Source organism: Megalobrama amblycephala, linkage group LG5 (assembly GCF_018812025.1).
Source record: "Megalobrama amblycephala isolate DHTTF-2021 linkage group LG5, ASM1881202v1, whole genome shotgun sequence".
Taxonomy (NCBI): domain Eukaryota; kingdom Metazoa; phylum Chordata; class Actinopteri; order Cypriniformes; family Xenocyprididae; genus Megalobrama; species Megalobrama amblycephala.
In genome coordinates, this window is record NC_063048.1 from 2,592,397 (window position 1) to 2,707,878 (window position 115,482).

The 115,482-nt window shown below is 37.2% G+C and overlaps 1 protein-coding gene across 1 annotated transcript; it reads left to right on the forward strand.

Annotated features, from left to right (window-relative positions):
* Positions 1–16,127: 16,127 nt before the first annotated feature.
* On the forward strand, positions 16,128–113,342 carry dph6 (diphthamine biosynthesis 6). The gene is made up of 15 exons (XM_048190198.1): positions 16,128–16,333; positions 16,413–16,504; positions 16,812–17,005; positions 32,870–32,943; positions 34,000–34,118; positions 50,209–50,270; positions 51,039–51,133; positions 51,244–51,337; positions 59,035–59,185; positions 63,443–63,568; positions 64,450–64,579; positions 68,811–68,985; positions 93,648–93,887; positions 104,565–104,934; positions 112,414–113,342. The coding sequence occupies exons 1-15, from the start codon at positions 16,311–16,313 to the stop codon at positions 112,530–112,532; spliced, it is 2,064 nt and encodes a 687-aa protein (XP_048046155.1). The 5' UTR covers positions 16,128–16,310; the 3' UTR covers positions 112,533–113,342.
* The last annotated feature ends 2,140 nt before the right edge of the window (positions 113,343–115,482 follow it).

The following is a 115,482-nucleotide window of genomic DNA, read 5'->3' on the forward strand; positions in this document are numbered from 1 at the left end:
AGTCAGTGTTTAATTTAGTTTCCTTACTATAAAAAAGACCTTCTTTAGTCTTTTTAAAATATGCATCATATTTTCTGTTATGTGTAAACAAACAAACACCAGATTAGAAGAAATAAAACTCACAATAATGTCTGCAGTCATAAAGCGAGTCGGTGTTCTCAGCTGTCCAGCCAAAATACTATTTAAATGAAATAGTTTTTTAATTTATTCTGTGGGGAGTGTAATTTGCTTGACAAATGAACATGATTAGACCGATATAAAACTGACTGTGTGGTTCCAGTGCACAATGCAGATGTGATTGTGATCTCAAAGCCGCGGCGGTCACTGATGTGTTGAATCAGGTCTAAAATAGGGCACTACATGAACCATAAATCTGTCTCTTGTGTCCGTGGCTTTTGTCCTTCCGTTGCTCCGATTGTTCTTTGTCCGGCTGTTGTAAATCTTTGAGAGAGGTTGAGTCTAAAGCAGTGAACTGAATCCAGTGGAAGGGCAGATGTGTTTCCTCTGGGATGAACGGAGACTCCTGAAGGCCCATAGGCACTTTCCATGAACACATCAAGAAAATACTATTTTAGTCTTCTTTACTTCAAACATTTACTTGTCATTTCAATTATTTTGTGAAATTAACTAACAATTTCTCAGTGAAAATTGTTTGTATGCCTTTTTTTAAATGCATGCTACAAATTACAACCTGAAGCTCTTAATGGATTTATGGCAGAAAATGTTGACATTACTGTAGGTATATGAGCTTATTCCTTTGCTATATAATCAAACTTAGCAACAAATCCAAATTAGCATTACAGATCTTTATTGGAAAGGGTTTAAACAATGTTTTTCATGCTTATTCAGTGAAAGGTTGACAGACCGTAGACAATTCAGGTCACAGTTATAGTAACATAGTACACTATTATTGTTAATGCATTGACTTGTGTTAACAAATGAGACCTTACTGCATTTCCGATAATAGTTTATATATATTAAAAACAACAAAATAGCACCAAGGTATTTATGGAAAGTGACAGTAAACTTTCACGATAACATCCCTAGATCTTCATATGCAGGTTTAACTTGTCCTAGTTCATGCCAAGATCTGCAGAAATTCACTAGTTATCCTCCGGCTGAAACACATGTCAGTATATTGGTATTATAGAAGGAAACATACTCCTTAATGTGGCAAAAAATACTCTTGTGAATTAGAGGATTGAATTAACACTGAAAAACTGAAAATGTGAAATAGAAACATCCACATTAACTGGTCAAAATTATTATACAACTGCAATATTATCACTTATTACAGCGGAGCAATGGAAGAAATGTTCAAAATGATGATGATGATGATGATGATGATGATGATGATGTGAGTTTGGGGCCAGAAAACTAACGCACTACATGAGATCTGTAATGACATAAAGCCCTTAAAATACACGACTGATCTAAGCAGCTCAGTGTTTATTAATAATAAGGAAGATTGGCATGTGTTTTTTGCATTTTGAATGCTCTCATATCACTTATCCTTTCATTTAGAAGCCCTTTTTATCCAAAGGAACTTACAAAAGAAGAATATCACAAGCAATTTGTCACAGGAGTCAATAATTTTATAAGAAACAGTTACGAGTTTGAAGTATAAACTAGCAGCAGGACGACGCGCACACTTCACAATAGGACTGTTTTTATGTTGAATAATTTATTTGGCAAATCTTCCTGTTTCTTGACATTTTGTCCAATTATTATTATTATTATTATTTGGTTTCTATGATCTAGTTCAAAGTTTTATGAATTCTGTCCTCCCATTTAAAATCCAACAACATATTTTTGTAATAATACACTTAACATGGGCTACATTAAGGTAGATTAAACTTTATGCATTTATACATGTCAGTGATGCATTTCATTTTAATTAATTTCATTGGCAATTTAATTTAATTACAATTTCTGTTATTTAGATTTTCAGTAGTTTGTTTGTTTGTTGTTTTTTTTGGGGGGGGGGGGGGATTAAGTTTTGCAACATAAACGGACCATATGAAGGATTTTCTGTATTGATTTTTTTACCGCTGTTTTACCCAAATTTTGAATTATGCTTTGCATGTGCAATGTCCATAAACTTAAAAGGGACATATCATGAAAATCTGACTTTTTCCGTGTTTAAGTGCTATAATCGAGTCCCCGGTGCATCTATCAACCCAGAAAATATGAAAAAGCACAACCCAGTAACTTTGTTTTGGCATGTGAAAAAACGAGCCGCTCTGATTTCACTCCCCTTGTGACGTAGGAAGGGGATCTTATTATAATATTACCATCCCTCAATCTGCGCATTTTCACCCACAGCGCCACCAGTTTCATTCTAAAAGTTGTAACTTCTTCCTGAGTCTCTCCATCAGTGTCAACTCCGGTTTGAACAATGTAAGGCTGAACACCGTTACTGACAATCCTTATTTTGGCTGCGTGAGATTCTCCACCTTTGTTGTTGTTGAGCTGTTAAAGCTCCGCCCTCTTCTGGAAAGGGGGCCCGGGAGCAGCAGCTCATTTGCATTTAAAGGGACACACACAAAAACGACCACGTTGGTGAATGATGTCACGCAGGTGGTGGAGTCTTTAAATCAATCCGTTTGAGATCGAATTAATGCTAGATTTTTTTTTGCTGTAAATTATGGATATTTTTTTACAGCAAATCATTTTTCTCAGTTATTTTGCTTTGTTTCCAAATTCAATCATTGGCTCGTTCTTACGTTCTAGAGCACGCACGTGTTTAAAATCTCTTGACAAACTAAAATATGTAAATTACATTTGTATGTAATCAAAACAAAAGTTATACATTGTACTTAATGTCAGCTTGCTTATTTTGCTCAAGATAACAATTTATTAAGTCCACATGTCATAAAAACAAGAAACTCTGCTTCTAACCACAGCTCGAGAGCTGTCGCTCCAACCGTTGTGATGCAGTTTGCGAATGTTCGTTTGAACGATGGTTTCGGGAAACACCAAATCATTGAACTATGTTATCAACGATGGAGCTTGCGATGTTAGTCGGCTAATGATGCTTTTGTGAAACGCACCCCTGGTAATTTACTGCCAGGATTTGGATCTGTTTTTGTATGGATTTTATTACTGATGATTTGGCAGATCTCCCTGTCTCTTGAAATGTTGTACAGACATTAGTGAAGCTTCCCTGATTAAACACATGATGAAGCGGACACAGAATCACTCGGATGAGTCTTTATTAAACTAACCACATAAACCAGTATCCCCAGACCACTCATAGACAAGTCCCTTTCATCAATCGGCGATGAGAACGGAGAATGATCACGTCATTAATATCACAATTATCGTGTAAAGAGCTTCTTCACACGCTGCGTTTCCAAAGGGATTAGTATTTATACATTTAATGTACCTTATTAATGAATGAATCATCTTTGTGAGGGAAGCAGAGGTGCAAATGACCAGAACCACTTCATTACATAGAAAGGAAATTAAATGTACTTTAAAGTCTCCAGTTCTGTGTCGCTTTTAGTATGAGGTGAAATGAGCTGCTGCCTTCATTGTTAAACTTCAGTGCTGTATTATTGAGTTAATGGCACAGATAATTGACAGACACTCATAAGCGCTTAATAACTGCCGTTTAACGGACTTCCATCGATTTGTTACACTAGAAGCGTCTCTGCCAGTTCAGCTCAGACTTCAACACACACATCCGTTGCTTTGCTATGGAATCATGGGATTGAACCGTTCATTGGCGTAAGGCGAGATTAATGAGATACGGGGAGGACCAGGGCTAGTTTCTGGTTTTGATTTTAAAGGTTACACAAATGATTGTTCCTCTAGTAGTGGCTTTGTTTGTTGGTTTCCAGCATCTAGTTCAACTAGTTGGAATATTGTTTTATTTGGAGGAATTCTGTCCTTCAAACTAAAACGCAACATCAAATTTTTGTAATATCTGCTGACTTGCCCAGAATTTCATCAGAAACTTTATTGAAGTTTATTGTTGAAGTTGAGTCAACTTTTATGATAAGATATTTCAATGCTATTTTTATGCTCATTTATGTTTTTTTGTTTGGAGCCATTCGTCACATACGAGAGTGAGTCATATAATACGAGCCTTTTTGGTGTAAACTTTCCCTGTCTGTCTATTCTCATTTCCAATTGCACTCACTCACCGCATACGACAAGGACAGAAACAAATGCACAGACATCTGTATCACGTCTGAGAATATCCCTTGCCTTGTGAGCTTTAATAAACAGCGTGAGAGCGGCCCGGCTGCATCCGTCCATCCGAAGCACTCTTTACTGGCACGCGTCCATGGCCCGACCGTGAACCGGGGTGAGCCAGAGGCTAATGGCAGAGATCGGACGGGTGTGGCGTTTATATACAGGAGAGGACCACATCAACACAACAGCGTGTGCGTAATTGCTGGCCACCTCTTTAAGCGTTAGACGTCTGTAAACAAACGAGTCACGCATCATAGGCATATGCATATGCATCGTACTATTTTCTCAGAATCACAAGGGGAAAAGTCCGAACTGTGAGATACAAACTCAGAGTTGTGAGATAAAAAGTCATTTTTAAGCACACCCAGCACACACGTGGCCTTGTGGACCCCCTCCACCTTGTTTCATTTTCATTAGTTCTCCACCGCGGCATGAGCGCCCGGTTCGCCTGCGCGGAGGTGACAGCTCTGTAAATCACGGCGGTTTAGTGGAGCACCCTGCTTTTTATACACTTTAATCACAGAACTCCTACGGCAGGGAAGATTGGACCAGTGAATGGAATCCACCAATAAAACGAGCGGGCTGAGAATATCCACGGATGGGCCTCTCAGGGCAGAAACGCATCGCCTTCATCCTGACATACTGCTGGGACAGAGCTGTGCTGTTTTCTCTGCCAACAATCAATCGCTGCGGAGCAACAGGTCTGGGTCGTAAACTCTAGGTCACGTCCTGAGCGGTATACAGTTTCTCATATGAAACGTAGCCGTTAATGCGTCGACGAGAATTCACGGTGAGGCCTTGGGTTGTGTGTTTTTATGGTTCGTCACAGGTTGAGGTCTGCTTGAAATGACACACAGTATTTTTAAACGGTCACCACTTTAATCAAGTGCAGAGAATAGTTGAGATAGAAGTAGTAACTGAGGCTTTCTCAGGAAACCCTGCCATTGATGCCAGTCACTTTTAGAAATCCTTATTTTTAATGTCTTTAATGTCAAATATATAAATAAATATACATAAAAATCCCTGACATATTCAAAAGACTACAGCAAAAATTAAGCAATATTACAATAAACAAGTAGTTAAATATTCCCCATTTTGTAATATGTAATATAAGTCTCTGGTGTCTCCAGAATGTGTCTGTGAAGTTTCAGCTCAAAATCCCCCCACAGATCTTTTATTATAGCTTGTCAAATTTGCCCCTATTTGGGTGTGAGCAAAAACACACAGTTTTTGTGTGTGTCCCTTTAAATGCAAATGAGCTGCTGCTCCCGCCCCCTTTCCAGAAGAGGGCGGAGCTTTAACAGCTCAACAACAACAAAGCTGGAGAATCTCACGCAGCCAAAATGAGGATTGTCAGTAACGGTGTTCAGCCTTACATTGTTCAAACCGGAGTCGACACTGATGGAGAGACTCAGGAAGAAGTTACAACTTTTAGAATGAAACCGGACGTTTCTGAATGGTTAGTGGATAAATTGATGTAGTTGCTGTGGGGTTGATTCAACTCATCCACTAGCATGTGCCATCATGTTCATCTTTTGTGTTGAATTGACCCTCGTTTGTGAAGCAGTCCGGCGTAAAATGACGGCATGACAACAACACTCTACTACAACAACTCTTCCTCTTCTCTAAAGCAGCCCAACATGGCCCCACCCCCTTTGTTGTGTGTTCTCGGGGGCGGGGTTTATGTAAATTTTAGGGTTTGTGATGTCACCAAGCTTGTTGTAGTCCCTACCAGCCGTTTGTTGTCGTTCTTAAAAAAGCAATTTCTGTGAAAGAAAATATCTCCCTTGTATTGAACTTTGCAGATGTTGTTTATTCTCAAACAGCAACATTACACACTAACTAAAGTTAAAAAAGCTAAATCATAATCAACCACCCCTTTAATACAGAGTAATTTACATTTTAGACACAATATTGTCAGTCTGTTTGCACTGCCAACAAAATAGTTCCAAACAAAGCCACAGTAGAACCGCTGCAACACGCAGTAGTTTTTTTTTTTTTTTTTTTTTTTTTCCTGAATGGATTAGTGTTCTTGGACAAATCAGTTGAATGAATGATACAGCGACTCACTCACTGATTTAGTTCTGGACGAATCAGCCCTTTTTAACAAATTGGTTCGGTGAATAATTCAATGACTCATTCATAAAGACAGACATTTATCGCCACCTACTGCCGTAATGATGTAACCTGCAGAAAGAGTCACTGTTACTCCTTCCCCACTGATCAGTTAATTGTCATAACACTTGAACTACAACAAAACTGTTGACACAAATATAAATCCTAAGACCCTGAGAAAAATTTCAGTTTGAATCACTCCCTTATGGAAGTTTGTTTACGCCATGAAATAAAAAAAGGTAATTGCAACTTTTTATCTCACAATTCTGACTGTTTTTCTCAGAATTGTGAGTTATGAAGTCAGAATTGCATGATTTAAATTCAGAATTGTGAGTTATAAAGTCAGAATTGGGAGATATAATATCTCACAATTCTGACCTTATAAGATGCAATTGCGAGTTTATATCAAGCAATTCTGACTTGTACCTCACAATTGTTTGTATATCACAATGTGTATATCAGAATTATAACATGCAATTGTGAGTTTATATCTCACAACTCTGACTTTATGAGACGCAATTGCGAGTTTATATCAAGCAATTCTGACTTGCAACTCGCAATTGTTTGTATATAGTTTTTGGACAGTCCTACTGGATCATTGCTCTGTTTTTAATTAAGTCTCTTACTCCAAAAGTGATGTTGATGAGAAATTGAGAGACCTGTTTGCTCCGATGCCCCTGGATCTGCGCTAGGGTTACATTTGATCTGAAAGAGGAGAGCATGTGTGAGTTTTCATGCAAAGGACACGTTAGAGAGGAGACGTGCACAGCAAAAACACAGCGGAAAATTACAATTGTCAAAGGTACAGCGATTTTAGACAAGACAATGGGAAAGTGGAAATAAATGTGGTCTTTTCAACACACACATCTGGGCCGTGTTAGATCTTCAAGGCCACAGCTTTGGATTCAAAAACATTAAAAGTTCAAATAAACATTTGACAGTTTTTTAAGGGCAGTATTATAGTGTTTAAGAGAGTGTTGTCTGTGTCTAGCACATCTTTTCAAGGGCTGCTGGTTCAGATAATAACTCTGATTGGGGGAAATAATGTTTCCCATGTGGCAGCGCTGCTTTCTGAACCCACTTAATGTGTGCTGGAGCTCATTTCTCAGAAAGACCCGGATGTGTGTGAGAAGTCGGTCATCATTCTCTGCTCTCGGATCACTCTTTTCTTCATTGTCCTTGTGTTCTCTCTTCATGTTCTCAACAGATTTGACTCGTCTCCTGTGGAGGAAATTTACTGAGTCTGGATGGCGTGTGGAGAAGCAGCCACGATTCAGAACTACAGGATCAATGGCAGTGCTCTGGATCATGCTCAGTAGTTTCGGAAAACTTCTTTGAAACTGTAGTAGTTGTGCTTTTTCCTGACTGAATCAGCGTTCTTCAATGAATTAATGATTCAATGATTCACTCACTGATTTCGTTCCAATTGAATCAGCATTTTTGAACAAATCGGTTCAATGAATGATTCAGTGACTCGCTCACTGATTTCATTCTGAATGAATTAGCATTTCTGAACAAATTGTTTCAGTGAATGATTAAGTAACTCACTCTCTAGCTGCATCTCATTTCGAAGGTTGCGCCCTCCGGAGGTCGCATTTGAAGGCTGCATACATTATTGAGGCGATCTCATTTAAGAAAAGTAACCGTTAGATTGCAAAGTAAGAAGGAAATTAAAGTATTTTACACCTCACAAGGAATAACAGTCAATTTTATTATGGTTACTTTTCTTAAATAACACATCCTTAATGATGTATGCAGCCTTCAAATGTGACCTCCGAAGGACGCAGCCTCCGAAATGAGATGCTCCGAAATGAGAAGCTCAAATTTTTGAACAAAGTGGTTGAATGAATGATTCAATGACTCACTCACTGATTTTATTCAAATTAATCAGCGTTTTTGAACAAATCGGTTAAGTGAATGATTCAATGACTTACTAATTGATTTCATCCTGAATGAATCAGCATTTTTTTAATAAATTAGTTGAATGAATGATTCAATGACTCAGCCACTGATTTAATTCTGAATTAATCAGTGTTTTGAACAAATCAGTTCACTGAATGATTCAACAACTCAATCATAAAGACTGTGGCTGCATCCGATTTTGCATACTCTCTTGAGTAGGTACTTATTTGGAAAAAGTAATAACTTCACTAATGCAAATCCTCTCCTGTGGCCTCATGGGATAGTAAAATGCCCATCATATGCACACTTCAGAATCTCGTCGGAAGTAGTAGGTCATCCGGGTACATTTGTTTACTTTTTTATGAGTTCTGTGAATCCCACAACCTTCTTTTGTCACATACTGTTTTTTGACTACTATATAGTAGGGAAGTATGTGATTTCGGATGCAGCCAGTCATTTGTTTAATTCATCAATGAATCAGAGCTTTTGAACAAATCGGTTGAATGAATGATTCATTAACTCACTCATCAGCACCACCTAATGGCATAAGGATGTAACATGCAACTACAGCACAGACTTTCTAACAATGGCCTCGAGTTAAACCACACTACAAAAGTGCCATACTCTCAAAACTTTCATTAACAAAGAACAGTTTGCTTCATAGATCCCAAGCCGAGCAGCTTCCAGTCCATTTTAGTAGAAAAGGTGTAACTGTAATCCTTCTATATCTCAAGTTTAATCTCGGTCAGATTTCTTAAAAAGATTAAATCATGTGCAAACACCCGAGATCATCGGGATACGAGCAAAAGCTTGATTAGAGCCAAAGCGAAATGGAGCCAAAGGCAGCTGGGACGGAGCCGCACTAGTAGTCACGGGCTCCACAGACCCCGAATGTAGAACAGGTGCCTGTGATTAGAGCGTTTGATTACATCATCCCAGTCCATGCAGACGTACACAAACACGCTGACAACACACAAGCTGACTTGGCATCGGCAAACGGGGGGATCCAAGAAAAGCAAAGCGGGCACACGTGAGGGCCAGGGCTTTTGTGTTTGCGGAGTGTCATACTTCATCACAGGAGAAACCTCTAACAGGCCCAAGCGTGGCTTTGAAGATGGGGAAACACCGCCTCTGTGGCTACCTCTGATGTCAGATCCAATATTCTGATTGCAAGCTATTTCCTGGATTAAGATTGTGTTTGTCGGGCAAGAAAGCAGCCGTCCTCGGATTGTATACCAGAAAGCAGACATCCTAATTACAACATCCCACTTCACTTAGCGGCCTTCAAATGGTTGGAGCATTATAATCCACCGCCTGCTTGCGCGATGCGTATTACCCTAACACAAACACAGGATCACTACAGGAAACTGAGGCGGATTTTAAATAGGATTAAATGTTGCCAAATATGTTTGTGACACATAATATTGATACGCAACATTTAAGGGGCTGGTTCATCTGAAAACAAATGTTCTGTCATCTTTTCCACATACTGTAAGAAAGATTGGGGGGAAATCCTAAATATTCAAAAAAATTAAAAAAGCATGCTCTGGTTTCCATAATCTGTCCAATAATAACATTAATTGACATTAATGACATTCCTCTGACATTCTCATCTCTGGCTGATAACAGAATACTTCCTGGTTGTAACACTGAAACAAGCATTTTCTGTGAAGCTGCTTTGAAACAATATGCAAATGGATCACAACTGGGAACTTCGGCCCATTGTAGTAATTAACACATTTAGTTAAAGGGGACCTATTATGCCCCTTTTACGAGATGCAACATAAGTCTCTGGTGTCCCAGAATGTGTCTGTGAAGTTTCAGCTCAAAATACCCCACAGATCATTTATTATCGCTTGTCAAATTTGCCCCTATTTGGTTTGCGCAAAAACACGCCATTTTTGTGTGTGTCCCTTTAAATGCAAATGAGCTGCTGCTCCCCGCCCCCTTTCCAGAAGAGGGCGGAGCTTTAACAGCTCAACAACAACAAAGCTGGAGAATCTCACGCAGCCAAAATGAGGATTGTCAGTAACGGTGTTCAGTCTTACATTGTTCAAACCGGAGTCGACACTGATGGAGAGACTCAGGAAGAAGTTACAACTTTTAGAATGAAACTGGACGTTTCTGAATGCAGTTTGTGAAGCAGTTCAGCGTAAAATGACGGCATGTCAACAACACTCTACTACAACAACTCTTCCTCTTCTCTAAAGCAGACCAACATGGCCCTGCCCACTTTGTTGTGTGTTCTTGGGGGCGGGGTTTATGCAAATTTTAGGGTTAGTTATGTCACTAACCCGAAAAGAAGATCGTTGTAGTCCCTACCAGCCGTTTCTATCATGACACATTTAATTAATAGCAATTCATATGATTATTAATCAGATAAACTCTTTATTAGCTGCTGATGCTGTAATCATTATGGTTAAGTTCTTCATGAGTCTTACATTAAGTCAACATTATGTGTGCATTAGTTGACGATGAATTAATGCATATTAGTGTGCATGCATTGTAAAGCGTTACCGAAACTTCAGTGTGATTCCAGCAAAACTAAGATATAAAATAACAAAATATTATATTAGAACAGAATATGCAGTGCTTTACAGTACATGAACACAGAGGATCCTGAGGAGAACACAGTCTGCCAAACGCTCAGGTTTTACGGCACCATGAGGATCTGTAAAGCAGAAGATGTACAGCATCTGAACAGACAGATCTGCTGTGCATTTGCGGGCGCATGAAGAATTATGAGCTGAACTGATTCCTTCTGATAGTCACAATCTGGATTTTGTGGTACTTTTGAGGCTCAGCAGACATCTGCCTTAAGTGCAGCTACAAATGCACTCTCGTTGCAGAGGAAATACTTGTCAGATGATCTAAATAGACTTGCAGTTATGACTCAATCATACTGTAATTTTGCAGGAAGTTGAAGTTACTCCTCAGAGAATTTGGCCTCGTCCAGGAGTTTCGGTTTTATGCCCTTTGTATGCGATTGGAATGTGCAGCCATTATGACAGAAGCCTAATACAGAGCGTAATGCACAGCAGCCATGCATTGGGTCATCACTCATAAGATGCGAAGATGCACTTTGAAAAAAAGACTAATAATAACTTGTCAGGTCAACAAGTGCGATGGTGAAAATTTCTATAAAACGGCAAAATTGCTAAAAGTGTAATTTAAGGAGCATGTCAGGCTGAACAGAGGCTGTTTTGTTGTGCTCTTAAAAGAAGATGAATAGATCTGGAGCTCGTCTTTGTGCTAAACCTTGACTGCTCCGACTCGCTGGACGTCTGTGTCATAATTCCACCGCTTCTTATTAAGTGCAAAGTTTTTGTGTCCTTGTGTGACTAAAATGAGTTGTGTGAATGTGTGTGTGTGTAAATCAGCTTTGAGATGCACACGCTGTTTATAGAAAAGGCCAAGTGTTATTCAATGCGTCTGTGCTTCTGCTCATATTGCCTGCATTGGCAGTCGATGCACCATCAACATATTGTGTTTTCAGACAGTTTTTTTGTATGTATTTAGTCATTGTAAAGAATTAGTTATGATTTAAAAAAAGTTAAATGGTGTTCTACATAGATCCCTTCTTCTTGACTCAATTTTAACGAACACTTCATGCCAAAAAGGTTCTATATAAGGAGGATTTCTTCTGCTGCCGCTCTGGAAGTCTATGGCAGCCCATAAAACAGTTTGTGGGAAAATTATGAAATTTGGCACAATGATAGAGGACAGTCTCAGCATTAACCAGAGCAATTTTGGAGTCTCTAACTCAATCCCTTTAGCGCCACCAACTGTCCAAATTTGCACTTTGTTTATTCTAATAACTTTTGAACCATAAGGGCTAGAAACAAGTCTCTAACTCTCTTGCCACCAATTGTTCAAATATGCACTTTCGAACTGTAAGGGCTAGAAACAAATTTTCCCCCTCACATTCCTTGGCTCAAGATGATTTGATTGCAGGAAGTTATTAAAAGATTTTTGAAAACCAAAAGCATTCTCGAATAACACGCAAATTAATTTGAAGAAGAGCACACCAAAATGGACATGAGGCTAATGCGACCACACTTGGTACATTTCATCCCAAGAATGACCCAAGACTACTTGCAGCATTTCGGCACAGTGCCACCTACTGGTCAGGAGACATGAAAATGGCTATTTTTGCTTATAAATTCTAAAGTTTGCCCAAAAATTGCTTTTGATTCAGTGTAGCATACCAAAGTCGCTTTCAAGGGAAGTCTGTTCACTTGGTGGCCATATTTGCAACGCCTCCAGGCAGCTATTTCGGGCATCCAAGACCAAGTCCTATCTATTTAAATGGGGGAATCCTGAAATCTCAAAAACTGCTTGGTGAACTCACAAGTATTTCAAGTCAGCAACAAAATTTGACATGAACTGTCCTATAAATGTTGTTTTATGCTCAAATAGCATCAAAAGCTTACTTATTAGGCTAGACTAGCCAATGCGCATTTGCAGTCCTAAGCGCGAGTCTCAGGTTTCTATGGGAACCGATGCTTCTAACAAAGACTATAGAGTAACACAAGACGCATCACTCATATTGTTTTGAATGGGAGAAAGTGCAATGCGCAATATGGCAGAATAAGTCCCGCCTTCTAAACAGCCAATTGCCGATTTGTAAAGTCATCGCATCACTGCAGCGGCCGTTAGAAGCTCCGGTTCCTATAGAAACAGTCAGACGCGCGCCTCCGAAATGAGATGTGAGATGCGCATTTAGGACTGCGCATGCGCATTAGCTTGATCCAGCCTGAAAAGTTTTTTTGTCATGATTCGAGTTTTTAGAAACAAAATTTATGAGACAGCTGTTGTCAGATTTCAAATATAAAAATTTAATCGAAAGCTTGGCAAACAGCTTAGGAGAATTTGATGTTTTCCCATTCAAAGAGATAGGAGCTGCACTTGAATGCCCCAGAGGCGTTTCAAAGGTGGCCGCCGAGTGAATGACTTGTTTTAAAGGGTTAGTTCACCCAAAAATGAAAATTCTGTCATTAATTACTCATGCCGTTCCACACCCGTAAGACATTCGTTCATCTTCAGAACACAAATTAAGATATTTTTGATGAAATCCGATGGCTCAGTGAGGCCTGCATAGCCAGCAATGACATTTCCTCTCTCAAGATCCATTAATGTACTAAAAACATATTTAAATCAGTTCATGTGAGTACAGTGGTTCAATATTAATATTAAAGCCACAAGAATATTTTTGGTGCGCCAAAAAACCCAAAATAGCGACTTATTTAGTGATGGCCGATTTCAAAACACTGCTTCAGGAAGCTTCGGAGCGTTATGAGGGCATGAGGGTGAGTAATTAATATAAGAAATTTAATTTTTGGGTGAACTAACCCTTTAAAGGGACTTTGCTTCTAATGGGAGCTGCAGTGATGCAATGACTTTACCAATCAGCGATTGGCCCTTTTACTTAGAAGGCGGGACATATTTCTCCATATTGCGCTTTGCAGTTTCTCCCATTCATAACTAATAGGAGTGAACCGTCTTTCTATATCTGTAGTCTTTGAGCATACCAAGTCGAATGATCCCATGTCGGCCATGTTGGGCATCAGCCATTTTGAATTTTGCCTTAAAATGCTGTATTTTTTGGACTCCTGAGGGTATCATTATGAAACTTGGTATGTGTCATTGGCACCATGTCCTGACTCCTGAATGTACTCAAAAAGGTTTCAGACCAGCACCACCTTGTGATCAAAAATTATAATGAAATTTCAAAAAATGCTAAAAGTGTTTGGATAATTTTGCCTAATTTAGTGACCAGTTTGTCTTGATAGATTCCTTGATTCATACCGGGAACAATTATACCAATTATTTGTTAAAAGATATTAAAAGCTTTCTGATTGACCAAACCGTTCTCAAATAACACATCAACTAAACTCGGCAACGCTTTCACATATTGACACCAAACTTTGTATGTGTCATTGTCTCCTAACACTGACCTCACAACATCAATTTGGTAACAGCGCCACCAACATGTGATTGAGTTTATGATTTTTCAGCCATTTTGACCAAAATAATCTAAAAACGTCTTTAATTACTCATTGTTGCAGTTGCTCTGAAGCTCCGAGCTCATCATGTCTTTTTGTGCTTGGACCCTTAATTGTGTCTTGCAGCTATATTTTCAATTTGTTTGTTGGGATTTTTGTTTAAAAGGAATTGATGTTCAAGTGTTTGTATTGTTATTTGCATCAAAATTTATATGTAAATCATGATTTTCATTTACTTTTGAGTCAATTAACATTTCAGCTAAATGAGTGTTTGTTGAGTGATGAGAATCTACAATCAGATCTACAATCAGATTGTTTGTACAATCTACAAACAATTCAATAAAAGAGAAATGCCTGATTCCAGCTAACAGAACATTCTGGGAACAGGTTAAAAAAGACCCGAGAGAGAACATTCCCAAAAATAACCAAGCAGGAACCATATGGGAATATTAGGAGAACGTTCTGCCTGATGAATGCTGAACACTGGATATTTTCAAAATCTCCTTTTGGAAAAACGTAGTCTCATGTTAATTGTTCTGGTTTCAGAATAAATAAACAAACAGCGTACAGTAGCAGAAGCGAGGAAGCAGAGGGCTGGCAAGATGTCTCTTTCAATTGTGTACATTCAGACAGAAGGCGATGCCTTTGGCCGGCTCCGGGGCACGAGGTGAGGAAAGCTCCGGCACAACAACAACACACAGCAAACGCAGCATGAAAGGTGTTTGTGTCGGTGTGCGATTCCCCCTCAGAGGAAAACATCACCTGTGAGAAGATCCAGAATCCAGCAGCATCACGCTCAACAACTAATGCTGTGAGATTTCACTCTTTTGAGGCTAGTTTATTCTCACGTACACCTATAAGGCCAGTGCTCTCATTTGACATCTATGGTTGAATGTTTATGTGCATTTGGATCATTTATTTATCTTCAGAATCTCACAATCCCATTATTACATTCCATTCCCAAACTGGTCAATCAAACTTTTATTATACACACTATACTATAAAAACAATACTCTTCCCTTAAAGGGATAGAAAAATGACCCATCATTTGTGTTCTACTGAAGAAACAAAGTCACCTACATCTTGGATGTCCTGGGGGTAAGCAGATAAACACCAAATTTTCATTTTTGGGTGAACTATCCTTTTAATTCCTTATAGACAACTTGTTTTATTCAGATAAATGGAATCAATACAATACAGTTGATCCATAAATGGCCACCATATTATTTTAAAATAATTAAGCAGAGAGCTTTCTTGTTTTTGATTTGTCGAAATCAAAATTATTAATAAAATATGAATGAACAAAGTTCAAATGTTTGATTGTAGTTTTCTGCAGTCAGCATAACAGTATCCTTATATGCTTTGGTAAATCTTTATTGTGACAAAAAGTTAAAATTATGACTTAAAAGTCATAATTATGAGAAGAAAATTTTAAATTATGAGGTAAAGTCAAAATTATGACATACTAAGTCATGATTATGGGATTAAAAAGTCGAAATGACATACTAAAATCATAATTTTGACTTTGTCATAATTGTGACCGTTGAAATTATGAGATAAAAAGTTACAATTATGACTTAAAAGTCATAATTATGAGATTAAATAGTCAAAATGACATACTAAATCATAATTTTGAATTCACATCATAATTGTGACAGTTGAAATTATGAGACAGAAGTCGAAATTATGACTTTCTATGTCATCACTGACTTTTTGTCATCATTTCGACTTTATCTCATAATTATGATTTAGTATGTCGACTTTGTGTTTCATAATATCGCGTTTTTATGCCATTTTACGTGTCATAATAAAGATTTACCAAAGGAATGTTCATTTTTCTTATGTGGTTTCCACATATAACAGATATTTAAGCGCGTTATTTAGCAGGAGGGCTCGATCAGCGGTCAGTCAGAGCATTTCACTCAGGCAGATCCTCAGACAGCCTTCTCAGGGGTCCTTCAGCCACCCGGAAGAAGCGCCAGTGTTTACAGTCGAGCGGCAGAAACACGTGTGTGATGATCAGCACAGGCTGCAGTTACTGCTCTTGACTTTCTGTCTGTCAGCAGCAGCAGTGAAATAAGCATCATGAGAGTTGTTGCGTTGATCAGGTAACACGACGCTGCGTTTACCGTGATTACAGCGAGACGTGAATGTGCTGAGATTTAAATGTGTGTGTTTGTGTTGCAGTGGCGGTAAAGACAGCTGCTATAACATGATGCAGTGTGTGTCTGCTGGTCACTCTATAGTGGCCCTCGCCAACCTCAGGCCTGCTGCACACGGTGAGAGCATAATAATAACATGCTTTATGATTTCTGAAGGATCATGTGACACTGAAGACTGGAGTATGATGATGAAAATTCAGCTTTGATCACTGGATATAAATTATATTTTACAATATATTCACAAAGAAAACAGCTGTTTTACATTGTAAAAATATATCACTATTTCTACTGTATTTTTGATCAAATAAATGCATCCTTGGTGAGCAGAAGAGACATTAAAAATCTTACCAACCCCAAATTGTGAATGTTTGTGTATATATTTGTGTGTATATATACTGTCAGTAAGGCCAGCATTGTTCGTCAGCTGTTTCAGATGAGCTGGATAGTTACATGTATCAGACCGTGGGTCACCAGGCCGTGGATCTGTTCGCCGATGCCATGGATCTGCCCCTCTACAGGCGCACTATTAAGGGCTCGAGTCTGCAGACGGGCAGAGAATACAGTCAGACTGAAGGAGACGAGGTGGAAGATCTCTATCAGCTGCTCAAGCTCGTCAAGGTGAACCGCTGGCTCTTCTTCTCCATCTTCTGCATGATAAAGTCAACTAGTACTAGCACTCATACTGATCCAACCTGTTAAAGAAACAGATAAATGATGATGTTGAAACTAGGGCTGCTCCCGACCAAAGATTTTTCAAAGGAAAATGGTTTGAGGGCTGAGAAATCGTATTATATGTGACATTGCTAACGTCATTCTACAATACAGAGAAATACTAAACCATAATAATGAGCCTTTAAAATATAAAGCGCTCAAACGCACGCATTAAGCTTGCCGCAGCGCACCGGGAAAAGTAATGATTATGAAGGTGTCTAAAATAAACAGAAAGGAGACTGTCTGAACATTAATAATTTATTAATAAATTAGTGTTTTCTGAGTCAGTGTCAGATGCTGAATGAAGTTGGAGACACATCATCAAAAGAGAGGGAAAATACATGTTATATTAAATATGTAGTAAAGCTCAGTACTAATTTAGTGTTTTGATAATCAATTAATGTGTCGATTATTTCTTTGATTAACATTTTTTCTGCCATCTTATATTTTTTTCTTCATCATGTCCCTGCAGGTTTCCGTGACTAATCTGTAATCAAATTTGTTGTTGATTATTTTCATTAAAGGGGACCTATTATGCCTTTCACAAGATGTAAAATTAGTCTCTGATGTCCCCAGAGTGTGTAAGTGAAGTTTCAGCTCAAAATACCCACAGATAATTTTTTTAGCATGTTAAAATTGCCACTTTTTGGTGTTGAGCAAAAACACGCCATTTCAGTGTGTGCCCTTTAAATGCAAATGACCTGCTGCTCCCGGCCTAAGAGGGGCGGAGCTTCAAGAGCTCATTCTCCGGTGTTAGGATTCAGTCAGGATGCGCTATAATGTCAGAAACTGAATATATGCTGCATGGAGATAGAACAGGTATAGTTTAGTTCAATTATGATTATAACTTATATTGTCTTTTGTTTTAATCCACTATATTAGTAAAAGCCTGTTTACCGATGAGATTTATGACGTTTATTGTACTTAACACAAAAGATGAAGCGTCCGTTTTCACTCTAGAAAATCACTTTAAGAGCTTAATAAAACACAGTGCAAGTGTGCATTAAAATATTATCCATAAACTCTCTCTCTCTCCCTTGCATTATCATCAACATACACAGTGAATTACACAGAAACACTCGTTACAACTAACAGTACACAAATATATAAAGACCTTATGCCTTTTCGGGTGGTGCTTAATAAACTGGTAAACTTTATATCCGTAAATCAACTCCGATGAACTGTAATAAAGTGCTCTCACCTTCATTACTGCTGTATCCAGTATCACTCTGGAGACTGTATGTTTTGTATTGTCTCTTTGTACTGACATTCATTCACAAAGCAGTCCGGTGTGAAATGATTCACGCAGACATAAACGAATTTCTGTAGAGTTGAAGGAGCATTTTCTTTGAAAACAAAATGAATTCATCTCATTTTCAACAGCTCAGATTTAGGGAGTAAATGGAGAGAGTTATGTGGATTAATCCATCCAGCTACAGAACACCTAAAACGCTTGGGAGACATTCTCTTTTCAACTAAACTCGACAAACTTTTATTTTGCAGCAATGGCGGACTGTGTACAACTCGCTGTGAACGCACTCAGAGCGTTTCTATGTTCAAACATCAGTGTCTGTCAACATTCGTGGGCGGGGCCTGTGGCTAATATGACGTCACACTGCCAGGGATCTGGAAACGGCTTGTTCTGAGACACTGTTTATGATTTATGGGGATTAAAAAAAGGAGCGGGAGTTTTTTTTTATCATTATAGGGTGGTTGTGTTCACACACTGCCAACACACATTTATAGCCAAACACCATGTAAAAGTGAATTTTGCATAATTCGTTAAATCCCCTTTAACGAATTTATCAATTAGTTGCTGTAGCCCTATACTAACTGACCCTTCGCCGGGAGTTTGATTGACAGCCGATCTAACCGATCATAACCCAGAATCCACCATTTTGTCCGACAAAGCAGTCAGGGGAGTTAGTAGATTACGTCTGTGGACTTGAACTTGAAAAATGGTGTGTACTGACAACATTCCTTCTGATGTTCATTCATGTTTATTTGATGCTATAAATTAACTGCTAGGAAGAGATGATCGGGTCATGAGCCGTTTGAGCTGAGGCGTTCTGTTGCGACACATTAAAGAGCCACAAAACGGTATTTGTTTAAATTTCTTTAAAAATGATGAAATTTGAGACTGTTTCATATCAAAAGTAACCTGCTCTGTCTTGTCTGTCGACTCGTTGTCAGTGTCAGGACGTGTGGCACATACAAATGACTGATGTTGTCCTCCTATATTTATATACTTAAATGCATGTCGCCCACTGTACTGTTTTCCTAAGGCCACCAGGTGGCGGTGGCACAGGTGCTTGCAGCTTTAATTTTTTTAATTATTTAGGTTAACATTAGAGCGAGCGGCCATGTAAAACAGTTAACGTTAAGCTACTACTACTTGAATCATAAACCACATTTGATGTCGATAATTGATAGGTGAATGTTTGTGAATGGACCAGCCGTGTTAACCCTTAAATGCATGACTGTTTCGCCAATCATTCTTACATATTCGGGTCTTTATTGACCCGGATCAATATCTAACACGGAAGGACCTCTACCTGTCGTGATAATATAAAACTCCTCTGATATTAGAGTAACAATTACAGAAGAATAAAATAAAGCATATTTTGTTACCTTTTGGAGCTTGAAAGGGCTCCGTTTGAGCAGATGTTTTATGCCATCATCACTGTCCTCGTCAGAGCTCATTTCCCAGTAAATTCAGCAAATAATGGGCCAGTTTTATGTTTGAGGTCACGAATATAAGCCCACTCAAACGTATTCTCAAAACTATGTAATTTTCAACATTTTCAAAATCAATATTTTGATCACTAACAGCTTCACCAGATCCATCCAGTGACAGTGACAGTCATATTTGATTGCGTTCAGTACTTGCTCTGCAGTAAATTGCTGAGCCATTTCATGTTTTTCTTATTTCGTTTTCTGTCTAAATGAGTCGTCACATCATCCTTGTGTATCAGACATTGCCACCTTGTGGAATAAAGGTGAATTGCACTTATTCCGTCATCTAAGATTCAATTATTGTTGTGCAGAAAAAATATACGTACACTTATACACACCTCGGGTCGTTAGCGACCCTATACAGTTTTTACAAAAAGTGAATACAAAAATAGGCATTCTTTTATAATTTCATGATTTTTTTCTTGTTATATTCTTTATAATGATTTGATTGAGGAATACCAAGAAGGTTGATGTCTAACTTTAAAAAATGAACGAGGAGGAGGGTAGTGAATGACGTCCTGGGTCACTAAAGACCCGAGGTATGCATTTAAGGGTTAACGATCTGTGACTTCACCACTTCCTGTGGAGTTATTTTGTTTCTTCTGTGACTAACTGACTAAATAATATTTGATCAACCAAACCTCTTCTCGTTGACTAGCGTTTGGTCGACTAGTAGCGGGCAGCCCTTGTTGTAGCCCTTGTGATGGGTCTAATATGTGAGCGAACAGCTGAAGGCAGCACATTTGCCTGGAAAATATCGGTTTTGATGTCCAAATAATTGATTGTGTTGTGATTGATTAATGCGTTGTGTCTGTCAGCGTTTGTGATGTGTTTGCGTGTGAGACTCCTTACGCTGCTCGCATCACTTCCTGTATCTGAGGAGAAATGAGCAGAATGGGAGATTTCAGACTCCCACACAGCATTTCCCCTTATTTTCACACAAGAGTGGCATCAAATTTTAAGGGCTAGTTGTTTTGGGCTGGAGGAGGTTAGATGGACGGCTTCATGCGGCTCTGAACCGCAGACCTGTGCTGGGAATCGCAGGGAATTTAATGATTCTGCTTCCCATTTCAGTTCTTTTGAGGCAGCACAGCCCCATAATTGATGCTGACTATATAGTGCACTAAAACAACATGCTTCTAAAGCACTCAGATAATGAGGAATTACGCTGTGAACTTTGAGCAACATCACAATCTGTTTATAGACCTTTAAAGTCAACATGATATCAAAATGGTGAGTGCAGTTACACTGCACACTGCAGTTACATCTGCATAAATAATGTTATGAGATTAGAGTTTTAAGTATAGGATTATAGGAGGGTTAATAAATTATACTTTTATTTTATGTTAAGTTAAAACTGCCAGTAGGTGGTAGCAAATCACTGTCTTAATGAGTGAGTCATAGAATCATTCATTCAACTGATTCGTTCAAAATGGCTGATTCATTCTGGAACGAAGCAAGTGACTGGGTCACTGAACCGATTCGTTCAAAACCCCGGATTCGTTTAGTAACGAACCAGCACTGTGCAGAGACTCTTTTGCTGTGGCTTGTATGGAACTATTTTCGTTGGAGAAATAGAGCAAAACAGAGAATAGTGACAATATTATGTCTAAATGCCACTTATCACAATATTAACTTTTTGTTCACTGAACTGTTGTATAAAATCAATATCACATTTGCAGCCGTGCTAATATTCTGGAAATATTGATTAATATCATATGTTATAAATATTAAAAAAACTCATACTAAGGTTATTTTTGCCACTATATCTTGAATTTTGGATGCATTTTATTAATTCTGGTGGCATTAATAAAAAATGTCTGACCCTGCTTCAAGAGAAACATCGAAGAAACACTGGTGTCTTTAACAGTGTTGTGTATTGTTTTCACTCTTTAGAAAGAGCGACATATTTGGCAACCATGATTTGAAATAAACTGTGGCGAATGTCAGCGAATTTAAAGTTTGACATCAGGTTAATTACGAAACATGAATCATTAATCATTTCAGTCTATTGACAGCCTTAAGCTACAATTGAAAACATAAAGAGTCATGCTGTTTTGACCATTATTCTCTTTAGATTTAGTCAAATTAACTATAACGAACAGGTTTGCTTACATGGCTTTGTTTTTGAAGTCGTGAATGAAGTTCGAGGTTATGATGGTCGTGTCTGAAATCCCTTGCCAATTATTATGCTTACAGCAAATCTCCTTTTATAAATCTGGTCAATTTCGAAGTGTTTATATCCAAAAGAAACGATCTTGGGAGATGTGATCTGTTAGGTGATTCCGTTGCTTACATTTTGTTTATCAATTGAGGTTGCAATAATTTAGTTTAGTTGTTATAAAGTTGTTCACGAGTTATACAGTTCAAGTAAAGTCAAGTCTCGAGTCATTGGATCCAAATTCAATTCATTTAGTCAGCAAGACTTAAGTCCTTAAAATTGCAAGTCAAGTCATGTGACTCAAGTCGCCCACCTCTGCAAAATGGACAATTTATGTTTTTTATGGAATATTGCAGTGTTTGTTCTTAATGATTTATTGGTGCACATCATTGTTTTATATTCATGTTTCTTGTAATCTTGAATCAGAACAACTTCCCCTAACAGCATATAAGCAATACCACACATGAGCGAGAGCGCTGTTTTCCCCAATATCAGCACTATTGCAAATGTGATCTTGATTTTGTACAACAGTTCAATAAACGATAAGTTAATACAAGGTGTTTTACATTTTACACTCAGAATATTGTTTTTGCTCTATTTCACCAATGAATAGCTCCGAACAGATCCACAGTAAAGCCATCGTGTGCGTCTCTGAGCAACACCTTGATGTTTCCGTTGTGAATGAATCCATGTCTTTGAATGAATTGGTCTAATGAATGATTCAACGACTCACATGACAGTTGCTTTGTCCCTGCATGAATCGGCTGTTTTGAATGAATCGTTTGACTGAATGATTCAATGACTCTCTAGTTAAGATTTGCTGCAACCTACTGGCGAAGGGAGTAAAAATGGTGATATTTTACAATAAGGTTAATTTGTTAACCTTGATTAATGTATTAACTAAGATGAGCTAACAACAATGAATACATTTGTTACAGTATTTATTAATCTTTGCTAATGTTAGTTAATAAAAATACAGTCATTCATTGTTCATGTTAGTTTACTTTGCATTAACTAATGTTAACAAATACAACTCTTGATTTTAATAATGTATTGGTAAATGTTGAAATTAACATTAACTAAGAAATGATTAATAATTGCTGTAGAATTATTGTTCATTCTTCATGCTAATGAAACCTTATGAAAACTTATTGTAAATTGTTACCGTTAAAATGAACTTTTAAATTTTGAAATGTTTTATTTTTCCTAATTCCATTTTCCCCCCAAATTCATTTTTTTCTTTCTGCATTCCATTTTAATGGTTTGATTTTAATCATCAAAAAGCATGCCATTCAATCAAATTCATAAAGCTTTTTTATTTAATTTTTTACAATAATTTTCAGAAATTATGTGCTTTATTTTTTCTGAATGTATGATTTAATTCAAATATATTCAAATTTATTATCAAAAATGTTGGTAATCAAATGAAGGCATAAATCATTAACAGTGTATTTAATCTTTTAAATTGTAATCAAATAAATGAAACAATTCCTGTTATTTTTGGCAAACAAAGTGCTGCACAACATGGAAGAAAAATTGTTTGATTATTCATATTTGTGTGATTATTCATATTCAATTAGAAATTATAATTATCATAATTTCTTCACGTTAAACTGAACTTTTACTTTGGCGCCGGGAGTTTTATTAAATCAGCCCTACATCTGATTTATTCATACAAAATTGACCAAAAATCCATAACATTCAATGACGTTATATACAGTAAATTCCATTTTTATGATTCTGCGATTCTGTCTGTTTTCTGCATCTGAAAACATGTCATGAGAGTGAGGAAGTGATGACAGAATGAGGATTTTTACCTGAACTTTCCCTTTAAATCTCAGTGTACCTGATCAACCCATTCACAGACGTGTCTGAATGTCTGCTGTACTCTAACTGCTGATGTCTAAACATCATGGGGTCAGAGGTCAAGAGGTCACAGGTCATCGCCTCTAGGGGCATCAGATTGTTGACTCCTGATGGTGTGTGTGTGTTCTTGTATATATGGTTTGAGGACACAGATGTGTATAATGACATGGGTATTGCAACGTAAACACTTCCTGTGTCCTTGTAAACCAACTGGTTAAAAAAAACAAAACATACTAAACGGTGTTGTTTTTTTATTATTAAAAAAATGCAGAAGGTTGTCTGTGATGGGTAGGGTTAGTATAGGAGGACAGAATACGGTCTGTATAGGGCCTTATGAAATCTGTTTTATTTTTTCCCAAATTCTATTTTATTCCAAATTCTTTTTTTTTTCTGGGTTCCATTTTAATGGTTAAATTCAAATTTTAGTAATCAAAAAAGCATGTCTAATTAATTGAAATCATGAAACTTATACAATTTAACAATTTATTAAAAATTTAACAAAAAATACATTTTATAAAATAAGTTTTTTTTGTTTTGTTTTCTGTTTTCTGGATTCAGTTTTAATGGTTTAATTAAATTTGAATAATCAAAAAGCATGTCTAATTAATTGAATTAATAAAAACAACAATTTTTTGTTTTGTTTTTTGTTTTTCATAAATTCTGTGTTGTGTATTTTCATTTTTCGGGCAATCAAATGAAGGCATAAAACATTAATTTACCTTTTAAAAATTAATGAAATTAAACAAACTTGTCAAACAAAGTGCTGCACGACAGAGCTTTACTGTTAAAATTAAAACAAATAAAGTTTTAATAATTATTATTATTATTATTATTATTAGTGTTAGTATTATTATTACATTGAGACGTAGCTAAATTCTACTCTACAACAGTAATACATTTCTGTCACTATTTCTTCAAGGTAAACCAAACTTTTATTTTGACAGGTTGCAGTGAAGACCTTTGTGTTTCTGTGTGTTTATGATATGACGAGAGTTTTTCTCAAATGAAACGATAAAATGCTCATGATGTGACTCTCAGGGTGGCTCTGAAGATGAAGTTCATGCGTTCATGTCTTCATATAGTGAGGCGTCAGAGGCTGAAAACACAGCGAGCGTCACGCATGCTTCAGTGTGTGTGTGTGTGTGTGGCAGGCTAAATGAAACCGCGTCATTCATTCACACAGACACACAGAGTCTTTCTGTGGTTTAATATTCACAGACACTAGTCTATATCGCGATTTGATTTAAGTGTACTGACCTACTTTTTATTTATTCATCAAAAATTTGACAAATTCCATGACAATCTGCGTTATTACAGTACAGGACGGCCTCGTACTGAAGTGTGATGTTTGAAGTGCAGCGTTGGTTTATAGAGGGTTAGACAGTCGTTGTGTTTACATGATGTTGATCGCCACTGAAAATAATGTTGAGCTCATTCCTCAGTTTTTCACTGTATTGAAATGCACATGTCAAGCCGGTGTCTTAATTTAGCACAGAAATAGTGTTATTAGAGATGTAGTGATGATGCTGCTGCTGTTGTGTTCAGATAAACCTGTGTTTGGATTGTTTGCAGTGTACAGGAGATTCTCTTACTCATATCCAGCTCTTAAAGTCACCATGACATCTAAACTGATCATTCTTATTTTTTTAAATGGAATATTGCAGTGTTTATTCTAAATGATTTATTCGTGCACATCATTGTGTTAAATTCATGTTCCTCATAATCTTGAATCAGAATATCTTCTCCTCCCTCTTGCAGCATCTCTTGTCTGATGATGAGGGCGGGGCAACCTGTCACTCAAATGAGATCCACCAATAGCAAACCACAACCATCCAATCAATTCCCCACATACAAAACTAAGCCCCGCCCTACATTTGTTCTTGTTTGACAGGCAGTTGGATATACAACACAGTAGCGAAGAAAAGATTATAGCAACTCCTTATTCTTGATGACTTTAATGTTTATTAACAAACACACTCTTTATATACACTACCGTTCAAAAGTTTGTTGTCTGTTAGAATTTTTTTTAAGATGAATTATTACTTTTATTCATCAAGGATGCATTAAATTGATCAAAAGTGTCAGTAAAGGCATTTAAAATGTTAAAAAAGATTATATTTTAAATACATGCTATTCTTTTGAACTTTCTATTCATCAAATAATCCTGAAAAATAAAATGTATCACAATTTCCACAAAAATATGAACTGTTTTCAACATTGATGATAATCATAAATGTTTCTTGAGCAGCAAATCATCATATCAGAATGATTTCTGAAGGATCATGTGACACTGAAGACTGGAGTAATGATGCTGAAAATTCAGCTTTGCATCACAGGAATAAATTACATTTTACTATATATTCACATAGAAAACAGATATTCTAAATTGTAATAATATTTCACAATTTTTACTGTATTTTTGCAGTCTTGGTGAGCAGAAGATACATTAAAACATTAATCAAACACAGAATTGTGCTAATATGCTGCTGAAACAGCTGTTTAAATGGTCTCTGTACATTTATAATTGTAATTCAGAATTATTGTTCACATTTCAGTTTTACATAATTCATTACAGTATTTATTTTACTCTTTTTGCCGATGCATGTGTTTTTTTTTGCACAAGTTTCTAGCGCTATTTCAGCATCAGATCATCAAGAATGCTAAAAAAAAAAATTATACATTCATTTTGATGATGACAAAATTAGCCAAATAAAAAAAAAGTTCCTTTGTCCGTCCAAATTATTTCAGGATATCAAAAAGATTTTTTGTTAAAGCGCGCGTGTATGTGTGTGTCAGAAGAGCGTGGTTTGATTTTGGGTGACAGGAAGCGTACGATAATGAGCTGTTAAATCTCTGCTACAGGAGAGAGAGCGTTTTAGCATCAGAAGTGTGTTCTGTTTGGGAAGTGTGATATTTTAAAAGATTCATCCAGCACTTTGACTTAATTAGATGTTATCTTTTGAGCAAATGACGCTTGGAGCAGAAAGGAATGGCTGTGTTTTAGGTGTGCCGTTCAGTGTGTGTGATGGTGCAATAGTGCCATCTATAGCTGCACACGTGAAGTTTCTGCTCTTCAGGAATCAAAAGAGGTTTTATTCTGCATTATTATTAATGGAAAGCTGTTTATATATCTCTTTACACAGTATGATGACATGCACATGTGCTGTAAATGTCTCGGTGCTTCATGTGTGTGATTTGAGATGGGAATCATGATTGGAGATTGAGTTGATGTTCATCATGTCATATAGACTGATAGAAAAAAATAATAATTCTAATGAAATTTTCTGTCAAAAATGCCTTCATTGCCCCCATATGTATGGAAGTTCCTGAATTTTTTTTTTGCATATTGATTATTTTGACTTTGTTTTTTTTTTAATTAGAAGTGATTGTTTTTTGTTTTTGTTTGCTTACAGCGATCCTCAAATATGATTATGATGGGTTTTGAGAATAATAGAACAGATGAAATCCTCACACATCAAAAACACAGCAGTCCTTTCAAGATCTGTGAAGAAAACAATGAAATTTCAAGTCAGAGCAGAGAAGACGAATATCGACGGGTCTGTTTGTGGCTCTGCTGTGAGATTGTGTGAAATATAATGACGGCGCGAGCTTTCAGCAGATCTGTGAACAATAAAATATCGCTCCGTTCTGCTTTTATGTGCATGATACAATACGACTGTATATGTTAATTATTATCATAGTTAAAACAGTTACACTATGTAATAGTCTTAGTTAAAGGATTAGTTCACTTCAGAATTAAAATTTCCTGATAATTTACTCACCTCCATCATGTCATCCAAGATGTTCATGTCTTTCTTTCTTCAGTCGAAAAAGAAATTAAGAGGAAATCATTCCAGGATTTTTCTCCATATAGTGGACTTCACTGGGGTTCAGCGGGTTGAAGGTCCAAATGTCAGTTTCAGTGCAGCTTCAAAGAGCTCTACATGATCCCAGACGAGGAATAAGAGTCTCATCTAGAGAAACCATCGGTCATTTTATAAAGAAAATAAAAATTTATATACTTTTTAACCACAAATGTTCGTCTTGCACTGCTCTGTGATGCTCCACGCATGCCGTAATCATGTTGGAAAGGTCATGCGTGACGTAGGAAGAAGTACCACGGTAGGGTGAAAAACTTCAACTTCAAAATGTCTGACATCGTTGTTTTACCTTTTTTTGTAAAGGGAGTTTCGACTTAGTCTTTGCATGTTCGCTTACATAATGCGTGACCTTTCCAACATGATTACGTTCATGCGTGGCGCATCACAGAGCAGTGCAAGATGAGCATTTGTGGTTAAAAAGTATATAAATTTTTATTTTCTTTAGAAAACGGCCGATGGTTTCTCTAGATAAGACTCTTATTCCTCGTCTGGGATCGTGTAGAGCTCTTTGAAGCTGCACTGAAACTGACATTTGGACCTTCAACCCGTTGAACCCCAGTGAAGTCCACTATATGGAGAAAAATCCTGGAATGTTTTCCTCTTAATTTCTTTTCGACTGAAGAAAGAAAGACAAACATCTTGGATGACATGGGGGCGAGTAAATGAACTGGTCGTTTGGGCCGGATGATTATTGTCGGAGGCTCCACATGCTCATGTCATGAGATTCAGCGAGCGCTCGGTCACCGTTAGATGTTCAAACGCTTGCTTCCGCCGGCGCGTGTGAGAAACACACTCAAATCAGAGGCGGAGCTACATCTGCTCTTTAAGAGCCTCACGGGCCCCGCGCTCCGCTCCATTATCGACATCAGCAGACGGGCCGGCCCCGTGAGAGCGGGGTCCATCAGGCCCTCCAAACACGCCTTTGTTTACTCTCTTCCTCCTCGGCTCCAGCTTTTATCCGGCGGCTTCCGTGGAGCTGCAGGTGTCCAGGTGGATTTCTGGGGGCCACAGGACCAGGCCGATCGATCGCTCGAGGTGTCAGGAGCGAAAAAAAATCAAACCCGTCTCTGATTACTTCCACATTACTGCTGAAAAAGAACATAAAAAGAAATGGATACCTTTAAACCTGCTTAATACATAAATGATGACCTCTCGGGTCACTCCCGGGACGCCCGCGATCGATGCGAGAGCTAATAGAAGAGAGCTTTACCTGTGTGGAGGAACGCTGAACGCTTCATCCTCATTACAGAAGCCGCTGCCGCCACAGTTATTTGATTACTGTCGACGTGACATTTACATTGCAGCGGGTCTTAAAGTCTTCATGTTACGTTCTGCTGCAGCTCCTGTTTGTTCTGCTCTGTGTTTTGAAGCAAAATAAAAGATGTCATCATTTACTCACCCTCGTATTGATCCAAACTCTGCTATTTTAGGATCATTGAGAGACTGTTAGAGTTTATATCAGTATTTATTTTTAAATGATCTGTTTTCATTATAGTTTTAAAGTTACTGTGTTTTTCTCACATTTATTGTTTATACATATATACACTACCCGGTAAGACTTTTTAAAATGGTTTTTAAAAGGAGTCTCTTCTGCTCAACAAGGCTTCATTTATTTGATCCAAAATACAGCAAAAACAGTAATATTGTGAAATATTTTTACAATGTATATTCATATAGTCATAATTCTGTGTTGTCTATGATTTTTTTAATGTTTTTGAAAGTCTCTTCTGCTCACCAAAGCTGCTTTTATTTGAAAAAATACGGTAAAAACAGTGAAATATTATTAGTTTAAAACGTTTTCTATGTGAATATATAGTAAAGTGTAATTTATTCCTGTGATCAAAGCTGAATTTTCAGCATCGTTACTCCAGTCTTCAGTGTCACATGATCCTTCAGAAATCATTCTAATATTATGATTTGCTGCTCAAGAAACATTTATGATTATTTTCAATGTTGAAAAAAGTTTTTTTTTTTGATGAATAGAAAGAATTTGATGAATAGAAAGTTCAAAAGAACAGCATTTATCTGAAATATAAAGCTTTTGCAACATTATGAATGTCTATATTGTAACTTTTGATCAATTTAATGCATCCTTGCTGAATAAAAGTAGTAATTTCTTTCATCCCCCCCCCCCCCCCCCCATGTAAAAAACAATTATAAAAAATAAACAACTCTTACTGACTCTAAACTTTTGAACGGTAGTGATAATGTTACAAAAGCTTTTTTGCTAATATTTGTAGCCAATTTACAGGGGTGTAACAATGACTTTATAAAGATGGCAGCTAGGGCTGCACGATTAATCGCATGCTATTCTCACGCGCATTTCGTCAGTAAAGCCGGTTCCCTGATTACCGCTAAATCGCCATCACCTGCTTTCAAATGAAGCGGCATTTAATAGACAGAGCCGTAGGTCACTGAAAAGCCACGCAATATCGCGTTCATATCGCAGATGAATCGCCTGCGATAATGAACGCGATATTGTGTGGCTTGTCCGTGAACTACGGCTCCGTCTATTAAAAGGCGCTCCGTTTAAAAACAGGTGATGGCGATTTAGCGGTAATCAGGGAACCGGCTTTACTGACGAAATGCGCGTGAGAATAGCATGCGATTAATCGTGCAGCCCTAATGGCAGCATCATTATTTTATTTTATCACAGAGATTGGTAGATCTATTAGTAAAATCGGTTGACTTTAGCAATCTTTGTTTCATTATATGCCAACAGTGACGGTTCAAAAATGGCAAAAAGCACTTCTTGTGCTTTTTGCCTCAAATTTGCAATGCCTGTAACTCAAGAATTAATAAAGATATCGTAATATCCTTTTAGATTCTGGTTCTTAACAAACTTTCCTTTTGGTATCTTCATTTTAAAGGCCCTCAATGGTTCAATCCCAGAGATATGGAGATCTTAATGTGGCTCCATGAGTAAATTGGTCAATTGTACACATTTTCAGTGGTCAAAAACCAAATGTGCGTCACTTTGCACACAGCTGATACTTTTTTCTTTTAAAGAGGAATATCTGAAGAACAAATAATGTTGAAATTAGAAATGTATCTAATTTTTTTCCCATCAGCTCAATTACATAGTCATATAACAATCCTGTCTGAGTGCCATAAATATTCTTTTTCTAAAGCTGTCATGCCTAGATTCTCATTATTAATAAACTTTCCTTTTGAAATCTTCATTTTCAAGGTCCTATATAGTTCAGTCCCAGATATTGGAACCCCAATGAGACTCCATGTCCAAATTGTTGAATTTTACCCATTTTCAGTGGTCAAGAACCAAATTGGCTCCAAATCAGTCATTTTCACCATGTTACTAGAAACAAAAATTTTGTAAAATAAAATATAATTGGGTGTTTAAAGATATCTATTGTAATGTTAAATGTACAGAATGCAATTAGACAGTGTAATAAAATAAACACGTTTTTTTGGATGTGTGGCCTGTAGTTTCTTGACTTCAGTTGCTTTTCAGTGCAATCTAGCGTTGTCTTTCTTCTTGTTCTTGTTTAAGATGCATTGGAGGAAGTATTCAGAGTTCTATAGTTTAATTAATTACTAGTCAAATCAAATTATGTTGAAACAAATTAAATTGTTCTGAATTTGCAAAAAATAAAAAAAAAAATTAAAAAAATCAAAAAAAAAATTGAATTGATTCATCAACATGAACAATGACTGAATTTCATTCTGTCCTCATGTAACGCTTCATCTGATTTATGCATGATGCACAATCGGTCGGAATCAGTCAGGCGTCTGTGGAAAAGAACTGCGTGAAGATTCATCAGAAGTTCTCCTGTGTTCATGAGTAAATAACAGCACGCCGGGTTTATTTCAGCGGTTCATGTTGAGTCGGCGTGAGGTTGCTGTTTGTTTGCCTCATGGGAACGGCTGAACGAGAGACTCTGATCATGTCACACACACGCTAACAGTCCCAGTGCTAGATAAAGAGTCTAGCCTAAAGCTCTTGTAATTTGTTTGTGTTTTCTGCCTAATGTAGTTTGCTCAATCTTGTTTAGTGATGATGGAAAGCGATAGGCCTTATCTTGGTTTGCCAAAGGCATGAGCGTCTGACGGCGCTTGAACGGCGCTCCAGCAGTGACGTTACCCTGTTTTCACGTCTGAAGTTTGACCACTGGGATGAACTGAGCACGAGTTACTCACATTGAATGAGATTGGGACGGAATTCAGACTCGGTACAAATACTTGAGATTTCATGAAACGGCAGAAATAGAAACACTGCGACTGACTGAATGTAGCGTTGCGTCTGGTTAGGTCTCTGTGTTCATGTGTGTTTATTGATCATCAGGCTGACTGAGGCTGGTGGAATTTCTGTATGTGATGTTTACATGATGTTTAAAGGGGTGGTTGATTATGATTTGACTTTTTTAATTTTAGTTAGTGTGTAATGTTGCTGTTTGATCATAAACAACATCTGCAAAGTTACGATGCTCAAAGTTCAATGCAAAGGGAGATATTTTCTTTTACAGAAATTGCTTTTTAAGAACTACAACAAACAGATGTTAGGGACTACAACAAAGCTTTTACACCGGACTGCTTCACAAACGAGGGTCAATTCAACACAAAACATGACGGCACATGCTAGTGGATGAGTTGAATCAACTCCACAGCAACTACATCAAATTTATCCACTAACCATTCAGAAACGTCCAGTTTCATTCTAAAAGTTGTAACTTCTTCCTGAGTCTCTCCATCAGTGTCGACTCCGGTTTGAACAATGTAAGGCTGAACACCGTTACTGACAATCCTCATTTTGGCTGCGTGAGATTCTCCAGCTTTGTTGTTGTTGAGCTGTTAAAGCTCCGCCCTCTTCTGGAAAGGGGGCGGGAGCAGCAGCTCATTTGCATTTAAAGGGACACACACAAAAACGGTGTGTTTTTGCGCACACCCAAATAGGAGCAAATTTGACAAGCGATAATAAATGATCTGTGGGGTATTTTGAGCTGAAACTTCACAGACACATTCTGGAGACACCAGAGACTTATATTACATCTTGTGAAAGGGGCATTATAGGATCCCTTTAAGGCATCGCTGGATGTGGGATTTAAACCTGCAGCTCCTTGTACATCATCTCAGATCTGACTCTCTTTCCTCCATCCTCTGGTTGTTCAGGAGGAGACACATGTGGAGGCCGTGTCTGTCGGGGCCATTCTGTCGGACTACCAGAGAGTACGTGTGGAAAATGTGTAAGTGGAGCTCCTTTCTCTTGTTTCTCCTTTCCCTTTCTCACACATAACAGACTGCATTATGTCATTGGGTAATTCAAAAAACGGCAAGCCAATGTGCCAGAGACTTGTGTGGAAAATAAATAAATATAAATAACACCAATCGGGTGACCATCCTGACTCAGGCCTGCCCTTTCCGACAGCTTGGCTCCTTACAGCTATTGAGTTGTGGTTTTGCTCATGTTCATTTCCTCAAGCTGAACCCAACGACTGCTATGAGGCGTTTGAAGTTTATCTATAAAGTATATTAACAGATTTGTATGCAAGGCAATTTTATTTATATAGCACATTTCATACACAATGTGCTTTACGTAGAAAAGGAATATAAAATAATCAAGTGCATAAGAAATAATGCCTAAATATATGTGTCATTGGAAAAATAATGGCTGTTTCCAAACAGGTTCCTTGAACACTCCTCCTGTCTCTCATTGGTCAGATGAACTGAGGAAAATTTATGTGATTGTTTGAGTCAGAAGTTGACATTTAAGATCAAGGTTATAAAAGTGTCAGTGTTTACTCTCTTTAGGATGTCAAACTATTAGTGACTGATTTATTGTGACTCCGAACATTAAATGCACTAGTTTGTGTGACGCTGACACGGCTCAATCCTGGTCTCCGCAGCCGTGTTTCCCTGCAGCTCACTTGAGCTGTGCATGTAGCCGCACATACCGCTGTCAGTCAGCTATTGTTCCTCCGCAGGGTAAGTGGTGTAACCCTACCTGTATACCTGACAGCCCATGAGGCCACAGGGCACAGCCGTATCGTGCTAATCGTCCCTAATCGCCCAAGCTCTCAGTTTGACCTGTGATGCCGGCATTGAGCGGACGTCCACCTATGTCACATGAGCGTGCTGGTGGCGTTCGGCCAAGCCAGAGAGCGAGCGCTAATTGTCTTTGAAGTTGTGTCAGAGTGCCGCCCTCTTTTCACTTCACATCCATCTGTATCTTCTTCCACGCCTGCTTAGTTTGCTTTGTATTTCTCTCATTTCTCCACTTGACGCTGTGGCTCTCTCTGCAGGTGTGCGAGACTGCAGCTCCAGCCGCTGGCGTACCTGTGGCGCCGAGACCAGGCCGAGCTGCTCAGAGAGATCATATCAAGTGGCCTCAACGCCCTCCTCATCAAAGTGGCGGCGTTCGGTGGGTGACGGCCTCTAAACCGGGCAGGGCTTGAGCAGTCCAGCCACTATTGAGGTTTTAAAACGATCCTCCTCTTAGACTGGCAGACGGTCAGGTTGGGCTGCACGATTTGGGGAAAAAATCTAATTGAGGTTTTTCTGATTGAAGGTTGCGATTTTAAGAGCTTTAAAAAGCGTTTGTTTGTAGGGCTACACAATTTTTTGTTCATGTTGATTATATATCAATATGGCTATAAAATAATAATGATAATTTATTAAATGTTATTATTATTACTAAATAAAAATATAAAAAATACTAAATAGCAACAAGATAAGAAATATTACTATTTGTAATATTTCACTGTAATAATACAAATACAAAGTGTATAGGAAGATGGTTGCATTCACTTTGAAACATGCAGCACATATTTGTTTAATTAAATCACACACTTTAAGATTTGATAATTGCACTAAGCCAAATGGCTGTTTCGGTTATATTTTGTTTAATCGTGCAGCCCTATGTTCAGGTGACGCAGGGCTGAAAATAGCAATAAACACAGAACAAATCCCAAAATCTTCAGTTGGTAACACTTTATTTTAGGGCTGTACAACGATTAATCGCGATTAATCGTTTGCTAAATAAAAGTCTGTGTTACGTAATATATGTGTGTGTTCTGTGTATAATAATTATGTATATATAAATACATGCACATACATGTATAAATTTAAGAAAAAATTATATTTATATATAAAATATTTATATTTATATGTAATATAAATTATATATAAATATGTACATTTATACATGTATATATTTCTTAAATTTATAAATGTATGTGCATGTATTTTAGGGTATTTTAACTAGTTGCTTATTAGCATGCATATTACTAGAATATTGGCTGTTTATTAGTACTTATTAAGCACATATTAATGCTTTATTCTGCATGACCATATTCTATATCCCTTAATCCTACCCAATACCTGAACTTAACAACTACCTTACTAACTATTAATAAGCAGTAATTTAGGAGTTTATCGAGGGAAAAGTCGTAGTTAATAGTTTATGTGTGTTCCCTATACTAAAGTGTTACCCTTCAGTTTGACCTGCACAGAAGCACAGTTTCTGATTCTGTTGATTGAAAGGCTACGCATTATAAAACATTACAAATATAGACAAGTGCCATACGATATACAGCACTACAAATACAGTATCTGCAGTATCATGTATATACCACCATAATTCAATGATGTTTTTACAGTTTTTGAAAAACTGAGGTACAGTGAGAATCATTTTGTAATGTCATTGATCTTGTGGGATGCCTGCAACTTTGCAGCCCAGATCAGATGACATCAGTAATTCACACTTGAGTGGTTCGTCAGATGATGTTTGTGTTGGAACACACACAGGGTGTCTTTGCCCAGATTGGAATCTCATTTAATCCTTGAAATGGCTGTGGTGTCACCTGCTCTCTCACTCCTGTTTCACGCGCCGCCGCAAAAGAAACACTGATCAGGTTCCACACTAAAAGTTGAACTGAGGGCAAATGTTTTTGTGGTGGTCTGATGTGCATGTATTTACACAATGGACATGTGTGGATTGATAGAAATAGAGATAGAATATCAACATTCGAGATGTGAGTTTAAAATTGATTAGTAACCAAAAACCGCATGCTGCTGAAACAGGACTTAAATAAAGCTAAAGGCTCTGCTTCACATTGTGCCCGAGAACGGCCCTTACCAATAACATGACCATGACATCTCCTTATCATCATTGTAACATCATTGTAACATCTCTGCAACATCACTGTAACATCTCCTTAACATCACCATACCATCATTGTAACATCTCTGCAACATCACTGTAACATCTCCTTAACATCACCATACCATCATTGTAACATCTCTGCAACATCACTGTAACATCTCCTTAACATCACCATACCATCATTGTAACATCACTGTAACATCTCCTTAACATCACCATACCATCATTATAACATCATCGTAACATCTCTTTAGCATCTCCACAACATCACCATACGGAGTTGTAACCACCATAAACATCACTGTAACATCTAATTAACATCACCATTATTGTAACCTCACCGTAATATCTCTGTAGCATCTCTTCTTTTTTGCTTTATACAAAAATCCTTTTTTTTCTGTAGCATCTCCACAACACCACTGTAACATCTACATAACATCAACACACATCAATGTAACATCACCATAAACCTCACTGTAACATCATTGTAGCATCTCCACAACACCACTGTAACATCTCCCTAACATCACCATACATCAATGTAATATCAGCGTAAACCTCACTGTAACATCATTGTAGCATCTCCACAACACCACAGTAACATCTCTCTAACATCACCATACATCAATGTAACATCAGCGTAAACCTCACTGTAACATCATTGTAGCATCTCCACAACACCACTGTAACATCTCTCCTAACATCACCATACATCAATGTAACATCAGCGTAAACCTCACTGTAACATCATTGTAGCATCTCCACAACACCACTGTAACATCTCCCTAACATCACCATACATCAATGTAACATCAGCGTAAACCTCACTGTAACATCACTGTAGCATCTCCACAACACCACTGTAACATCTCTCTAACATCACCATACATCAATGTAACATCAGCGTAAACCTCACTGTAACATCACTGTAGCATCTCCACAACACCACTGTAACATCTCTCTAACATCACCATACATCAATGTAACATCAGCGTAAACCTCACTGTAACATTCATTGTAGCATCTCCACAACACCACTGTAACATCTCCCTAACATCACCATACATCAATGTAACATCAGCGTAAACCTCACTGTAACATCATTGTAGCATCTCCACAACACCACTGTAACATCTCCCTAACGTCACCATACATCAATGTAACATCAGCGTAAACCTCACTGTAACATCACTGTAGCATCTCCACAACACCACTGTAACATCTCTCTAACATCACCATACATCAATGTAACATCAGCGTAAACCTCACTGTAACATCATTGTAGCATCTCCACAACACCACTGTAACATCTCCTTAACATCACCATACATCAATGTAACATCAGCCATAAACCTCACTGTAACATCATTGTAGCATCTCCACAACACCACTGTAACATCTCTCTAACATCACCATACATCAATGTAACATCAGCGTAAACCTTCACTGTAACATCATTGTAATATCTTGTTAGCATCTCTACAACATCACTGTAACATCTCCGCAACATCACCATACATCAATGTAACATCAGCCATAAACCTCACTGTAACATCATTGTAATATCTCCTTAATATCACCATTCCACCATTGTAACGTCACCATAAACCTCACCGTAACATCATTTTAATATCTTGGTAGCATCTCCGCGACATCATCATACCATCATTGTAACCACCATAAACATCACTATAACATCATCGTAACATCTCATTAGCCTCTACTTAACATCACCATACCATTATTGTAATCCTCACTGTAACAACATCGTAATATCTCTGTAGCATCTCTCTTTTTTCTTTATAGAAAAATCCTTTTTTTTTCTGTAGCATCTCTGCAACATCAGTGTAACATCTCATCAACATCACTATGCCATTATTGTAACCTCACTGTAACATCATAAACCATAAACCTCACCACAACATCAGTGTAACATCTTTGTTGACATCATAGTAACATCACCGCAACATCTCTTTAGCATCTCTTTAACATCACTGTTAAATCTCCGTAACATCACTGTACCATCATTGTAACGTCACCATAAACCTCACCGTAATATCATCGTTACATCTCTGTAGCCTCTACTTAACATCACCATACCATTATTGTAACCTCACTGTAACAACATCGTAATATCTCTGTAGCATCTCTCTTGTTTCTTTATAGAAAAATCCTTTTTTTTCTGTAGCATCTCTACAACATCACTGTAACATCTCCGCAACCTCACCATACATCAATGTAACATCACCATAAACCTCACTGTAACATCATTGTAATATCTCCTTAATATCACCATTCCACCATTGTAACGTCACCATAAACCTCACCGTAACATCATTTTAATATCTTGGTAGCATCTCCACAACATCACTATACCATCATTGTAACCACCATAAACATCACTATAACATCATCGTAACATCTCAGTAGCCTCTACTTAACATCACCATACCATTATTGTAACCCCACTGTAACAACGTCGTAATATCTCTGTAGCATCTCTCTTTTTTTCTTTATAGAAAAATCCTTTTTTTTTCTGTAGCATCTCTGCAACATCAGTGTAACATCTCTGCAACATCACCATAAACCTCACTGTAACATCATTGTAATATCTCCTTAATATCGCCATACCACCATTGTAACGTCACCATAAACCTCACCGTAACATCATTTTAATATCTTGGTAGCATCTCCGCAACATCACCATACCATCATTGTAATGTCACCATAAACCTCACCGTAACATCATTGTTACATCTCTGTAGCCTCTACTTAACATCACCATACCATTATTGTAACCTCACTGTAACATCATAAACCATAAACCTCTCCACAACATCAGTGTAACATCTCTGTTGACATCATAGTAACATCTCTTTAGCATCTCTTTAACATCACTGTTATATCTCTGTAACATCACTGTACCATCATTGTAACGTCACCGTAAACCTCACCGTAACATCATTGTAACATCTCTGTAGCATCTCTGCAACGCCACCATAAAATAACTTCTTCAGCTGCAAAATTTAACACACATTTTTAATTTCCTCTTTCAAGCTGCAGGTTTTATTAAATTAGCATTTGAGATCAATTTACATGCATCATTTTTAAAGTTGCAAATAAATGTCGAGATGTTGCAAAATGTGCAAAAACAGCTTGTCACTGGGAAAGTACCCTTAACGGACAAATTTAACTTATCTGCTCCTAAAAAGTGCTTTAGAGCAGTACATACCCTTAAGGTACAACTATGGACCATTGAGGGGTAAATAATGTACAAAGATCCCTAAAGTTACAGTTATAGGCACAATTTTTACGGAGTTTTTACTGAGTATACGCGTTTTGAAATGATGAGTATGTTTGTGTGTTAACACTAATGGACTGGTAACTGTGAACTGGAGAAGGTTATGTCTCAGTAGCTCTTTTGCATATAATGTTTATATTCAGCTTTAAAGCTTGAATGATAAGAATGTAAATGTGGAGTTGTAAATCTTCTGTCCCTTTCTATTATTTGAAGGGTTTCAGATGAATTGGGATTACTTCTTGTTTTTTTTTTCTATCAAAATCCCTTTTTTTCCCCCAAATCCCGTCCCGTGTCTTATCTGCGCTCTTCTAAATGTGTTTTTAAGCTGATAATTCAGTGTGTGAATATGAGCGATCACACCGTCTGTGTTTTAAACCCTTCAGCTGCAGGAGACAGAATTACACTCGAGAGGATCTTTGTGGTGTTTTTTTTTTTTGCTTGTTTAGACTGATACACACTGGATCCGTGTGTGTGTGTTGAAGGAATGTTAAATATCAGCCGACGCCGAACGCTTGTCCAAATGAGCCCTGAGCTATCTGCCGGCACAGCTTACCCCCAAACCCCTACAGCACCGCCGGCTCTTGACAGAATCATCCTCTAAAAGCAAATTCCCCACATGTCTGGAAGAGTGTAATTATGCGCGCACACCGAGGTGTGTGTTTTCTGCTTGGCTACAGGTAGTTGGGGAAGATGTTATCACGACTGGCTTTTCACCTGGCCTCAGGCAGCGGTAATTAGAAATTAGAGGGTTGGGATGGACTTACACTGCCACAGGCCGTCAGGCAGCGCTGCAGTAATTGCGGCTTTCGTGGGTTTCATGGGTCAGGGCCGCGGGGTGAGCTACATGTGTGTATTGGGTGACAGAGGTGTGTTGTACGTTCACATACACCACAGGTGGAAATAAAGGCTCGTGACGTGATAAATGTCTTTAAATGTGTGCCTGCTTACGACTGTGATAAAAATAACAATTACACCTAAACCTTTGTATTTCTACCAAACTCTAACCATATACAGTAGATATAAAACGTTTAATGCAAGAATTGAACAGAAATCAAGGCAACACAGGAACATTTTCTTTTAAATGCACCAATATAACAATACAATATTTACGTACAGTATATTTGTACTAAAACATTTTAATATATAAAAAATACAGACCATTTTGTACATAAGAGTTTTGAATTAATCACAAAAACAGACTGTTTGAACTGGTTCACAGAAATGAATCAAATTTATTAACTCAACTCACGTGACAGAAAAATCATGGAACGAGTCTAATGACACTCTTTAGAGAAACTAATGGCCAAATAAAAAGTGCTCTAAAATCATTGCAATTATTTACAATGTCACTAGGTTTGCCATTTAGGTAATGCACCATGTGTCAAAAAATAACAACGAAGATTACTTTTACAGCATGAGTTAATCTAAATAATCCTTACTTTATATATTAAATATATTAAATTATATTATTATATTAAATATACTAGTCATTGTTAGCTCACATTTGTTCATTATAAAATATTTACACAGCCTGAAATGTTAAAAAAATGAAACCTAAATGCATGAACAAATTGTTGTTCACCTTAACGTTATTCAGCCATTGTGAATACATCATGAATGTAGTGCCCACGCATTTGGCGTCTACTCGCTCGTCACCGGTGATGAGCGGCAGATATAAATTATAATCCCGTAATAACACTTGAAGGAGGATTGTGGGTAATCGGGGGGTTGACAGAAGACATTCGAACCATTTTAAAGGAGGGGATCTGTTGTTATGAGACAGCTGCCCACACAATGTGCAGTGTCGAAGTCGAGGAAAATCTCTCCTCCACTTTTGTGCCAACAAGTTTCTCTCTGTAATCATGTCAGAAACCAGAACAGAACTTTTTGCGATCGCTCGCCACCTCTGTGCAGCCGAGCAAAAATAATTGGCTGCTAAATACGGCAGCATCAGATATTCATGTAATTAGTTAATTGGTTGATTTGTGTGGGTGAGGATGGCCAGACGCAGCGTTGTTTCCAGTAGTTAATTGGATGACAGTTCCAGTGGAAATTGGCATGTGTGAAGTTGAAAGGTCTGTTTGCAGTGTTACTGCTTTCCTTTGTTATTGCGTGCTTTAGAATTTATTTTCTGCAATTATACGGACACTTTCGGCATGAACTTTTCCACTCAGATGGTTGGCATTATATTCTTATTATTTAAATGCATACGACCCTTTCCTAAACATGTGTTTTTTGTATGTTATTTAGGGATATGTGTAAATCTTGATATAATCTGCTTGTTCGGCGTTACTCAGCCGGGGTGTTCAGGGAACATCGGGCGGCATGGGATGGAAGCAATATTTTTTTATATCTGTTCTTCAATGTTTCTGTCAGTTTACTGTAGCACAGCTGTCGGACTTTCCATGAAAGCATCTTAACATCAAGCATCCAGTCACTAAGACTGATCGCTAAACCAACCAACAAACCAACCAACCAACCAACCAAAGAAGATATTTTGAGAAATATCTTGGTGTTTTTTTTCCCTCTCCATACAATGGAAGTCACCAAAATTCTTCAAAACATCTTTTTTTGTTTCACAGAAGACAGAAAGTCATGCAGGTTTGGATCAACTTGAAGTTGCTTAAACAATGACAGAATGATCATTTTTGGTTAAACTGTCCCTTTAGGAGCTTATAAAGTGCTTGAATGAAGAGAAACTTGCTTCACTAGTAGCTGAAGAGTTTATTTTTTAATAATTATGTACTTAAATATTCTATACTTATGTATTTTCATGTGATAATATGTAAAATCTCACACTTTGGGAGCTCAAAAACATCACGTTGCACTCTAATCCTAATTGGCTGTTGACGTTTATGGACAAACGGTGCAATTAAGAGTAACAGAAAAGTAACACAATGATTTTAAAGAGATCAAATCCCATGACAAAACAATCCCGTGTGTTTCATTACGAGCAGATCCAGATCAGAATCTGAGTCAGTGTCCACATGAAGGTTCATAAGTGTCATTATAAATGGCATTATACTCTTCATAAGCATTACAAGACAGTCATGTATCGATTGTTGCAGCAGTGTTGTTAATGTTCTTATTACTGCTTTAATGCTTTCAATATGCAGGTTATAGACTGTCAGTTTTAACTGGCTGTGATAAACATCAGATGAGGTTATAATTGCAGCTTTATTCCATTTATTGGATAAAAAGATTAAATCTCTGATGTGTCTGCTGAATTGTATTCGTCGTACGGCTATTATTCCTCACACAGCTGTTGAATTTCAGATAAGAGCTCGAACAAATTTTCCGATCTCTCTTAATCTCAGCATCTCGTGTGTTCGTTCGCTCTCCCCTTCCAAAGCTCTCGCTCGCTCACAGATAGGGCGATAACACGGTGCTATTGTTTCGGCTCAGGTCTTTGAGAGCATTGTTCAAAGGATGAACTAGCTCACCTTCCAGCGCGAGATGCTTATTTCATCCATTTAAAGCTAAAATGTTCCCCAACATGAATCCAATTTTGCTGGCATTCCTCTCTGAAGGCAAGGATTAAAGCCGAGCTGTCAGTCGCTGCTCTTCGGATCCGGAGAACCTTCACAAGGCTGATACTCTCCACGTCTCTCGCCGCTATCTGGAATCTGTGCGCTTTAATTCACCTCTGTGCTCAGTAGCAGATTTGGTTCAAATTAAGCATGTAGGCAGGCCATTGGCACTTTGACTGTTTAATGATGCTGTTTGTGATACTAGAGTCTCATTGATAAGGGCTGAAAGATGTGGATTGCTCGATATGGGGCCCTCTTAAAGGGGTGGTTGATTTCACTTTTTTAACTTTAGTTAGTGTGTAATGTTGCTGTTTTTTGAGCATAAACAACATCTGCAAAGTTACGACGCTCAAAGTTCAATGCAAAGGGAGATTTTTTCAAAGGGGGACTACAACAAGGTTTTTCCTGGGTTGGTGACATCACAGACCCCAACATTTACATAAATCCCACCCCCGAGAACACACAACAAAGGGGGCGGGGCCATGTTGGGCTGCTTTAGAGAAGAGGAAGAGTTGTTGTAGTAGAGTGTTGTTGTCATGCCGTCATTTTACGCCGGACTGCTTCACAAACGAGGGTCAATTCAACACAAAAGATGAACATGACGGCACATGCTAGTGGATGAGTTGAATCAACTCCACAGCAACTACATCAATTTATCCACTAACCATTCAGAAATGTCCAGTTTCATTCTAAAAGTTGTAACTTCTTCCTGAGTCTCTCCATCAGTGTCGACTCCGGTTTGAACAATGTAAGGCTGAACACCGTTACTGACAATCCTCATTTTGGCTGCGTGAGATTCTCCAGCTTTGTTGTTGTTGAGCTGTTAAAGCTCCGCCCTCTTCTGGAAAGGGGGCCGGGAGCAGCAGCTCATTTGCATTTAATGGGACACACTAGTGTTGTCAAAAGTACCGGTACTTCGGTACCTAGTCGGTACTGAAATTTTGAAAATGTGACGATACCAGCATTTCTGTAGTACCGGGAGTACAGAGAATCCGGGTATATTCGGTACCCACTGATAGGACTGTGCCAGTATTTACTTGAATATGACACGAGTGAAGAACAAAGCTTTGTTTACAAAAGAAATAATAGGTTAGCAATTAAATGCAACATCGCAGCCATGGAAACATTTTGGTTCATGCCGAATGAGAGAGGTGCGTGAGTCCATACATTTAAGCTTTATATTATGTTTTGCGAATCACGATCTGGTCACCCGATTATCAGAGAATTTAACAATATTCCATGAGTTATTCCACTGAACATGGAATCTGTTTCTTTTCCCAAAACTTCACGCACGCAGGGGATTATAAACGTTTCTTTCTTTCGTTCGCATTTAGGCCTTTTATATGCTATTCGCAATCTTTACTGTGGTAAAGTAGAAAAAACACAGTAGGACAGAAACCTCTTTGCTTGCACGTCAATTTCTATTTAACACAGTTTGTGCCTGTTATAAGGCGCGTCAAGTTTATTTGTATATCGCATTTCACGCGGCGGTGATTTTTAGTTTCGCTTTCTCTGGCAGCGCTAAATCAAACATATCCTGAATGTCTGAAGATAAAACTCACTTTTCATACCTTTTACAACAAGTGTCAGTTGCTTGTAACATCAGGAGAAAACATGAAGATATTATTAAAGAGAAATGGTCTCTTTCCTGCTCGTGTCCCACATCCCTCTCAAACCGCAGAGCGGTAGGCTATATCAAAGACTATAATAACGGGACTTTGGCTATATGACGCATCTTTTGTGTGGAAATAAAAAACAAATGTTTTTTGAAATATTTAACTTTCTTATTATTTAGGTTACCATTATTTACCGATATTTATTTCATAGTTTTACAGGCTAGTGTGTTGTTTCACTGACAAAATAGCTAAAATAAACACATACCGCTGTTACTCCTGTTGAAAAAACCAGCATATGCTTGTAAGGTAGGTTTTGAAGCGGGTATGCTGGTTTGAGCTGGTTTATGCTGGTCCAGGACCAGTTTAGGACCAGCATGGACCAGCTCAAACCAGCATAACAGCTTCAAAACCTACCTTACAAGCATATGCTGTTTTTTTCAACAGTACAAAATGGATGTTTGAGCATTTATTTATTAATATTTCAAAAATTATTTCATTGAGGTCACCTATATATACACACATAAACATACACACACGCTCCAAATCATATTTAATGTTTTTAAGGCTTCATAAAATAGTAAAATAGTTCCAACAGATTTTGCTGTGGTACCGAAATTGGTACCGAGAACCGTAAAATTTTCATGGTATTGGTACAGACTACTGGAATTTTGGTACCGTGACAACACAAGGACACACACAAAAACGGCATGATCTGTGGGGTATTTTGAGCTGAAACTTCAGACACATTGTGGGGACACCAGAGACTTATATTACATAATAGGTCCCCTTTAAACTTTAGTTCACTCAAGACCACGAGTTGGTTTTTAGTGAACTATCCCTTTAAATGTGACCTAAGATCTATTAATCACAGTTCATTATGACAATTGATTTGTATTGCAAGTCTTCTGAAATGTTATGTCTAAATATTGAAATGAGGCATTATCTAATGAAATATGCATGGAGTAATTTGCATGCATTTCCAGAGCATAAATCTGAACATTGGATAAAGCCAGGTTCATAATTCTTGTTAATAGTTTTTGTTGACATATTTACGCAAAGAGGAAAAATATAAGTCAGAAGAGACGAAGATGTCAAATTTGTCAATCAGCTGTTGAATTAGAAACACACATTAGAAAATGCGTCATCACAGTCAGTGAAAAGGGTCCATTGAAATCAACAGATGCAAATAGATAATAAAGAGCAATTAAATAATCACTTAAATGTATATTGTGGATGTTTTATTTCCACTAGTCTGAAAGAAGACAAGTTATGGAAGCAAAATAGACCGAAATCTCTAAACTGACCAGTGCATGAAAAAACAATGGTGTCTAGAAATCCAGACTAAAGCAGCATGTAAGGAAAGAAAGCCTTCACATCTCTGGCCGTATTATAAGAACTTGTGACCTAAAAAGAATTTGCTCTAATTTGAAGCTCATGAAATCTAATGCAAAACTTGAGAATCCATTTGTGCCCAGTTCACTGGCTTGGAAGTTGACTGGATTAAATTTCAGTTTTATAGGATAATAATGAGTTAAAGACTTTTTCGCAGGCATATCGCTCCTTGGGGCTCTGCTTGGACTCAGCTTGTCTAAAGGGCAGCGGGAATGGACATGCAGACAGATGAATGGTGCTTGGACTGAGCTTATTTGTGTTTAATGTGCCATAAGGGGGTGAGGTAATTAGCTTTAGGTCAGGTAGTAAAACAGGTGCAGATGAATGAACACCGTGCAGCTCATGTAAATGAGAGATGATCTCAACTGTCTGAATATTTTAGGCCAGCATGGACGTAGTTGCTCCAGATCTGCTACATTCACCTAGTTTCAGACGTTCGGCATGTCAGCAGGCAGAAAGTTACAACAGTTACAATGATGATGCATTGTAAAATTGTTTAAAAAGAAGTTTCACAGTAATAAACTCTAAAATAACAGAATCAATGATGCAAACTTGAGGCAAATTAAAATTCTAATGTAAAGCAGCTCTAAAACGACAATAGTCTCATTATTCAGCACAATTCCTTTCAGTGTTGATTCAGTTCAGTAAGTTCATCAATTATGAAATTAGTTCATTTTCAGCTTTAAAGAGGCTCTACAAAAGACAACAGTGTCGTTATTCAACTCAATTCCTTTCAGTGTTGATTCAGTTCAGTTCAGTAAGTTCTTCAATTATGAAACAAGTTCAATTCAGCTCCACAGAAGACAACAGTGACATTATTCAGATTAATTCAGCTCAAGATTTGTTCTCATCCAATAATGTCCGTGCAGTTAAATCAATAATATTACTGAATATTAACCCCAACTAAGCAAGACAGCCGTGGCAAGAATTGGCAGAAAAATGGAGCAAAAACACCAAGATTGTTTAATCGTACACTGATTTGCTTCTTAAGGAGTGGAACGAGACACCTGATGCAATTCAGCTCTTTTACTTTATTTGCCCTCTGCATCCTAGCTTTAAATATCAGATTGCAGTGTGCTTGATCCTTTATTTAAAATCAAGACGTTAATGAAGATATTATAAAACAGCCCTCTTAGCAGTTTGAAATCAATCATTAAAATTTGTTTTAAAGGCATGACTAATTAAAAAAGATATTTAAATAGGATTGAATTTTAATGACGTTCTCCCTGTTACCTTTGTGTGGGGTTAACATGAGAGGAGAGGAGATTAGATATTCTCACACTAATTATGAGCGGTGTTCCCCAGGGGCGGGTAATGGGGCCGCTCTCGCTCTCATTGATCCCCTGCAGATCAGCGCCATCCGAGTGCAGCTCGCCGCTCCGGCATGATCCTCTGAAAACACGCCGTCTAAAGTTCAGCTTCCCCTCAGGGCTTGTGGTTTGGACCCTGAGCTCTGAGGTTAGGCGGGAAGAAAGGCGCTTTTCACCACACCGCGGTTCGCTCTAGTGGTAGACGACAATCATGAGCGGCAGAGAAAATATGGGCTTGTGTTATGATGGGTTGTCATGGTTTGTAGAGAAAAGTGGTAAGAGTTTGACCTCTTGATAGATTTGAGCTTGTACAAGGTTTTGTTGTATTTTTGGCCACTTTGTGGCACTTTCCATGAAATACTGACATATGACAACCAAACAAAAAAAAAAAAAAAAAAAAAAAACACTTCATTTGGAATGGTAGATCATGGTAGATTTCTTTTTTCCCAATTTTTCATTAATTGTAGACTGAATTCATTGAACTCTATTACAAAAGCTATTTTAAAATGAACAACTAGTCAAATATATTTTTATATATTAATGTTTATAATATCGTAATATCGTCATGCCTTACAGTTGCATTTTATCAGAGTAGAGCTGTTAATATACAGTGGTGTGAATAAGTGTTTGCCCCCTTCCTGATTTTTTTTTTTTTTTTTTTTTTTTTTTTTTTTGCATGTCACACTTTAATGTTTCAGATCATCAAACAAATTTAAATATTAATCAAAGATAACATGGCCCTGTGTGAAAAAGTGAAAACCTAAACTTAAATGACTGGTTGGGCCACCCTTAGCAGCAACAACTTCAATCAAGCGTTTGCGATAACTTGCAATGAGTCTGTTACAGCGCTGTGGAGGAATTTTGGCCCACTCATCTTTGCAGAATTATTGTAATTCAGCCACATTGGAGGGTTTTCGAGCATGAACCGCCTTTTTAAGGTCATGCCACAGCATCTCAATAGGATTGAGGTCAGGACTTTGACTAGGCCACTCCAAAGTCTTTTTTTGTTTTTCTTCAGCCATTCAGAGGTGGACTTCCTGGTGTGTTTTGGATCATTGTCCTGCTGCAGAACCCAAGTTCACTTCAGCTTGAGGTCACGAACAGATTGCCGGACATTGTCCTTCAGGATTTTTTGGTAGACAGCAGAATTCATGGTTCCATGTATCAGAGCAAGTCTTCCAGGTCCTGAAGCAGCAAAACAGACCATCACACTCAAGGGTGTAGATTTGGTTTCAACTTTGGGGGGGGGTTGAACGTTGGTATGGTTGTATTGTATTGGGGGGGTTGTAACTGATGGATTTGAATATTGGGGGGGTTACCTCCCCCCACCCCCCCCACAAACTACGCCCCTGATCACACTACCACCACCATATTTTACTGTTGGTATGATGTTCTTTTTCTGAAATGCTGTGTTACTTTTACGGCAGACGTAATGGGACACACACCTTCCAAAAAGTTCAACTTTTGTCTCGTCAGTTCACAGAGTATTTTCCCAAAAGTCTTGGGGATCATCAAGATGTTTTCTGGCAAAACTGAGACAAGCCTTTGTACTTTTTGCTCAGCAGCGGTTTTCATCTTGGAACATTTTTGCCTTGTCTCTTTCTTATGGTGGAGTCATGAACACTGACCTTAACTGAGGCAAATGAGGCCTGCAGTTCTTTGGATGTTGTTGTGGGGTCATTTGTGACCTCTTGGATGAGTCGTCGCTGCGCTCTTGGGGTAATTTTGGTCGGTCGGCCACTCCTGGGAAGGTTCACCACTGTTCCACGTTTTCGTCATTTGTGGATAATGGCTCTCACTTTGTTTCACTGGAGTCCCAAAGCTTTAGAAATGGCTTTATAACCTTTTCCAGACTGATAGATCTCAATTACTTTCTTTCTCATTTGTTCCTGAATTTCTTTGGATCTCAACATGATGTGTAGCTTTTGAGGATCTTTTGGTCTACTTCACTTCATCAGGCAGGTCCTATTTAAGTGATTTCTTTAAGTGAACAGGTGTGGCAGTAATCAGGCCTGCGTGTGGCTAGAGAAACTGAACTCAGGTGTGATAAACCATAGTTATGTTTTAACGGGGGGGCAAGCACTTTTTCACACAGGGCCATGTGGGTTTGGATTTTGTTTTCCCTTCATAATAAAAACTGCATGTTGTGCATTACTTGTGTTATCTTTGATTAATATTTAAATTTGTTTGATGATCTGAAACATTAAAGTGTGAACAACATGCAAAAAAAATAAAAATAAAAATCAGGACACTTTTTTACACCACTGTAGTTCATATAAATATAAACAATCACACAGCTGTGATTTACTATATATTATGTATCGCTTTACATGAGTACTTTATGTATTTTTCTTTAACTAGTGGGAAATATATGTTTCTATGTAACTTTAAAACATTTGTTTTTTGCTTACAAATTACAAAATCACAAATCAGGGTTTTAAACTAGTAATTTTCCCAATTTTGGTACTGCATACTATATTTTTGTAACGATAGACTTCATTTAAAAGAAACCTACTCATATTTCGTTTGGTTGAGGTTGAAGATCATTTTCTGAAGGTTCAGCAGTTCCTTTTACTGACCATTGGTTGAAAAAGAACAAAACTTGGTTGGAAAAATGTATAACTGTACTCATGGAAAGCTTCTTAAATTTTTGGTTTCGTTGAGGTTTCGTCAAATGCGAAAGACCGAGGGGAAAAAAAAGAGGTTTGTCCTGTAGATGCTCTGTGTTTGATTATATTTGTTTATTATGTCTGGGCGTTGTTGATATAAGCATGATTCGATTCCCGCAGCGGCCGTGTTGTGCCAGGAGGGCGGCGCTCAGCAGAGCTATGGTTTCTGAGCGGTAGATCATGATATATGAATAGCTTGTGTTTGTGTTTATGGAAGACAGTCACAAATGCTTGTTTACAGAGAGAGGCAGATCACAACCAGGTGGCAGTGCATGATGGTCTTGCGAACTTCCATGATTGACATCTCTAGTTTATCACGTTCATGATGCATTTGTATTGACATGCTAAAATATTTTCAGACTGATGTATGTTGACCTGCAACTCTCAGAGGAGTCAAACGGTTAAAGCAGATCTGTGTACACACATTTGCACAGTCAAACAGAGCAGCTGACGTGTTGTTAGTGCGCTAAGCGCAGCCCACGTCTCGTCTTACAGTCTCTATCGCTCTTGTGTTGTGTTTGTCTGGCAGGTCTGGATCCAGAGAGACATTTAGGAAAATCCCTGGCGGAGATGGAACCGTATCTGCACGAGGTCAGAGAGAAAATAAACCTCCTTCAGCTGTTTCTGCTTCAGCTTTCAGATCAAGTGTTTCACAGTGTCAGGCTGTTTTGACTGATGACATTCGTTTCTTACAAATCACCATCATAATGTTCTTTAAGGTTTAGTCTGATATAGTCACAAATAATCAAATGAGATGGAGCACCTTTCGTTTGTAAAGGAATTAATTCACTGCAAATACACATTATCTCATGTTTATTTTATACACTGTCAATCAAAAAAATACAGGAAAAACAGTAATATTGCAAAATATTATTGCAATTTAAAATAGCTGTTTTCTATGTGAATATATATTAAAGTGTAATTTATTCCTGTGATCAAAGCTGAATTTTCAGCATCATTACTCCAGTCTTCAGTGTCACATGATCCTTCAGAAATCATTCTATTGTGCTGATTTGCTGCTCAAGAAACATTTCTGGTTATTATCAATGTTGAAAATATATTAACATATTAGAATGATTTCACAATATATTCACAAAGAAAACAGCTATTTTAAATAGTAATAATATTTCACTGTTTTTACTGTATTTTTGATCAAATAAATGAAGTCTTGGTGAACAGAAATGACTTTTCTCAAAATATTAAAAAATCTAAATTTTCCAAACCTTTGACCGGTAGTTTATATAAACATTTGCTATTCATAGCCAGCAAGAAATGACTATATCATATAATTATTAACTGTAATGTTACTGTAATATGCATATGTAGTGATGGTCTGATTCTAATTATGGTTTGCGGCAGCTTTCAGAGAAGTATGGAGTTCATATCTGTGGGGAAGGAGGCGAGTATGAGACCCTCACCATTGACTGTCCGCTCTTCAAGAAGAAGATTGTCATGTAAGTCGCAAACACAATGCCATAATGTGATCGTCATATGTGTTTGTGTGAACAGAAATAATCCAGAGTAACAGAAGTGCATCATGCTGACTGTGTGGTTTGCGTTTCAGTGACTCTGCGGAGACCGTCATCCACTCGGCCGACGCCTTCGCTCCTGTCGGATACCTGCGCTTCACACGCATGCACACCGAGGACAAAAAAGAAGTATGATTCAGCTTAAACGAGTCCCGTTCTACACCTTAGCACTTCATTTGTCCCTGAAGTCCACTTACTGTATGAAGTTAGTCATGTAAATGTGAATGAGCTCAAGGTTGTGACGTCAGAACAACTGGCTTTTTGCTGCAAAGTTTCAGTAAACACTCTTTTTGAATTGGAGGTGAAGTTTTGAGCTCTGAATGAAACACTTTTATTTGAAATTCAGTGACCTTAAAGATTTTGTTTCATATAAATGTATGCATGTAGCAGACGTTTTTATCCAAAGCAAAGCACATTTCTATGAGTTCAAGCATCATAATAATACAGAGAGAAAGAAAAAAAAAAGCGAAACCTTGATTTTGGCGTTCGCAGCACCCTCCTCTGTTTGAGCTACTGTACGGGTTCCTGAACTTTTTCCAGCTGAACCTCTTAGATGTCAAATATTTACTTGAAATACTCCTGAGATTTTAAGTTAATATTTCAATTGTGTAACAACACATTTGCATGTTCGTGGTTCTCTGATGCCGGCTAATGTTCACAAGACATGCAAGTAAACAGACAAAATATTTTCTTTTATCCTTTTTGGGAGGAATAAAAAATAAAATAATAATAATAATAATAATTTTTATTGAATTAAAAAAAAAAAAAAAAAAATATATATATATATATATATATATATATATATATATATATATATATATATATATATATATATATATATATATATATATATATATATATATATATATATATATATATATATATATATATATATATATACAGTGTGTATGTTATGTATGTATGTGTGTATATATATATATATATATATATATATATATATATATATATATGTGTGTGTGTGTGTGTGTGTGCATGCATATGTACTGTATATACACAGGGACATGGTGATGGTATAAAAAAAATGAAATGGGAAATGTCAGGGTCAGTTTATTTATAAAGCACATTTAAAAACAACTAGTATTTGCCAAATACTAAGCACATATACAAATAAAATAGATAAGGAGTAAGAGAATGAAAAAAGAGAGACAAAAGAACAAATAACCAATACAAAACCACATTAAAATACACAAAATACAGTTCATCCAAAAGCCAAGGAATACAGATAAGTCTTCAGGCGTGATTTAAAAATGGGAAGGGAAGACGCAGAAAAAGCTACAGAAAAAGCACAATCCCTCTTAAACTTCGAGCGAGAGTGAGGTATATGCAGGAAAAGGTTATCAGAGGATCTGAGAGACAGAAGATTGTTGGTAGCTGAGAAGTTTGGACAAATGAGATGGATCTACACCATTTAATGCTTTATAAGCAAATAGTAAAATCTTAAAAAGAATCCTTTACTGCACCTGTAACCAATGAAGAGACGCTAGGACCGGTAAAATGCTTTAGTGCATTGTAATAGTCACTTCTGGAAGGCATGGACAACTATCTCCAGATCCTTAAATGAGAGCACAGATTTTAATTTGGCTGTTTGCCTTAGTTGTAAAAAGTTGCTCTTCACCACAGCACTCATCTGTTTTTCAAAATTCTATGTCAAAAATCACACCTAAGTGTTTAGCAAAAGGATGAACGTTTGATGACAGAAAATCTAGATTGCATGAAGAGACAGTGATATCAAGAGACAGCACCAGTACCGTGCCCCTAATGCCCACGCCGTCCCTTAGACGATTAAGAAGGGAAGCATAAGCAACTGAGTCAAATGCAGAACTAAGTTCAAGTAACATTCAATGCTTTTGTGTTCTCTCGCAATACTTTTCCATTCCCCCAAGAAAACTTGCATTCGCTTACAAACATTTTGTGATGGAAATAATACGAGATGGGAGCAAAAACTACTTTGGTGCAATGCAACACTTTTGCAAGAGAATGCAAAGTACAAACAGTTTTAAAAAGCATTGAAATATAATTTGAAGAGTTTGATTCCAAAACGCTTTAACTCCATTTTGATTAATTTGAGTAAAAATTTGTTTTCTTTACCAAGAAAGTGGCAAGATGAAAACCACTATTTTCTGTTTCAAACTTTCACACAGCATCTGTTGGTTATAAAAACATTAAAAATTCAAATCTAGATTTAGATTTTCAAAGGTTTATTATAAAAACTGATTATTTTTTTCCCCAAAATGCAAAAAATCCATGACACCTTTGTTTAAAAAAATGCAATTAATGCATCAATATAAAAGTTATTTTTCATATTGAAAATACACAACAAAGTAAGTTGATTCACATATATGACAGAGTCTAAACTTTTAGGCATTTTACTAAAAATACGTTCAGTCGTCGTTCCCAAAATTAATTCAACAAGTCATCTTGTTAATGTTATAAATGAATAATGTCTCTGTTTGTCATTACCGATTAAAGAGTATCTGGCGCTACCGCACGGTTAAAATAAACACATTCGCCGAGTACATTGGTATTAAAAACGGCTTTTAAAAACTGTCCATGATTCAGTTTTGGGGAGCGTGACAGAAGTTTGATGCTGTCGTTGAACTCGAGTGCCTCATCTTCTGAGTCTCCTCACGTAAATGATTACATTTCGATGACTTGCGTTTCTTCCCCACCGCAGAAACCACCACAGGTTCATCAATGCCGTCAAAATTACTCATTTTTCTGTTTTTGTTGATCACAAAGAACAAAGTAGATTAGGAAAACTAGGATGCCGGGTGTATTCAGAGCGCCGCCATTACCGTTTACAGTGCGTGGAATGGTGCGCTGTGATTGGTTGAACAGATATATAGCGTTCTACAGAGAGGAGAGACTGGCATTTTTTGCGTTTGTAAAGAAAGGGAGAAAACATGACAGAATAACACGACTGATATCACATTTTGTGCAAAATTAATAAATGACTTTTCAATACCGACCAGATACAATACTGATTTTGGCGGAAACTCAATTTAAAAAAAAATGGTGTTTATCGTGTTTTGGAACTAAATTCTTCATTTTCTTCCCATCTCATTTTTTTTTTCCACCAACATCACACTATTATAACCTGCTCACGTGTAAATGAAAACAGAGCCGCTCTTTACTCTGAAACATGCAGCGCAACAGACTATATCCTTCTTTAATGAAATCGCCGAATTCAATTTGATAAAATATAACGCTATTTCGATTAATTGTTCATTTGTTTATTTTCATGTTACATTAAATTGAATCAATTCTTTGCTTTTCATCAACTCACAAACCCTTGTTTGGGAACTACCGATCTACACAAATGCACTGTTAGTCTCAACATGTCTTTACTAGAGTGTTTACTGCATTGACAGAGATCCGGTGCCTTCCTCAGTTCATGTACTCGGTTAAGCAGCACGAAGGCTCTCTGCCAGTTCTCTTCTCTCTTTGTCCCCTTGTGTAGGCGACTTTGACGTCTGCAATATTCACCCCTGCCTGAAAGCAGGCCTGCCTTAACAAACATGTCCAGTCACATTATCCACTGTGTGCTCAGGTACGCTGGGCGGCAGTGATAGCGGGAAGGTTATTCATGTGGATCTGCGCGAGTTTGTGTCGAGCGTTTCCTCTCACTGTTGTTTTGATGTCCTTAAGGAAGTGGGTGCTGTTCATACTTCTCCTCTCATGCTCTTCACCGGTGTGGTTTCATCACAGTTTGTCTCATGCTGCAGTGATGCATCAGAAACGTGTTCATGTTATAATGCGGCATGTGAACTGCATCTGTTAAGGTCGCAGTAAAAGCAGTTATGCCAATATTTACTCATTCCATGTGCTTTTTGTTTTTTCCTGACTGACATAAAAACAAGACCATAAATGGAATAGATTTCCTAGTGAATAGAGCCCAAGGGGACCATATAAAAACAAAATAAAATAGGTCCCAAAAGCGAGCCCTGAGGTACCCCATAGATGAGCGGTGCAGAGGCAGAGGACGAGTTTCCAATCATCACCTTTACCGATCTATCAGAGTGGTATGATGAGAGCCAATCTAGTACCGTGCCCCTAATGTTGACGTCATCCCTTATATGATTAAGAAGGGTTGCAATGAGCAACAGAGTCAAATGCACAACTAAGATCAAGTAACATTCAAAACTTTTCCATTCCCCCGAGTAAAAGCTCACAGTAAAAGCAGTTATGCCAATATTTACTCACTCAATATGTTTTTTGTTTTTTCTTGACTGACATAGAAACGCCAGAAACAAGACCATAAACGTATCAACAGCAGTGCATTATATTCTAAGTGTTCTGGAGTCATGTGATAGTTTTATGTGAGGAACAGGCTGAAATTTAAAACAATATTCACTGAAAAACTCATTATTGAATCAGATTGATGCACAGTAGCTGCTGACCAATCAGAAGACCGCATATGCTTTATAATATGCATTTGATCGTTATGATAATGTTGGACTGTGTTCTTGCTCCTCTTGTGGAGTTTGAAGATGAGCTGTATGTGTGTTTTGGGTCACGCTGTGGCCGCGGTCTCAGCTGCTGGCTCTACGCAGTCGCGTGTTTGTTTATGCGTGTGTTCTGCTGTGTGTTGGTGGAGGTTTGGGGCTTTGAGGGGATAAAAACACATCGCCCAAGAAGGCAACTCCCGCAGCCATGCGGCCTTCAGCGCGCCCCCGCCGCGTCCTCACCCCGCAGCGCAGGGAAAATCCTGCCCCGCTCCGCTAGAGAAGCTCCCACATGCAGCAGTCGAAAGGACTCTCCGTCACGCTGACAGATCCGCGCTGACATCGGCTCTGGAGGAAAGCGCTCCGGCCGCGAGAGGACGCGAGGGGGGGGGGCTGCGTTTGCCCTGAATTAATGCTGTTCCTCCTCTGCACTCGCTGCACAGACACACTGGAGTATAATTAATTTAATTATCATACGGTCAACTGCAGATGACAGCAGGACATTAAAGAGATCTGAAATATTTATTAAAAGTGTGCCGTGTCCGGCGTGCTGTAATCAGGTGGTGTGTGTGCTCCGTTTGAGGGGGTCTTCTTGCACTACATCACAAATGTTACAGTGAGAAAAACAAACAAGAGCGAATTCTCACCAAAACCCCCGAGAGCGACCCGAATGACACCTGAAAACATCAGACTGAACTGTAATTCACAGATATGTTTTTCCAAACATGAGGAAGAACAAAAAAAAATCATACTTTGGTGACATAAAAAGTCATTGTGAGAGAAAGTCAAGATTAGTTCGATAATTATGAGAGAAAAGTCAAATTTGATACTGATTTTGACTATTAGTATCTCAGAATTTTAACTTTTTATCTCACTGATTAGCATGTCAATTTTGACACTTATTTCATAATTATGGATTAGTATCTCAGAATTTTGATGGTTTATCTTGTAATTATGATATAAAAAATCATGATTGATACAATACTAAACTATAATTACTAGTACTTCCTAATTTTTTAAACTTATTTTTGTAATTATGACTTACAAAATCACAATTATGAGATGAAAAAGTCATGAGATACGGTCATAATTTTGACACTATCTCATAATTGTTTTAGCGTCTCATTTTGACTTTTTATTTAATAGGTTATTTCTTATCTCATAATTTTGACTTTTTATTTAATAGTTTATTTCTTATCTCATACTTTTGACTTTATCATAATTGTCTTAGTCTCATAATTTTGACTTTTTATTTCATAATTACGTTTTAGAATCTCATAATTTTGACTATCTCATAATTTTGACTTTTTTATCTCATAATTATGATTAGTGTTTCTTAATTTTGACACTCATTTCATATAATTGTTATTGTCAATTTTGACACTTATTTCATAATTATGGATTAGTATCTCATAATTTTGATGGTTTATCTTGTAATTATGATTAGTGTTTCTTAATTTTGACACTCATTATTTATTATTATTTATTATTGTCAATTTTGACGCCTATTTCATAATTATGGATTAGTATCTCATAATGTTGATGTTTTATCTTGTAATTATGATATAAAAAATCATGATTGGTACAATACTAAACTGTAATTAGTATGTCCTAATTTATAAGTTTAAAAGTAAGTTATTTTTATTATGACTTACAAAATCACAATTATGAGATGAAAAAATCATGAGATACGGTCATAATTTTGACACTATCTCATAATTGTCTTAGCATCTCATAATTTTGACTTTTTATTTAATATTTTATTTCTTGTAATCACACAATTTTGACTTAATTTTTTACATTTCATATTATGATTGTCAATTTTGACACTTATTTAATCATTTTGATGTTTTTAAGTATAATATAATAAATCATAATTAGTGTGATACTAAAAACTATAATTAGTATGTCCTAAGTTTTAAACTTATTTTTATAATTATGACTTACAAAATCATAATTATAAGATAAAGTCTTGAGATACTGTCAGAATTGTCTTATTATCTCATAATTTTGACTTTTTATCATAATTGTCTTAGTCTCATAATTTTGACTTTATTTCATAATTATTAGTTTCTTAATTTTGATACTTATTTCATAGAATTGTTATTGTCAATTTTGATGCTTATTTCATAATTATCTTATAATTTTGACTTTTTATTTCATAATTGTCTTAGCATCTCAATTTTGACTTTTTTCAAATTTGACTTATCTCATAATTATGATTAGTGTTTCTAAATTTTGACACTCATTTCATATCATTATGATTGTCAATTTTGACGCTTATTTGATAATTATGGATTAGTATCTCATAATTTTGATGTTTTATCTTGTAATTATGATATAAAAATGATATGATTGGTACAATACTAAACTATAATTAGTATGTCCAAATTTTTAAACTTTAAACAAAATCACAATTATGAGATGAAAAAATCATGAGATACGGTCATAATTTTGACACCATCTCATAATTGTCTTAGCATCTCATAATTATGACTTTTTATTTAATATTTTATTTCTTGTAATCTCACAATTTTGACTTGTATCATAATTATTAATTTTTACATTTCATATTATGATTGTCAATTTTGACACTTATTAACTCATTTTGATGTTTTTAAGTATAATATAATAAATCATAATTAGTATACTAAAAACTACAATTAGTATGTCCTAAGTTTTAAACTTATTTTTTATAATTATGACTTACAAAATCACAATTATAAGATAAAGTCTTGAGATACTGTCAGAATTGTCTTAACATCTCATAATTTTGACTTTTTATCATAGTTGTCTTAGTCTCATAATTTTGACTTTATTTCATAATTATTAGTTTCTTAATTTTGATACTTATTTCATATAATTGTTATTGTCAATTTTGATGCTTATTTCATAATTATCTTATAATTTTGACTTATTTCATAATTGTCTTAGCATCTCAATTTTGACTTTTTATCTCATAATTATTAATGTTTCTTAATTTTGACACTTATTTCTTATCATTATGATTGTCAATTTTGACACTTATTTCATAATTGACTTTCTCATAATTTTGACTTCATCTCATAATTATCACTTAGTATCTCATAATATTGACTTTTTATCTAATGTCTTAGTATCTCATAATTTTGACCTTTTATCTCATAATTATGACTTAGTATCTCATAATTTGGACTTTTTATCTCATAATTCTGACTTACCAAAGCATGTGGTGGACATGGGCTTCCATTCTGAGCTGATCATCGTATTCATTTATTTTCTAGCGTATCATCCCGCAGGTTCACTGCTCAAGCGTGTGCGCGTCAGTGTGTTTTCAGGAGTGTTTGTGTGTGATTTATTCCCGTGTGTTGTCTCCTGCAGGGCTCCGGAGGGCGGCCGCTGCCTCTCAGTAGATGTCCTTGCCAGAACGCCATTGACAGGATGACAGAAGAGCTGGAATATGCTGATAAAACTCCAGACGTCCAGGGAGGATGTCCATCAAACACTGAGCACAGTTGTCAGTCGGAGCAGGGTGAGATTTGTGTATGTGTGTGTGTGTGTGTGTTCTGGTATAAAGCACATCATATTTTCTGCCTGCATTATAACTTTTATTTCATTGAAATTCTTTCAAAATTGTATTGATTCATTGAACACCAAAAAAAAAGTAGCGTGGCACTACAATGGTTTTCCAGATGTGGCACTATGATGATGTCATGTTTATGGGTGGAGAGCCAGTGAGTAGACGGTACCACAGAGCTGCAGTGTTTCATGTACTGACCATATAATTTTGCAACATTACAATAGCAAAACATAAACACAGACCCAAAGAAGAAGCTCATTGGCCGCCCTCATTACATTTCCAGGAAACGGCCCTGGGAAAAAGTGTTTTTAGGCATGAACCATGTGTTTTGGATATTGCCGTTGCTAATTCCATGGTGTTTATTTATTATACAGTATGTTTATGTGTCAAGTTAATCATTCAGCACCATGATATTCTCAATGCCAGTGGCTCTCAACCTTTTTGACTCCATTGTCCACAACAATATCTGAAGGCCCCGTCCTCTGGTTCTTCTGCCGTGTTGTTTTCGAAATGTTTTTTTTTATTAGCAGAAACTGGGAGAGTCAATAGATTAAAATAAGTAGCTAAAATAATTACAATTAAAAGCAAGTTTCAGGATTCCAAGTGTTTTAAGAGCTGAATGTTTTTAGGGATCCCACTCTTCTTAACCAGTGAGTTTACTTGACTTTTCCAGTTGTTCATGAAAATAAACTTAAAATAATTGTTCTTAAGTGCATCACTAAGTCCATGCGAATCTAGTTGTTGATGCAGTGAATTAAAATAAGAATTATCTTTATGTTATAGTTGTTTTGGATTATTTTGATGCTTGGTTTATCATATTTGAAATCATTTTAAGACATCTTGAGACTGGTCGAGGACCTCTAGATCAGCTGTTTATCAACCAACTTGTCAATTAATGTGGCCTAATAGTTCTGTAACGCTGACACTGTAATTAGCATGCTGGCATAGACAGTTTCACAGTTAAACCCTCTAAGTAGTGTAGCGTCTTTGAATTCATCCTCTTGTTTAGCTGATTTTGCAAATGGGTCATTGATGAATGAAGGTTTTTAAAAGTGTAAAAGCATATAATGGAAGATATAATCAATTTTGAACTTTTATTAAGTTTTAACACTGAGATAATGCGGTTTGTATAATCAATTAAACCAGTGTTAATTTCGTTGATGAATAATTTTCATCATAATTTTCGTCAACGACATTTTTTCACGGACGAAAACGAGACGATGACTAAATAAAAATGCGTTTTGAATGACTAAAACTATGACTAAAATCTACTCAAATTTTCGTCAACGAATAAAAACGAGACGAAAAATGATAGAGAGGGACAATTTGGGAAGATATCCAGTCAGGACTGCTGTCCTGTGTGGAAGATGCGGACATTTGAAGTTGTAACGTGCTGAAAACTAACCGCGGGAAACAGCGGAGCTGTTGCACTTCAGACTGCTTCACAGTTCATGAATAACGCACATTTATGCCCAGCGATTGCTTATAGGCTAATGTTTGATGAATTATGGTAATGTTTATATGTTTATATGGTAATATGTTTTAGACGGTTGTAAGAATGCATATTTTATCTCCCTCATCTGAACTTAAATGAAGCAGACCTGCTACAGTGTAGACCGCAGACATTTCAGAATAAGAGTCACGGTGTATTTCGGGATGGTTTATAATTATTATTTTTTCCTGGTAATTATTGTTATTTTGTTTACACAATAAACTGTATTTAATTTAATTTCTGTTTAATTCATAGTAAACTACTGTATCATCTGTCACAGGAAGGAAAGACTAAGAACATTATTTGACACATTATTCAATATATTTTACAGGTATAAGGGTTATTATAGTTAACTAAACCTAAAACCATAAACAATCTTCATTTCTTGAAATAAACATTAACTGAAATAAAAAATAAATATATATAAAAAATGTAAACTTATTTTATTTCATCTAGTTTCTAAGCTTTAGCTTAACCTGATGTACTAAAATAACTAAAACAGAAATAAAAACTTATAGACATTTAAAAGCAAAAACTAAAAGACATAAACGCACATAAAAATTACTAAAACTTTTAAATAAAATTACAATGAAAGCAGAACAACTAAAAATCAAATCTAATAAAAATTTTAACGAAAACTATAATAGTACCTCAATGATAAGTGTGTCAATCCCTGACAAGCTCTGAATTGAGCTCTTTCATGTGTTTTTGCACTTGAACGGTCAAAAAACATCTGTTTTGTCGAGTAAAGTACAGCTGGTTGAACAGAAACAGTTTGGAGAATATCAGATGTGTATCAGTGTATTGGATCAGTGTATTGTTAGAGAAATGCTTACTTAATGCATTAAAATTTAACTAAATTAGATTTTAGTCGACTAAATCTAGACTAAAACTAAAACAATTTCCGATGACTAAAATATGACTAAAACTAAATCAAAATTTGCTGTCAAAATTAACACTGTCATTTTTTTTGTAATTTTTTTTTACAAGATGGACAAAATTTGTCACCAAAAAAGTCATTCGGTTTAATCAAAATTTCGGTTTTACCGAATGACACTTTTGGTTATACCGAATGACGATATTTTCAAACAATGCTAACAGGCTGATACCTAGCTAGCAAACAAAAGGACAATCAAATATTTTATATTTAATTTTTAAAATATTACAACATTTTCCATGTTTTATAGCGGTTGTACCGAATGACCTGATGTTTCGGGACATGCGTATGATCAAGTGAAAACATGAATTTTTCAAATAGTTAAGAGAGAGTTAGTTACTTTGCTTCATGACCATGTGGTCCTTTGCAGGTGTCTGAATGATGTCACATCCTGTCACATGATACTGACCGCATGACTTGATCCAAAATGGTCATTTTATATTTGGTTACTCTAAATGACATCAATGAAATTCATTTTTCTGGACATTCTTTCTCATAACAAAGCAACGACTTCTACACATAATTTTAATACCATTTTGCACTTGTTGATATATGATGTTATAAAATCATGAGAGAATAAAAAATATATACATTTATTACATTTTAAGATATTTTAATCACATATGAAATGGCTGTATTGGCCTTTGGACGGTTAAACCGAATGACCTTTTGACACTTCAGAATCTTTAAAATACCTTTATATGTGCAAAATATAATTCAAACACTCTAAAAAATGCTGGTTTAAAAACAACCCAAGTTGGGTTGAAAATGGACAAACCCAGTGATTGGGTTGTTTTGACCCAGCGGTTGGGTTAAATGTTTGCCCAACCTGCTGGGTTGTTTTATTTAACCCAAATATTGTTCAAAATTACTGTATTGCTCGCTTAAAATGAACCCAAATTATGTTGGAAATTATTCATTTTTAATAAATGAACATTTATTAATAAGTTTATTGAATAATAATCAAACAATAAACATTTATTAAATTGCTTATCAATAAATGTTCACCTTTTGATTATTATTGTTTCCTCTAGTAATTATGTGTCTGATTTTTAATTTCCAACCTATTTTAGGTTCATTTTAAGTCAGCCATATAGTCATTTTTAAACAATAGTCGAGTTAAATAAAACTACCCAGCACACTGGGCAAACATTTAACCCAACTGCTGGGTTAAAACAACCCAATCGCTGGGTTTGTCCATTTTCAACCCAACATGGGTTGTTTTTAACCCAGCATTTTTTAGAGTGAACCTTCTGGATTCAATAAAAGAGATCTAGTTGTACTACCTTACATACTTTGGATGTCATATCTTTGTTTTTTATTATTATTAAGGCCTTTGGACAAAAAACAATGACAGGTAACACTTTATTTTAGGGTATTTTAACTAGTTGCTTATTAGCATGCATATTACTAGAATATTGACTGTTTATTAGTATTTATAAAGCACATATTAATGCCTTATTCTACATTTTTAACCCTACCCAATACCTGAACTTAACAACTACCTTATTAACTGTTAATAAGCAGTAAATTAGGAGTTTTTGAGGAAAAAGTCATAGTTAATAGTTTAAATGTGTTCCCTATACTAAAGTGTTACCAAATGACCCGTCACGTCATTGACCCAAATATAGAGCTGATATCATTACTGTACCGTAGTGCACAGTGCTTGTTTGCACGGTCATGGGTTCGATTCCCAGGGAACGCTGAGGACATGTGCACCTTGAATGCAGTAAAATCATCTGCCTAATACATCAATATAAATAATCATGTTCTGTTAAAGGTTGTCTGCCGTCACACTCAGGCAGGAGTTCAGCGGGTTACCAGTGGATAACCGGTCTGACGGCGCTTCAGTCCGAACACACGGACGTCCAGAGCCAAACCCGGCACGTCTTCACACTCCTGCAAAGTAAGAAGAACATTGCTCTGGTTCTTTGTTTTCCATAAGATCACAGCACATGTGCGTGCGTTCGGTGTTGTCTCAGATGTAGTATTGAGTTTGAGGGAGCGCCTTGTTTTTTTACCCTGATGCTTGTGAAGAAATAATGAAGAATATGAAGCGCAGAGCTGTCGGTCGCTGCTTCTGGGCACTTGTGTGCGGTTCAGCCCATCAAACGCTGACGGCGAACAGGCCTTTGTTCACAAACACGCTTTCATTTTCCCGCTTGTTGTGCTGGCAAAATGCACTTTTAAGAGGTACAGGGGCTCTTTATTCGGCGGCCGCTCTTTTATTCACACCAGCTCGTTTCGAGCGGCCACGAGTGTCGGCGACTCCATCCGTCACGGCCGACGAGGACAGACACTTCAGATTAAAGCCGGAGAACGAAGCGCTTTTTATCGCCCGCAGAACTTTTAAAGAGCGGCCTGTAACAGCAAAGAGAGAAATCTTTAGCCAGAGCGGCTCGAGATGAAAAGCATATTTAATCTTTTTCGTCTTACTTCGCCAAACAGCCTTCACAGCGCTGAGACAATATTAAACAAGTTAATATTTAATGACCGGCTTTCTTGTGCGAGCGAAGTGCGCTGAAACGAAGGAAAAACAAACTTGACGCCATGTGAAAGTCTAATGGGGTGTAACGCCGCTCGGGCTCTTCCCGCTTCCATTGTGCGTGCAGCAGAAGTCAACGCTGTCCGAGAGCAGTGTTTTTAAAAGGCTGTGTTTTCATGTAGTCGTGTGCGTTTATGCCGCTTTGAGCCTGAGGTGGGAGGGGATGATTTCTTAGAAGTTCAGCTGCAAACTTTCCTAATGAAACATGAAGAAATCCTTGGTTTAATTGAGTGTGTTTGCAGGGCGGCTGCAGGAGAACGGCTGGCTGATGAAGCATGTGCTTCTGGTTCATCTCTACGTCAGTGACATGGAGAACTTCAGCCAGATCAACTCGGTGTATCGCACCTTCTTCGAACACAATCCACCGGCGAGGTAAATGATACGTTCGACTGTCCTTTAGAGAGGGAATTCACCGCAGACAAGATGGACTTTCAGTAAAACTTGAGTAAAAATTGACATGACTTTCCAGTCGTTCCTGATTTACTGAATAAGAATTTTACTTGAAACCTTTATATACAGTAGTCAACATTTGAAGTGGATCAAAATCTTTCATCAAAGTTGCCCTAAAACCTTTCATTAACTTTTTTGATCCACTTTTGATCCAAGGTATTTATAATGCATCTGATGAATAATTGTAACCACAGTTATTGGTTACAGAAACCTTTAGAAAGTATAATGCATTAAAACACTTTTCAACCAACACATTTCAAATGGAACAAGGAATCTGTTAATATTATAATGCGTTTAAGTTTTGTTACAGTAATTTATGAAAAGATACAACATAGATTATGAATATGTTTATAATTCATTATGCATAAATGCTTCAAGTAAAGTGTTACTGAATTTTATTTATTTTTTACTCACAATTTATACATGGTAAAATATTTTAGAGCTCAGAATAACTAGAAAATTGTATATTCGTTATTAAAATACCAATGGATTTACATAATTTTATTAATTCCCAGATCTGGAAATCACACTTTCTCATATATTCAGGTATCTAAGACTGTGAGAATCCTGGTTCTTCAAAAAAAAAAAAAAAAAGAAAAAAGTAGACAAGGTGAATTAAAATGAGAAATATTTAGATTTATTTTTTTTATAAAATGATTTTTTTTTCCTGCTGTCTATGCAGTGGAAAATTTTCATTTGAAATTGGTGCTACATGACTAGAGAAAATTTTATTTATTTATTTATTTTACTCACAATCTATACCTGGTAAAATATTTCAGAACTAGGAATAACTAGAAAAAAATGTAAATTCATTATAAAAATGCCAATGTAGTTAAAATTTAGACAAAATTTAATTGTCTCTTTTTTTTATATAATAATATATATATATATATATATATATATATATATATATATATATATATATATATATATATATATATATATATATATATATATATATATTTTTTATTTATTTTTTTTATTTAAAAATTCTCTTTTGTCAAAAACACCCACAATGCACTTTTGATTTCCGCTCCAATCTGACTGTCTGTGGTCATGAATATTATCAATCTGTAGTTTTAACTAGAGCCATTAAAAGGCAAAATGTATCATTTTGCGTCATCCAGCAGACTTTGCTGACAAATAAACGGTGATATATCAGTGCAGGTAACATGGAGAAAGAGCGCACACTGTATTTACATATACTACCAACATAACAATACAAAGCGGGTTGAAAGTCTGATCCTTTAAAGGAACTATATGTAAGAGTTTTCATGTTTAATCACTTTTTTATTGCAAATGAATGAACCGCTTGTAACGAAACTTAAAAATGAGACCTTCTCTGACTTCCTAGGTTGTCTGTGAAAGTCTGTAGCCTTGATTTTTATGTGAAGGACTAGAGATGTTTTTTTTCCAAGAAAATCAAAGGATGTGACATTTACACGTTGCTTATAATGTGCATATAATGCCAAAAGAGCCATTCTGTACTGTAATGTCAATGTGTCGTGCAAAGAAAAGGGATTAATTCAAACTATAGTCTCACAGACCCAGATCTATATAGTCTACAGTCTCAAATATACTTTATAATCAAACTGTCATAACAGTGTAATTTTAAAGTAGTCATGAACTGCATTGTTTTATAATGTTTCCTGGGGTGCACTTATAATGTTAGTATGCTTTTTACATCAAAAACGGTCATAATTTAGAAATAAAAGGCATTTTTCCTACCCTGATTTGAATGCTCTCTGATTTGAACTCTCTGTTTTAAGGGGCGTGTCTCTGTGAGACTTCAGTGTAAACGCCCACTGCTGTGATTGGCTGACGTCTTTGAATACGAAATAGCTTAGTAAAACTTTTAGCACATTTTTACTATTACAGCTCTCAAGGTTAACTAATCATGAAAAGTGTTGATTATAGCATTACATTTAGATCTATGGCGTTATATTTAGATCGTGGCATGAAAGGTTGCAGTGATGAACATTGTAGCTGATCACAGACATGTTGTTGAGCGCATGAAAGCAGTGATCTCGTCATTGAAACTCAATTTCTGAACACTAACGAAAGTTTTCATCGTAACTAACAGTGCAAACTCGATGTAACTAAGAGATTTTTTGAATAAAACGGGAGTTTTGGCATGAGTCCAGAACACAGAACTGATAAACTTGTGCTGTTTGATTGACAGCTCCAGCGATTGTAAAGGGAGCGTTCTTTGATCGCTTTCTATATATAATTTAATCATGTTTAAATAACAGATTATTTTCATCCTACTAAGAGAAACAAGGTGAAGTTGAGCGTTTAGTCACTGGTTTGATTTACTGACGCACAGACAAAGATCATCTGACTGTACATGAATCGTTAATATCAGATCAGGCATTAGAATGAACACAATTACTGACATGTTGTTGCATTACTGTCGAGTCCATATCGTAAAAGACTGTTTGCGCCAAAATGCGATTGATTTACCAAAGAATCCACAGTGAAATGAACCGAATACAAATAAATAAAGCTCAACTGAGACATTCACATTGTTGAAAATAAATAACACACCAGTGGGCGGGGCTAATGATGCAATGATGAAGTAGGCGTTGATTTCTTCTGTGGAGGCGGAGTTTCACCTACCTATATTCCAGGATGTGTCGTTCGATGGGTCTGTTGTCAATAAAAGCTTGTTTTGGAATAAGGGAATAAGGAAGTTTTCAGTTCTGAAACGTACAGGATATTCTTATAGTGCGATGACCTATATAAATATATACAGTACAGTCCAAAAGTTTGGAACCACTAAGATTTTTAATGTTTTTAAAAGAAGTTCATCTGCTCACCAAGGCTACATTTATTTAATTAAAAATACAGTAAAAAACAGTAATATTGTGAAATATTATTACAATTTAAAATAACTGTTTTCTATTTGAATATATTTCACAAAGTAATTTATTCCTGTGATGCAAAGCTGAATTTTCAGCATCATTACTCCAGTCTTCAGTGTCACATGATCCTTCAGAAATCATTCTAATATGCTGATCTGCTGCTCAAGAAACATTTAATGTGTACAATTGTACAAAATATTTGTGTACAATATTTTTTTTCAGGATTATTTGATGAATAGAAAGTTCAAAAGAACAGTGTTTATCTGAAATCTAATCTTTTGTAACATTATAAATGTCTTTACTGCCACTTTTGATTGATTTAATGCATCCTTGCTGAATAAAAGTATTCATTTCTTTAATTTCTTTTCAAAAAAATAAAAATAAAAATTCTTACTGACCCCAAACTTTTGAACGGTAGTGTATAATGCTACAGAAGCTTTGTATTTCAGATAAATGCTGTTCTTTTGAACTTTCTATTCATCAAGGAATCCTGAAAAAAAAAGTACACAACTGTTTTCAACATTGAAAATAATCATAAATGTTTATTGAGCAGCAGATCAGCATATTAGAATGATTTCTGAAGGATCATGTGACACTGAAGACTGGAGTAATGATGCTGAAAATTCAGCTTTGATCACAGGAATAAATTACTTTGTCAAATATATTCAAATAGAAAACAGTTATTTTAAATTGTAATAATATTTCACAATATTACTGTTTTTACTGTATTTTTAATTAAATAAATGTAGCCTTGGTGAGCAGACGAAACTTATTTTAAAAACATTAAAAATCTTAGTGGTTCCAAACTTTTGGACTGTAATGTATATAATCAAGGAAAAGTTGATTTCTTAATTCATGAGCCTTTTAATGACCTCATCTGTCGACATGATGTCATGAATCTCAGATCTGGTGCAAACATATCCACATCACTATGATCAGATGCTTTCTGAACTGCTGGGATTTTTGTTGTTTATTTTGTTATTGAAAGTGCGCAGCACATATTTACATATTCATCTAACTGTCGCTCTCAGCAGCGTTGACGGCGTTGGGATGTTTGCTAACAATATATTGCTGCAAAGGTGTTTCCAACTTCTTTTTACTTTTAAGCAAAGAATGAAAAAGAACTGTTGTATGTTACGTGTGCGCAAGCATGACTAGCAAGTTGCTGCTGCAGTTCACTTAATGGCCACCGGTGTCGCTAATAACAAGGGTTTCTGAATTCTACAGCTAGCCTCTTTAATGCTGGTGAAGCTGCTGTCTGATACACCGGTGTGATGTTGTTTCATCAGGGTCTGCGTCCAGGCGTCGCTCCCGGTCGGTCAGCAGCTGCTGATGGACGTTCTTCTTCACGAGCGGACGGCAGCATGCGAGAACGACAGCTTCCCTCCGAGAGACACGCTTCACGTCCAGAGTCTGTCTCACTGGGCCCCGGCCAACATCGGCCCCTACAGTCAGGCCGTGCGGGTACGAGCCCTTTGATTTGTCTTTATAAAGGTAGGAAACAAAGGCTGTCACTTTGTGCGGCGGTATGATGGAAGCACGATCGCTCTATATGTTAATCTGTGTTGAATTAGCACACAGCGAGCATAATATCATAAATTCAACAACTCAATCATGGGTAAATGCAGTTCCACAGCCCATCACACATGACAGCCAGGGCTCCGTGTTACATGTGCTAAAGTGGAGCGCTGTAGACACTTCCCCATATTGATATAATTAGCCCCTCGCTGTGCCCGTGCGCACGCGCCGCCCCCCGCCACGCGCCCGTAATGAGAAATCTTCTGCTGATGACGAGTCTACCGACAGCCTGCCTTCTGCCCGCTTTCCTCTACCTTTCCCGGGAATAATCACTGATTAATTGTTATATTTAATTTGGAGCAGGAAATAGCTGAAGTTAGCATGAGAACGTTTGGGGCGTCTTCATAACGCTGTTTTCAGATCAGTGTTTTGAGAAGAACAGAAACAGCGTTATTTTGGTGCCATTGAGATACTTCTGTGGTTTTTCTTAATGTTTTGAACTCATTTTTTGTTCTTATATTTTCCATTTTCATTTGTGCGATTTTTTTTTTTTTTGAGTGTTTTGTCATTTGTATTAGTTTTATATTATATTTGTATTTGTCTATATATAGTACCTTTTATTCATTTTTATTTCAATTTAATTTATTTTTTAATTTTTAGGTTTTAGCTACTTTAGTGTATCAGGGTAAATTAAATAAAAATGATAAATGTTGCCTTTGTAACTAGCTGAATTAAAATTTCTTGATATAATGTTTTATTATATATTTTTATCTTATACCAGTTAACGTTTATTTTATTTCAAGTCAGAAAAATGTTTTTTTAAGGTTTAAGTTAACAATATTTACCCTGCTGAAAATTATACGAATTATAATAATGAATTTAATTATTGACTTAAATTTTAATAGCCAAAACATATTTTGCTGTCTCACAATTAACACTGTCACTGAAAGAAAAATGATTTTCTTATTTTATTATCTTATATTATTATTTTCCCAAATTGCATGTAGCTAGACCATACTGACCTTTAACCTAATGTGTTTATTTAATAGTAATTCTTTGTTTATTGCTAGAAAAGAACAGTATCAAACAAATAAATGGTTTTAAACCGGGTCATAAATTTATCATATAATATTGAATTTGAGTTTTCTGAACGTTGAGCATTTGTTGAAATGGAACAAAACAATGACTTCAGGCCATGTTTGTGAAATGTGAAATCATCAGTGTGTGTTCATCATCAAACCCTTCGTCTAATTGCTGAGAACACGCTGATTTTGTACCAATCCTTATCAGATTTGATTTAGCACATTCGTTAACCTTTGCGTCTGTGTTCCTGTGGCTCTAGGCCCTCAGCGCTCCGCCATCATTTAGATTAAATTAAGCACACTGTGTGTTTTTTATTTTCCCTGTTTCGCCCCTGATTAGCCTCCGCCGCGAGGTCACATTTAGCATAATAGTCCCGATATCTGTAATGAGGAATTCTGGACGTGTGGCAGATTTTGCTTTCACTGTTCTTCTAGATCATTTGATACTGTGCTGTTGTTTGGATGTTTATGCAAATTCAATTTGCAGTTTATCATTAAGATTTTAGCATAATATATTTATGTCCAGCAAACGTCTGAGGACGCTGAATGTAATGAGGTATGATCGAAAGATATTTGACGTTACATTAGGAAGAATGTCCTCCTCGCTGAGGCTTTTACACCTTGCTAATATTGCGAGTCATCCGGCGTAAGCAGGCAAATGGAGGGAAGAAACATTTTTCCAAGCAAAGGGGGAAAAAAATCAATTTTCTCTCATAACAGACGATTAAGCTTTGCATGTTGGCAGATGGTTGGAATTGACCCTTCATTAACCAAAGTCGTCGTTAACAGCAGGAGTTGTAAATTGCGCGTCGCCTCACACCTTGGTGATTTAATGTTTCCTGTTCCCTAAAATCCCTTCGGAAGAGCGACCCAAACTCCGGTGATCGTAACAGAATCCATGAACAAACAGAAGCGGCGCTGTTAAATCACGATCAGCATGCCACCCTGGGACATGGCACACGCCGCGCGCTTTAATAATCCACTTTAACATCCGCCATGAGGATGTAGTCCTGTTAGTCCCAGTTTTGGGAATACGCCCACTCTGTCGGGATGCTCGTTTTATTCCAGAGAAACCTCGCGTGGCCCCGCAATTGGATTTGCATTGGGAAAAATCGGAATCTGACGCCCACAATAAGCGTCAAAGTGAAAGAGCAGACCTCTGCTGTGGGAACATTTCAATAATCTTCTTAAGGGTGTAAATCGATTAAAACAATGAGCTCGGGATTCTCCCTAGAAGGTTTGGGCGGCTGTAATCTGCCTTCATTGATGAATATGGCGGGACAGCTGGTTCTGACGCTCAGATAAGAGCCGTGAATGAACGCTTTCCTTTGATTGACAGGAAGACTTTGAGCTAAATCGTGCAATTAGAGACCAGATGCTTTTATTAGAAGATCTGATTCTTACACTCAAGTTTAGAATAATAATAATTCAGATTTTTTTAAGTTTTAAATTCAGTTTTATCAAATTTAAGGCCATAAAAAGTCTTAAATAGTACAAGAAAAGTCTAAATTATCATTTCAAGAGGGCACAGAAGAACAGGATTTTTGATATTGCGTAATGTGATTGATTATTAAACTTAAAAAGGGCTTTGATTTAATTAAATGTGAGCTCTGCACATTTCAAGTTAAAAACACGACGCTGCTGTTCAACAGGCTCGCGCTTTTCACAGTTATATGAATATTTCTGAAGGGAACTGACAGTCTTCAGAAAATGTTTGTCTGCATTTCATTTCATCTTCTGTATGATGCCTAATAAAGTAGTATTTATAAGTGCGCACTGGTTTATTTACAGATGTAACCGGGGTAACCGCTATATTTCTGCAGTTCTATAAATGCCACTTCCTGACAGAGAATGAATTTGAATGTTCATTCTGCCGGTCTGTTTTTGTTCAGGCTAATGTGAAAATTGGCCCATAATTTTACGCAACATACATGTAGTATTATAAATGTTAACTGGTTGATCGATGAGAAAAGCTTAACAATTAGGATAATAAGATATATATATATATCCTAATATATATATATATATATTAGGGCCCTCAATAGATTTTTTTTTTTTTTATCGCAATTAATCGCGCACCCTTAATCACCATTAATCGCACACTTATCGTGAAATTAAGCATACACCATTTATCTTGTTCAGCACGTCCATTTTGCCATCATTGCCTATATCCAGCAAAGTAAACCATCAGATATAAGTGTGATTTTCACAAAACTGCATTTTTCAGCTTTTTTCAAGGTAAATTTAGATGTCTTTCCAAAAAAGGACACCAAATAACCAAATTAAATTTTTTTCATATAAATGTGATCCTGAATGTGTGTGAAAATGTACTGAAATGTGTCTGTGCATAAATAAGTGGGTAAACAAAAATGTTCGCGCGAAATTGCATGAGAGGACAGCTGCTTTTAAATCCGGGGATGATGGTCGTTACAAGAGCGCGAGATACGAGCTAAGGAATGCAATTAAATCTGCTAAAAGACTACATCGGGAGAAGATAGAGCGATATTGTTCTGAAGGGGACTCTAGGCGTGTTTGGCAAGGCCTACAAGTGGTCACCAGTTATAAGGCCAAACCTAGTGGCGCCATAACAAGCTCTGCTTCTTTCCCAGATGATTTGAACAACTTTTATGCTCGTTTTGAATGCTCTGCTGAGGCATTGACGCGGGGATCATCTCCAACCGGGGATGTGCATGTTAAAGTACCTTCATATGGGAACACATACACAGACATATCATCTCCCGATGGGGGTACCCTTGGCAGTCAAGCATATCAGGTCTCAGTTGCAGATACTTGTAACGTTTTTAAAGCTGTGAAAATTGGGAAGGCTGCGGGGCCTGATGGCATTACTCCACGTGTCTTAAAGACATGTTGTAGTCAACTTGCATCTGTTTTTACTGATATTTTTAACTTGTCACTCTCTTTTTGTATGGTTCCGAATTGTTTTAAAAAATCAATAATAATTCCTGTGCCTAAGAAAACAACTGCCACCTGTATGAATGACTTTAGACCTGTAGCCTTGACTTCTGTGATAATGAAGTGCTTTGAACTGCTTGTGAAATCATATATTAACAACTGCATTCCTGTCATTACGGATCCACTACAATTTGCATATAGATCAAATAGATCTGTGGATGATGCTGTATCATTGGTTTTACATTCTGCACTTCAACATCTAGAGGGTAGGGATACGTATGTCAGGATGCTGTTTGTTGATTATAGCAGTGCCTTCAATACTATCAGACCTTCTATTTTAATACCTAAGCTGTTAGACCTGGGCCTCTGTATTCCCATCTGCAGGTGGATACAGGATTTTCTAACAGGCCGTTCTCAGACAGTCAGAGTAGGCACTACATACTCAGCCCCAATAGTGTTAAATACCGGTGCACCTCAAGGTTGCTGTCTTAGTCCTTTATTATATAGTCTGTATACTTATGACTGTATTGCAAAATATCCCACAAATAGTATTGTGAAATTTGCAGACGATACTACAGTGGTAGGACTTATTGACAGCAATAATGAAACTGCCTATAGGGATGAGGTGAGTGAATTGATCATGTGGTGCCGTAGAAATAATTTGTCCCTGAATGTGGGGAAAACTAAAGAGGTCATCATAGATTTTAGAAGAAATAAACCCACACATACACCTGTCTATATCAATAACTCTGCAGTTGAAATCGTTAATACTTTTAAGTTTTTAGGCATTTATATTTCAGACTATTTTTCATGGTCTTTCCACATTACCTGTGCCATTAAGAAGGCACACCAGAGGCTTTATTTCTTGAGGTGTCTTAAGAAATATGGTATGTCTCAAAATATTTTAATAAAATTCTATCGTTGCACAATTGAGAGTATACTGACAGGTAATATTACAGTGTGGTTTGGAAGGGCTACTTCAAGTGAACTGAATCTTCTGACAAAGGTGGTTAAAACTGCATCAAAAATTATTGGGGTTCCATTGGAATCACTACAGGATATTTATTGGAAACGCAGCATTGGGAAGGCACTGAGAATTATACAGGATGTTAGTCATCCGGCACATAGTCTCTTTTCCCAACTCCCATCAGGGAGACGTTGGCAGAGCATCCCAACACGTACGTCACGTTTTAGGGACAGTTTTTATCCACAGGCTGTAAGGTTACTGAATTATAGCGTAAGTGGAAGGAGGGCTGAGGTTTGAGCGTATGTTTGAAATTAGTTTTATTTTATCTCATTTATTTTATATTATTTATTGACTGGTGCTGAGAGAGTGCTAAGGCACATTGTATTTCATTGCTGTGGTACTCTGTACGAATATGCATATGACAATAAAACTGAAACTTGAAACTTGAAACTTGAAACTTGAAATATAATGTGCGATCAGTGCGTCAAGAGCGCTCATACATGATTTGTTTGCTCATCAATATAACGGAGTTATGCATGCTTAATGTACGACTCCTGTACGTCACTGCAGTCCTCTTTACTTTGATTGCAATCCTCATCCATCAAAACTTTCATAGCAAGACGCTGGTTTGCTTTATCCAACCGAGAAACATAGTTTTCAGATCATCTGGCCATACAGCGGTGGGATATTTCCACGTTCCGTTCAGGCAGGAACAGCGATGCAGGAGGGCTCGCGCTCTTCAGATACAATGACAGAATATGACAGAGAGTTCGTGTTTTAAAGTAAAACAGACACTGGCATCTCTGATATAATCAGCATGGACTTTAAGGTCATCTAACTGCGTGATGTAAATTACGTTATGATGCAATTTCACCTGCTTCTGTAATTTTTTCTATTAAATATGCGTTAAACAGTGAAATATTACAATTTAAAATACATATTTTCTATGTGAATATATAGTAAAGTGTAATTTATATCCAGTGATCAAAGCTGAATTTTCTGCATCATTACTCCAGTCTTCAGTGTCACATGATCCTTCAGAAATCATTCTAATATGATGATTTGCTGCTCAAGAAACATTTCCATGATACAGTTCCATTCAAAGGTTTGGGATCAGTATGGTCTTTTTTTAAATAGAAATTAAATTTAGCAAAGATGCATTAAGCTGATCAAAAGTGACAGTAAAAACATTTAATGTTACAAAATTTATAATGTTATTTCTATTTCAAATAAATGCTGTTCTTTTGAACTTTCCATTCATCAAAGAATCCTGAAAAATAAAATGTATCAGTTTCCACAAAAATATGAACTGTTTTCAACATTGATAATAATCAGAAATGTTTCTATTTGTGTGTAAGAGAGAGAGACTGTGTGTGTTATTGCGCTGTGTGTTTGTGTTATGATGGTATGTATGTGTGTGTGTTATGATGGTGTGTGTGAGCCACTTCAATTAGCAGATGCAGTTAATGAGGCTCTCTGGGCAGGAGGTGCGTTGTGTACAGATTAATTAGAACATTTAACTTTGTTTGTAACGCAGCTAAATGAATGGCGTAATCGCAGCGATCTCGGAGGAGGTGCTCGTCAGCCCCGCGGTGATCTCCCTTCGCCATAATCTATTAAAGCACCGCTTTTATCTCACCTCGCCCTTGTCATATTTTATGGATTTTTTCATAAACACTGCCTATACTTCATAAATGTCTCAATTTTCTAGTCTATTAACATTACTTCAGAAGCAGTTGATAAAAGAGGCAGGCGAGCGTGAAATAATGCGGCAGTAATATGCAGCGCTGCAGGCTAGAGCAGTAGGGCGGCTCTTCAGCCAGAGCCTGAAACAATGCAAGGATGCTATCAGCTCTAATAAAAGAGCCGACGATCACTTACGGCGGGGGGCGGCGGGGCTCGAGCAGCAGTTGAGCTGAAGAAAAACGAGCTTTTGTGCCGTCCTGCTTTCATCTGCCTCTCCAGCGCAGCTTCACCATCACAATCACACATCGGCTCGAGCGGCGGCGGTAACGTCACACGCTTCTGCTCACCTCGCGCTGATCTGCAGCGTAAACTAATGATGCAGTGAAAATGATGCATTGTCAACAAATGGGCAGTATTTTTCAGTATATGTCTTAATATTGTCTGTAAATGAACAAATGCATCTGAAACTAAAGATGCCAGTCGAATATTGTAAATCAGTAATCACATTATGATATTTAATCATTTAATGTTTTGAGTTGTTTTATATTACTAATGTATTAATACGCTTTTATGTTTAACATTGATTACATCCACCAATACAACGATGCCTAGAAAAAGCAGCGGTATATTTACCTGCATATAATTTGAACTGAATTAAGTTGGTTCTGATTAATGGAGTAAAACAGAAGGGAACGGATGGGAAATTAATGACTTGAATGCGGGTTAATGAAAATAAGCAGCACTGTAGGCCACGTTTCTGACACTAAAGCTTTTTAATTAATATAAAATGACATTTTGACTTAACATTTGGAGTGATTGTTGAATGAGAGTTTTGAATCTGTTCAATGAAATGGATCAGTTCAAAACAACTGATTTGTGCAAATGAATCAAACTCGGTGTGCATTTTTGCTACAGAGGTTTAAAATAATGTGATCAACAAAGTAACACATTATTACATTAAAAAAGTGGCTGGTCTGTTATTTTGCATTTATATTCCAGGACTTAATGCACAGACAATTTGACGTACAGTATCAGATTGTTTTGTTCTGTACATTGCTATGATTTTCACTGTCGATCAGATTCAGTTGTGCTTTAAATATGGTTGTCAATCAAGAAAGTTTACAAAGTGTAGTTAGCAGGATGAAGAATATATATTATATACACACTGTAAATCCGAATAAGTTGGCAAAACTCAAAAAAAAATTGAGGCAATCAATCAGTATCCTTAAAAAGTTTAAGTTAAGAAATTCAAAGTTTATGTAAGCAAAACTGGCTTGTCACCACCATGATGGTAACTCTCCAAAAACTATAAAAAAAAAAAAAAAAAAAAAAAAAAATATATATATATATATATATATATATATATATATATATATATATATATATATATATATATATATCCCAGCTTAGTTTCAGTTAAACTTAAGCTCATCTAAAGTAAAAGAAATAAGTTCATAAAACTCAAAACAATGAAACAGTTCAGTTTACTTAAAATATATCAGTTCTGTGAACTTGAAAGAAAAAGAAAGTGTTAAATATTCATAAAAGTTAATTTGACTGAATTTGTTTAATTTAAGTTTGTCTTACTCAAACCAATTAATTATTTTGAGCGTTATGATTTAAAGCGAGCAAAGACTCTTACAAAAACTTGCAAAAAAAATCAGTGAAGCTGTGCAATGAATCTCTTATTGACCATGTTTGTATTTTGTTGGTTAAAATGAAAGGATTTGCGAGTATGCTGAACTCAAGCTGAACAAAAACTTTTAAGCAGTGTTGAGCGAATTCTGACTAACTTAAACACTCGATCCATAAATCTGATTGGCCATTGTGTTCATGCGCTCAACAGATACGTCTTTGATTAGCTACAAAAGTGCAAAAACACGGTGTAAAAAGAAACCTTTGACGCTCTTACACAATACACAATTCTGTCTCGTTCTCTTTCCTGTCACCTATAAAAACTGTCTCTATCTATCTATTAGGGGTAGGAGAAAAAATAGATCTCCAATGTTTCTGGATTCTAAGCTTAGTTTCTAACCGCAGATGCCCAATGACGCTGCGTGTTTTACGTGCGAGCGTGATGCTCAACTTCCATAGGAATTAACTGAATACACTCCTTCTGCTCTGCGTCAGTGGACACGCACCGTCAGAAACACCCGCATTCTGCTTGTTTCCATTTCCTCACACACACACACCACTCAAACCTTCCATAAAATAATCTTTCATAAAGTTCGACAAGGTTGATGTGAATTACAGTGACATTCGCTGAGTAAACTGCACAGGATGCGCGTGCGATTTGCTTGATGTTACGCGTGCGGTGTGCGCTCTCGCCCGCTGGTACGCCTATTTTCCTCACAAATGAAGGCATCATTTATGTGGTTTGGAATGTTCTGGGCTTATATACTACAAATTTATTTATCCAGGAAGATCCCATTGAGATATCATAATCTCTTCTTCCAGGGAGACCTGGTCAAAACGGCAGCAAACAAAACAATCTAACAAATCAAATAGGCCAAAGGTCAAGAGAAGCACTTACAAGACTCTTTAAAAGCAGAATACAAAATACATTTAAAAGTACTCAAAGGAGGCAAAAACTCTAGTTTCAGTACATTTTGTAAGTCGTTCCAAGCGCTAGGGGCATAAAAAGAAAAAACATGCTTTCCAAATTCGGAGGATACCTTTGGGACTTTTAGTCGAAGATGCAGCTCGATCTAGTACCATAACCATTAGTATAAAAAGCTAAAATTTTTGATGTTTTGTAATTTTGCAATATAAGATGGTAATTTACCAAGAAGCGCCTTGGCAATAAATATTTACATATGCAAATTCCTCCTATGATGCAAAGAGGACGTGATAAAGATAAAAATATGAAACTCACTGGCAGAAGGCTGCTTTCAATTTCAAATGTTCACGAGTGCTTTGTGAAGAGTGCTCGTGCACGTGACTGTGCGCGACTCTGTGGAAGTGGTTAAATGCACTTGCAACTCAAAATGCTTTAATGACGCAAAATTAATGTAAACACAGTCAGTTATGTCGAAAAGGGTTAGTTCACCCAAAAATTATTAATTCCTCACCTTCATATCGTTCTACACCCGTAAGACCTTCGTTCATCTTCAGAACACAAATGAAGATATTTTTGATGAAATCCGAGGGTTTCTGAACCACACGTAGGCAACAACGACATTGCACCTTTTGAGGTCCGGAAAGGTTGTAAAAACATTGTTAAAATAGTCAACGTGACTGCAGTGGTTCGACCTTAATGTTGTGAAGCGACGAGAATACTTTATCTGAATATATCAATTTGTGTTCTGAAGATGAACGAAGGATTTACAGGTGTGGAGCAACATGAGGGTGAATAATTAATGACAGATAATTTCATTTTTGGGTGAACTAACCCTTTAAATCACCATAACAGGTGCATTGTGAATAATATACATCAGCTCTGGTGAGGATGCACTGACAGGTTAACCTCCACCACTAACTCACCCGCAGTAGGACAGACCAGACTCACTCTGAGTCATGCGTGAGTTTCCTGAAGGTCACCGTTCGTGAATCTGTGTAGGAATGGAGAACATGAAGCGGCCTCTCTCTCTCTCTCTCTCGCCAATGCGGCCAGTGCATCGATGCGTTCATGTTGTTTGTGACAAGTGCACAGATGAATCAGTCACTGGCCGAACGTGACGTCATCTCACCGCGACCTGCCGTGATATCACGAGGCTGGTATGAGCTTGTACTGGGAAGCACTGGATCTGTCAGAGCCGATGGTCTTCCTGCGGACACGCTCCTTCATTAATGTGCTCTCCTTGACATCTGATCCTAATTGCCTCTGAATAGCTCTTCATGTATTATTGGTGCCTGACCGGCTTTCTTCTAGTCAACAAGCCACAGGAAGTAGGTCTGTGTCCACAAACACACAAGCAGAATTTTATTTAAAGTATCGCTTCTTCTGTTCCACCGTCATCTCCGAATCTTTGAATGAAAACTATGATGTGTGGCGTTTTTAAAAGCTAAAAACAACAACAAATAACAGCCCTTTTTCATTATGACATTATTTTCATTGAAGATTCCCAATAATGTAATCGGGGCGTCTCGGAACGAGAGCTGTCGTGACGGGATAATGTGTGGCGTTTCAATTCGTGTGGCATGTTTTTATAAACCAAAACCATGAAAACAGCAGCATCTCGAGAAAAGCAAACTCTGTGCACGTACATTTTGAATTGCATATTGAAGATGGAAGATGGAAACCACAATAATAAATGCTTGTGTTTGAGGACGCAGAGGAAACCAGCGAGCGCTGTCCGGTCTCATCACGTCCAGAGCTGTATGACCGTCCCATTACTATGGTAACGAGGGTCTATTCCTGTACGGCTGAGTTTGACAGGACAGACTTTGACACGCAGACAAACACGGGAAGAGCGAACGCCAGCCGCAGAAAGAAAATGCTGGCAATTAGACAGGGAGATTTCACCGCCGCAAGCTTCTTTAAAACGTCTGAGTCTCACGTTTGATTCTTTATCAGCACAATCTGCTGATTTCTTCGACGTTATTATTGCGTTCTCATGTAACAGTGGACGGGCGTCACGTTTTGGCCTTAATTTATTAAGGAGATGTTGGTTTTTAATGGCTGTGTGAACGGAGGGCTCGTTGATTTTAACGTTTATGTTCCATTTACTTTTGGACACTCGCGTCGTCGTTAATTTCTCATCTAGGGCCTCGTTTGACTTGTACCTTTTAACCTCGCTCATTCATTTTTCATTAGCCATTGTCATTTTCACCCATTCCACGGATATAAAAGTGCTGTAGATGAATAATAGACAGGAGCTGCAGCATCTTCACTTTCATGCAGATTCATTATTCATATTTCAGTGTTTGTTGGAAGTGTCTGTGTGATTCTCACAAAAAAAAAAAAAAAACATGCCCAGCTCACAGATTCAACAACCCTTTTTTAATCGTGACATTATTTTCATGACAATTAACCAAAATGCAGAGTATTATTTTTATTGAAGATTACCATTAGATTGTTTTTAATTTAATAGTCATTTTTGCAGAGAAATTAACGTAATGCATTGTTTTTATTTAAATCAGAATAATTAAATAATATGCTGATATATAAATAATTTCTAAATAATAATAATTTTTTTCATTATCTTAATGAGAATGAGACTTTTTGAATTATAGTCAAGAAAATGTTTAATTGAAATAAAAATGTCACAATGCCAAAAAATAAGTAAAATATAGAATTGATTTTCTTTATTTAAATAAATTTATTTAAAAAAATATATATTTTATTTTGGTGTGAAATATGACCTCTACAGCCTGTATTTTACCCATTTATGCACTAAAATAGTACCAATGACATTTATTAATCAAATAAACAAAGTCGGAAATATAAATGCGTAAAGAGAAAGTTTAATTGAAATAAAAATGTCACAATGCAAAAAAAGTAAAATATAGAATTGATTTTCTTTAATTAAAGAAAAACATAGGTGTGTGTGTGTGTGTGTGTGTGTATATATATATATATATATATTTGTAGATTATAATTGTTTTAAATTTATTTATTATTATTTATTTTTTTTACATTTTATTCTGGTGTGAAATATAATCTGGACAGCCTGTATGTTACCCATATATTTAACAAAATAATACCAATATTATTTTACAGGAACCCGTACTATGCATTTAATCAAATACACAAAGTGGGAAATATAAATGTGTTAAAAATAACGTAGATTTTTTTTTTTTTTTTTTTTTTTTTTTTGTGAAACACTCCATGACCTCATGCATTAGGATAAAACCGCATTGTAGATTCAGTCACCCATATCTGAGCAAATAAAACTGTGGTAAAACCCTGTGAATGTAATAAAAGGCTTTGATATTTCATAACAGTGAGTTTAGTTAGCTAGTGTTAATGAGCAGTGGTTTAATGTCACTGGATCAGTTCGGTGTGTTTCATGAAGTCACACTGCCATCTTTTGAACAGACACTGAAACTGCACGTGTGTTGGATTCACTGCATGGCATTTATTCATGTCTGTGCCGTCGAGGCTGTGCTCGTGTGATGTGACGCAGCCTGACATGCTGCCGGGAGTCTGGAGGAGTCGGCCATCCCAGACCCTCACAAACCGGACCAGAACCACTGATATGGGTGAGCGGCACTGCCGTCGACTGGGTCTTCAGACGGAGAGACGGCCGCAGCAGGAGGATGAAGGCTGCGGCATCATTCAGTCAGACATCACGCCCCTCGGCCGAAACCTCCCAACCCTCGCCATTCCCCCGAATTAGGGAGATTAGCGGGAAAGCGCATAATGCGGGATGATGGAATTTGTCATCATTTGCATTGTCCTGGAAAGATCCTGTTTGATAGAGCGACGCGTGAGGGGCTTGTCATGTCCCACGGGCAGGTCACGAGGAGATTTCTGCGCTTTGTGCATCAGTCGAAAAAGCCTCACAACCAATTTGTCACAAAAGCAGCGCGTTTGACGGCGGCGGGGCGTTTTTCCTCCTTCCACAATGACAGCCGCTTGTTATGTTTCAGATAATCTCATGTTGTTTAGATATTATCAAATGTGCAAATATTTAGTTTAGCTTCTGAGTGTGGTTGGTTTCAAAGAAATAAAACATAAATAGCAACATTTTGAGTGTTATATTGTGGTTTTCTCTTGCCTGACCTCCAAACAGCCGAGAGATAGAGAGCAATAATCAGTGTAAATCTGACAGAAGCCGAGGTGACAGCGTTCCTCATTCGTCTCTGGGCATCTCGGGGTCAGACACCGGCTCGTCTGTCACACTTCTATCGTGTAATTTCAGATTTTTGTTCGTCTGAATCCAGTTAAAAGGCTTCCTTTGTGCATGTGGTAAAGCTATTTATAGCACTGCTCAAGTAACTCTGATTTCCTGCGCCGCATGTTTCTGCAGCTCGACAAGCAAATAAAATACAGGGAAGAGACTTGATCAGGCCTTCAGAATGGGATTTGAGCTTCTCCCGAGCACTTGAAAGTGTTGGAGAAGAACTGTGTATCACCACGAGAGTATGAGCTTCAACATGACATCTGAAGCAGAAGAGCAGTAATAATGCAAGCATGCAGTAAAAATACAGTAATAATGCAAGAATTATGCAGTAATAATACAGTAATAAAGCAAGAATTATGCAATGATGCAGTAATGTAATAGTAATGCATTAATAATACAATAATAATGCTGTAATAATACAGTAATAATGCACTAATGTAGTAATACAGAAATAATGCAGTATTAAAGCAAGGATTATGCAGTAATGCAAGAATTATGCAGTAATGTGATGCAGTAGTAATGCAGTAATGCAAGAGTTATGCAGTAATAATACAGTAATAATGCAAGAATTATGCTGTAATAATGCAGTAATAATACAGTAATAATGCAAGAATTATGCAATGATGCAGTAATGTAATAGTAATGCAGTAATAATACAGTAATAATGCACTAATAATGTAGTAATAATACAGAAATAATGCAGTATTAATGCAAAGATTATGCAGTTATGCAAGAATTATGCAGTAATAATGCAGTAGTAATGCAAGAATTATATAGTAATACAGTAATAATGCAATAATTATGCAGTAATACAGTAATAATGCAGTAGTAATGCGAGAATTATGCACTAATACAGTAGTAATGCGAGAATTATGCAGTAATACAGTAATAATGCAGTAGTAATGCGAGAATTATGCAGTAATACAGTAATAATGCAGTAGTAATGCGAGAATTATGCACCAATACAGTAATAATACAGTAATAATACAGTAATAATGCGATAATTATGCAGTAATGCAGTAATAATGCAGTAGTAATGCGAGAATTATGCAGTAATACAGTAATAATGCAGTAGTAATGCGAGAATTATGCACTAATACAGTAATAATACAGTAATAATGCAGTAGTAATGCGATAAATATGCAGTAATACAGTAATAATGCAGTAGTAATGCGAGAATTATGCAGTAATACAGTAATAATGCAGTAGTAATGCGAGAATTATGCAGCAATACAGTAGTAATGCGAGAATTATGCACTAATACAGTAATAATACAGTAATAATACAGTAATAATGCGATAATTATGCAGTAATACAGTAATAATGCAGTAGTAATGCGAGAATTATGCAGCAATACAGTAGTAATGCAGTAGTAATGCGAGAATTATGCAGCAATACAGTAGTAATGCGAGAATTATGCAGTAATACAGTAATAATGCAGTAGTAATGCGAGAATTATGCAGCAATACAGTAGTAATGCGAGAATTATGCACTAATACAGTAGTAATGCGAGAATTATGCAGTAATACAGTAATAATATAGTAATGCGATAATTATGCAGTAATACAGTAATAATGCAGTAGTAATGCGATAATTATGCAGCAATACAGTAGTAATGCGAGAATTATGCAGTAATACAGTAATAATGCGACAATTATGCAGTAATACAGTAGTAATGCGAGAATTATGCAGTAATACAGTAATAATGCAGTAGTAATGCAAGAATTATGTAGTAATACAGTAATGCGAGAATTATGCAGTAATCAGTAATGATGCAGTAGTAATACAGTAATGCAATAATAATACAGTAATGCAGTAGTAATGCAAGAATTATGCAGTAATAATGCAGTAGTAATGCAAGAATTATGCAGTAATAATACAGTAATAATGCAGTAGTAATGAGAGAATAATGCAGTAATGCAGTAATAATGCCATAATTATGCAGTAATAATACAGTAAGAATGCAGTAGTAATGCGAGAATTATGCAGTAATAATACAGTAATAATGCAGTAGTAATGAGAGAATTATGCAGTAATACAGTAATGCAGTAGTAATGAGAGAATTATGCAGTAATACAGTAATGCAGTAGTAATGCGAGAATAATGCAGTAATGCAGTAATAATGCCATAATTATGCAGTAATAATACAGTAAGAATGCAGTAGTAATGTGAGAATTATGCAGTAATAATACAGTAATAATGCAGTAGTAATGAGAGAATTATGCAGTAATACAGTAATGCAGTAGTAATGCGAGAATAATGCAGTAATGCAGTAATAATGCCATAATTATGCAGTAATAATACAGTAAGAATGCAGTAGTAATGCGAGAATTATGCAGTAATAATGCAGTAGTAATGCGAGAATTATGTCAAGTCACCTTTATTTATATAGCGCTTTTTACAATGTAGATTGTGTCAAAGCAGCTTTACATTGATAACTGGTACATTATTTTGGCTGCACAGCAGCTCTTAAAGAATAGTGTCAATGCAGGCAGATCAAAGCACTGTTGAATATCAAATGTCAAGTCAAATGTCAAGTGTCCCCAACTAAGCAAGCCAAAGGCGACAGCGGCAAGGAACCCAAACTCCAACAGGTGACATCAGGTGGCAAACAAGTGGCAAATAGGTGTTAAAATGGAGAAAAAAACCTTGGGAGAAACCAGGCTTAGTCGGGGGGGGGCAGTTCTCCTCTGGCGAACAGTGCTTTGTTACGACTCAGGATGCTATCATAAGTCCGATAGGATCGCAACATTCAAAGTATTTATTTCAGTTCAATCCAGTTGAGGATCGTATTCATCATGCTGGTATGGACGGTAATTATGCAGTAATAATACAGTAATAATGCAGTAGTAATGTGAGAATTATGCAGTAATACAGTAATAATGCGATAATTATGCAGTTATAATACAGTATAATACAGTAATACGCAGTAATACAGTAATAATGCGATAATTATGCAGTTATAATACAGTATAATACAGTAATACGCAGTAATACAGTAATAATGCAATAATTATGTAGTTATAATTATGCAGTAGTGGGAGAATTATGCAGTAATGCAATATATAATGCGATAATTATGCAGTAATAATACAGTAATAATGCAGTAGTAATGGGAGAATTACGCAGTAATACAGTAATAATGCAATAATTATGCAGTTATAATACAGTAATGCAGTAGTAATGCGAGAATTATGCAGTAATGCAGTAATAATGCGATAATTATGCAGTTATAATACAGTAATAATACAGTAATAATCCGAGACTTATGCAGTTATAATACAGTAGTAATGCGAGAATTATGCAGTAATAATACAGTAATAATGCATTAGTAATGCGAGAATTATGCAGTTATTATAATGTAATAATGCAGTAATAATGCTGAATACTGGACTCTCTGGAGCTCCTGATCATGATTGGTCCATAGATTCATTCTCTGGACAAGATATACTGTACTATACTGCACTTGATCAAAAGTGACAGTAAAGTCATTTATAATGTTATAAAAGATTCTGTTTTTAAATAAATGCTGCTCTTTTGAACTTTCTATTCATCAAATAATCCTGAAAAATAAAATGTATCACGGTTTCCACAAAAATATAAACTGTTTTCAACATTGATAATAATTAAATATGTTTCTTGAGCATCAAATCATCATATTAGAATGATTTCTGAAGGATCATGTGACACTGAAGACTGGAGTAATGATGCTGAAAATTCAGCTTTGATCACTGGAATATATTACATTTTACTATATATATTTACATAGAAAACAGCTGTTTTACAGTGTAATAATATTTCACTGTTTTTACTGTATTTTTGATCAAATACAGTAAAAATTTCACTGTCACTCATATCACTAGTGTTAATTTACATTAAATGAGAGTTTTTATTCATATTTTAAATTTTTATATTTTCTGATTTCATTTTAATTTCAGTTAAAGTATTAATAATTTTATGTTTTTGACATTATTATTAGTGTTTGTTTTTTGTTTTATTTCGGTTTTAGTTATTTTAGTACATCATATTAAACTAAACTAAAAATAAAAGATGTTGCCCAAGCAACTCGCTGAAATAAAATGAATGTAAATTTTTGTATATATTATTTTGTTTCAGTTAGCATTCATAAAAATATTTTTTATGGTTTTAGTTATAATTGTGTCAGGTTTGTGTTCGGGTCCCGGTTTATTTTGCGATGAGGACCAGCTCATTGTAAACTGATTTATGGAAATGCTTTGAAGTTGTTAAGAGAAACAGTTCACTAAAGTTGTAATGGAGCAGATCTTCACACAAATGTGACTCGTTCAGTATCGTGTGCCGCTGGAGCGTCTCTGTATGTGTGCCGTTCCTCAGCCCATCAATTATGCATGAAGATTCAGTTGGGATGTGCGTCCATTAGCATACCTGATGGTGCTTTTCCTCCCGCGTCCTTGACCAGAGCCGCAAAGTTTGACTGTTCGTCAATAACAGGTCGCTTTACCCAGCGCGGCCCGTCTTCTGCCAGAAATAACAGCGGCGGTCGCGTCTTTAAGGTCACCTCCACTGCCACCGCTCATAAAACAAACAAATAAGATGCTTGGACCTCAGAGATTTTAGTATTATAATGCCACGGACATCATCTGCACATCTACATTCGTGTTTCCTCGAGGCAGTCATTGGCTTTGTGAAAAATGAAATAAAGCTTGATAATGCATTTGGGAAACGCCTCGCTCGAAACGGAAGATCTTTAAAGTTACCTTTTCCTAAAACACTTTGTCGGTTGCGACGAGTTAAATGAAACGCGGCGCCATAGTTTGACCCCTATGAATATTAATAAGCTCCCTCGGCTCTATTAAAAATTCATGTGGTGTTGTAGTTGTTGATCAGATTTTGGATGCCCATGCAAATTGGCCTGTCTTCCTTGTCAACCTCGAGGATGAATAATGTAGTTGTGTTGTATATTCAGGGACACACCATTGACAGTCAATTAACAAGTTTGATTGGTGTGTGAACTCATTCTTTTGAACTGTTAATTTTATGTAAATAGTATTCCCCAGATCCGCTCCGCACGCTGCCTTTCCCCAACCGGCCCCGAGTTACCTGCGCCAGGCTCTTAATAATTGATCACGCCGCACCTGTTTTTTATTTTTAAATATTATAATAGCCGAGAGGTCTCGCTTTTGATATTCAAATCAATGAATGTGAGGCCGAGAGGACTTTTGAAGGCCGGCTTGTTGGAAATCCTGTCCTCCGTGGCGGATTCTGTGCGAAAGGTCTGATGGCACTTGATGGCTCATAACTGGAACGCCAGTGCCGATTTGCTGTTGCCGTAACCGGATCGTGCTCACAGGTAGATGATGCGCTGATTGATCCGGCTGCGAGCCTTCCTTTCTTCCTTTCTTCCGCCCGTCCCGGTAATTTGCAGCAGTCCGGGCAGCTGCTGAAGATTCATCAAAGTTGACAGGTGAACCCAGCAGCGGGAATCATGAGAAACCCATATGATTATGGAAATGGATGTGACTCTTTTCTCCCTGCAGCAAAGCGGTTTTTGTTGATCTGTTGTTTCCGAAGCACATCTTGCAAAATGCTGCTTTTGTTCAGAGAGGAAAGAACATTGCACACGCTTTCTAAGAAAAGTTTCGGTGCTGAATCCTGAGAATAAATGTATTTTAGCTGAATATATACAAAAATGTAAAAGAAATATCAGTACTTGAAATAAAATACATTTTTCAAAGTTCAGGAACTTTTGGGGGTGGGATTTAGGTGCTGAACATGCTGATTGGTTGACACGCAGCATTTTATTTCAACCACCATTTTTAAAAGTCTGTTGCGGCGTGTGCAGTAAGAGTTGTTTGCTATTCGAATCAACAAAATATGACCGATGGACCGACAACGAGGTTCAGGCTTTATATGCAGAGGATGAAATCCAGCGGGAACTGGAAAGTCGCACACAGTCCTCAACGGACTTTTCTTCGCGGTATTTTAGACTGTGATGGAAATGCGGACAGCAACAGGTCTGGAGGGAAAAAGATCATGGGACAATTTTTTCTGGGTAATTTCAGTGGAAACAAGGCTTTAGTTAACCCTTTAAAACCGGATGGAGCGCCGGCGCTCCCATTTGCATGTCTCTCTTTAGGAGCCTATAAAAACTGAACCCGTATAGGTAGCACAAAAATTCTTTCCAGATTTTCCAGAATTCCAGAGACTGTACACGTTCAGATCAAACCTCCAACATGCTTCTGTTGCTTTGTTTTCACCCTCTAATGAGTCTGAGTAATATGCGTTTATAACAAAAACAGCACAGCCGCTAACTGAATACAGATATGTAGATTTCACATGCTCATAACTTCATGAAATATGCACAGATCATAGAAAATGGCACATCATTATTTAAAGCAGATTCTCACGATTAAAATGAACCAAAATCATAATATATTGTGTTGATCACAAGATATTACTCACAGAATGATGTAAAATAAAAACATGTCTTTCATCTCTCCAGGTTACAGTGTATCCAATGTTCCCGGAACCATCCATGTTCGTTTTCCAACGTGGAATAACACAAAATAGATATCATCTTAAAGCTTAGATCCCATCTTTTTAATGCATCTAACCATTTTGAAAAACTCCTAACGAGTGCTGAGAAGTGCCTCTAAACTAGAGTTTACCGCCTGTGGGCGCCATCTAGCTGCGAAAAAATGAATAACAATTTATTCAACTATACTTTATGCTATTACTATAAAATTTGAACCAGATGCAGCTCACATGTAGGAGAGCATCACCAAAAAATAAATTTTCTCTGATCTTGTTTCCTTCCTGAGTTATTCCATGTCAAATAAAAAAAAGAAAAATTAAAAAAAAAAAAATAAAATAAATAAATATATATATATATATATATATATATATATATATATATATATATATATTGTCTTTTATCAGCAGTTTCTCAGCATGAAAATGTCCAAATGTAATGTAATTTATATTTTAAAATGATGCCTACCTTTTGACTCTCCTTGCTACAGTTTTGGAGTTATAAGTCTTAACTTTTGTGTATGTCACTCAGAAAGAAAAAAAAAAAAACTCTAAAAAAGCCTTCAGGTCTTAAAGGGTAATGTTCATTTCATCGTTTACTTATACATTATTAACTCTTTACCCGCCATTGACAGATTTTTGTTATACGGTCATACGGGGATGCTATTACGCATCTTCTGAAAGAGTGCAGAATTTCCGGATCAAAACACAGGCGAAGAAAAAACAGAAACAAGTGATAGAAGCATTGCTGATCTAACATTAAACAGCATATAAATCAAAACTAACTAATGTTACTGAATGAAATGTTGAACCCATGAAGAGGAAACGACTGTGAAGCTTTGATGTGTTGATGGACTCGATCTACTCCATCTGTGTTTTGATCATCGCTCTGAATATGATCCGGATGAAGACTTTGACAAAAGTATGATTTTCTCAGCTTTTTGTTCAAAATGTTGCTCTTTTATTAAACTACCCACATTCAAGTGTTGATAAAAAAGAATGCCTGAAGCTAGAATAAAAATGGGTTTGTTTGTTTGTTTGTTTATTTCTATTGATATATTGCATGTTCAGATATTCATAAAACTAAATATTCTAGTGGCCATAAACGTTTTGTGAAAATGATCACAAACACTGGCGAGGAAAGAGTTAAAATCAAAAGTTGTATCTGTTAATATTTAATGAACCTGAGCTAAACTAACAATCAACAGCTGTTATTTTTAAAGGATTAGTTCACTTTAAAATGAAAATGAACCCATGATTTACCCTCCGTCAGGCTATCCTTGGTGTCTTTCTGATGAACACAATCAGAGATATAGTCATCAACATTTGAAGTTCATCAAAGTTGTCCTAAGAAGTAAGTTATTTTAAGAAGAAGTTTTAGGACAACTTTGATGGAAGGTTTTGATCCACTTCAAATGCTGACTTCTGTATATTAATAATTATCCGGACGCCTTTAGGCTTCATAATGGCAGTGAACAGGACCAATGAGTTTGAAGCTCAATAAAGTGCATCCATCCATCATAAACGTACTCCACACGGCTCCTGGTGTTGATAAAGGCCTTCTGAAGAGAAGCGATCCTTTTGTGTAAAAAAAAAAAAAAAATCCATAATTAACAAGTTATGAAGTAAAATATCTAGCTTCTACCAGATATCCTTCCATATTCAACTTACGGAAAAATGTGGAGCTGTGTGGAGTACGTTTATGATGGACGGATGCACTTTCTTCAGCTTCATACTTGTTGGTCCCGTTCACTGCCAATAAAAAGCTTGGATGCGTCAGGATATTTATTAATATAACTGAAATAAAATTAATAAATCTAAAACAAACAAATATAACTAAAATTAAAATGAAGATGGAAAATATAAAATTTAAAAATTAATTCGAAATATTAATAAAAACTATATGATCCCAAACTAACACTCAATGCAGATGATGAATGACCCATTCATGTGTCCATTGAATGAGATTTCTCCACTCTAAACTCACTTCTGGCTTTCTCGCTTCCCAACAAACTCCCTGAAATCATCAGAGCGGTGTGTGTGAAGGAGCCGGATGTGTGTTTCGAGTAAGTCTGGTAATGTAATTCATCTGCATGCATGGTAATTGGCTGTTCCCAGTGTGTATCGATTGATTTAGTCGGCTGTGCTGCTGTCCTCCCGGTGACCCTCAGGACCTGACCTCTCGAACGCCACATCTGACCGTCTCAGGTATTTTTAGCTGCAGAAGAACGTCTGTGGATTCTCAGCTAATTATCACTTTGTTATTAGTGATCGCGCGTGCTTTCATCGCTGGTGTGAAACGGGAACTCTAGGTGATAAAATAACAATGAAGGTGTAGCGCGTTAATTGATGCTCTGCTGTTCAAACACAAATGCTATAATAATGTTAATGAATTGCACCTTTTTTGATGTAAGTCTCTGGTGTTTTGCTGAAACCATCACTGCGTCGAGATTTATGGCCGTTTCCACCAGCTGCTGGAAACTTTTTAGTTTTCAGTAAATGGTTAGTGTTTTGAAGTGCTGAACCTTCCTGAAATGTTGATCAGCTTCAGAAAGTTAAATTAAATCAAGTCAAGTCAGCTTTATTTCTACAGTACAGCAGCTTCAGAGTAGTTAGCAGAATCAGAGATGCAAACTTGGGTAACAGGGTTGAGTTTGAATGCAGTAAACTGCGATTTGTGTTAAATATGATTATTATAAACTCATGAAATGCTGTTAGACACAATAATCATAAAATGATAGATTGTTAGGCCAAACTCTGAATGATACAGACAGTTCTTCAACGCCCGTATCATTATTCACAAACCATTTGATGGGTTCAGAACGACTTTACACACTAGGCTAATTAACAGGCTCAATTCCTGTATGAAGATGAATGCTCTCTGTGTCACAAACAGAAGCAGCGTGCTTTCCTGTGGCGTCTCTGTCTCATTTCTCTCTGTTAACAGTAGTGAAGTCAGTAGGATGGCATCGTTTCATTTGGAGAAAGCTCGAGTGTGTTTTCTGTTCAGACTCTTTCTCATGTTTCTCTCTGTCCTGCAGCTGTAATCGTGTTTCAGATGATGGAGTGATCGCTTAAAAACACACTCGTGTAGAGCTGTTTACTGTCACATACAGGAATCACTTTCTAACAGTTTATTTATTTGTTTGTTTATACATAAATAATACATATGACTAGTAATAACCATAATAAATAAACACATGAATAATATATTTATTTATTCATATATTTATTTGTCATTTATTTATTTTTATGTGTTTATTAATTAATTTATCCATATTTATTATTTATGTATTCATGAATAATAAATATATAAATAAATATTAAATGAATAATAAATATATAAATGAATAATACATATATGTATTTATTTATTTATTATTCATAATTAATAAACATGAATGGATAAATAAAAACTATAAGTAATAAATAATATATAATAAAAATAATAATATAATAAAATATTTTTCATTCATATATTTTTTGAAGTAGGCTAATTTATTTTTATGTATATATTTATTTATTTGTCCATATTTATTATTTATTTATTCATAATAAAAAATAATTCATTTATGTATTATTTATGTATTAATAAGTAATACATATAAATAAATAACAAATTATTTATTTATTCATATATTTATTTTTTATATTTATTATTTTCTATGTTTGTGTTTTATTTATTCATATTATTTATTTTGTCATAAATAATTAAACATAAATAGATAAATAATAACTATGAATAAATTAATATATATATATATATATATTTATTCATTCATATATTCTTTCAAGTAATTTATTTATTTTTTGTTTATATTTTTATCCATATTTCTTATTTATTAATTCATTAATTAAGTAATTGATTCATATATTTATTATGTCTTTATTATGTTTGTATTTATTATTTATCTATTTATTTAGTCTTATTTTTTACATATTTATTCATAAATAATAAATATATGAATAGATAAATAAAAGGTATAAATAATATATAAAAATAAACAGTCAAACCAAAAATTATTCAGACATTTTTTATATTTTTTATAAATTTTTACTAGTGGGTGCAGGACACTAAAGTAAACTGGGACATATTATACCCAAAAATTCTGCATACAGTGGATTACCAGTAAAATTGATAAAAAATTTGGAAGCAAAAATGATTCAGACACTTTGACCTGACCATGTTTTGCTTAAGTGTTATATGACATAATTAAGATTATTTTTTTCTGACATGGTTTAACTCTGAGATCTTTTCATATTTTATTACCATTTTTTATAAACTATAGTGAATAAACTGTATTAATGAATGAAATGTTCAAAGTGTCTGAATACATTTTAGGTTCGACTGTAATTTATTTATTTTTTAAATGCATTTAGTTATTTATTGTCATGTTCATTATGACATTGTGTGGCACTCATAACTGAATATTGGTTTGAATTGTTCACCTTTTCAGTTACTTGTAGGTGCAGATGTAAAAGTAATGTTAAAATAATTATTATGGATAAAATCATTAAACGTAATGAATTAATCAATGAATTAATCAATTAATGAATCAATTAATATATATGTATTTATTGTCATGTTGACCATGGCGTTGTGTGGCGCCTGCTTGAGTCGTGTAGATGTTGTATCATGAAGCTGTTGTTTATGTTTCTCAGGTGCAGGAGGCGCTATTCTGCGCGGGACAGATCGCTCTGATTCCCTGCTCCATGCAGCTGCTCGACGGGCCGCCGGCGCTCCAGGCTCGGCTGTGCTTCAGTCACATGGAGAAGGTTCTGCGTGCCGTGAGCTCCGGACTCACGCTGGCTCACGTGCTGCAGGCGCACATCTACGTCACTCACCGCGAACACACAGCGGCCGTCACGGCAGCCTGGAGCAGAAACCTGCAGGAAGTCCAGGTGAGCATCATCTGTGCTTCAACAGCCTGTAAACTCACTGTGGAAATACAGAGAAGTGGCACAAGATTAGATATTTTAGCAAAAACATGCCATTTTTGTGTGTGTCCCTTTAAATGCAAATGAGCTGCTGCTCCCGCCCCCTTTCCAGAAGAGGGCAGGAGCTTTAACAGCTCAACAACAACAAAGCTGGAGAATCTCACGCAGCCAAAATGAGGATTGTCAGTAACGGTGTTCAGCCTTACATTGTTCAAACCGGAGTCGACACTGATGGAGAGACTCAGGAAGAAGTTACAACTTTTAGACGTTTCTGAATGGTTAGTGGATAAATTTATGTAGTTGCTGTGGAGTTGATTCAACTCATCCACTAGCATGTGCCGTCATGTTCATCTTTTGTGTTGAATTGACCCTCGTTTGTGAAGCAGTCCGGCGTAAAATGACGGCATGTCAACAACACTCTACTACAACAACTCTTCCTCTTCTCTAAAGCAGCCCGGCATGGCCCCGCCCCCTTTGTTGTGTGTTCTCGGGGGCGGGGTTTATGTAAATTTTGGGGTCAGTGATGTCGCTAACCTGGGAAGAAGCTTGTTGTAGTCCCTACCAGCCGTTTGTTGTTGAGAATTCTTTCAAAGAAAATATCTCTCTTTGCATTGATCTTTGAGCATCGTAACTTTGCAGATGTTGTTTATGCTCAAACAGCAACATTACACACTAACTAAAGTTAAAAAAGCTGTTTCTCAGAAGCTGCTTGTGTGTGACCTTCCTGTCAGACTGAGGTAAACCTGACGTTCAGCAGCCAATCAGACTGGTTTAGTGTGCGAGATCCATCAGATGTCTGAGCCTGAGACTAACATTACCCTAATCCTTTCATTAACGAATTTGCTTTGAGATAGTTGTAATTATTTCCTCTTGCTGTCTGTATTGTTTCATTATTTTATGTTTATTTAAGAGACCTCGATTAGGGAAAAGCAATTAATCCCTGAGACCTCCAGACCCTTTACGAATCTGACATTTAAATGCAAATGAACGGAGCTCCCTGCTGAAATCGCCTCTAAACTGTTGGGATGTTAAATGAGAGCTGATCGACTCGAGCTGGTCTCCAGGTGTCTGAGCGCTCATGAAAACTTGATGCTGTGTGTCTTTAATGATACGGAGGCAGATGTCTTCCTCAGAGCCCCTAATTCGCTCTTCTGATCCCTGTGCCTCTGATCTGCCGCTCCAGATGAGATCTGGTCCTCCACACACTCTTATTGATCAGCTCACATTGAGGAATTATTGAGAGTTCAGATACACTGAATGTTCATATGTGTTGATATAGTGTGAGAATGCTTACCAAGACTGCAAAAATGCAGTAAAAACAGTGATATTATTACAATTCAAAATTGCTGTGTTTTCATGTTGTTCCAAACCTGTAGGACTTTCTTTCTTCTGTGAAACATACAAGAAGATATTTTGAAGAACGTCAATAACCAAATCGTTTCTGTTCCCAACTACTCCATTGTATTTTTTGTCCAGTGCAAGTCAAGTTTGGTTCCCGAAACGTTATCTTCTTTTAAGTTCCACAGAAGAAAAAAAGTTATACAGGTTTGGAACGACACAAGGAAGAGTAAATGATGACAGAATGATGATTTTTGGGTGAACTAACCTTTTAAATGTGCTGAATTATTGTAAAAGCTGTGAAATAGGAGCTGATCAGATTGAACAGAATTGACTGACACGAGTCCATCAGATGTGACGTGACATTAACACTTGTGTGTGTTTGTGTGCGTTTGTCTCGTGAGTGTGAGATTAAGCAGACTGTGCAAAATCTGCTCTGTGTTTGATCCCGTGCTCATCTTGGATGGGCTCTTCCCCGCGGTCAGGATTACACGCGACATTTGAACTCAATATCATGAGAATACACAATCATGCTAACAAAAAAGATACTGAGTTCTTGTTTAAAAGCCAGTATATAGGCAAATAATCAAGATTGAGGGATCAAATGAAAAAATTTAAGCATCATAAAGTCATATTGTTGAACCACTAATCTGAATATATGTTGATTAAATGAAGCATAATCCACATTCTCCATCTGCAGCCGGTTGAGCTTCAGTCTGTTACGTATAAAGAGCTGTTGTGTTTCACATTATGATATGATGCATGTATTCAACATGTATGCATGTGACAAAACGAATCACATGCAGAAACTGCAGACGACTGTCATGCTGTCAGAAGTGATAAGGTTTGCTTACCTGAGTAACAGTGCAAGTGCAACACCCTCAAGTTATTTGCATGCTTTAATGCAAACACAATACAAATGTAAAGATGTGTTGTAGTCATGCGTAGTGACAGAAAAAGAATAATGAAGTTGCTTGCTGCTCTACTGATTTTCACTCTTTTTGTAGCTACTGTTGTTCTCACATACTTATTCCTTATACTCAGAGACTAGTAAGTGTGACATTGATGTTTTTATCTTATCTTTTTACAAGTTTGTTTACACTTTGAGGTGTCCTTGTTACACATTTAAAGGTGCCCTCGAATGAAAAATTGAATTTACCTCGGCATAGTCAAATAACAAGAGTTCAGTACATGGAAATGATATACAGTGAGTCTCAAACTCCATTGTTTCCTCCTTCTTATATAAATCTCATTTGTTTAAACGACCTTTGAAGAACAGGCGAATCTCAACATAACACCGACTGTTATGTAACAGTCAGGGTGTACGCCCCCAATATTTGCATATGCCAGCCCATGATGTTCCCAACATTATGAAAGGCATTAGACAAAGGCAGGCAGTATTAACGTCTGGATCTGCACAGCTGAATCATCAGACTAGGTAAGCAAGCAAGAACAACAGCGAAAAATGGCAGATGGAGCGACAATAACTGACATGATCCATGATAACATGATATTTTTAGTGATATTTGTAAATTGTCTTTCTAAATGTTTTGTTAGCATGTTGCTAATGTACTGTTAAATGTGGTTAAAGTTACCATTGTTTCTTACTGTATTCACGGAGACAAGTGCCATCGTTATTTTCATTTTTAAACACTTGCAGTCTGTATAATTCATAAACACAACTTCATTCTTTATAAATCTCTCCAACAGTGTAGCATTAGCCGTTAGCCACGGAGCACAGCCTCAAATTCATTCAGAATCAAATGTAAACAATATAACAGTATACAATACTCACATAATCCGACACATGCATGAAGAAAACTTTGTAAAGATCCATTTGAGGGTTATATTAGCTGTGTAAACTTTGTTTAGGCACTGTTTAAGGTAAGCGCGGCTCCGTGGGCGGAGAGCACGAGATTTAAAGGGGCCGCACAGCATAAATTGGCTCATATTTAATGATGCCCCAAAATAGGCAGTTAAAAAAATTAATAAAAAAAAATCTATGGGGTATTTTGAGCTGAAACTTCACAGACACATTCAGGGGACACCTTAGACTTATATTACATCTTGTAAAAAAATGTTCGATGGCACCTTTAAGTACTGATTAATATTAATTAATGTTTTGGTTAAATTATTGGCTAAAGTTTGATTATACTGCATTCAGTACAAACCGACAATTACTGATCATCCCGGCGTATGATCGCGCCGTAGCTATATTGCTCTGGAGGTGGGCGCAGAGCTAAACCCCATGACGGAGCCAACGGAGGAAGGAGCCAGGATGGAGCTGGAAACTGGCCAACTGAGGCAGAGATGGGAGAGGCGGAGACCCAGGCAGAGCTGAGGAGACAGAGAGAGACGGCAACACCAAAGGACCTGGAGACCACGGTTGAGCCGCAGTGATGAGCTGCCAGGGTGGAACTAGGGTGCTGGAGGAAAGAGGCAGAGCTGGAGGGGAGGACGGAGCACCAACGGAGCCAAAGGGGGTGGGGGGATGAGGCGCAGCCGAAAGCCCAGAAGTCTGTGGCGTAGGCAGATTGATGACTGACCAAAGGCGGAGCCAGAGGGACGAGGGAGACTGGCTCCAGGTGAAGCAGAGGGAGCGAGGACAGGTCAACAGGCCGAAGGTGGAGTGATGCCTCGGCGGCCTGAATCGGAGCCAGGGGATCCATGTGGCAAGCGGAGCTGGAGACCAGAAGACCTGAGGAGGATCCAAATGGAGCCAAGAGAGGAGGAGCCGAGGCACTGAAGGGAGCCAGTGGAGGCGGCGCCGAGGAACTGACTGGCTTAGGCAGAGGAGGCTGGAGAGGGAGGCTGGAGAGGGAGGCTGGGTGGCACCAGCGGCAACGAAGGAGACTTGGAGTTAGCCTGGACCAGTGGCAGTGAGACTTGGAAAGAGACAAGCGACGATAAAATAGACTCCATTCCATGCCCTCACACTCCAAGAGAACGCCCACTGGCACGGACTGTGTGCCGGCTCTCGCACTTATCAGACTCCACATTGAGCACACTCTAAGGGATGAAGAAGGGCCTTCAGCGTTTGCTCTGGCTCAAGCTCCGTTGCAGGCATGGGCCCTGGGTCTGCGGTGGGCTCTGGCTGTTGGTCTGTGAAGGGGGTTGTAGAAGGATGGGTGGGCTCAGGGTCTGAGTGGGGCTGGTGTTGGCCTCATCCGTGAGGCAGGTGATAGACGGAGATCTTGGTATTTACCAGCACCCACTCCACAAATTTGCCGAATGACCAATCGAGGACCATCTCTGGGCAGGCATGCCTTAGTTCGCTCATTCAGGCTGGGAGCGATTGGGGAAATGCATAAGGCATTTCAGGTGTAAAGTCTCCCTTGTGGTCCTCAAGGGCACAATCTTCCTGCTCTAAGCAGAACAAACGGATGACTGATAAGTTCATAATAATCCTTTCTTTGGGTTTGGTGTTCTGTCATGTAGTGGCTGTAGTAATCACACAACAATGGAGAATTAAACAAGAATAGTCTTTAATAACGATACTCAAAACATGCATGAGAACACAGGGATCATATTCAACAACCACATAAACTAAAGATGACACCAAACAATGAACAGAAGGAACTAAGGGCTTAAATACACACAGGGACTAATCAACATCACATGGAACAGGTGCATAACTCAAATCAGAAACCAGCAACTAACAATGAATGAGAACACAGGCAAACAGGAACAGGGAAAACGAAACCAAAACACAATGACACATAATGAAACGGAAGTAGCAAATGTTTTTTTTTTCTTCCGTGTTTTGACATACATCAGAGTGTAACAGAAAAAATATACATGTAGGGCTGGACTTGGTTCTGTGCACTGAAGGCTCTGAAGAGTGTATGCAAATTATCTTGATTATCATTATCTGGCGGGGTTTAGGCGTTTGGAGAATCCTGCACATCATTAGGGAGAAGACTGATGCTTCACTGCAAGATAGATTCTGATTAAACATTACCAGGTCAAAACATTTTTCAAAAATAAAACATATGCAGGAATTGTTGACAATAAGATCTATAACATGCATTTAAAAAAACAGACAGGGTGAATTTCCACTTTTTGCTGAATTTGAAGAAGAATATATCCAATTATTTTGGCAGAGCAAACAAAGTTAAAAAGATTTGGATCATTTTGAACAATGCATATGTTACATGAATGCATATTAATTAAAGTGTGTACAGTAAGTTTTGTCAGCAGAGGTGTCTAATAAGCAGTGATCTCTCATCATTGATGTGTTTGTTCAGCACTGCTGGATTTGTGCACTCAAGTGATATGATGAAAATGCTTTCTTTAGATTAACAATAAAGCACTTATCATGTTTACCAGTGGCTTCACCACGCATCCAACAATCAGAGCACTAGTTAAAGGAGATGGAGCAGCTGAAGCGGAAGAACTCGTAATAGAAACACGGCTGCTTGCTTCTTTAAACAGCCTGAGCGGTGCGGCAGTGCCGGAGCGTTCATAATTTCTGTAATGGAGTGTGTGATGGAGTTTGCGGGGTTAATTGGCGGTGGAGCAGATGTGTTGTTTGTGAAGAGCAGAGACACTCTGGCTTTAGCGAGCATTTAACTTCAGATCAATCAAAACAAAACCTCCTCACACCTCCAGTCACTCCCAACTTTAAGAAGTTCTTAAAGCCATTAAAGCCATGTATGAACAAGTTTATGCATTTGGCAAATGCTTTTATGCAAAGTGACTTACGTTGCATTCAATGTATATACATTTCATAATTCATTCCCTGGAAATTGAACCCATGACCATGGCACTGCTAGTAACATGATCTACTATTTGAGCTGCAGGAACGCTACACATATATTGTTTTCTCACTATTTTTGTTTTCATTATCACTGTATGCAGACTAAGTCAAGTCAAGTTTATATTTATATAGCTCTTTTCACAATGCTCTTGGTTTCAAAGCAGCTTTACAGAAAGCCATATATCTATAATGCCTTAGTGCTTTGCCATAGAACTAGAGCTGGGCAATGTGTCAGTATGTAATGAGGATATACACCGATCAGACATAACATTATGACCACGTCAAGTCATGTACTCCACTAGACCCCTGAAGGTGTGCTGTGGTATCTGGACCAAGATGTACATGGGTGTATTGGGTCTGCATCAATGCTTAGGTAGGTGGTACGTGTCAAGGTAACATCCACATGGATGGCAGGACCCAAGGTTTCCCAGCAGAACATTGCCCAAATCATCACAATGCCTCCGGCGGCTTGCCTTCTTCCCATAGTGCATCCTGGTGCCATGTGTTCCCCAGGTAAGAGACGCACACGCACCCGGCCATCCACGTGATGTAAAAGAAAACATGATTCATCAGACCAGGCCACCTTCTTCCATTGGTCCGTGGTCCAGTTCTGATGCTCACGTGTCCACTGTTGGCTCTTTCGGCGGTGGACAGGGGTCAGCATGGGCACCCTGACTGGTCTGCAGCTATGCAGCTCCATACGCAACAAACTGTGATGCACTGTGTATTCTGACACCTTTCTATCAGAACCAGCATTAACTTCTGGAGCAATTTGAGCTACAGGAGCTCGTCTGCTGGATCGGATCACACAGGCCAGCCTTCGCTCCCCACGTGCATCAATGAGCCTTGGCCCCCCATGACCCTGTCGCCGGTTCACCACTGTTCCTTCCTTGGAGCACTTTTGATAGATACTGACCACTGCAGACCCGGAACACCCCACAAGAGCTGCAGTTTTGGAGATGCTCTGACCCAGTCGTCTAAACATCACAATCTGGCCCTTGTCAAACTCTCTCAAATCCTTACGAGCTGATTGTGAATGTAAAAGGTCTGCAAAGTTTCAAAAATCAAAGTGCAGATAAATAAATTTATTGTCTCCCAAAAGAAAGAAGTGATTCTGAACTGCCTGAAATGAGTCATCAGTAATTCCAGTCTCACTACTTCCTCGAATCTACATAACAATGTATGCATTTGCATAATATCTGGTCTTCATTGGCTAAACAAGAACAGCGTCTCCTTTGCCCTGCCCTCAAATGCTATAGTTGTAGCTGAGACTGAAAGAGTTTGGTTTGTGTTGTTAAAATGCTGCAAATCCACTTTGCTGCACTTCAAAAATGATGAGGACTCGTGCTGGAATTGATACGGAAAAACCAACAGCATCATTTGTATCACTGTGAACCAAGCACTGAGGAACAGCTGAAATTCAGATATGCTAATGGGCGTTTGGTTTCCGACACGCACCGTAAGCGGTTGACAAATCACAACAGACTGGGCCGCCTGACCAATCAGAGCAGAGCAGTCTTTCAGAAAGGCCGGGTTTAGAGAGTCTGAATTTTTAATCAAACCATTTCAAACAATGAGAGAAAAGAGCTGATGCTCATGAGCTTGGACCTTGGATGCATGTAAACCTATTGTAGCAGAATCCAAAACGAAATTAGGAATAGCATAATAGGGGCACTTTAAGTGATTTTAATATTGGTCGGTAAGTGTAAGGCAAGAGATTCTCCAAAAATGATTAAAGAAAATATGGTTAGGCCTAAAGAACAACTTTAGAAAGTGATGCAAATCATTGACTGAAATGAAACAAGTTTTCACACTCACTGTGAGGCTGATAATGATGTATCGTTTAATTTTAACGTCTGAAAATTTGCTGTGAAAATCTATGGGTGTGTAGGTGTTCTTCAGTCATCTAGTCAAATACTGATGTTCAGTAATAACGCCGCTAGGTCTGTACCTCAGTCTGTGGTTTGCAGGGCTGCGTTTCATTCTGCAGAAGGGCTTCCTGCTGGGCAGGAAATGTAGAGGAACCGGCTGAGCATCCCAAACCCATCAGCACCCGCTGCGCTCTGACTTCACAACACTTCCTTATTATGGTGTTTACTGTTCGGCTCGCGTGCCCTCACCTCCTCCCAACCTCATCTGAGCGAGAGACGCCGTGAGAACTGCCTAGTCTCTACAGATGGCTAAAAACTAACAGTCTCAACTGCAGGAAAAGGAAGTGTCAGTGATGCTGCTGGTCAGTGGCGCTCAACCAGGGTTATCTCAGGTCACGTGAGACGTGAACGTACTGAATAGTGTTTACGACACAATCTCGTGATCTTCATGATCTCTCCACAGTGTTTGAAGCCTGGACTGTGATGAAGTTTAGAAGAGGCAAGTGCAAGACGTTCATTATGACTTTTTTGGGTGGTTTTGCCCCATGAAGCAGATCTGCTGATGCGTTTTAAGCATCTGGATGTCACGGGCCGTGAGGTCGGCCTTTAAACCCACTAAACGAGCCCCTCTGGATCCTTATTATGGTCCCTGAGGGCCATTAACAGCCTCCCCTTCATCACGGCTCCTCGCCGCCGTTAAGTGCTAATCTAACGTGTATTAAAGCGCTCTCGTTACAGACGTCTGAGTGAACACTTTACACACAGCTACTTAAAGCTTCTATTGTTTACTCGAAGCCGCTCAGAAAAGTGGTTTGATGTTGATACACAATCAGCGTCTGCTGGTTTAATCTGGATGTAAGTGCAGCGTTGGCCGATTGGGTCACGACGAGGACGCGGCCTGAAATTGGGAGAAAAGCCTCTCTGATTTATTCGCCGTCTGCTTTTGAGTGAATTTCAAAATAAAGTGTATGTAACCCGTCATTATTCTGCTGTGCTGGAGTGGGATGTGAGTGGATGAAAATTGATCCAGCGAATTGAAAAGGGGGTTAAGTGTTTTTGCCCTTATCGACGGCACAACAAAACGGCTGTTGTATGAAACACTCGTTCGTCCCCCATTAGCAGATGAGACGGTGTTATTTGAGGGCCGCATTGTGCCGGGCACGTTCACAAAGATGTTTGAGAGGCGATAATGGCCCAGCGAAGAATAAAGATTTTAACTCTGCAGATGACATCATTTAAAGCCATCAGAGACGCGCGTGTGGTGAAACGGTGTAAAACGAGCCGTGCGTGTCTGGAATCAATCGCGCCGTGTGTCTTTTGTTGTAGTTCATCTCTACGGTCGTATGTGTTTTTTTTTATTAAATAACATTAACAAAGAGTAATGAATACTATATCAAATGTTAACTTACGTTAACTAACGGAACCTTATTGTAAAGTGTTACTATTAGCGACTTCAATCCCATTGGATGGAGTGAAGGAAAGTTCCGAGCAGATGAGCTTGTAATAATGATCAATGGACACTCAGAAGCAGAAGTCGTCTTAGTATCATTTTTGCTTCCCATTTGCTCCAGTAACAAAAGATAAAATGCTTGATAACATTCCAAAACAGGATAAAATTATAGAGAGATAATGTTGCTCGTAAGGTTTCCGTCACTCCTCAGCCGTTGTATTATAAACAGGGAGACAAACGGGGACGTTAATTCTTCTGCGCTGTTGTTTCTGCTGGTTCAACCCCTCTTGTGCAGCGTGAGCCGCTCGTATCGCTTGAGGAAGATCCTACAAAAATATAATGGCAGCTTCCTAGCCACTTCAAAAGGGAGCGATCTGAGCATCCTACATAGGCAGCACTCATTATATACATTGATGCAAAGCACACAAGACTCATGAGTCCAATGAAGCATAAAAAAAAATACAACAAAATACTTGATTTCGAATCGGATTAAACTTTTTTAATTGATACTGCACTGACATTATCAGAATTGAATTTGAAAGATATTGAGCTGACACTATTCTGTAAAACAGAATTTAGAAACCTCATATTTAATGAAGTTTGCATCATTGATTCTGTTATTTTCCTGTTTATTACTGTGAAGCTGCTTTGAAACAATCTCTATTGTATAAAGTGCTTTAGAAATAAAGCTAACCTGACTTTTTGACATTGAATTAAATATATTTATAATCTATAATTCTTGGATGGATGTTTTCATTGAGTTTGTTGCACATTGGGATTGTTTTGTGTGTGTTTGGCCTACAGATCCAGTCCTGGCTGCATCTATAATTCAGATTTTTAATCCCCGTATCCGCTTACATATATTTATATATAATCTATTTTTAATCTCTATAATACAAATGTATAATTCAGATTTTGATCTCCATATCCATTTACATATATTATATATATCTTCCAAGGGGTTTTTTCCCTCCTAGGACTTTTTTCCCAGTGTTAACACGCTGGGTTTTTCTCCTAGGGGTTTTTTTCCACCCCTGGGAGTCAGCCGACATTGGCTTAATGTAGCACCATCTTGTATATGTTACATATTACCACGCTTGCTTGTACATCTTATTTTTAACCACTTTTTTTTTTTTTTCTGTGCTTCTAATATGTAAAGCTGCTTTGAAACAATTACCAATTGTAAAAAGCGCTATATAAATAAATTTGACTTGACTTGACAGGAGGACAGTGACGGTGAGGCGCAGATGGAGGTCAGCGTCACAGTGGTTCCATCTTTACCCAGAGGAGCGGCGGTTGAGCTGCATGTCATCGCTGTGCAGGACCGTCCCGCAGACAGACTGTCCCATTGCAGAGTCTCAGAGGTCCCGGGCGGGACCGTTGAATGCCGCCTGGTGCAGTCCAGCTGCGGTCGATACGCCTCTGTGTCTCTGAGCGTGTGTTTCAGCACTGCACACGCAGCAGCCGAGAGCATCATGGATGCGCTGATTTCCTCCTACCAAAATGCTGTTCAGAAGACGAAGAATATTTCGGCACTGTGTGCCAGAGTTTTCTATAAGAGCCACGACACGTCCGTCACAGAGATCGCCACAGGTACGGCTCATCTCCATCGATTCAAATACTCAGTCTAGTTGATCCTCATGGAGAAAGTCTCTTTTGTTTTGATTAATTTCATTGTTAAAAAAAACTGGGTGCAACTTTTGTGTTGCGGGTCAAATTGACCCGTATTGATTTCCATGCAATTTGCCAAAATCAATAAGATTGATGCAAAAACAGAAAACCTCAATTGTAGCTTGTCAGAGACTTGAAAATATAAAATATGCCAGGAATTCTTATCTATTTCTGTTGAGTTTTTTCTAAAATTAGCTTCACAGACAAGTATAAATAGTATCTAACATTATTTGTACTTACTGTAAGTAATTGTACTTCCTCTTGCTTATCGTTGTCTGTTTCTCAAACTCTTGGGAGGGTAAAATGAGTTTCCCACACATCTTTTCAGTGTTGCAACAGTCTAGAAATTTGAATTTTTGACTGTGAAACTGAAACAGCGAATTTTCCTTGGGTGATTCAGAAGACAAGTCTTAAAGGGTTAGTTCACCCAAAAGTGATTTACTCACCCTCATGTTATTACAAATCCATAAGACTTTCGTTCATCTTCTAAACACAAATGAAGATAAGTTCATGAAATCTGAGACATTCTGTCCCTCCATTGACAGTTCATGCAACTACCATTTTGACACTTTAAAAAGTTCATAAAGAAATTGTAAAACTATTCCATATGAATTTAGCGGTTTAGTCTAAATTTTCTGAAGAGACTTGATCGATTTATATGATGAACAGTTTGAATTTAGGCTTGTATTCCCATATAAACATTGATCAGTAAACATAAACAGATGATCAACTGTACTTGCAAACGTGCTGCGTAACACGAGAATGAACCTCATTGGTTCCTGGGATCTGGGATCTGAGACTAAATTCATTAAATATTCCTAAGAATAAGAAATGTTTTCTTCTTATTTTCTAACTTAAGAATTGAGTTAAGAATATTTTGTATTCCCAAAAATATTTCCTAAGAATTTTCTCAACTTTTTTCTTAAGATTATTCTAATGACAGATCATCATTAAAAACTTCCAACCTCCAACTTAAATCCCCAAAGGTGAGATGAACTAATTATTTTCAAACTTATTTATTTCAACTAGTTGACAAGGACATAAAATCCACAAAATCACTAAAACTTTAACAAAATAAAAATAAAAATGGAAAACTGAATAAAAGTAAGCTAGTGTCTCATTAATGTGGACTGATAGAGACTAACGATAGATCTGTTCAAGGATTTCTCAGTTCAATTTCTCTGTTCAATTTTAATTTTCAGATTAAATGTCCTGAGTTTAGGGTGTTAAAGAGAAGATTACTGTTTTATTGTGTTTTTATTTTATTCAGAAGGCATCTAAATACTTTATTTGATTTTCCTATTATAGATAATTCTACAGAAGTGAAAAAAATGACACAAGTCATAATTCATGAACAGATCATAATCAGACCTGAAACAGTGAACTGTGCATCCTCGGTTGTAAAAGTGTCTTTTTCCAAAGCATGCTGTCGTGTTTAGGTCCGTCATGAGCCGATGGTGTAGCATATGTTCAGACGCATTTATCGAGCTGTCAGTGTTCCTGATGCCCTCAGAGAGCGCCGAGAGCGTCTTCACGGGTCACAGCCCAACAATATCACAGCAGATATGAAGACATTTGCCCTCCAACCCTTTCCGTGGGACGGGGCAGCATGAAAACGCAGACACGTTCGCTTCACGGGAGCCTGAATCTCCTGTCGTATCTCCTGATATCCTCTCGTGACAGATGCACGTTTGGCTTCTGGACATTTTGGAAACATGAAGATCTCAGAAAGCCACTGCAGTAGGTGTCTGTTGTCTGACCTGAGATCAGGTTGAAGTTCTCCAGTGATCATCGTCTTCTGATGCCGTTCTCAAGCGCTGTCAGCCACATTGTTGCTCAAAATAAATGAGACATTTACATGCACACTGATAACTACCAAAATCTGTTTTTTGAAATGCCACTATATAACAAAATGAAAAATGTAATTGCGACTTTTTATCTCGCAATTCTGACTTTATATCACTTAATTCTGACTTTATATCACTTAATTCTGACTTTATATCTCGCAATTCTGACTTTATATCACTTAATTCTGACTTTATATCATACAATTCTGACTTTATATCTCGCAATTCTGACTTTATATCACTTAATTATGACTTTATATCTCGCAATTCTGACTTTATATCACTTAATTCTGACTTTATATCACACAATTCTGACTTTATATCTCGCAATTCTGACTTTATATCACTTAATTCTGACTTTATATCACTTAATTATGACTTTATATCTCGCAATTATGACTTTATATCACTTAATTATGACTTTATATCACTTAATTCTGACTTTATATCTCGCAATTCTGACTTTATATCACTTAATTCTGACTTTATATCACTTAATTCTGACTTTATATCACACAATTCTGACTTTATATCTCACAATTCTGACTTTATATCTCACAATTCTGACTTTATATCACACAATTATGACTTTATATCTCACAATTCTGACTTTATATCACACAATTCTGACTTTATATCACACAATTCTGACTTTATATCTCACAATTCTGACTTTATATCTCACAATTCTGACTTTATATCACTCAATTCTGACTTTATATCACTCAATTCTGACTTTATATCTCGCAATTCTGACTTTATATCACACAATTATGACTTTATATCACACAATTCTGACTTTATATCTCACAATTCTGACTTTATAACTTGCAATTCTGACTTTATATCACACAATTCTGACTTTATATCTCACAATTCTGACTTTATATCACTCAATTCTGACTTTATATCACTCAATTCTGACTTTATATCACGCAATTCTGACTTTATATCACTCAATTCTGACTTTATATCACTCAATTCTGACTTTATATCACACAATTCTGACTTTATAACTCGCAATTCTGACTTTATAACACACAATTATGACTTCATATAATACGGTTTGCCGATTTCATCAAGCTGGTTTTCACAGGACAAAGCGATGGTAACACTTTCCTGAGAGCATCTGATGGTAGTTTCCATCCTTACAGACACACAAACCTTTAACCCAGCACACTTCATCTACAGAGCCTCATGAAAGGCTGACATGAATCGTCCGCTTGATGGCCAATGAAGGTGACCGTGTCACTAATATAACTTGTTTTCTATGTGATCTCCTGTTGAAAGTCAAAGAGCACCACAGGCCTCGATAACACACAGAGAGTTAATTACTCGACGTGCGATCTTTGACATGCTGTGCGTGTGTTCGTAATGAAAGAGCCTGATGATTATCAAAAGAGCTTTCACCTTCCTATCCCAGTTTCCCTTCGTTTGTGTGACAATCTTGTCCGCTTTCATAGTTCACACAAACTACACACTGACCTCAGTATCCCATCGCTGCTGTGCATCAGTCAAACTGGAGTTAGAAAGGTCACAAGATTGTGATTGTGTCCATGGAAGAGATTGAGTCGCTTCATGAACTGATCATCTCTTCCTCTTTACAGCAGCAAATAAACATGAATGAAGGAATAGAACAACTTACTGAAATTAATCTTGTCTCATGTAATTGATCAATCAGTGTTTCAACCACTGAAAGATGTCAGTAAAACAGCTTGAGAACAACATGTCATGTAATGTCAAATTTAAAGGATTAGTTCACTTTAAAATGAAAATTATTCCATGATTTACTCACCCTCAAGACATCCTAGATGTATATTAATTTCTTCTTTCTGATGAACACAATCTGAGTTATATTAATAAACATCCTGACGTCCAGGCTTTATAATGGCATCAAAATTCCCTCTGGCTGCCCTGCCAACAACTGTGCGTTCAGACCGCCTGCCGGCGAGAGCGTCAAAGTAACCGGCGTAGGAATGAAGGTGTAGGACGTAGGGTAAATGTTTTGAACTGAGAGAGGCATTACGCTGTCTTTGTAAGTTGAATATGGGAGGCGTAGGATGTAGCGTAAGCGTTTTGAACTGCGAGAGGTGTTACGCTTTCTTCGGAAGTTGAATATGGGAGGCGTAGGATGTAGCGTAAGCGTTTTGAACTTCGAGAGGTGTTACACTTTCTTCGGAAGTTGAATATGGGAGGCGTAGGATGTAGCGTAAGCGTTCTGAACAGCGAGAGGCGTTACGCTTTCTTTGTAAGTTGAATACGGGAGACGCAGGACGTAACGTAAGTGTTCTGAACAGCGAGAGGCGTTACGCTTTCTTTGTAAGTTGAATATGGGAGACGTAGGACGTAACGTAAGCGTTCTGAACAGCGAGAGGCGTTACGCTTTCTTTGTAAGTTGAATACGGGAGACGTAGGACGTAACGTAAGCGTTCTGAACAGCGAGAGGCGTTACGCTTTCTTTGTAAGTTGAATACGGGAGACGCAGGACGTAACGTAAGCGTTCTGAACAGCGAGAGGCGTTACGCTTTCTTTGCAAGTTGAATACGGGAGACGTAGGACGTAACGTAAGCGTTCTGAACAGCGAGAGGCGTTACGCTTTCTTTGTAAGTTGAATACGGGAGGCGTAGGACGTAACGTAAGCGTTCTGAACAGCGAGAGGCGTTACGCTTTCTTTGTAAGTTGAATACGGGAGGCGTAGGATGTAGCGTAAGCGTTCTGAACAGCGAGAGGCGTTACGCTTTCTTTGTAAGTTGAATACGGGAGGCGTAGGACGTAACGTAAGCGTTCTGAACAGCGAGAGGCGTTACGCTTTCTTTGTAAGTTGAATACGGGAGGCGTAGGACGTAACGTAAGCGTTCTGAACAGCGAGAGGCGTTACGCTTTCTTTGTAAGTTGAATACGGGAGACGTAGGACGTAACGTAAGCGTTCTGAACAGCGAGAGGCGTTACGCTTTCTTTGTAAGTTGAATACGGGAGACGTAGGACGTAACGTAAGCGTTCTGAACAGCGAGAGGCGTTACGCTTTCTTTGTAAGTTGAATACGGGAGACGTAGGACGTAACGTAAGCGTTCTGAACAGCGAGAGGCGTTACGCTTTCTTCGGAAGTTGAATATGGGAGGCGTAGGATGTAGCGTAAGCGTTCTGAACAGCGAGAGGTGTTACGCTTTCTTCGGAAGTTGAATATGGGAGGCGTAGGATGTAGCGTAAGCGTTCTGAACAGCGAGAGGCGTTACGCTTTCTTTGTAAGTTGAATATGGGAGGCGTAGGACGTAACGTAAGCGTTCTGAACAGCGAGAGGCGTTACGCTTTCTTTGTAAGTTGAATACGGGAGACGTAGGATGTAACGTAAGTGTTCTGAACAGCGAGAGGCGTTACGCTTTCTTTGTAAGTTGAATATGGGAGGCGTAGGATGTAGCGTAAGCGTTCTGAACAGCGAGAGGTGTTACGCTTTCTTCGGAAGTTGAATACGGGAGACGTAGGACGTAACGTAAGCGTTCTGAACAGCGAGAGGCGTTACGCTTTCTTTGTAAGTTGAATACGGGAGACGTAGGACGTAACGTAAGCGTTCTGAACAGCGAGAGGCGTTACGCTTTCTTTGTAAGTTGAATACGGGAGACGTAGGACGTAACGTAAGCGTTCTGAACAGCGAGAGGCGTTACGCTTTCTTTGTAAGTTGAATACGGGAGGCGTAGGACGTAACGTAAGCGTTCTGAACAGCGAGAGGCGTTACGCTTTCTTTGTAAGTTGAATACGGGAGGCGTAGGACGTAACGTAAGTGTTCTGAACAGCGAGAGGCGTTACGCTTTCTTTGTAAGTTGAATACGGGAGACGTAGGACGTAACGTAAGCGTTCTGAACAGCGAGAGGCGTTACGCTTTCTTTGTAAGTTGAATACGGGAGACGTAGGACGTAACGTAAGCGTTCTGAACAGCGAGAGGCGTTACGCTTTCTTTGTAAGTTGAATACGGGAGTCGTAGGACGTAATGTAAGCGTTCTGAACAGCGAGAGGCGTTACGCTTTCTTTGTAAGTTGAATATGGGAGGCGTAGGACGTAACGTAAGCGTTCTGAACAGCGAGAGGCGTTACGCTTTCTTTGTAAGTTGAATACGGGAGACGTAGGACGTAACGTAAGTGTTCTGAACAGCGAGAGGCGTTACGCTTTCTTTGTAAGTTGAATATGGGAGGCGTAGGATGTAGCGTAAGCGTTCTGAACAGCGAGAGGCGTTACGCTTTCTTTGTAAGTTGAATACGGGAGACGTAGGACGTAACGTAAGCGTTCTGAACAGCGAGAGGCGTTACGCTTTCTTTGTAAGTTGAATACGGGAGATGTAGGACGTAACGTAAGTGTTCTGAACAGCGAGAGGCGTTACGCTTTCTTCGTTTGTTGAATATGGGAGGTGGTCTGGCAGAAGCTAGATATTTTACTTTATAACTTGTTAAATATGGATATTTTTCTTACACAAATGCATCTTTGCTTCAGAAGGCCTTCATTAACCCCCCGGAGCCGTGTGGAGTAAGTTTGTGATGGACAGATGCACTTTCTTCAGCTTCATACTTGTTGGTCCCGCTCACTGCTATTATAAAGCTAGGATGCATCAGGATATTTATTAATATAACTCAGATAGTGTTCATCAGAAAGAAAGTCATATAGACCTAGGATGGCTTGAGGGTGAGTAAATCATGGGTTAATTTTCATTTTAAAGTAAACTAATCCTTTAACTCAGAAAAGCCATTCAGTCTCCATAAACTCGATAGTCAGCTAGAAAAATAACTCCAGAGAGGAGCGTTTTTATAAATATATGCACTATATTACTTATTCATTATATTTGTACTTAACCTTTTCTTCAATATGTTTGAATAAATCCATCATGAAAAAAAAGTGTTTATGACAGCCACCTTTTAAATGTTAATATATAGTATAAACATAATTATGTCTTATGTGCAATTTAAACGTTCGTATGCAACTTTTTATTTGAGTGTTGATTATTAAATCTTTTGATTAGTTGATTATGAAATAAAGTAAATTAAGCTTTTCAGTTTTGGTATAAAATTGATTTCAGTGCATCGCTAGTGACTAGCACTTGTGCGCTGTATTATAGTTTTGAGTGAAGAACAAACTGAACTGAATCTGTACATGTGTATTTCCTTGCATGTGCATTCAAATCATGAGTGCGTCCCAATCCCAGCGTTGTGTCCGGCCTGAAGCCTCTGTATCAGGTGACGCTATTCATTTGTTGACTGCGGTGGACATCAGAAGAGCGTCTGAATTCCCTCCTGCGCTTACAGACCTTCCCGATCAATCCTCCTGGAGCCTCTACAAGCTGCTAATCTGTTGCAAATGGCTAACTAAAGATTTTCTGCTCCTCTGTGTATTCGCACACGCGTGTTTAGTAACGCACTGACCATATGTCCACACACAGACCTACAAGCTGTCGAGGATTTGAGCAGGTCAATAATGTAGGAATGTGCTCGAAGGGTTAATTGCGGCCTATGCAGAATTGACTGAGCACTTAGGACGTGTCTGAAGTGTGACCTTTGTGCTCTTGTGTCCATAGGGCTGGAGCGGCTCCTGAGCGGCCGTCTGGATGGATCCGGTCCTGCTGTGGCGCTGGTTCCGGTTGAAGACCTGCCGGACCGCGTCGTCCTGCACGTCTCCTGCTGGCTCAGCGTGTAGAGGAGCTTCAGTGCATCAAGCGCCGGACTTAAACCTGCTGCTGATGTCAAGCTCAGATCGAGTCCTCTCATTGGATGTCTGTTTGTTTAGCAGACAAACAGATGTTTAGCAGGATGTTTGCACTGCTCTTTTCCATTCAATGAAAGGTGACATGCCCATTCACACCAAGCCAAATAGATTTTGAATGCAACTTTCAAAAAACAACAAATATATATTTTTAAGATTTGATAATTAAGTTACACGATTAGGCTAGTGTTGGTACAAAATTATTAGTGTCCCAAAGCCGTCACCATTTAGTACATTTCGCCGTTATGATGCCAAAATAGGTATTTTTTTTCATACAACTGGTTGGGGGAATTGGTCCAAAATTTTTACAAAACATCAATTTGCCAACATAACAAAACTGAACAGTATAAAAAGGGTCATGTCATTAATTTTTTTTTATTATTTTAATATTCCTTGAGGTTCACATATAAAACTTTTTGCACATTAAAAAAACCATCTGAAAAAACAATTATTTTCTACCCTCATTATGTCTGAAATTACCAGTTTTTTTAGGGCGTGGCTCCTTTAAGACTTGTCAGTAATGTCATTGCATAGGAAACAGTATCAATGCCCACATTTGCTATTGCACACGAGTAAGTGTTTTGAAAACATCGATATAAAACTGTAATTTACAGACAGCGTTTACTACAGTAACTTGAGTAAAGTTTAGCGAGTGGGTCTCTGAGCTGGTGTGAGTGATAATTTGCATATTCATGGAAATTGATTTCTGGCTTAAAACACAGGAAAAGAAGAAGCAGAAACAAGCAATAGAATGTTGAATAATCAAGCGGCAACCTTCTGGTCAATTCATCGACTGGCCGCAAGAGACAGCCTCCAAAAGGGAGTCAAATCTGTATGGGGGAGCCATGTTAAAATGCCCAACTTTACAGCAGAAAAAAACATGTTTACAGCCTGGTACAAAAAGTGGTTTTGGTCTATATAGCTACTTTTGCCCTTCATGACAACTGTGAGGGGTGAATTTTTTTATAACTCATCCATTTAAATTATATTAAGTCTTAAATTTCTGCATAAATAAGGCCGTGGCCACTTGAGTGACAGGTGGATTGCCGCAGCTGTCACTACTAGCCATTTGTCTGTTAGCTCCACCCACGCCCCGCCTCTTTGCCCATTTTTGGTTATCTGGGAGTGACACGGTGCTTGAGAAGGCGGCCGGCTCCACCCACTTTTGGCTTCAAAAATGAATGATCATCAGACATTACACAGCATTTAAATCAAAAATCGCCAACGTTACTGAATGAAATGTTGACCTCATGAAGAGGAAACGCCTGTGAAGCTTTGGGAGTGTTGATGGACTCGATCTACTCCATCTTTTGATCATCATTCTCATCCGGATGAAGACTCTGACAAAAATGCAGTTTTCTCAGTTTTTTGTTCAAAATGTTGCTTTTTTTAATTTTTTTTTTTATAAAACTTAGATTTAAGTGTTGATGATAAAAGCTAAAAATCTATGAAATAATATGGAAAAATAAAAATATTCATGAAGCTAGAATAAAATGGGTTTTTTGTTTGTTTTAAAGCAGAGGCTCTTTCTTTTGATATATTGCATGTTCAGATATTCATACAATAAAATGTTCCAAACATGAAGTTAGAGATATCATTCACAGGATATATATTCAGATTCTTTAGCAACTCCACAAAATCAAAAACCAATTTAAATGTCGACATAACTCCTTTAATTCTGTGTAATATTTAAAAGGATACCTCTCGAACTTTATTTATTGCCTATACTTTTTTTTTTTTTTACACTTGTTTTCATATTTAGATGACTGCAGAACATGACACATATCTCTTCAACAACACATTTCTCATATATCTGTTACTGCATTTATCTTTTGCAATATTAATGTCAGCAATAAATATAAATATATCAGGTGATGTGTTCTTGGTCAGCGTTAACATACAGAGTTTTGTAACAATAATGTAAGGATAATAGCACAGGAATCCTGAATTTGACAAAAGCAGATCTCGTTCATTAATCAACCGACTAACAGACTAAGTATTCCACTGTCACACAAGATACTTTTTATATAAGATATATATCGGTAACACTTTCTATGAAGACCATACTTATAAATAAGTATAAATAGAGCTATAAGTCATTATAAGTATTAGTATTTTATACATATTTATAAACACTCATTAAGACTTATACTGCATTATAAGAAGTTATAGTTACATTATTATTATTTTTTATAATTACTTATAAGTCATGTGTTTTCTTTTTCAGTGCACATGTTCATAATTCATTATACACTGGTTTATAAGTATTAAGTCTGTCGTATGGTTCTATAAATGTATTTATTAAGATGCAACCTGCATTGTTATAATGCTATTATATTGTAGTTACAATGTCTTTTTAGTAATTCAGATTTATTTCTTTGAAATAAGTGAATATTTTGTTATTAATAGCCATGTTGTGTTCTTATAAATACTTATAATAATACAGTTACTAATCTCTAGAAATGATTCATTGATGGCTTTAAGTAAAGTGAAAACACTCATGAAATCATGAAGATGTGCTCATTATACATTTTAAGTTGTTATATGTGAGTGTAACTAATGAACAATAATTCCTGTAATAAAAAAAATGGGGGGGAAACAGAAATCATTAATACAAACAGTTGAAAAATTAAATATTTTTTTAGCAAAACACTGCAAAAAATAAAAATTATATATATATATATATATATATATATATATATATATATATATATATATATAAACAATTATTACCAGTCATGACCAGTCAGTTTTGCTTATAAACTAATTGCCAAGACAGCAGTGGCTGCTTATGGACATTTGCCAGTTTAATTGGGATTCTTTCTTCAATAGAAAAATTGCATTTTGAAAGAAAATTAATGCCACCCAAAGAATCAAATATAAA

Bases quoted from the DNA above. Each gene is read 5' to 3' on its own strand.
- dph6 (XM_048190198.1), top strand. From the start codon at position 16,311: ATGAGAGTTGTTGCGTTGATCAG. The intron at 59,186-63,442 runs GTGAGATTTGTG...GTTCTGTTAAAG, and splicing joins CAGTTGTCAGTCGGAGCAGG to GTTGTCTGCCGTCACACTCA. The intron at 104,935-112,413 runs GTACGGCTCATC...TTGTGTCCATAG, and splicing joins CGTCACAGAGATCGCCACAG to GGCTGGAGCGGCTCCTGAGC.